Source organism: Prionailurus bengalensis, chromosome F2, assembly GCF_016509475.1.
Source record: "Prionailurus bengalensis isolate Pbe53 chromosome F2, Fcat_Pben_1.1_paternal_pri, whole genome shotgun sequence".
Taxonomy (NCBI): domain Eukaryota; kingdom Metazoa; phylum Chordata; class Mammalia; order Carnivora; family Felidae; genus Prionailurus; species Prionailurus bengalensis.
Window position 1 is genome coordinate 10,087,448 of NC_057353.1, and position 144,179 is coordinate 10,231,626.

Genomic DNA, 144,179 nt, shown 5'->3' on the forward strand with positions numbered 1-144,179 from the left:
AGAACATTTTTCTTTTCTTTTTTTTAAAAAAAATTTTAAAAATGTTTATTTATTTACTTTTAAAAAAAATTTTAATGTTTTTATTTATTTTTGAGACAGAGACACAGCATGAGCAGGGGAGGGGCAGAGAGAGAGGGAGACACAGAATCGGAAGCAGGCTCTGGGCTCTGAGCTGTCAGCACAGAGCCTGACACAGGACTGGGAACTCACAGACCATGAGATCATGACCTGAGCCAAAGTCGGATGCTTAACCAACTGAACCACCAAGGTGGCCCTATGGGACATTTTTCTTAGGCAAGGGAAATGAAAGCAAAAATAAACTATTGGGACTACCTCAAAATAAAAAGTTTCTGATAGCAAAAAAAAACAAAAACAAAAACAAAAAAACAAAGAACAAAAAAACAAAAGGCAACCTATTGAATTGGAGACGATATTTGTACATGGCTTCTCCAATAAAGGGTTAATATCCAAAATACATGAAGAACTTATACAGCTCAAACCCAAAAAACAGATAATCCAATTAAAAAATGGGCAGAAGACATGAACAGACATTTCTCCAGGAGACATCCAGATGCCCCACAGACATGTGAAAAGATGCTCAACGTCACTCATCATCAGGGAAATGCGAATCAAAGCTAGAATGAGATACCACCTCACACCTGTCAGGCTAAAATCAAAATCATAAGAAATCACAAGTGTTGGTGAAGATATGGAGAAAAAGGAACCCTCTTGCGCTGTTGGTGGGAATGCAAACTAGTGCAGCCACTGCAGAAAACACTGTGGAGGTTCCTCAAAAAGTTAAAAATTGAACTCCCGTATGATCCAGTAGCTACACTACTGGGTATTTACCCCCCAAAAATACAAAAACACTAATTCGAAGGGATCCATGCACCTCTACGTTTATAGCAGCATTATTGACAATAGCCCAAATCGGGAAGCAGCTCAAGTACCCATTGACTGAAGAATTGATAAAGATGTGGTGTATATACCTATATTATAAATATTATTAAAAAATGAAATCTTGCCATTTGCAACACCATGGATAGAGCTAGAGAGTGTAATGCTAAGTTAAATAAGTCAGACTGAGAAAGACAAATAGCCTGTAATTTCACTCATATTTGGGATTTAAGAAACAAGACAGAACTGAGGTAAACGAGAGAGAGAGAGAGAGGGAGAGACCAAGAAGCAGACTCTTTACTAGAGAGAACAAACCGATGGTCACCAGAGGGGAGACGGGTGAGGAGATGGATGAAGTAATTGATGAGGATTAAAGAATACTCTTATGATGATGAAAAAACAATTAAAAATACACATGCAAGTGAGATCATGAATTCCTCCTTCTGGCCTTTTGTTTTGTTTCCTTTCATTGCACAATCTGCCGCTTAACTTGCAGTTTTGAGTTACTTCCCTGTGCAATCTTTTGGAATGCATTTTCCGCGACAACAAGGAATCCAAACTTAGGTTAAAAATCTAACGGTTGGAGTGGTTAAGAATGCAAATAATACAGCCAGGTGACAAAGTGTTCAAGGGATGTCTTCTGAGCCTGGCGACATGAGCAGGCAAAACATGCTTTAAAAACCTGTCTCAACTTACATTTTGGTCCGGCAGCTGAAACATCCTATTGACAGTGATGATGACAGAACTCTTAAATTCTGACTTGTTAAAATGGGAACAGTGGGAACAACGTGGATCCGAGGAACCAAAAAATACGGTAACTCTAGACGTGTAGAAAAATTGGCGTTCCCCGGGCGCAGCGCCAGGCCTCAAAGACCATTTCCAGCATAGACCCAGCCCTCAGGAAGTTTCTATAAGATGAAGTAATGATGACATAGAAGAAACGATAGGGAAGGAAAGCAAAGACAAGGCCATTTCTGATGACGCGCAAAATTACATAGGAAGGGCTATCGAAAGAGCTGAAGGATGAGGGAGCCATCCAAAGGTCAAGTTACTACGACTGCCTCATTATCCACACCGCGAGAGACTGAATGATTAAAACTGTAGTAATTTTCCATATGAGTACAGTTCAGAAATGATGCATTTTCCTGGCTGTGTAAATGCAATTGCTACGGCTCATTCTGAACATCTGGAACGCTTTTGGCCATGCGAAACTTGGAACAGAGCATTTGGCATCCTTGTGAAGGGTGTGTGCTTTCACCGTTTAGGGAGGAATCCCAGAGAGAATGCCACAGTTAAAAGCACATACAATTTGTAATATACCGAGAGAGTACTGGCCTGTGAGATAGAGGAATACCCAGCTGATAAATGATGGAGCCCAGGGTAACCTAAATGTCAATGTGGCACATCTCCTGCGAGATGCGGATGCATTCAGAGACTTTAATGAGTTTACTTGCTTAATAGAACCCAGATGCTCCTAACTATCCCAGGTATTATTAAGCATTAAATTGAACTTGAGTGGACGCAGCATATTATGGTGTTCTTTCAATAATCGTTTCAGACACTGGTGTAGAAAGAGCTGTGTCCTTTTATCAACATGGCTATTTCGCATGCGCTACAGTAAATTCTTGTATATTGCTGACCATCTCTTCATATTTTCTGTTAGAAGAATTCTGTATCCAGTGCACTACAGTGTATTTATATTTCTTGCCTGAAGTGTTATTCATCAGGGTCAGTGAAAGAATATAGAAAATAGAACCTTGAAACAAAGCAAATGACCCAATTGACAGTCGAAACTCTTTTTTTTAAGACCCACTTCACGTTAGCTTTGCTTTAAAATTTTTCAGTAGCCCCCTAGAATATTTCTGTTTTGTGGAGAGGGCTTTCTTTTTTTTTTAATTTTTTTTTTCAACGTTTATTTATTTTTGGGACAGAGAGAGACAGAGCATGAACGGAGGGAGGGGCAGAGAGAGAGGGAGACAGAATCGGAAACAGGCTCCAGGCTCTGAGCCATCAGCCCTGAGCCTGACGCGGGGCTCGAACTCATGGACCGCAAGATCGTGACCTGGCTGAAGTCGGACACTTAACCGACTGCGCCACCCAGGCGCCCCGAGAGGGCTTTCTAAATGAGATGAAATGTATTTTAATTTCTTAGGGAAGCGGAATTCAACACACACCTTTGAAATGAGAGTCACGTGCCATGATGTAAGTTAATTCAACTATATTTACGAGTTATGTTTAAGTTATTGGTATGTCATCCAACCATACTTTTATTACCTGTGAAAGGTGTGGCTCATGACTGTGATGGAATATTTATTTGTTTATTTATTGGGGGGGGGGGCCGGGGAGAGACTCTAAAGCAGGTTCCACGCCCGGTGCAGAGCCCCAAGCAGGACTAGATCTCACAACTGTGAGATCCTGATCTGAGCTGAAATCAAGAGTTGGTGGCTTAATCAACTGAGCCACCTAGGCACCCCTGTGATGGAATTTTTAGTGCAGACGACCAGTTCAACATGACGAAATCACCTATGATGAAGGAATTTTAAACACAGCTTTGTAAAAGAAGGCAAGAACACCAATCCAAAGGAATACATGTGCCCCTATGTTTATAGCAGCATTATTTACCATTGCTAAGATATGGAAGCAAACCCAGTGTCCGTCAATTGATGGATGGATAAAGCAGATGTGGCATATATTCACAATGGAATATTATTCAGCCATAAAAAGAATGAAATCTTGCCATTTGCAATGACACGGATGGAGCTAGAGGGTGTGATGCTTAGTGACATAAGTCGGTCAGAGAAAGACAAATACTATATGATTTCACTCATACGTGGAGTTTAAGAAACAAAACAAGACGAATAAGCAAAGGGGGGGGGGGAACATCACTGTATGTTAACTAACTGGAATTACAATGAAAACTTAAAAGTAGTTGGGGCGCCTGGGTGGCTCAGTCGGTTGGGCGGCCGACTTCGGCTCAGGTCATGATCTTGCAGTCCGTGAGTTCTAGCCCCGCGTCGGGCTCTGTGCTGACAGCTCAGAGCCTGGAGCCTGCTTCATATCCTGTGTCTCCCTCTCTCTGACCCTCCCCTGTTCATGTTCTGTCTTTCCCTGTCTCAAAAATAAATAAACGTTAAAAAAAAAATTTTTTTTAAAAACTTAAAAGTAGCTTTGTAAAAATTGTAAATAGCTGGGAAAAATGGTAATTTAACAGAGACGATTATGATTTACACATCAGTGTTCTGTTGTAAAATAACCAGTCACACTACATCCAAACTTAAGAAGTAATATTTACTAAGGAATAATTATTCACTCTTCACAAGTGTCTTTACACTTATTTCAATGTTCTTTTGAAATAGGGAGCACCCCTTGCATATTTAAGAAGTGACTGAATCGACAAAATATTATTCACATATTTGTTTTCCAGGAAGATATTCTCTTTTAAGTGAGATTCTCTAGAATGTATGTAAATTTGTTCCAGAAAAGTCAGCTGAGGAGTGTTTTAAGTGGTGGTTTCACTGTTCAATAAAACATTGTTCATAACCTTGTTGATGCAAAACCCTGAGGAAGGAAATGTGTTCCGGAATGAAGGTCAACATTATAAAGAGTTTAGGGCAGTCTGGTTAGTCACGTGGCTGAGATTTTAAAAAGGAAGAGAAAGTTACATAATTTAATAGAGCAAGTGACCTATAAGTGATTGACTGTTTTTTGTCTTTATGGTAAAATGAAATCTTTAGAAATAGCAATAATGCTAATTAGGATAGTACTATTCATTATTAGTATTTCAAGGACCTGAAAAAGACAAAGTTCTCAGTTCTGGAGATTGAATAAAAATGTATCATAGTCATTCCTATCTTTACTGCTACCCATAAGCAACATTATAAACCAGGAAGAGATCCAAGATGTAATTTTTAAATAATAGTACTATACTTTAGGCATTGTGTGGAATATAAAGAGATTTTAATATATAGTAATATCTTTAAAAAATTTTTTTTAATGTTTATTTTTGAGAGAGACAGAGACAGAATGCAAGTGGGTTAGGGGCAGAGAAGGAGACACAGAAACAGAGGCAGGCTCCAGGCTCTGAGCTGTCAGCACAGAGCTGGACGCGGGGCTCGAACTCACGTGCCGTGAGATCACGACCTGAGCCGGAGTCAGACACTCAACCGACTGAGCCACCCAGGCGCCCCAATATATAGTAACATCTTTGGTTAGGCATACCCTACCATGGTCATTGTTAGAGCATATTCGTATTTGTGGATCTGTTTTTGTATCAGACCAAAGAAAGTAACATGTTCTGGAAAATCACATTAGCGTCTGTGGCTACCCCATGATCATGGTTTGGGCCTAAACTAATAAATAATATGTTGATCTTACTATGCCTACATAAATATTATTCAAAGATGAGTCATGTAAAGCGATATGATTACATTTCTTTTCTTGGTCAGTTTGCCTCATTTTTTCCCACTGGTTTGTACTCGAATTTCTTATTAATTCATCTCCCCTCTCCCAGAAGCAGGAACCTCTTGCTATGTTCACATACATTACTTTTCTTGGAGACATGCCGCCTAGAGCCCTCTATCATCCAGTTTCAAATGGGATCGCTCCTTTCTGGGCCTCTTACATACCTGTCATCCCAGGGTCTCCTTTCAGCAACATCTTCACCAATGTTTGCCTCTTACTGATGCTGAAGCCTCCGTGTTGTGGGAAACTTCTCACCTCCTTTGACCTGCGGTCTTATTTTTGTGCGGCCAGTGCACATTTAATTTGTCACTTACTTCCTGTCAAAGAGAGCATGAGAGAGAAACTTTATGATTGATTCTTTGTAGTATGTAGAAAAAGTCTTTCGTTCTGTCACACTTGAATGATCTTGTTCGGTTCAGTATACAGTTGTCACTTAGAAATCACTTTCCCTTAGAATTTTGAAGGCATGGCTCCACTGTTCCGTAGCTTCAAGACTTTCTGGTGGGAAGTCCAATCCATTCAGATTCTCAGTCGGGAGCTTAGGACATGTTTCTTCTACCTGGGAACCTATGCACGAACTCAGTCTCCAATGTTGTCTCCTCCTTAAACTCTGGGAACCAAGGCTGAAAGTAGCAACTCTCTAATCACAAGCTTGGTCTTTCTGGCAACCAGCCTCCATCACGAAGCTATCTAGGGCTCCTTTCACATCCGGCCATTAGCTACCTCATTAGCACAACAAAGACGCACGTTATCACTCGTGAAACTTGAAGGGTTTCTGAAGCTCTGGTCCAGGAACTGGAGACAAAGACTAAACATATAAACACCACATAAGGTCCTATGGCCTTTGACCAATGCATAATGTCATTGTCTACCATTATGGTATCATGCAAAAGAGCTTCACCACCTATGTTTCACCCACCCATCCTTCCTGTTATTCCTCAGACTTCGGGCAGCTATTTTTTACTGCCTCTATGATTTTACTTTTCCCATAATGTCGTATGGTTAGAATCATACAGTATGTAGCCCTTTGAGACTGGCTGCTTTCACACAGCAATATGCAGTTAAGGTTCCCCCCATGTGTTTGCATGACTTAATAGCTCACTTCTTTTTATCGCTGAATAATCTCCCATTGTATGGGTGTATCACAGTTCATTTATCCATTTAACTTATTGACTGATACCACGTTTGCGTCTGGTTTGGGGCAATTATGAATAAAGCAGCTCCAACTATTCACGTGCAGGGTTTTGCATGGGCATAAATTTTCCACTCATTTGAGCAAACATCCATAAGTGTGGTAACTGGTTCGTGCGGCAAGACTCTGTTGATCTGTGTAAGAATATCCAAATGATCTTCCAAAGTAGATCAACCATTTGGCTATCCTCTCGCAATGAATGGGCATTCTTTTTGCTCCCCGTCCTCACTGGCATTTGGTGTTGTAATTTGGATTTTAGCCTTTCTAATAGGCGTATAGTGCTATCTCATTGTTGCTTTAATTTGCATTTCCCTAAGGTCATATGCTGTTGAGTCTCATCAAAGACTTCCTTGCCATTTACATATCTTATCTGATGAAGTGTCTGTTTCAGATCTTTTGCCCAGTTTAAAAAAAAAAAAATTTTTTTTAACGTTTATTATTGAGAGAGAGACGCAGAGTGTGAGCAGGGGAGGGGCAGAGAGAGGGGGAGACACAGAATCTGAAGCAGGCTCCAGGCTCCGAGCTGTCAGCACAGAGCCCAACTTGGGGCTTGAACCCATGAACCCGTGAGATCATGACCTGAGCCAAAGCCAGCTGCCCAACCAACTGAGCCACCCAGGCACCCCAGATCTTTTGCCCAGTTTTAAATCGGGTTGTTTTCCTATTGTTGAGGTCCAGGTGTTCTTTGACTATTTTCGATACAATCCCTTCATCAGATATGTATTTTGCAAATATTTTCTTGTAGTTTGTAGCTTGTCTTTTCATTTTGTAAACAGTGTCTTTCACAGAAGTTTTAAATTTTAATGAAGCCTAACTTGTCAATTTTCTATTTCACGGATTGTGTTTTGGTGTTGTGTCTAAAAACTTATGACCAAACCTAAGGTCACCTAGTTTTTCTCCTATGTTATTTTTCAGAAGTTTAAAGTTGCATGTTTTAAATTTAGGTCTATGATCCATTTCAAATTAAGTTCTGCAAAAGGTGTAAGGTCTATGTCTAGAGTTTCTTTTGAGGGGGGGGCAGGTGGAAATTCAGTTGTTCCAGCACCATTAAAAACAATTTTTTTTTAATGTTTATTTACTTTTGAGAGAGAGAAGACAGAAACTGAGCACAGGTGTGGGAGGGGCAGAAAGAGAGGGAGACATAGAATTTGAAGCAGGCTCCAGGCTCTGAGCTGTTGTCCCAGAGCCCTACACAGGGCTTGAACCCACTAACTGCAAGATCATGACGTGAGCAGAAGTAGGTTGCTTAACTGACTGAGGCACCCAGGCGCCCCTTCCAGCCCCGTTGCTGAAAAGTTAGCACCTTTGGCAAAGATCCATTGAATGTATTTGTGTGAGTCTATTTCCGGGCTCTGTATTCTGTTCCACTGTTCTATTTTTCTAGTCTTTTGATAATGCCACACTGTCTTGATTACTGTAGCTTTACAGTACGTTTTTTTTTTTTTTTAATTTTTTTTTTCAACGTTTATTTATTTTTGGGACAGAGAGAGACAGAGCATGAACGGGGGAGGGGCAGAGAGAGAGGGAGACACAGAATCGGAAACAGGCTCCAGGCTCTGAGCCATCAGCCCAGAGCCTGACGCGGGGCTCGAACTCACGGACCGCGAGATCGTGACCTGGCTGAAGTCAGACGCTTAACTGACTGAGCCACCCAGGTGCCCCTACAGTACGTTTTGATATCAGGCACTGTCAGGCCTGTGACTTTGTTCCTCTTCTTTGATATTACTGGTCCTCCTGGGATTTTTGCCTTTCCATAAAAACTTTAGGATTAGCTTGTTATTGTCCATAAAATAACTTGCTGGGATTTTGAGATCATACCAAATTTATCGAGTTAGGAAACACTGAAATCTTGACAATATTCAATCTTCCCATTCATAAACATGGAATATTTTTCCATCTATTTGGATCTTCTTTGATTTCTTTCATCAGAATTTCATAGTTCTCCTCATATAGATTTTGTACACATTATGTTTAGATTATACCTAAGTATTTCATTTTTTGGTGCTAATATAAGTGATACTGTGTCTAATTTCAAATTTCAGTTGTTCCTTGCTGGAAAATATAACAACAATAGGCTTTTGTATATATTAACCTTTTATCCTGCAATTTTGTTATAATTGCTTAAATTTTAGGGGGTTTTCTTGGTTAATTTTTAAAAAACTTTCTACATAATCATGTCACGTTTATGATTAAAAAGCAGGTATATTTTTTTCCTTACCAATCTATTGTCTCATTATTTTTAAACGTCTGTTTCATTCACTAGACCATAAACTCTCCGAGGGCAAGTTTCATCCCATTTACTCGTCATCCCTTTTATGCTCAGATTTTTTATTAGTTTTACCACAGATTATTGTGGCACTAAATAACTTAGCTAGAGATAAAATGCTTCTAAGTTGATGCTATGTGGCCAAGTACTCGATGTTACTCTACGGTAATACGGTAAACTTAGGTGATTTAGTGCCTCAGTTTCTTTGTATGCTAACAGGGATGTTGTACTTTATAGACTGATGTAAGGACCAAACACTATATACATCAAGTTCTTAGGACAGTGCCTGGAACATAGCCTTCAAGAAATATGGTTTTTGTTGTTGTTGTTGTTGTTTTAGTTTTTGCATCCAGATACTGGTTATTACTTTTACGCAATACCACACACAACCTTGAACGGCCAACGCACTTTCGCTCGGATGGCCGAAGAGTTTATTACAGCCGAAGAAAGCAGCTGTCACAAAGAGGGCAGGCGCTGGGAAGGGTTCGTGGAAGCAATGTTTCTAAGCCTGTGAGCGGCGAGGTAAAGCGAGAGGGAAGAGACGAGTAGGAGTAAAGCGGTAGAAGTCCAAGGCTGGCGAGGAAATCTCCAGACGATGGGCTCTTCAGGACTCCCTCTGTATTGGAGGCAATGGGAACCAAGTGACCCTAAGCACGGACGAACGCAGCGGAGGGCAGGTGGCACCCGGCCCTGCCGCACTACCCGTCGGGGCGGGGGAGGGGTGGGTGGGGAAGGTGGGAAGCGTAACCCGGGCAGCGGGTGGGCACTAAGAGCTCCCCAACCCTGGCTGGAGCGGGAGCCGGAGCAGCCCCCGTCGCGCCCCCGACACCCCGCCCCCGCCGCAGCCCCGTTACCATAGGGACTGGATCACCTGACCCGGAGCCGCGCGCTTGCGCGGGCGGAAGGCGGGGGCGGCACCGTGACGCGCCTCGCGGGCGGTCCTCGGGCGCGCGCCGCTCTTCTCTCTTCGGGTCTCGGAAGTCGGTGCCAGTTACCGAGGCGGCGGCGGCGAGCGAGTCCTTGTGGCCTAGGTGAGCAGCCTCGGTGGGGAGGGAGGGGAGCTCGAGCCGCGTCCCGGGCGCGGAGACCGGGGGCGGAGGCGAGGGGGCCCCGGGTCACCTAGCGGGGAGCGTCTGGGTCACAGCGGTTTTCGGGAGTCGGCGGCGACGCCCTCTCTCTCCTCAGTGGTCGCCGCGCCCCTCCTTCCGCCCCGCGGGGCCCGGGGCGAAAGTTTGCGCGGGCGGCGCGCTCTGCCTGCCCGCGAGCCTGTCGGTTTCGTGGTTCCGCCTGGGACCGGGGCGAGGGGATCGGGGTCGGTGGGGGGCTGGCGGCGGCGGGCGTAGGGACAAGCCCCGAGGCCCGGCCCGCGGCGACGCCGTCAGCCGCCGTCTCAGCTCGGACTCCTGGTTCTGGTCCCTGTCGATCGTTTTTGTTCATCTTGGCCGAGATCCCTCGGGACCGGAGTGGGAAGAGCCTGTGCGCCGCTTTCCTTGGACTGCACTTAGCCACCTTCCTGGGTGGCTTCATCGGAACGCCCTGGATTTAGAAGGAGGAAGGAGGTGTTTGCTGAGTGGGCCAAGCCTTGACTTTCTGGAAGGGGGTGGGGAGAGGTTATTCGCTGCGCGTATTTCTGGAGAAGTTGGAGGAAAGGGAGAAACGTTCCAGCAGGGTGTGTTCAGAGGGAAATATCCCCCCGAGATGTAAGTGACTCATAGTTTTCATTTCAGGATTTCCTTGTAATGATGGGAAAGTGAAGGCATGCATGGAGGTGGAAACTTTTCCTTTGCGCTGCAGTGGAGTTAATCGTGGGGTCTTCCGGTGTGCCAGTTTTCGAAAGGAATTTCTAGGTTATCTAGGCTGTGTGTACCATCTGCACACGCATTTACTGTGATTTTTTGTTTTTTTTTCCTTTCTTTAAGTACACTACGTTGGTTTGCCAAAGTCTCAGCATCTACTTGTTTGCGGGGCAGCTGGGTGGGTTAATCGGTTAATCCTGGGACTCTTGATTTGCGCTCAGGTCTTGAGCTTAGTTGGTGGGATCGAGCCCCTCATCCGGCTCTGTGCTGACCGCTCGGAACCTGCTTGGGATTCTCTCTCTCCCTCTCTCTGCCCCTCCCCCGCTTGTGCACTCCTTGCCCTGTCTCTTTCTAAATTCATTAATTAAGCGTAAAACATTTCTGTTTTAAAATTCTGCTTGTTTGAGAGAGAAAACAATTGATTAAAAAGGAAAATTGCATTGAAAACAGCTGCAGGCTGTTCGCTGTATCTCCAGGGTATGTAAGGGATTAGTTTAAATTCAGATTTTCCAGTCTTTAGCTTTACTATTGAGGGCAAAAGGTAAAGAAATTTTTTTTTTTCATGTGTTCTGGTCCCAGTTTAGTTGTATACGCTTTTGTCCGTTAATTAGTGTGTAAATATTATGGATCAAGTGGGTTGTGCCACAGGATGAAACTAAGGATGTGGAACGTGTTTTAAAATGTTCAGGAAATAGTCCATTAAAATCCAAATTTAACTTTGACAGCATTAGTTTTTAGTTATTCTGAGCATTAAGAGGATATAAAAGTCATGACCAGAAGAGGATGAATTTACGAATAGTTGGCAGTTGAACGCACTCTTTAAATAAGCCATTCCTTTAATTAAACGTGACTCAACAAGTTTTTTTTCCCTCTTTTTGCCAGATTTAGATACTTGTTTTAGGCAGTAAATACCAAGATTTTCTTTAAAAAAAAAAAAAAAAGATTCCCCTGAACCACTTTATTTATTTATTTTTCAAGTTTACTTATTTTGAGAGAGAGTCATGGCGAGTGGCAGGGGAGAATCCCACGCAGACCCCACACTGCCAGCGCAGAGCCCACCTCGGGGCTTGAAACCACAAAGCCATGAAGTCATTGGGACGCCTGGGTGGCTCAGTCCGCTAAGCGTCCGACTTCGGCTCAGGTCATGATCTCGCGGTCCGTGAGTTCGAGCCCCGCGTCGGGCTCTGTGCTGATGGCTCGGAGCCTGGAGCCTGTTTCGGATTCTGTGTCTCCCTCTCTCTCTCTGCCTGTCCTCCGTTCATGCTCTGTCTCAAAAATAAATAAACGTTAAAAAAAACAAAACAAAAAAAAAAACCATGACCTGAGCTGAAACCAAGAGTCATGAACCTTAACCAGCTGGGCCAGGCAGGTGCCCCTTTTCTTGAGTTTTTGATTATAGCCATTCTGGTAGGTGCTAGGTGATATTGTAGTTTTGATTGCATTTCCCTGTTGAGAGTGATGTTGAGTATCTTTTCATGTGTCTGTTGGCCATCTGGAAGTCTTGGTTGGAGAAATGTCTATTCATGTCTTCTGTCCATTTTTTAAAATCTGATTATTCTTTGGGCTTTGAGTTGTATAAGTGCTTTATGTATTTTGGATACCAGTTTTTTATCAGATCGGTCATTTGCAAATATCTTTTTTCATTCAGTAGGTTGCCTTTTAGTTGTGTTGATTGTTTCTTATGCTTTGCAAAAAAACTCTTTATTTTAATGTCGTCCCAATAGTTAATTTTTGCTTTCAGTTCCTTTGCCTCTGGAGACATATCTAGAAAAATGTTGCTACAGCCCACGTGAGAAACCATTGCTGCTTGGGCTCTCTTCTAGGATTTTTATGGTTTCAGGTCTCACATTCAGGTCTTTAATCCATTTTGAGTTTATTTTTGTGAGTATGGTGTAAGAAAATGATCCAGTTTCATTCTTTTGTGTCTGATCAGTTTTTCTTCAGTACTTGTTTTTTGTGGTTTTTTTGTTTTTGTTTTTATAGTAGCCATCCTAATGGGTGTGAGGTGATATCTCATAGTTTAGATTTGCATTTTTGTAATGATTAATGATGTTGAGCATCTTTTTATGTGTCTGTGGCCATTCTTCTATCTTATTTAGAGAAATGTCTATTCAAGTCCTTTACCAGTTTTGTTGGTTTTGTTTTCTTGTGGAGTTTTAGTAGTTCTCTAAATATTCTCAGTATTAATCCCTTACTGGACATATGATTTACAAATATTTTCTCCCATTTTATGTGTTGCCTTTTTGCTCTGTTGATGGCATCTTGAAGTACAAAATTTTAAAAGTTAATGAAGTCTAATGTGTATATTTTCTTTTGTTACCTGTGCCTTGGTATGATGTCCAAAAACTCACTGTCAAATCCAAATTCATGAATCTTTAGTCCTGTGTTTTCTTCCAAGAGTTTTTTGTTGTTGTAGATCTTGAATTTAGGTCCTTTATCCATTTTGTTAATTTTTGAAATGGGTTTGTTAGGTAAGGATTCACATTTATGCTGTAGCACATGGGTACCTAATTTTCTGAGCACCATTTGTTGAAAAGACTTTTATTCATTGAATGATCTTGGCACTCTTGTCAAAAATCATTTGACCATATATACGCGTGAGGGTTTATTTCTAGGCTTTCTGTTCTTTTCCAATGATTTCTGTGCTATTATGCTGATACCCTACTGTTTTGATTAGTGTAGCCTTATAATAAGTTTTGAAATCAGCAAGTGTGAGTCTTCCACTTTTGTTCTTTTTCAAGATAGTTTTGGTATTTGAGTCCTTTGAAATTCCATATGAATTTTAGGATGAGTTTTTCTATTGTTGAAAAATATTCATTGTGATTTTGATAGGGATTGCATTGAATCTTGAGGTCACTTTGGATGATATTGACATTTTAACCATATTAAGTCTACCAATCCATGAACATATGGTACCTAAGTATTTTATTCTTCTTGATGTTATTGTAAGACAGTAGCAATTTTAAGATTGTTCATTTTTCATGTATAGAGATGTAGCTGATTTTTGTGCATTGACTGTATCTTGCTACATTGCTGAATTTATTAGTTCTAACAGCTTTTTTTTGTGTGGAGTCTTTAGAGGTTTTTAAACCCTAAACATATACATCATATAATATGCACAGATCATTTTACTTCTTTTTCAATTTGGATGCCCTTTATGTCTTATTTTTGCCTAATTGCTCTCACTAGAACTTTCAGTACTATGTTGAATAGAAATGGAAAAAGCAGGTTTCCTTGCCTTGTTCCTGATCTTAGAGGAAAAATATTTAGTCTTTCACCACTTGAGTATGATGTTCAGTGTGGGATTTTCATGTATGGCTTTTAATAATGGATGTAGTTTTTTTCTATTTGGTGAGTGTTTTTATCATGAAAGCATGCCGGATTTTATCAAATGTTTTTTCTGCATCAGTTGAGATGATCATGTGGTTTTTGTCTCCTTTATTTTATTGGTGTGACCTATTACATTAATTAGTTTTTGTATGTTGAACCGTCCTTGTAGTCCAGGAATAAATCCTAATTGTTAAAAGGTGTATAATCCTTTAATGTTCTGTTGAATTCCATTTGCTTGTATTTTGAGGATTTTTGCATCAGTGTTCATAAAGGATGTTGGTCTGCAATTTTCTTTTTTGGAGTGACTGTCTGGCTTTGGTGTCAGGTTAATGGTGTCCTCAGAGAATGAGTTAGGAAGTATTTCCTTCTCTTCAGCTTTTTCACCAATTTTGAGAAGGACTGGTATTCTTTTTCAAATGTTCAGAACTCACCAATGAAGTTTCACGGTTAGGGCTTTTATTTGTTGGGAGATTTTAGATTACTGATTTAGTCTTCTCACCTGGTATAGGTATATTCAAATTTTGAATTTATTTGTGATTTAATTTTGGTAGGCTTTATGTTTCTCGGAATTTGTCCATTTTATTTAGGTTATCTGATACTTTGATGTACAGTCATTCAGACTACTCTCTTATAATTTATTTCTGCAGAATAATTGTTAATATTCCCATTTTCTGATTTTAGTATTTTGAGTTTTCTCTATTTTTTAGTCCATCTAGCAAAAGGTTTGTCAGTTTTGTTGATTTTCTTCAAAGAACCAACTTTTGGTTTCATTGATTTTTTTTTTTTCTCTCTCATTTTTCCAGTTCTCTGGTTCACTTATTTCTAACCTTTATGATTTCTTTTTTTTTTTGCTAGTTTTGGGTTTAGTTTATGCTTCTTTTTTTAGTTCTTTAAGTTCCCTCTCCTTGTAACACATATGTTAGCATATTTTGTACAGTGCTGTAATGCGTAATTTGTTTTCCCAGTTAATGATATTTTAGACCTCTTTCCATGTTCGTATATATAGAACTTCCTCCTTTGAAGTCTTTTGCTGTTGCAGTTGGTGCTTCGATGAATAAGCTTTTACATATGTCACTCTTTACATGCGAATATTTTTGTAGGCTGAAGATCTAAAGTGGTATTGCACTATGTTTATAATTCTGGTAGATACTGCAAACCTCTGTATGGAAATTGTACTAGTTTACACTTCCACTAATAATGTGTGAGTATTTCTCACAACCTTACTATCAGAGTGTTGCCAAACTTTGGATTTTTGCCGATCCAGCAAGTCAGAAATGTAACCTTATGGGTAAGAAGACAGTATCCTACATAACAGTAGACTTTATATGGCCACGTTTCACAGTGGTTTATGAGAATCTCCTTGGATAATTATTAAAGAGTTCCTAAGTCCTTCCATGGTCTGTGTCAGCCTGGGAAGCTCTTTTTAACTAGTGCCCAGGTAATTCTGATCTGATGATTAACCAAGTTTGAGAACCATCACCCTAGACCTGTTTAGGACTTTATCAAATTGAGTGCATTGACGCCATTTATGAGCCATATAGAATGCTTATTAATCCTTAGTGTACTGTAATACGTGGTTATCACCATTTACCACTGAGCCCAATGGACACTTCTTTTATTTTTTATATTTTAATTCACCTTATGAAAAATTTGTAGAAGTAAAAAGTAAAGGGACAGCGAAGCACAGTTTTACTGAAAACACAATTTTAATAATGACTGGACACAAGAAACCCACATTTTATTCTAAATTTTCCTGGATTTGGGGTGCCTGGGTGGCCCAGTCAGTTAAGCGTCCGACTTCAACTCAGGTCATGATCTCGCGGTTCATGAGTTCAAGCCCCATGTCAGGCTCTGTGCCGACAGCACAGAGCCTGGAGCCTGCTTGGGATTGTGTGTCTCCCTCTCTCTCTGCCCCTCCCCCACTGACACTGTCTCTCCCTCTCCCAAAAATAAACAAACATTAAAAAAAAAACCAAACCTGAGAATATGTGTAGCAGACAATAAGTAACACAGAGAGCAGGAAAAAAAAAATTAAAAAAAAGAAATAAGTAACATTTCCTGGATTGGAAAGCGTATATGGCTGAAATGGGCAACATCTTTTTGTGTACAACTAATTGCTCATCAATTGTAATAAAGGAAATTAGCATGTGTCTATCTTATAAATATTGTTTCCATTTGAATAAGTCTCTAATATGCTCTAGCTTGTCATTACTTCATGATATTTGTTGTCAAAACAATACTGAGTCTAGATCTCAAATATATCTCTAATAGATCCTGTCTTTACCATCTGGTAATTTTTGTATTTGCATTGTCAAAATGCAGTACTTTTGCAAATATTAATGTCTTTTTGAGGGGAACACTATCTTTGCTCTACATTTGCAGAGAATTTTCACTTATACTTTATCTTATAAACTCCAATTAGGGTAATTAATGTGCTGAGTTTTAAAAAATTTCTCTACATTAGTTTCCTTCCAATCATCTTTGTTTAAACACCAGCCTTCATTTGGCCATTTAAAAGCCATATCAAGTAAATTTTGATTCACAGATATAAGAGTAAAAAGATGATAATATTTTAGTAAAACTAACTGAGTGAAGAGTTATATTTCTTTATTAGAGATATATATTTACCTACTGATTCTTAAGTTTGAAAAATTTCTGTTAGGGTATTGTCATCTGAAAACCCAGTTTGTGATTTGCTTATATAATCAATTTCCTCATTATCATAAGAGCCGAGAGTACAGCTACTTGTCACTTTGCATTATCTTCTGATTTGTCTAATAAATAACTTCCTCCTTCAGTTTGCTTCTTTCTTCCATCATGGGTGAAAAATGAAAAATTCCAAGTGTTCAAGGAATGCTTGTTTAGAAAATAAGCTACAAATGTGGTGTCTAAAGAGTATATGTATTCTTGAAAGAGGATGCAATACTCTGGCCAGTACAAACTGAAGGATGAAAGAATGTGATTAATTTACTATTGCATCATTTTAGGTGATCTTATTTTTTGTTAATTTGGTTTTTTAGCATAGTTGGGGATAACTGATGAATTCTGATGAAATAATTCCTAGATTGATGAAATACGTGTTTCAAAGACAGAGGAAAATAAGTTCACTAAGATCTCATAATAGGTCTTAGTTTTATAAAAAAAAAAAAAAATCCAGTTGAGCCCTTATTAAATTTATAAGATAGAGTGATTTTACTACATTTAAACATTTTTCTTCCTCTTTGTTCTTTGGATGATCTGTATGAAAGAATAAAAGTCGCTAAACAGAACTCCTAAAAAAAAAAAAAAAAAGGAACTCATTGGACCCTAATGGGTACACAGTGTTGAGGGCAGATTTCTGAACCTGACTCCAGACTTGACTGTTTCATTTTCTGGGCTAGGACTCTAGATTACGGTACTATAGTAGTCTCCCTTTATCTGCATGGTCAGATGTGGTCTGGAAGCAGATGATTCTTCTCTGATGTATTATCAGAAGGTCAGTAGTAGCCTAACGTTAGGTCACAATGCCTATGTCATCCACCTCACCTCATCCGTTTTATCACCTAACATCATAAGAAGGGTGACTATAGTACAAAAGGATATTTAGAGAGCGAGAACACATTCATATAACTTTTGCAGTATGTTTTTATAATTGTTTTATTGTTATTGTTAATTTCTTAGTATGCTTAAAACTTTGTCGTAGATACATATGTGTAGGAAAAAGCATAGTGTATTTAGGTTCAGTGTTATAACTAGTCCATATATCCAGTAGGGGTCTTGGAATGTATCCCTTGCAGATAAGGGGGTTATGAGTGTACTTTAGGTTCCTTTACTGATGTGCATTTGTTGTGTCTTATGCTAATTAAAAATGCTTTGCACCATATTTTATTTTACAGTAATTGTAAGCTAATTAGGCTACTTCTGTGTTTAAATAAGAGAAGAGTTTGATATGCTGACTTCCTGTGAAAATAACTTATGGGACTAGAACATTCAAGCCCTTTGCTGTTGAAGAGTTCCAGGAATATAGCTTGTGGTGGCAGATATTTAAGAAACAAATGGGTTCTAAAAATGTTTGCCTTACAAGAAAGATACTTTGTTGATGTCATACGTTAAATTGAGACCCTGGAAAGCAAATTAAGTTGGTGGCAGAGCTGAGACTAAGACTTGGCTCCCCCGCCCCCCACTATATTTTTTAATTTTTAAAAACTTTTATTAAAGTTCAGAGGAGACCTATATCATTGTTAGTTTCAGGTGTGCAACAGAATGATTTTATATTTGTATATAATGTGAAATGATCACAGTAAGTCTGGTTAACATCATCACCACACATAGTTTTTTTCCCTTGTGGTGAGAACTTTTAAGATGCATTCTCTTAGCACTTTCAGATATACAGTACAGCATTATTAACTGTAGTCATCATCCTGTACATTGTATCATCAGGATTTATTTTATAAGTGAAAGTTTGTGCCTTTTGACTCTCTTCATTCACTTTGCTCATCCCTTACCTTCCCCCACCACTGGCAACTACCAGTCTGTTCTCTGTATCAACAAGTTTGTTTTTGTTTTTGTTGTTGTTTAGATTCCACATATAATAAAGACCGGATGGTTATTGTCTTTGACTTTTTTCACGTAGCATAATGCCCGTAAGGTGTGTCCATGTTGTTGCAAATAGCAAGATATCCTGTTTTTTTATGGCTGCGACATATTCCATTGTGTGTGTTTGTGTGTCTTACATTTTCTTTGTCCATTCCTTTATTCATGAATAACAAGATTTCCTTCTTTGTTATGGCTGAGAATATTCCATTGTGTATATATACCACATTTTCTTTACCCATTCATCCATTTATGGACTCGTATATAGCTTCTGTGTCTTGATTATTTTAAATAGTGTTGCTTTGAACGTGGAGGTGCAGATATCTTTTTACGTTGGTGTTTGTGTTCAGATATATACTCAAAGGTGGAATTGCTTGGTAATTCAGTTTTTAATTTTTTGAGAAACCTCCGTGCTGTTTCCCACAGTGGTTGCACCAATTTATGTTTGCACCACTGATGCACAAGGGTTCCTTCTCCGGATCTTCACCAACACTTATTTCTTGTCATTTTGATTACAGTCGTTCTGACAGGTGGAGGTGATACCTCATTGTAGTTTCGATTTGCAGTTCCCTGATGGTGAATGATGTTGAGCACCTTTTCATATACTTGTTGGCCATTTGTATGTCATCTTTGGGAAAATGTTTGTTCAGATCCTCTGCCCGTTTTTTTTATTTTTATTTTTATTTATTTATTTATTTATTTAATTAATTATTTTTTTTCAACGTTTATTTATTTTTGGGACAGAGAGAGACAGAGCATGAACGGGGGAGGGGCAGAGAGAGAGGGAGACACAGAATTGGAAACAGGCTCTAGGCTCTGAGCCGTCAGCCCAGAGCCTGACGCGGGGCTCGAACTCACGGACCGTGAGATCGTGACCAGGCTGAAGTCGGACGCTTAACCGACTGCGCCACCCAGGCGCCCCTGCCCGTTTTTTTAAATGAGATTTGTGTGTGTGTTTGTGCGTTCGGACGCTTAAGTTGTATGAATTCTTTGTTTTGGACATTAACTCCTTTTCAAGTATATGACATGAAAGTGTTTTCTCCCATTTTGTGGGTTGCCTTTTCGATTGTTGATTGTTACCTTTGCAGAAGTTTTTAGTTTTAGTCCCACTTATTTAGTTTTCTATTGTTGCCTTTGCTTTTGGTGTTACAGTCAAAAAATCATCATCAAGATGAATGTCAAGGAGCTTAACATCTATATTTTTTTTCTAGAGGTTTTCTAGATGTTCTGAAATATCACATATGGCATTTGAGTTATGGAGGCCTTAGGCCGCCCAGATAGAAAGACTCCAGGGAAGTTACCCTGACACTGCCCTGAGGAAATGGAGAGTCAAATGGGAAACTGGATACTGAGGCAGAGTAGTTGGGTAATTTTTATTTTTAGATATTCTAAAGAAACCCTGGCACTATTTCAAGGTCTGAGAAACCTCTTAGTAGAAACGAATTTGGGGGTTATTTTCTAAGGCCTGGGATGCAGAGGCCTTTCATTATGCATGGAGAAAGTTGAGAGTCCATGAGGTTGCATAGAGTGGGCCAAACCTGGTGTAGGGGTAAATGGAGAACACCAGTTCTTTCCAGGCATTAGACCAGTGAAAGAAAGCTGTTACAGTCAGGAATGTTGTACTGAACTGGTGGAGTAGAGTGGATGGCAGGATGTTTTGCCTACTAATCTCAGGGTGAGTAGGATATACACCAGTTGATTCCCAGCTGTAGGGGAGGCCTGGAAACAAAATTGTATAGTCAGTCCGATGATAGTCTGTGAGGGGCGTTTTAAGAGAAAGTGAAAAGAGAATTCACATACTGATGTAATAGAATTATTTTCACAATCCCCTTAAATCTCATCATTAGTCATTCTGAAATTCCAGCCATACTTGAAAGGATTTTTCAAAGATAGCTTTGTAGTTCTTCAGAAAGAACTACTTATTGTTGACACTTAAGATTAGACCAAAGATTAACTCATACAAGTTGATAGAGCCTTTCAGAAAAATAATACAAGAATTTATTATTATCCTGGAAGAGCTTTAAACAGGGTTGTGTTCAAATATGTAGACTTGGAGGCGAAGAAAATTGAACTTTTCAATAAATGTTCGAAAGATATTTACTGCTATTGACAATATCAGTAAAAATGTAATAAACATTTGACTTGGTTTAGGACAAGACATCATGCTAGATAAATAAGAAATTAAAGGCCTTGACCTCAAGAACAGAGATAAACGTAAACTAGCTATATAACGTAAGGCAGAATGACGCTGGTGACTTGAGAGAAACGGTGTCAGACTGAGGTCATCAGTGGTGTCCTCACAAAAGTGGCTCTTGACTGGGATTTTGATGGAGAAGTCCTGGAAGGACATTCTGGGAAGAGGAAGCAGCGTTTGCAAAGATACGGAGACACAGAAGCCCTAGACCTGGCTGGGAAATAGCAAGTAGTTTGTGGCTAGAATGTTGTAATGCTTAAAGGAAATGATGTGAAATGAGGCCACAACAATAGTTTGTGAAGGAAAATCATTAAGGAATCCTTTGTATTTTAGAAGAGTGGTGAGAGTTAATTAAGGTCAACATACTTAGAGCAAACCTGAAACTAAATTTTTAAAAAAGCATAGGTTGGGGTGGTATTTGATACTTAAAAAATGTCTGAAAAGCCATTTATTTTTTCGGGGATTGAATTTGAGTCTTTGTATGAGTGTGAAGTCACTTCTGGGGAGTGAGCAGCCTTAGAGTTGTTCAGGCAACTTCAGTTAATATTTATTTGAGGGAAAGCTTCTGTGAGGAAAATCTCTGAGAAAATTCACTGAGTTTTGAAACTTACCACTCATCCAATTCATTTTTCCTGAGGAAGAGGGGATCTTGTGGTGGCCAGTGGCAAAACTAGAAGTAGAAACCAAAAATAGAAATAGTACTAGATTCAAAGTCAACATTTGTTCCAGTGAATTTCAGATGATTTTATGAGGTTGATAAAATGGTTGGAAAGGTAAATAAAATGTGTTTAAGGGGGAAGCTGTTAGAGAAATGATTTTTTGAGACACAGAAAAGGTACTCCCATTTCCCCTGCCCCCCGGATTAATAGAATTAAGTCATTTTTTTAAATTGTGCTTTCACATAAATTTGTATTTTATTCATAAACCTAAGCCCTATTTTCCCCTTAAAAACTATCAGGCCATTTTTATTTGGCATTTTATTGGAGGCCCTATCCCAGGAGAATTAGGCAAAAAAAAAAAAAAAAAAAAAAAAGAGAGAGAGAGGAAAGAAAGTAATAAAGTCGTCAAAGGATTTGAATTGGCATTTTCCCTAAGATATACAAATGGCCAATAACCAAATGAAAAGATGCGGAACATCATTAGTCATAGGGAAATACAAGTCAAAACTGCATGGGGTGCAGCTTCATGTATGCTAGGGTGTCTGTAGTCAAAAAGACAATAGTAAGTATTGGCGAAGATATGGAGAAATTGGGACCCTCTGTTATTTGTTGCTGGTGGGAATGTCAAGTGATGCACTTTGGTAAAAAGCAAAAGATTTATGCGATCTGAAAAGCCAGAGTATGATGATGCAGTCACTTTGGAAACCAGTTCGACAGTTCTTCAAAAAGTTAAACATCAAGTTACCACGTGACTCAGCAGTTCTACTCTTACCTGTGTGACAAGAGAATTAAACATACATGTTTACGCAAAAATTTGGATGTGAATGTTCATTAGCATCATTGGCAGCATTATTCCCAATAGTCAAAAAGTGTAAAAACCCAAAATGTGATCGAGTGATGAATGGATACCCCAAATGCAGTGTCTCTCTACAGTGGAATATTATGTAGTCATAAAAAGGAGTGAAGTGTTGGTCCATGCTACAGCATGAGAAACTTGGAAAGCATCATACTAAGTGCAAAAGAAAGAAATACAAGAGTCAACATGTTTTGTGATTCTAAATTAAATATCCAGAATAGGCAAATCAAGAAGCAAAAAGTAGATTCTTAATTGTCTAGAGCTGGAGGGAGGGGAGAATAGATAGGCGTGTCATTTCTTTTTGAGGTGCTGGAAATATTCTAATATTAGATGGTAGGGAGGGTTGCACAACTGTAGACATATTAAAGCTGTAGAATTGCATCTTTTAAAAGTGAATTTTATGGTATGTGAGGGATATGAATTTTTTAAAAAGTACGGTGGTTCGGCATCCAGTCAAGAAATGGAAGCGATACAGCAATTTAAACGGTGAAAGTTGAATGGACGGAATTATTAACTATAACATGATTAAAGGGACAAGAATTGGTTAGCCAGAAGTAAAGACAACTTTAATGAATACAGGAAGAGCAGATTTAGTAAGTACCTACTACCCCCAGGGCTGAGCTGGAGCTCCCCCAGAGGCTGCCCTCTTCCTGCGTCTGAGACCCGGGCCTTGGGGAGTGCGGGCCTTGCTCAGTGGAGGGTGAAGTCGGCGTCTCAAAAGCAACCCTCCCGGCCGTTCTCCCTCTGGGGTGCTGGTGGAGGCCAGGATGGTGCTGTCTCTGGGGACTTGCTGCACACGAGGCGGTGTTAGGGACAGCTACTCGTGGGGAGGTGCCTCGCGGGTGGCAGCAAGCGGGAAGCTGCTCGGCGCGGTGCCGGGTCCGAGGCGCTTCTGTGCGCTGTGGGCCTCGGGTGCTAAAGAAGCCGCTCCCTGGCGGGAGCAAGGTGCTAGAGAAGCAGGTATGGCGAGGGCCAGGCCAGAGTGGTGTCCTGGACCCTGGAGGCGAAAACCCTCTCTCCTCCAGCGGGTCTCCAGCTCCCTGCACTGACGGAGCTTAACCTGGTGCTGCTGGTCACAGAGCAGTGTTCAGGGGGCCCGTCTCCTTATCGCAGAGCCTAGAGGAATGCCTGGATTTGGAGAGGGGAGGTAGGTAATAAATTGATAGCTAGTTCCAGAATCTCTGTCATGCCTACCCTATGCCGGTTTGGGATATGTTCTGTTTGGTTGGCTTTAAAGAAGGTACCAGATATCTATTTCAAAATAGCCAAACAAAATTTTAAAGTACATATCCTTGTAATACTTCTAAAGAACTTTGTTTTAAATTACTAGAAAAAACAACTCATGGTCACTAAAAAACATTGAACAGTATAGAAATGTCTAAAATGTAAAAATTTCTTTGGGCTCCTTAGTGGCTCAGTCGGTTAAGCATCTGAGTTGAGCTCAGGTCATGATCTCATGATTCATGAGTTCGAGCCCCGTATCGGGCTCTGTGCTGACAGCTCAGAGCCTGGAGCCTGCTTCGGATTCTGTGTCTCTCTCTCTCTCTGACCCTCCCCTGGTCATGTTCTGTCTTGCAAATAAATAAACATTAAAAAAAATTTTTTTAATGTAAAAATTTCTCTTATTCCTTAGTCCCTTAATATCTGCGTCATTCGTGTGTCCTGAAGATAAAACTATTGTTAATAATTGCTGTCTATTGTTTCTTCTAACTACGTGTGTGTGTATGTGTGTGTGTGTGTGTTTCCTAGTGATAGAGATTCTGTAGATACTGCATAGGAACTCTTTTAGGGTTTTGTTAGGATATGATCATTGCACATCTGCTCAGTGCGTGTGCACACTAGGTAAGTCACATAACTGTACTCTTTGATTTTCTAAACTTTTGAAGTGGACTTTTCCTTGAAGGGAAATTTAAAATCTGCAGTGGATACAGTTTGGTAGTAGTAGTAAGGGAAGGAGAAATAGTTTGCTAACCAGTAATCAGTCTTTAGTGTAGGCTAGATGTTCATATTTTTCCATGTATCTTACAGTTCAGATGTTTCTTACCGTGTTAAAAATTTACACATGTTCACATGTATTGCTGGTTTATATGTTGCTGACTATGCATATTATTTAAATTTCAATGAAATTTGAATTACAGAAATTTATTTTTGTTTTTTCTTTAGAAAAATCCTGCGAAAATGTCTCTGTACCCATCTCTTGAAGACCTGAAGGTAGACAAAGTTATTCAGGTATGTTTAAGTTGTTTGTGTACTTAAAAAAAATATATATGTAATGGGGCGCCTGGGTGGCGCAGTCGGTTAAGCGTCCGACTTCAGCCAGGTCACGATCTCGCGGTCCGTGAGTTCGAGCCCCGCGTCAGGCTCTGGGCTGATGGCTCGGAGCCTGGAGCCTGCTTCCGATTCTGTGTCTCCCTCTCTCTCTGCCCCTCCTGCGTTCATGCTCTGTCTCTCTCTGTCCCAAAAATAAATAAATGTTGAAAAAAAAAAATTAAAAAAAAAAATATGTAATGTCATAATGTTCTAGTTATAGGTGAAGTGAAGGGAGAAACTTAAATAGCAGATGCATTCATTTTTACAGTTCAACTTTTTTCAGTTTATTAATTGCAGACTAAAAAGTTACAGAAAAGCTACCAATTCTTTCTTGTTTCACTGTGAGTTAATGGGCATGGGGTATTATTTCTTTAAAACTGGACTTAAAGCTCTTTAAAGATAGGTTGATTTTAAGACCAAAATTTAAATACTATATATTTAAGTTGGTAAAATACACTTCACCTCCTTAGGGGGTTCAGAGTTTTGTTTAAAATTAGTACATTGTTCTGATTTTTAAAATGAGTCTTTGCCTTTTCTTCGAAGTTAAAAATTACAGAAATGGTGAATGCTTTTAGAAGTAGCGTAAAAGCACAATGAAAGTGAAGGGTTTTATTTCCTTTTAGGTATAAGTGGCAGACATTTCACGTGTTTGTCCTCTAAATGTATTTCATTAAGTCAAATGTTTTTTGTAGTACTTCATGTTAGTATTAGTTTTGAAGACAGATGCTTCTGGGGCAGGCACCTGGGTGGCCCAGTCAGTTAAGCAAGCATCCAACTCTGGATTTTGGCTCAGGTCATGATCTCACATGGACATGTGGTCTCTGGACATGAGGTCCAGCCCTACTCCGGGCTGACAGTGCAGAGCCTGCTTGGGATTTTCTCTCCCTCTCTTTCTTTTTCCCCCTCCCTGTGTATGCTCTTCCTCTCTCTCTAGATACATAAATAAAATTAAAAGAAAATTTAGTTTTTGAATGAAGACTGAGTCTTCTGCTTAAGAAAGTTGGAAATAGGGGTCAATTCTTGCTGTTTTTGTGAGTTTTTATTCTTTTTAACTGGGATAATTTGTCGTATTTAATGAACCTATCCTTTTTTCCAGTTTACATTAAACTTGATCTTATAAATAAGCTCATTTTTTTTTTAGCTCTTGTTTATTCTTTGAATTTGATAAGGTAAATGAAATTCTGTGATTTCCTTCATTAGTCCTAAAACCTTTTTAAAATGATAAATGTGATGAGATTCTTTGAGTTGTTAATTACTTCAAAGCTTCTTATCCTGAAGATCCTTGTTTACTCCAAGTAAGGTTTACTTCTTAGTAATTATTTAACAGACATAAAAAGTTTATTATAGGGGCACCTGGGTCTCAGTCCATTGAGTGTCCGACTTCCTCAGGTTGTGATCTTGCAGTTCGTGCATTCAAGCCCCACATTGGGCTGTGTGCTCTCAGCTCAGAGCCTGGAGCCTGCTTTGGATTCTGTGTCTCCCTTTCTCTCTCTCTCTCTCTCTCTGCCCCACCCCTGCTCATGCTCTGTCTCTCTCTCAAAAATTGGGGCGCCTGGGTGGCTCAGTCGGTTGAGCGTACGACTTCAGCCAGGTCACGATCTCGCGGTCCGTGGGTTCGAGCCCTGCGTCGGGCTCTGGGCTGATGGCTCAGAGCCTGGAGCCTGCTTCCGTTTCTGTGTCTCCCTCTCTCTCTGCCCCTCCGCCATTCGTGCTCTGTCTCTCTCAGTCTCAAAAATAAATAAACATTAAAAAAAATTAAAAAGCTTATTCTAAGCCTGCAAGAAGTCTTAAGCAACCTCAAGTGTATACGTTTTTTTGGGCAAAGTGTTGGCCTTTCTAGGGTGAAAACCCCCCAGCAATAACAGTAGCAGTTGTATGGCTGAAATTATTACCTTATAGCAATGATTGGGTAAATACAGGTGGACATCATGAGTATTTATTTTCCATTATAAATCCACTGAGGATGTTAAAATACGGTTGGTAAAAGTGTCTGAAATCTGTTCAGCTGCTAAAGGCTTTTTGATGCTTCAATTTTAAGAGGTTTGTTCAGTCATGTAATGCTCTATCCCTTCTCTCTTCAGTATTTTGTCAGCATTTTTCTTATATAGTTTTATTTCTGCAAAATTCATCTGAACAAGCATACGTTGTTTTTGAAAAGCTTGTGTCTGAAATATTTAGCCTTCACGAATAACAAGCCATTAATAAGACATCAATAAGGATTTGCAGATGGATCTGAAGGAATGACTAATCTGTTTTCATCGTTTTCTGTTAGTTTTTATAGGATTGAGCTCTAACCAGAGTTGCCTTTGAACAGAAGTTTTTGATTTTTGAAAAACAGAAACAGGAAAGTTGATATTTATAAATGTTTGATTGGAAAATAAAAAGGGCTACGAACGCATCACACTGACCTCTTTAAGGAGAAGCAAATTATATGGGTATTTCCATTAGAAGACCTTTTAATGTTCTGAGCAGGAAGCTAGCTGCTTAGAAATACAACCATGAGTTAAGGAGGGGGAAACTTGGCTTTTTATTCTTTCTGTATTTAAAAATAGTCCTGCCTTAGTCACTGTAGTCCTGGGCTCGTCTTTCTTGTTTCATTTTCTAAGATAGAGATAGGTTTATTTTTGTGCTTGAGATGCCCCTGCAGAAGCAGCGTTTATTTTCTAATCTTCTGACCTTGTACACCACGGCAAAGCTAAATTGCAGCAGCGAACTGGCAGTTCATATTGTGTAAACTATTTTACAAAAGCCATTCGGCTGTTGCTCTTAGCATCATACAATCCCTGAATCTCTGTCCATTATGAGGTTGACGCGAGTGTCTCCACGTGCATGCCCTGGAAGGGACTCCTTGGGGATCCCATTCCTTTTTTTTTTTCCTTTTTTTTAGTAGTTTGAGATTTCCAGTAAGTGTGAAATAGTTTGCTACATTTTAATGGTGTATAGTCTTTAAGCCCTTGATGTACCTTCTTTCTTGTGTTTTATCTTTACTACAGATTATATGATAATTAAATATGTACCTATTAGCAGAGAGCTTTCTCTGTATAGTCTCACTTCAGTATTTCTTGGATGAGAACAGAAGCAATGAGTACAAGAATAGAAAAATATACCCAACGTAAAAAGGAACAATTTTTTAAACATTAAAAAAACAATTTTTAAAAGTTTATTTGAGAGTCGGGGAGGGGCAGAGAGAGGGAGGGAGGATCCCAGGCAAGCTCCACACTCAGCACGGAGCCTGAAACAGGCTCATGAGATCATGAGAAAGAATAATTTTTAAAAAATAGGGGTGCCTGGGTGGCTCGGTCAGTTATGTGTCTGACTTTGGGATCAGGTCATGATCTCCTGGCTAGTGAGTTCGAGCCCCATGTCAGGCTCTGTGCTGACAGCTCAAGAGCCCGGAGCCGGCTTCGGATTCTGTGTCTCCCTCTCTCTCTCTGCCCTTCCCCCATGCATGCTCTGTCTCTCTCTCTCTCCTTCAAAAATAAATAAACATTAATTTTTTTTTAATTATTACGTTCTATTTTTAGAACAGTTTTAGGTTCACAGCAAAATAGAATGGAAGGTTACAGAGGGTTAACCTGTAATTAACCACCCCTCCCTTCAACACATACATAGAGCACATCCTCCCCCACTATCAGTATCCTCATTTGATTGGTATGTTTGTCGTAAGTGATTAGCGTACACGGACACATTACCACTCAAAGTCCATAGTTTGTTTACATTAGGGTTCACTCTCGGTGTTACGTACTTGGTGTTGTTTTGACAAATGTGTAATGACAATAGCCACCATGGTAGTGTACAGAATCTAGTGTTATACAGAATTCTGTATTGCAAAATATGGCCCTAAAAATTCTTACCTATTCCTCCCTTCCTCCCCACTTACCCTGGCAGCTGCTGATCTTTTTACTGCCTCCATAGTTTGCCTTCTCCAAAATGTCATATAGTTGAAATCATACTGTTTTCAGACTTCTCAGGTTGGTTTCTTTCACTTAGTAGTATGCATTTAAGTTTCCTCTATGCCTTTTCATGGCTTGATAGTTCATTTCCTTCGAGTGCCGAACAGCATTTTTTTTTCCTTAGAGGTTATCCAAGAAGTAATCCACTGGCTCCTAGCTCATTTTAGCTGATAGCTGCTGAAAGAACTTTGAAAATTCAACATACACTGAGTTTGTGGACTATTGTATAAAATTATAGAGATTTTCATTGCGTTTTATTTCAGTTTAGAATGTGACAAATTGTAAAACAATCAATACTAAAGTATGCAATGACAAGCATATCAGAATATTTACAGCCCAAATGAATGAAGTTCCCTCCAATGCTTTTGTAGGCTGTGCTTATTTAAATTAAGCTTCCATCACTCCAAGCCTCTTTGGGACTACTCTTGGCAGTAATTTCAGGAATAGGTATAACACTTCATTATTTTTTTAACGTTTATTTTAGACAGCATGAGCGGGAGAGGATCAGAGAGAGCGAGACACAGAATCGGAAGCAGGCTCCAGGCTCTGAGCTGTCAGCACAGACATTTACACTTCTCGTTACTCCTTTACTCACTACTCTACAAATACTTGTAGAAGAAAAAAAGCTCAACCATATTCATATAAAAAGTCACGTATCAGAAAAACACCTAAAAATTTAAATACTTTTAAGTTGCTAATATTTTGCCGTTTTAGCATATCCCACTGAAATCATCTTCGTTTTATCAGCTGTAAGCAGAGGGATACACTGTACTAAATACAAAATTATTACAGAGTAAGCAAAGTGCAACTTTATCATGGGTATAAAAGAATAATGATTAAAATAACGTATAACTTTTAAACAAATTTGTCAGAGTCATTTCGCAATGCATGTATTTGTCAACCTGCCACTCTTACTGAAATATGCCAGGAACTCCTCTCAGGCTCCCTCACGGCGCATGTCACATTAAGTATTCCAAGATGAAATCCTTTTTCTGATACGGATCTGATTTTCTGAAATCACCATGTATCATTTAGAGACAGTATTGTAAAGTTGTATGGCCCACCTCTCTTTTTTTTAAATTTATGTATTTATTTTAACGTACATCCAAGTTAGTTAACATATAGTGCAACGATGCTTTCAGAAGTAGAATCCAGTGATTCGTCTCTACGTATAACACCCAGGGCTCATCCCAACAAGTGCCCTCCTCGATGCCCCTTGCTCATTTAGCCCATCCCCCCACCCAAAACCCCTCCCAGCAACCTTGTTTGTTCTCTGTATTTTAAGAGTCTCTTATGTTTAGTCACCCTCCCTGTTTTTATATTATTTTTGCTTCCCTTCCCTCATGTTCATCTGTTTTGTATCCTAAATTCCAAGTATGAGTGAAGTCATATTTGTCTTTCTCTAATTTCACTTAGCATAATACACTTTAACTCTGGTTCCATCCACATTGTTGCAAATGGCAAGATTTCATTCTTTTTGGCCGGATTAAATAAATATGTGGATTAAATTGCAAATATGTGTATTAAATATGTGGATTAAATAATGCAGTTTAGGGGCACCTGGGTTAAGCGTCCAGCTTCAGCTCAAGTTATAATCTCATGGCTCGAGCGTTCGAGCCCCGCATATGGTATATGGTAAATGCTAAAATATTCAGAATATAAAGTGTATTTTAGATTTGCAGATTTTCTTTGAAAAATACATTGCTGAAGGATTTGAAATTAAACTTTATTGAATAAGACTTAAAATGTTTTAGTTTTTTTGGAAGTACTAAATTTAACTTGTAAATTAGGGAAGAATTGTAAGTAAGTGTATATGTAGCATTGTAAGAATCTTCTTTTCTTTTTCAGGCTCAAACTGCCTTTTCTGCCAACCCTGCCAACCCAGCAATTTTGTCTGAGGCTTCAGCTCCCATTTCTCAAGATGGAAGTAGGTTTATATTTTGGGTTCATTCTTCTTGAACAGAAATATGTTTAAGCTTTCTTTTACTGAAATAGGGAATCCAAAAAATTTTTTTTGGATAATATGTAGCATAATATGTGGTTCAAGTTCCAGTAATAGTAGGAAAAAAATGTTTACTTCAAAATAGAATCCTTTAATCAAAAGAATGAACTAGGACTATGAAGATAGGTCTTATAATTTAATCAAACTTAAGTGGATTAAGTTAAATCTCAGCCCCATAAACCCCTAATTTATGACTGCTTCATTATGAAAAAACAGTGTATGTGCACTGTGTGTCCCATGCTACTGCTCTTGAACTTTGTGAACTGTCTTCCACCTTTGTGAGGTGAGGATGGGGTTTGAAATTTCCAACCACCTCCGTTTGGGAGAGCGTCCCAAATTCTGGAACCTCTACTAGGTCTCCGTATATACTTCTCTTTGATTCCTTTTCCTTGTTTGTTTAGAGAGGCTTAGACCAGAGCCCCTAATTAGTATGACTTAAAATAAAAAAGGAGTGTTAAATAGATTTTTGTAGCCAGTCATCTTATAACTACTTATAACATTGTTTCTTCTAGAAAATTCATTTTAAGTCACAAGTCATGTAAAAAGGAACTTAAGGAAATAGCACCTAACTTTGCTACTAAGTTAAATACTGCTGATATTTAAATATGTTGTTTCTAAGATTTCGTTGGAATGTGGTTAATGTTTTTTAAATGCTCTGACACTAAATACGTTTTTAAGCTTTGATTTTTTTTTTTATTTTAGTTCAGAAGAATCATTTCAAAGCTGTGTTTATTAAATGAGTTGTAAAGTAGCTGGCTTGACAATAAACATTTTAGTCAGTTCTGAGGTGGAGAGCAGTGCTATGCTTACGAAATTGAGAAATAGGTTTATTTCAAGAAAAAAAGGTGAGATAATTTATTTGGAAAAATTATTTGTACTCTTCACTATTTAGAAATCTGAGGTTATTTCAGTTCAAATGTCTTTATACTTTATGACTTTCACCTTAAACTTTTTCTGTATCTCCCATTTCTAATTGTCATTACAGAGACAAGGAGACGATTTTCCAAATTGCTAATTTAAATTCATTCTAGATTTTCTAAATTAAATGTAGTTTTTAAACACAACTAGAAGCCCATAACAACAGTTTTCGTTTTAAACATTCCTGTGCTTTTTTTCTTTATGCATTCATTTATGTTAGATCTCTATCCTAAACTGTATCCGGAGCTCTCTCAGTACATGGGGCTGAGTTTAAATGAAGAAGAAGTCCGTGCAAATATGGCCTTGGTCCCTGGAGCATCAGTTCAGGGGGTACGTATAGTGTAATTAATTTTGAATTGTAGAAAATCATATTTTAGACGTAGATAAAATGTCTTACGGCCAACTCACAGATTTGTAACTTCTCTAATTTTAGATTGCCTTCTGGATCTCACTTCGTAAATGATCTACTTTCATCCCTTTACCACTTTTCTAGTTTCTTAGGAGTGAAAGATTCAGACGCCGCTGACTAGTCCGTTCTCCTTAGTCTTCTGCATTTAGTCAGTTACGAAGACCTGGTGATTTTGTCTTCACTGTGATTTTGGTATTCCCTTTAGTCATCCCAGTGCTGCTATAACCCTACTCAGGCTACTTCTAACCTCTTCAATTTCCTCGAGTGACTTCTTATATCAAACAGTACTAAGCTGCTGCTGGATTCGTCTTTCTGAAGTACAGGTCTGTCATATCTCTTTGGTCACGATCTTCTAGCACTCCGAACTCTAAAGCTCCCTGTAATAAGACCCCAGATTCTAGGCTTAAATCTGATGCATCTCACGGCCTCTTATTAAGGTCTTTGCTGTAAGGCCATAGCCCTTTATAGCACTTATTATAATTAAATCACAAAGACAGGGTCCACGTCTGTCTTGTTGCCATAAGTCCAGTACTTAATACGGTACCTGGCATTTATCTGTTTACCAAATATTTATTGAAAACTTGCTTGGATCAGTCAGAGCCCATTTGGTAGACAGCAGAAGAAATTAGAAAAGTTGAAGACTTGAAAACGCGGACGTGGAACAGAGATGTAATTGCAGGAAGTAGCTGCTGCTCCTAGACTGGGGTGGCACAGGGAAGGGTTCGGAGTTTGCAGAGCCTGCAAGCTTGGGGGGAAGGGCCCCTTGGAGCTGGGCCTCAGACCTTGCAGGAGGGGACACTGCTGTTAGCACCGGGACCTCGGAGAGGGTGTGGCGAGGCCGGTTCTGGGAGTGGCAGTAAAAGCTGGAGAACGGAATCAACTCCTGCCGCCAAGATGAAGGGTGAGGCCCAGGCCGTGCTGACAGGAACAGGAAACAAAGAGGAGGGAACAAGGCACTTGTCCTCCTCTAGCCTTCCGGCCTCCTGTGGTGGATGCTGACGAGAAGCCCCTGACCCAGGAATACGCACGTAATCTGCACGTGTAAGCCCCAGTGTCGCCGAATAGAGTCTAGAAGGGTGGCTTAAGAGCTGGCACTGCCTCCTCCTCTGACTACTCAGTATGTGCACACACTTCTCCAAGGATTTTAATTTCCTAGGACAGCAGTTACTTCGCAGGTGGCTTTTAAAAGATGTAATTCTTGGTAAAACTGCGGTTCAGTCCACTTTCTGTTAAGGGAGGCCCTCATGGTAAGCGTTTTAGGCTTTGCTGGGCACATAGGGTTCCTGTCGCCTGTTCTTGTGGTTTTCTTTGTTTGCTTACAACCTTTAGAAACAGAAAAGTCGTTCTTAATCCAGGGGTGTATAAGCCAAGTCAGTTACCACTGATGTCACGGCGTTCCTCTTGCCCTTTCCCCAGAATGGGACAATGCCGGTTATCATAGCCATGTCTGGGCAGCGGCCTGTGGTACCAGTGACTGTGCAATATCAATTACTCCTTACTACTCATGTTCCCAGCTGAATATTTGTAACCTAAAGACAAAGGTATCAAGTTCACTGCTATAAAAAATTCAGGTATTTTGGGTAAAGGAAGTAGGGGGAAACAAAAAGATTAATTGCTGTATTTACAGAAGGTGTACGTACAGGTACAATCACAGAAGGTAGTCATGGCTACTGTGATTATTTTGGTGACTGATCATGATGCTGTAGTTGGTATTATGACTCCCTTTGACTGCTACACGTTCTTTACCCCCTCTGCCTTGAGCTGGTCTTTTCTTAATACCTACTGGGGTGACCTAAACCATTTTTGAAGTGTCTGATTCTCTGGGGTTCCTTTTTTTTTTTTTTTTAAGTGTTTATTTTGAGACAGTGCAAGCAGGGGAGGGGAAGAGAGAGAGAGGGAGAGCGAGAATCCCAAGCAGGGTCCGTGCTGTCAGCACAGACTGGACACTGGACTCGATCCCATGAACTGTGAGATCATGACCTGAGCCGAAACCAAGGGTCAGATGCTTAACCAACTGAGCCACCCAAGTGCCCTGAATCCCTGGGATTCTTAACATCTTGCTTTCTCTTTTGTTTTATTTTGTTGCTGGAGATTTCTACTAACCTTTTCCATGTAGTGAATTTTTCATTTCACATACTGTATTTTTCTTCTCTAGATGGTCCAGCTGGCTTTGAGTCCTTGAGTGTACTGAGCATAATCATAGTAGCTATTTTAAAATGCCAGTGTGCTAATTTTATGATTTATTATTTCTGAGTTTCTATTAACTGCCCTTTCCCCTAATCGTGGGTTACATTTTCCTCCTTGTTCACATGCCACCTGTTTTTTTAAAATCAGAACTGAATATTGAGAAATTTACGTTTTTAGAAAAGTGCTGAATCATGTTGTGCTTCGAAAAAGAGTGTCGGCACTTATTCTGGCAAGCAGTTAAGTTAGTTACATGTGCATCAGTTTGGTCATTCAGACGCTTGATTTTACACATTGTTAGGGTAGGTCTGAGGCAGCCTTTATTTATTTATTTTTAATTTTTATTTTTTAATGTTTATTTTTGAGAGAGACAGAGAATGCGAGTGGGTTGGAGCAGAGAGAGAGGGAGGCACAGAGTACAAAGCAGGCTCCAGGCTCCGAGCTGTCAGCACAGAGCCCGACGTGGGGCTCATGAGCTGTGAGATCACGACCTGAGCCGAAGCCGGACGCTCAACCAACTGAGCCACCCGGGCTCCCCAGGGGCAGCCTTTATTTTATCGTAGGGTTGTTGTAGCCCCATTACTCAACATGTGTGTCCCCTCAGGTTCTCTGCTGAAGGTCCTGGGTATTTAATGAGCACACCACACTTGCTGGTAGGACCCTGGATGTCTCCCAGTCGTGTGGGATCTGCGGGAAGCCTCAGCTTACAGCTCCCTGCATGTTCTTTGCCTGGCCTTTGGAGGCTTATTTCATAGATACTGGGATTAGCATTCAGCAGAGGGTTCAAGGAGACCCCTGTACAGCTTTCTGGAGCTTTTTCTCTGTGTAGCTCCCTCCTTTTTGGAACTCAGCCCTATAAATTCTAGCAGTCTTTCTAGCTGCTTCTGCCTTCCTGATTTTTGTCTTTTCAGCTAACAAGAGCACAGTGCTCTGCTTGGGACTTGTACTTCTGTGTTCCAGTCCAGATAGTGGTCTGGGCAGAAAGCCAGGCGATGACAGGGCTCACGTCATATGTTTCCCATCTTTCAGGGAATACTGTCCTACACTACCTAGTGTCCACTGTCCAAAAATTGTTGCCTCCTATCTTTCCAGTTTTCTGGTTATTTATCGCAGGAGGGTAACTCTGGCTCCATTGTGACTACAAGCTGAAGTGTATTTTTCTATTAATTTTACTGTTGGACATGGAAGACCTAAGAGGCATCTCAAAGAACTTTCTGGATTCCAAACATAGTCTAGAACCCATTATCAAGCAGCAACCCAATTTCACTTGGTAACCAGAATTAATCACACTAGCCAATTTAGTAACCTCCTCTTGCCTTTGTTCAGTGGCATATGAAGTCCAAAACAATGGTTAGGTGATGTTCTTCTGATTCAGAGGAGACAGTGTTGTGTTCCCAGGTGGAGGCATGCCTCCTTCGTAAATAAGACCTTCACACTGTAGAGCTCGGTATGGGGGTACAGGGGGGCGGGATGCAGAACTTTTGTGTGTGTTTAGATATAACAGTGAGAGGAACTATTCCCACAGCCACACCTTGGTTTCCAGATCTTTTATTCTGGCCTCGGAAAAAACTGCATCATGTATTTGGTTGCACATTCCAAGCATATATTCTAGAAGCTAGAACCCTTTTCAGGGTGCTGTCTTCCACTGGCACCTTAAATGAGGGGAGATGAGAGCCAGTAGCTTAAGAACCCACATGTTCCATGCACTGTGCTAGGTGTGATAGATCTAATAGTGAACCACAGCAGTGTCCCGCCCGCCACGCACGCCAGTGAAACTCGCATTGTAGGCAAATAAGCCAGCGCTTATGACATGAACCAAATGAATAAAGTGCCAGGGCTGTATGTCAATATTGTGAGCATATGTGTTCTCTCTGAGGGGTTGACATACGATGAGTAAAGAACTGAAGGAAATGAGGGAGTAAGGCATGTGAATATCTGGTAAGAGAACACCAAGAACTTGAAGGCTTTCGGGCAGAAACGAACTTGGTGGACTTGACAAGACTTGTGTGATGGCCAGAGGAAGCAAGGGTAGGACATGGTGGTAGCAGATGGCATTGGAGGGGTAGTGAGGGCCGGGTGGTCTGTGGCCTTGTAGACCGTGGTAAGGGATGGGGATCTGAGTTGTGGGAGTGGTGTAATCTGATTTCCTTGTTTCCTTTTTTTTTTTTAAATTTATGTTTTTGCTCCGTGGACAGTCAGGAAGATGGTCTAGAAGGTTATTGTAGTAGCCCTCTCCGGAAATGGTTGCTTGCTTAGAATGGGGGTAGGGCGCAGAGATGATGTGGTGTTGGTCATAGTAAGTAAGAACACCTAGTAGGTCAAGTACTTAAAAATACTTGCTGGGAAAAATAAAGATATTTCAAAAGTAAAACCCCCTCCAAAGCCCCCTTGCCCCTTTGTTCTGTATTCCAGCCAAACTAAATAATTCATTGGCTTCAATTTTTCCGTTTCTATCCCATTACCTGATTTTCCTGTGTCTCTTATAGCTGTAATCATCTCTTGTTTTGAACCTGTATAATCTCATAAGTAATATTTTCTGGCATTGTGTTCTGATTTCTAGCATAATTTTATGTGTGCGTTACTCCCGTTAAGACTTTCAGCTTTAGGAATATGCGGTCATAATTACCACACATTCTGAACCAAAAATTTGCAATCTGTGATTACGTAGCTGAGGTTCCTTTTTCCCTGTTATTGTTGCTCTCAGCTCATAGTTCTTAGGTAGGTCAGAGGTTCTTTTGACAGATTCCAATTAAGAAGGCTTGGTAAGCTCTTCCCACATTATCTTTTTGGTTGAAGAAAGGGTCCGCTTAAACTAGAAAACCAGTTTTGGTCAAGAAAACTTGAGAAAACTGAGAAACTGGAAACATGGTACCTGCCATGAATGCCAAGTATAGCTCTTCTCGGTCAGTCTGCTTTGTGCGTACAGTTGGTTAGTCCATAAATGTTCACTGTGGAGGAGGAGAATGATCCTGTCTCGTGTGCCAGCACTTCTGGAACATGCAGTTTTAATCCTTACAATGGCACTGTGAGGTAAGAAGGTTCTTCCTTTTATAGAAACTCTGAAAGGGTCGGTAGATGGCTACACATCAGACCATATACAGAAGAACCCTCTGGAAAATGTGTGTTTTCAAGAGTATGATGTGGCCTTTAAGCTCAAGGATAATATGTTTGAGTGAAGACAAGCCAGAGTATACATGAAGCAGATTATCAGTGAATTCAGAAGGCGACAGAGAAAGCCATTGAATCTTTTGGAGGTGATACATGTGGTAATAAATTTCCTTTAGGATTAGTAAATAAAAGCTGGGGACATTTTTGTGTGAATCCATTTATTTGAAGGAAACAGTATGCAAATTACTTTGAGGGAAACCACAACTGAGTATATTCAAGTTACTTGTCATTTTTGGTATTTTCATGAAGAATGTTTCTAAGTATTGACACGTCGTATATGTTTTTGTCAGCAGCTGGTAGCACGACCTTCCAGTATGAACTATATGGTGGCTCCTGTAACTGGTAATGACGTTGGAATTCGTAGAGCAGAAATTAAGCAAGGGATTCGTGAAGTCATTTTGTGTAAGGATCAAGATGGAAAGATTGGGCTCAGGCTTAAATCAATAGATAATGTAAGTATTTTTAATTATATTTCAGTTTGTCAAAATAGCTTATGGGATATTAAGTGATCACTATTAGCATAATTTACAGTGCAAATGTTTAAAAAAAATTTTTTTTTAATGTTTATTTTTGTGAGAGAGCGAGCATGAGCAGGGGAGGAGCAGAGAGAGAGGGAGACACAGAATCTGAAACAGGCTCCAGGCTCCGAGCCGTCAGCACAGAGCCCGACGCGGGGCTCGAACTGATGAATTGCGAGATCATGACCTGAGCCAAAGTCGGACACTTAACTGGCTGAGCCACCCAGGCGCCCCTACAGTGCAGATGTTTTAATTAATTGTATTGCATCTATAATCAAGATTATTTTAAGTCCACTAACTTAAATTTTTCCACTTGGAGATGCTCTATTCTGCAGAGGCAGAGCTGATACTTCATTACCTTAAGTGAATTATTTTTTGAGTCTCCTTTCTGGAATAAAGTTCATCGGTCTATGTAGAACATAGTTTATACAGATAAAATTATGACCTTCAAATAGGGCATCATATGTACATGTTAAGAAAGACTGACCAGTGAGAGTTGGTGGTCTTGTGTGTATTTTCCAATAATGATCATTTAACTTGTGAAGTGAGTTTGCAGGCTTGTTATTTCCATCCTTCAGTGTGAATTGAATAGGTCATTTTTTGAGCAAAAGTGATTTTCTAATTAGGGCAGTCATTATTTTACTTTGTAATTACTTCTTACCGCACCATACTGAAGAAATTAAGTGGGGTGGTTACTCTCTGAGGAGGCGTTTAGGATTGTTAAAGACATGCTGAGTCTTTACCCCGGTTTGTGGTTTCAGGCATTACCTCGGATTCCTTATCAGTCTGAAGTCTTATTAGCTTAGTGTGTCCCACCTTTTCACATAGAAAATGCTAAAGGTAATGAGTGTTGCACACTGTGGTAAATGGCTGAGGCTGATCCTGGCAGGAAGCCCCAACCCTGCCTGCCTAGCCGGAGGGCTCAGGGCATCAGCGGCTCGTACACCTGTAATTTACGCAGGACACGTTACCACGCTTCCTCGGAAGCCCTGACTTCGCTGCCTTTCCTTCCTTTTCAGTAGTGTATGAGCCCCTTCTGCCGGGATTTGCTCTCTGCTCCTTCCTCTGCCCTAAAAGACAAGATACTCTTCATAGGCCCCTATCTCCATTGCACTTATCCCTGCAGTGGATTTCGCCGTTTGGCCAAAACTCCTTGCTCTGACCATTTCATAGGGGGCCACCCAGTTTTCGGTACTGTCCTAAAGTAAGCTGTAAGATACGGGACAGGAATTCTGTCCGACCCAGCCTAAGAGTATAGAGAGGGTCTAGCTTTGTAGATGCTTTCATATTTTGCCAAGTTTACTCTTCTTCATTTCTGAGACAGAGCGAGAGCGTGAGTGAGGGAGGGGCAGAGAGAGAGGGAGACACAGAATCTGAAGCAGGCTCCAGGCTCTGAACTTACCAGCACAGAGCCCGACGTGGCGCTTGAACTTGTAAACCACAAGATCATGACCTGAGCCAAAGTTGGATGCTTAACTGGCTGAGCCACCCAGACGCCCCAAACTTGTATTTTTTTTTTTTTATATTCAACATCTGAGATGGAGAGTTTATAAGAGTATAAGTATCCATGTGGGTTTAATTCTCTGTTGACTAAACTTGAGTTTTCTGTATTTATTTCATAGTGGATTCTTTATAAAAATTGGAGTGGTATTGAATGTACCTTTTAGGCTATTACATAAACCTTAATCTTATTTAATTAACCTTATTTACTTCTCTGTAATTTAGCAAATGGGTTGAGGAGTCCTTCAACTCTAAAGAAGAGTTATGACCTTACACTGTAATTTAAAACAAATTTTTTTTTTTTAATGTTTATTTTTGAGAGGGGCAGAGAGAGAGGGAGACACAGAATCCGAAGCAGACTCCAGGCTCTGAGCTGTCAGCACAGAGCCCGGTGTGGGCTTGAACCCATGAACTGCGAGATCATGAGCTGAACTGAAGTCATGCTCAACTGACTGAGCCACTCACCCAGGCGCTTGTAGAAACCCTACTTTGTTTTCCTTAGACTTTTTATTCCAAGATGAAGGGGATGATTGAGGTTGGTCAGGTGGGTCATGATTTGAGGTAGAAATTACTAGTGTGATTTTACGTTTTTGCCCTAATTCCTGGGGTCATTGCCTCCATAAAATTTTCAGTTTCTTTTTTGGGAGTAATGACGCATACATATTCATGAAGTTTTTCTTTTTCTTTTTTAACTAGGGTAGATTCATAACCTGAACAGTTGGTTCTTCATTTTCCAGTGTTTTTAAACCATATCGTAACAGTGGCAAATGACTAAAGTTATTTCCTTATTCTCTAGGGTATATTTGTTCAGCTGGTCCAGGCAAATTCTCCAGCCTCTTTGGTTGGTCTGAGATTTGGGGACCAGGTACTCCAGATCAACGGGGAAAACTGTGCAGGTTGGAGCTCCGATAAGGCACATAAGGTGCTGAAACAGGCTTTTGGAGAGAAGATTACTATGACTGTTCGTGACCGGTAAGTTGACTAGACCGTTGAAATGGAAATTCAAGACTAGTTTTCCATTCTCTTGGGCTTTGAGATTCTGTGAATATGATTGACTGTGTTGCAGAAGAATATTAGATGTTATCGATTACCCTTACAGCCTTGCAGTTGTTTGGTGCCGATTTTTCTTAAAAATTTTTAGAGCATTCTGGTTTCGCATGCATCCTCTAGAAGTTACCTTCCTGTCTCTTTCTCTAGATCGTAGTAAATGAACATTGGCAGGGCAAGCAGTATGGCATCTCTGGCCTCACTTTCCAGTTTACTGTTTAGACATCCAGCGCGGGAGGGACACAGTGCCAGGGTCCCTGCAGAACTCCCAAGTTGGGGTGGGAGTTCTGAAAACCAAATCTGGCCTTCAGGGGCGTTATGAAGCTCTAGTTGCCAAGGTAGAAAGGTGGCATTTTTATATTTAGCAGTTTATAAACCAAACATTTGGCACGGAAATAAGGCCTCGATTTTCCTGCCCCTTAGCAAGTGTTAAGGGTCGACCTATGTCACATTGGTACAGTTAGCTTTTGGGTTTTTATTCTTCTCAGTTAAACTTCGGTTTTATCTAATTTTGTTCCTAATTTCTCACACGGTAGGTGTTTAGTAAACATTCTGCAGATGGAACATCTTCTCTAAGGAGAATTTTGAAGAGTAACTTGGGCCAATAGAAAGAATTAAATTTTTCACTTAACCCATTATGTCTGCAGGCCCTTCGAACGGACGATTACCATGCATAAGGATAGTACCGGACATGTTGGGTTTATCTTTAAAAATGGAAAGATAACATCCATAGTGAAAGACAGTTCTGCAGCCAGAAATGGCCTTCTCACAGAGCACAACATCTGTGAAGTCAACGGGCAGAATGTCATTGGGCTGAAGGTGAGAACAGAACTTGGGTCTCGTGCTACCTTTCCCATTTGTTTCAGTGGCGTTTGCATGTAGACTTGCAAAATAAATAGGAACTTGGGGAGATGTGGGACCTAGGACTCGGGCTGTGCTCTCAGGCCAAAGGAATTACCTGGACTATTCTCTGGAATTGTCGTTCCTATAGCACAGGGCTTGACTACTATGATCTCTGCAGTCCCTTGAACTAGAATTCTGTGGAGATGTGGGCATTGAGGATTTTGAGGACATTCTGAATGAGGGATTGCTCAGCTTTTGCCAACCCAGGAATGGTAGGAAGTGAGTAATGGTTTCTGTTTAGATTAGTACCACATTTTCCTCCTCCACAGATTCCTAAATAAGGCTATGTTAGGGTCGAAAGGTTTTCATTAAGACCTGCTCGTTTCACGAACTTGGTTAAGAACGCACTGTTAACTGAGAGGACACGGGACGTCTTGTACATGAAGAAAATTATTTCATCTTAATGAAAAAGATGATTCTTTGGCTACGATACTTAGTTTACTTAGCAGTTTTGTTACCACCTATAAAATTGCCATTCTATAGAATTAAACTTGGTGAAACTAGAAAAAATACCAAATATCAAGGGTCAGATTTTAGAATTATTAGCAAAACGTATGTGGACATACATATTTACCAAGAATAACATAATTTCATACTTCTTAAATAAAGCCTTAGAATTAATTTTCATTGTGTGTTTTTAACAGGACTCTCAAATTGCAGACATACTGTCAACATCTGAGTCTGTAGTTACTATTACGATCATGCCTGCTTTTATCTTTGAACATATTATCAAACGGTAAGTAGACCGTACTTCCACTTGGTGCTTACGGTCCTGTGAGGTCAAAGAAAGTCCTTGTGCCTATGAAATTTTGACCTTTTCTGGTAGAAAAGAGGGACGTGAGCAGAAGTGGGCAGGCTTTCACTTCAGCTTCAGTAAAATGGACTAGAGTTGCACTCTGCCCGCAGTTCCTCTGCTCAGTAGAAATCTACTCGTGGGGGTTCACGATGGGAGAATTCCTGCCTGTGGGATGTTAGGAGTAAGAGCGCCTATTCTGAAAACATCTCAGGAGGCAGGTCAGGCGTGTGGTGCCACCATGGTCCTCAGGAAGGGAGGCTGGAAAACTGACTTGGGGGAAGAGAAGAGGGACAGCCAGTGTTACCTTCCCTAGAACCTTTGAAATCCTGGCTTCTGTCAGCTGTTTTTACCAAGCCAACTTGGATCCTTTTTTCAGATTCTGTCTTGCCTGTAGAGATAGGATTTAAAAGAGTAAAAACATAATACCTTAGTCAAGTTTGTGTTTATGGATAGAAGGAAAAGGAAGCTGGAGTCGAGACTAGTCAGAGTTCTCTTAAACCAGCGATAGGGTCTCCCTTCCCCTTTCCCTCCCAGTTCATAGCAGTGTTGTCATTTTCCTTGTTTTAGTCACCGGTGTTAATATTCAAGCACTTACTTGTATCTGATCTAACTTTTCCCAGCCTTTCACAATGGGTATTTTGTGAACTAGATTACCTGAGACTCTTAGAACTCATGAAAAAGACCTTCCCTCTCCCCACAATTCCACTTGATCCCAAGTGCTAAGCTTGAGTGCGAGTTTTCTTGGATCGGCATAATAGCTTTTTTGAACCAAGAAACCCAAACCTCAGTATTTAACAAACTCTCTCGTAGGATGGCCCCAAGCATTATGAAAAGCCTGATGGATCACACCATTCCTGAAGTTTAAACGTCATGGCACAATGGAAACTTCACTGAACTTCTCCAGTTTACTTCTTGGGCAACTTAACTTTATATTATGCACATGAAGCTTTCTAGGAGCCAGAGAGCATATGCTGCATGAAGACCTTTCTATCTTACATTATGGCTGGGAATCTTAACTGTTTTGATCGGATATCTCCTCCCACTTCAAGATCGTTGTAGCCTTATCCTGGTTTTACAGATGTGAAACTTTGGACAGATTTACTGATTTTCATAGAGTAGTTTCTCTACTGGAAACCCGATGCTTTTACAAGCCATTATGATTAGAATGACTGATACAGGCTTAGCTCTGTGTTAGAACGAATCACCTTTATCCTGTATATCAAGTAGTGCTGCTTACGTTACTTTAGTTCTGTGGTATAATTGCCTTTTTAATGTGTTACCATAGTACGTGTAGAATGATTGCTTTTGATGGTTTTTTAGTTCTGCGTGCGTGCGTCAAACACCAATTAAGAACACTGGTTTCATTCCGTGTAAGCATTATACAGTGTAGGTTGCAAGAGACTGTGTTGATCATCATTAAATTGTAACTACCTTTACTCTATATGCTTGAACTGTCGCCTTAACTGTGTTAAGCATCTAGAATAAAAGCCAAAATAGAACTATTGCTGCCTTTCTAAAACCCAGAATGCAGTTCTGTATTAAACTGAGATGTACACTAGCCCAGAACGGTTAATGGTACATACTGAGCTACCGCATAGCTGCTTAGTTGCATTGGAGATTTTCTAGTCGTCGTGTAATGGAAATTTCTTTCTTCAAAAGTTACTGACCGTCTTTCCTAGAAATGAATCAGTATGTATTAACTGTAAAAATTCTTATACCAAATAGGATAAACTTTGACTCTCTTTTTTCATTTGTAGATTAAGTGGGATAGTATCTAATTTTGTCATTTACTCTAACACTATGTAACCTAGCTACTTCGGGATGGCCTTAGGATGTCTTCCAGGTGATTTGTTCCATTTCCTGACCCCTCCCTACAAACCAAGTGGCATATGACACATTACCCTCATTTTTTTGTTTTTTGTTTTGGTTTATGCCTATTCCATTTTAATTAAATATGTATAAATAAAGTTTAACTTTTAGCCTATTTATTGCATCATTTGGAAACTGTCCGTGGATTTCACCAAACTTGCACATGACTTAGAAAACAGGCCCGTGGGGTTGTCTCCCGGAGCAGCAGGCAAATCAGTACTGTTTAACATCTTACCTTGAGATTTAGAAAAGCAAACCAAACAACATTTCCCCGTTTACTTTACCTTGTTTTGTTCTCTGGATTTGGACTATCTGAAGACAGTTCCAAAAATATAAGAAAGACATTCTCATCACTAAGTATGGTTTTCTACAAGGACCAATACTTGAAGTTCGTAAAGGGCACTAGCCTTGGTAATAAATCACTTAAGAAAATGAAAACAGCTTTCATTACAGAAAAATATTTTTAATGTAGAAAAGATGAGCATTTAATAGCTATAATGAAATAAACCGTCCTGTACACAGTAAACTTACTGTTACAAGAATTGCTGATCCTTCCCCAGGTTCTTAGAATCTGAGAACAGTAGGTTATACAAAGTAAACCACTCCATGAAAACACATACCCAAGGACCCAATGGGCAGCAATTTCGTAGGTAAGGAAGACAAAACAGCGTGACTCAGAAGTAGCAGAGAATACTGCACGTTTTCTTGGAAAATTCTGAGCTGCTCAGCGTTTTTTGGAAGTTTTCCCAACTCCGTTTTGTATCTCTTAGCTACTTTTCTTTGCCACTCAAACCTGCTGTCTGACCATCAGCACCCTGGGACGAACACCTGCCTTACAGATGTAATGTTTTCTCCCTACCACCACCACGTTTTGTCTGCCTTAGAGGATGGCGACCAATGGCTTTCAACGAAGTCACCATGATTTTGGAAGTTTAAAACCACAAATACCTCGTGTGGTAAAACTTTGAATACCATCATTGCACATTCACCAGTTGATTTCAAAGTTTGGTTTAAAAATACATTAAACAGAGTTCGACTTAACATTCAAGAGAGGAAAAGGCACTTAATACTGCAATTTCCAGAACATAATTTGTCTGTCTTCCCCTCCTGTGATGATACTGCTACACTGTTCATTCATCCATATACATGTCACAGCACCTAAGGGAAAGAAACCGTGTGGTTAGGTGGCAAGTTGACCAGGGGGCCCCGAGATCCGCTGTTAAGTACTCTCATCCTATAATCGGCATGTCAATGAAAAATAAGTGCTTGGCACAAGGAACGTGTGAGGAATGAGAAACCGCTCACGTGTAAAGCTGAAATAACGGAGGATTAGGGGTAACACCAGAGTGCAAGTATATACACCTGCGATAACAGGAGGCAGACGAGAGGAAGAGGAAGGAATTGGTGTAAGGCTGCGAAGTCCATTTACTGGACAGAGTCAAAGGTTATTTAAAGCCAGTAAACTGAGAATGACCTACACAGGTCACTTTAGAACGTGAAGAAATAACAATGTCACCAAAGGAAAGAGGGAAGAGGATGTCGGGGGGAAGTTCCTGGTCACAGTGGAAAAGTAGATACTTATAACCTTAGAAACTAGAAGAATTGAAGACCACAAATCTTCGAGAGGAGGCAACTGTGCAAATAGAAACACATACAGTGAGTCTCCAGGGGATACTGGGTGGGATTAAAAGGGCAGAATACTTCATACACGTACAACACATCCATCGTCTCAACAGTGAGTGCACCCACACCCAGGACGCAAACTGGAAGAAAGTCCTCAAAGGAGAACAGGGAGGAAGGGGGTCAGTGGTGGGAGGAAGATCGTTTTTACTGAAATTAATTACTTTTGTGCTGTTTTGGGGTTTTTAGAAAGCTTTGTGTGTGTACTTAAAAAAGTTTCAGCTTTTACGATGGTTTTTAATTCTCCAAGTGGGAGTTAATGCAAAAACTTCCTTTTTGGAGTCAGTCAACATAAATCTCAGTCCCGAAGGGTCACTTGGCCAACGAAGATGCTCGTGGGGAACGTTTACGACGTGGAGGGCAGTGGGGTGTTTTCTGCCTGGGAAAGGTAGGTTTCCTGATGAGAAAATCAGGTTGGAGTTCAGCCTTTTAGGAAGAAAGGTCAAGTCAACTGCATAACCCCTTACCTGCGTGGCCCTGTATTCTCTCACTGAGCTTTCCTCCGAGGAGGTCCCAAACAAGCAGTTCACCAGACTGACTTCCAGACAAAACAGAATTTCCATCCCAGATGAAGCACCTGCAACAATGATTTAGAAATAGTCATTTGGTCATTTATCATGAAGGAAGGGCCCTATCCACGCCGGCCAAAGCAAGCCCAAATGTCACGATCACGAGCTTGTCCGTAAACGTCTTCGCCCACTAGTAACGCAAGAGAACGTACCTCTGGGGCTCGTCTGAAGTCATAGAGGAGATGAGCATTCCCGTCTGCACATCTATGACGTTTAGACAGCCATCTGCACCTGTGCTGAGGACGTGGCGACTGTCTGTAACGCGAGAGACAATTACAGCTTCAGAAGTGTGTTCTAGATCGTTCTGACATTTCATCTCTGGCATAGTGTTCGCTTGCATTTTCCCTAAGCTACTTGTACTTAACCAAGGACTCTCCTCTCCTGGAAATGTTTGTTTCTAAGACAGTGGGCCGATGACCCGTTGGGGTGAGTCTACCTGCGCACTATAAATCAGTTCCTCTGGTGAGCTGGCGAATTAAGAGCAGCGTCCGCCGTAGCTCTCCTGGAGGTACAAATGGCCCAAGTAGCCCGTATTCTGCCACGAAGCAGCCTTGGATACAGGCGAAACTACTTCTATCGGCAGCCTGTTTTTCTTTTTACATTCTTAGGATTTCAAGATAATAATTCTGATTCCCCCAGTATCCTCTGTATTAGAAAGGATAAAACTACCTGGGCTAAAAGCAGCATCACGTATGGTCCCCGAATGGCACGGGATCTGGTGCAGTATGGTGGCCGTGGTGAGGTCCCAGATACTCACTGTGCCTTCTCTGGTGCCTGAGACCAACATCGTACCTGCGGCACTTAGGCTAATTGTATCTACCTGAGGAAGGAAACACATAACGTAATCCATTTAGAATTACGGTCACCGTGGTTTCCCTAGGCTGACTCGACTATGTGCACATGATGAAGGTTAAGCTCTAACGGACAGTGTACTGATGTGGCTAATGCAGACGTGTTTCAACATCGCCTACGCAGTTACTGAAAAATGAAATTCTTCATATGCTAGTGAACAAAATGAAATATTGCCAACGTAAATGGAATGCAGTTTTAAAAGAGCCTAAAATTGGGGTGCCCGGGTGGCTCAGTCGGTCCAGTGGCCGACTTTGGCTCAGGTCATGATCTCGTGGTTCGAGAGTTCGGGCCCCTTGTCGGGCTCTGTGCTGACAGCTCAGGGCCTGGAGCCTGCTTCGGAATCTGTGACTCCCTCTCTCTGTCCCTTTCCCACTCACACTCTCTGTCTCAAAAAGTGTTAAAAGAAATTCTTTTTAATAGCCTAAAATCGACAGTTTCTGAATAACTCTGTGAATTACAAATTGTAACGAGGTACCAAACTGAGGCACAGGTGATCCATGATATTTGAGGGATTTCGGAGAAATGGGGATCTCTCGGGTTATATTTGCGTGCGTGCCTGGAATCACATACTCTTGTAAATATTTCCGAACCTTAGCTCGTCTGTCGACCACGCAAATCAGGTTTCAGGTCACCACCTCGGAGAAGAGACGGTACCGTGAGCTCCAGTGGGAGGAGCAGCTGTGTGGCCCACTGGGTGTGGAACGAGCGAGGGGAACCAAGTGCGAGCTCTGGTTCTGCCCCAGGTCATGTGCGCCCGGGCCACCCAACACCAGGTTTACGTTCTTGGCTGTTGGAGGATGTCCCGCTGGACAGTCCCTTCTACTAATGTGCTGGAAAACATGAGAGACGATGGGGCATACTTTCTTGCCCCAAATAGTTCGAGGGGATCTAAATAGTCCTTGTCATGCTCAGAAATTGGATTGGACAGTAGCTGATTCTCAGAGAAACAGCAAATTGGAGAAAAAAAGGCAAAGCAGACTTGGAAACCCAGAGTCGAGTCAAAGAAAAGAACGGAGAGCCCGTGCTCTCCTCCCACAAGCGAGAGAAAATGAAGCAAAAAAATGAAAACACAGGTTAAGACCAAGAACAGCCCACCCTCCCTCGGGCTCAGGCGTGTCATTGCTGGTACTCACACTGACGTCGTGTTCCAGCTCAGCCAGCATGTCAAACCGGTGTCTTTTGGGGCATGTTGTTTCTGCAGGAACCCCAGACCACACCTAGGGTAGAACGTATCACGGGAGGGATTTGCAAACATTCAGAGCGAAAGCATTTCTAACACATCCAAGAAAAGTGCCCTTGACCAACCAACTCCCATTTAACCTATTTGCCAACAAAACACAGCTGTGACTAAGTGCTTCTGGCTCCCTCCCTGCACTGCCCACGCTTCTGTTCCTGCCACAGGCGCTTGCCCGGTGTCGACTGCACCTGTGTCTGTTTCTGTCCTTTGCACCTGCTGTCGTCGTCGTGGTCTTCGTGTGAACTACGGAAACCTGACTGCAGAAGCGCTGTGGCATCCGGTGATGTTTCGAGAAGACCCAAAAAGGCAAGTCACCGGAAAAAATTGCCAAAATGCGGCGCGGGCAAGAAAATTTGTCTATAAGAATGGGGGGAAATCCTGAAAAACTCCAGAAGGAATTCTAATAGTTTTAGGTTCCTGCTTGCTTTTTACATAAATGCAAATTGGAAACTGAGGATGGTGAACGCTGGTGTGGTCTCTGCAAGACAGTTGGGCAGGATTCCAAAGCGAAGGCCAAGGATGCCCCACGTTGACAGAATGGTGAAGGCGTGTGCGTTTGTATGTTCTAACTTTAAGTCAAATGCATTCTCTTTTCATGATTCCCCACTTCAGCTTGATGTTTTTTGATTAACTGCTAGTTCAAACTGTGAGATAAGAGGACTCCTACTGCATACAGTTGGCCCTTGAACAATGCAGGTGTTAGGGCTCTGACCACCCCTCCCCACCCCCCCCAACGCCATGCACTTGAAAATCTACTTATAACTTTGACTCTCCCCAAACTTAACTACTGTACTGATTGCCTACTGTTGACCGGAAGTCTTACTGACAACATAAACAGCTGACTAACCTAGTCTGCATCTTATATGTATTATAGACTGTAATCTTACAATAAGCTACAGAACATAAAATGGTAAGAAAATCATAAAATAGATTTACAGTAGTGTATGAATTTACCAACAAAAATCCACGTATAAGTGGACCTGAGCAGTTCAAACCTGTGTGATTCAGGGGTCCAACTGTTCCACCTCATTTAACCCCCTGGTTGAGCGCATAGTACAAAAGTCATGAAGACTTCCTATTAAGAGGTGCACACATTAAACAAACACAGGCAGGGGCGCCTGGGTGGCTCAGTCCATCCAGCTTGGGCTCTCTGCTAGCAGTGCAGAGCCCTCTTTGGATCCTCAGTCTCCCCTCTCTCTACCCGTCCCCTGCTCATGCTTGCTCTCTCTCTCTCCCTCAAACATAAATATTAAAAAAAAAAACAAAAAAAACCAGGCATTAACATTCAGGATCTTTATGTATCACTTATACACTTTGTGAAAAATAGTGAAGTGACTGAACACATGAACAGACAGCAGAATGGTTTATAATACTTGTATTATCCTAACATTTTAAGCTAGAAATTCTATGCAGACCTTCACTGTGGAGTCCCACGATGCGGAATACAGCCGGTTGTCATGCCAACAGATCTTACTAACGGCATCGTCGTGTCCCATTAATGTGTCCTGGCGTCTTCCAAATGCTATAGAATAAAAATAGCTAACAGACAAGATAATGAGAACTATTAAAAAGCATTCCAGCTTAATTTTAAGACCCTTAAACACATTTCAAGGAATATATCGTTTTAGTTCTCTACTTAGACCCACTAGAATTACAAATTTACTTGTTCTCCTGTTATCAGGCCAAAATACTCAAAATCTGAATTTAAAGCTAGAAATCTCCAGGTCTGGCTCATCTGTGTTTTCACCTCCATTTAACACACAGAGGAAAACAGAGTCCAGTTGGAGAACTTATTAGATTCAAATGCGGAGTCAAAGCCATCAGCACTACCCTTCTGTAGTATGTGACAATAGCGCAGTGTCTCCCCAGTGGAAGACCTGGCCCTTCCTGCCTCTCGTCCGCAAAGACAGCGGGGCCACTCGAGGGATTACACGAGCAGCCCGCGCAGATACATACACATTGTTGTCCCACGAAGAACTGATGACCGTGGCGTCTCCTGGCAAAAGCAAACAAGATGATAAAGCCTGAAATACAAATGGTTTGACATTAATGGTTTACGATAATCAGCAGATCCCGAACATGGTGAAACTATCTTGGGAGCCCTCCCCTGCCAAATTAATGCTCACGTTCTGCTTATTTTGGCCTTCCTCATATTCAGGGAGTTTTTTTTTTTTTTTTCCAACCGGCCAATTCCAGAGGCTTAGTTTCCTCCCAAACGTAAGAAAGGAGGTCAAAGTGTGTGCAGTGCGCACGGGTCTAGCCTGAGGATTTTCAGGAGCTCTGGATGGCTCTCGTGGCCCTGGGCTAGAGAAACTCCTAACACAGGTGAATCGTGGGGTGGGCAGAGGTGGGGGCTTTATTTATCCTCAAGAATCCTCTCTGGATCATACACTTCCCATGCGTAGGAAGGACTTCAAAAATTCTTTAGGGAATTTCAAAACCTTTCGGATGGTTTACATGAATAATAAAGTGTGTCTTTTTCGGAAGAACTGGTTTTCTAGTATTAGGTGTCCTATCAACTCAGAAACACAAGTTATTTATAAACTACAGTAACAGATAGTTCCAGAAAAGCACAGATTTATTAAGTAGAGAATTCTACTGAGTAGTACTTCAAGTTTTCTAGGCCACAAATGAAAACACGGTATTATGAGAAAGAGGTACCCTGAAAAAAGTTGAAATTGAACTTAGAACTAATCTAACTCAGGCATTCTGTGCACACCTACACAGGAATAAACCCAATTGTCTGGGGGAGAAATGAAATGCCATTATATGTGTGTTGAAAACAAATTGCTATGTGAATTTCCATGGTGACGCTGACTTAAAAGTAAAATGAACTCACCATATTTGAAAATGATATACTTCTTTGTAGCATTTTGGATTCCTTAGAAAACATCTTCAGGGTGGAATCTAATAACGAGAAGGCAGACATGTGAGAAAGATTCCTGACCCTTACAGAGGACAAAGAACAGCCAGAAGCCAGCAGGCAGTGGCACACTCTTACGGAGAGCTGGGTGGCAGGTGGGGGGCTGATCTGCGGCCCATCTGGGCAACAGCACTGGCGACCTGTAACCCCTGGACGAGGAAATTAACATACCAGTAGGGGCCCAGCACACTGCTGACATTTCAGCATGACTGAACACAGAGCTGGCCCAGTCACTGACAGGAGTTAAAAGTTAAAGAGAAGTAAAACAGCAATTTTGAATTAATGAAAACAAAAATCTTGCCAATATCTGTTTTTTTTTTTTTCTTTTTAAACAGCCCAGTTAGAGTGTGATACCCTTGAATTAGCGTTTATGGAAGAACCACTCGACTTTCTTTTTTTTTAAATTTTTTTTCAACTTTTTTTTTTTATTTATTTTTGGGACAGAGAGAGACAGAGCATGAACGGGGGAGGGGCAGAGAGAGAGGGAGACACAGAATCGGAAACAGGCCCCAGGCTCTGAGCCATCAGCCCAGAGCCTGACGCGGGGCTCGAACTCACGGACCGTGACATCGTGACCTGGCTGAAGTCGGACGCTTAACCGACTGCGCCACCCAGGCGCCCCACCACTCGACTTTCTAAAGGATAATAAAGTAGGGATTATAATGTCCTTGCCTAACAAAGGTGTAGCAAAACAATTTCTTTTTTTTTTTTTTTTAATTTTTTTTTTTTCAACGTTTATTTATTTTTGGGACAGAGAGAGACAGAGCATGAACGGGGGAGGGGCAGAGAGAGAGGGAGACACAGAATCGGAAACAGGCTCCAGGCTCTGAGCCATCAGCCCAGAGCCTGACGTGGGGCTCGAACTCACGGACCGCGAGATCGTGACCTGGCTGAAGTCGGACGCTTAACCGACTGCGCCACCCAGGCGCCCCACCACTCGACTTTCTAAAGGATAATAAAGTAGGGATTATAATGTCCTTGCCTAACAAAGGTGTAGCAAAACAATTTCTTTAAAAGCCAAGATTCACAAAACTTACAATGAGCTCAAACGCCCCATATTTGAAATATGTAACAGCTCATTTCCTAATCTGTAAACATATAACGCGATAAATAAAAGGCCCGAATGAGTTTTAGGCAATTTCTTCTGTACAGTAAAAGGTAACCTCTCAACCTAATTTTTGCAACATCAACACACACGAGCCCTGAGACTTCGTAAAACTGAAAATTCTCCAGGATTAGCTTGGAAACAAAGCCAGAAGAGTGAGCACATTACCTGAACTTCACCCTGTGGGGCGTAATTACTTCTGAGACTTTCCAACAGTGCTTCTGATTCTAAAGAATGCCCCTCCTATTGGGCATTTTTGAGTATTCACCCCAGGGTCTACAAATGCTCACTAATTTGGGGCATCCTATAGAAAGCCATAAGCCAGCCTGGGGGATAAGGATGCTGTTCTCAAAACCAAAGGTTCCCTGCGTGTGCTGGGGGTGATCCTGTCAAAGCGGCTGTAAGAGCCAGGCTCACAGGTGATGGGTCCCCGCCGAATGCTCACGTCACTAAACGTATCTACCACGTACGGGAGGAAGAAAGGTCACTTTGGGGTGGTGATCTCGATATGTATAAATCAGTAATACAAGTTTTATCAACAGAAGAAAGAAACCAGAAAAAAACCAATGCTTCTGACTTAAAAGAAACCTCTTTCTCCTTTATTTGTCAAATTCGCAAAGAAGCGACACAATGCTTAATAAAAGCCTCAGAGTGGCAAAGCCTTGACACTCCTAAGACTCAGGGTTTTACAAGGTCATACAAGTACAATGGACTAAAGGATTTAACAAACCATGTCAGGCAAATCCGGCTAAGAACACAGGCTCTGATTGAAGCATTCTGTCTTGTGTTATAATGCTGGCACATTCAGCGGGCAGGATCCTGGCAAAACACGGATGGCTTCCTTCTACCGGAGCAACACCTCCGTGACCCCAACAGGGCCTGGGTGCGTGTCCTGCATGTTCACTCCCTTTGGTCTACAGTACGATCACTTTATGTTTTTAAATTTATTTTTATTCTATTTTAGAGCAAGCGCGTGAGTGGGGGAGAGGGACAGAGGAAGAGAGAGAGAGAGAGAGAGAGAGAGAGAGAGAGAGAGATTATTAAGTAGGCTCCATGCTCAGTGTGGAGGCCAACTTGGGGCTCCAGCCCACGACCCCGGGGTCATGACCTGAGCCAAAATCAAGAGGCGGACACTCAATCGACTGGGCCACCCGGGCGCCCCTACATAGTAGAATCGTTTTCTATACTTTGTGGAAAATTGTTTCATGAAACCTGAGGCTGTACTGGGAAGGGAAAGGAACGACGTGCTACAGACAGTAAACCACAACTGCAGAACCAGAGCGTAGCAACTCTCGTTTATCTGGAGGTGTCTGGTTAGCACCATTGCTGACCTCCAGCGACAAAAAATAGGATTTCCTCTGAAAAACGCTAAAGAAGAAGTACCCTCAAAAAACAGCCAGCTACTAACTCTGTCAGAGCAAGTTGTAAAACACAAGCAGGACAGTGAAGACATAATTTGATAACGCATAAGAACATTAACAGTGTATGAACTGGGTTTCCAGCTGAAATCGACATCAAACACCCTGAAATATATACCAGGGGACAAGAACGAAAACCTTAGCGGCAAACGCGACCCTTCACGCTCCGCGCCCTGGGACGCCCTCTGCTGGACACTGCGGCACCCCACCCGGCCCCCGGGCTCAGGACCTCAGCCACCCCCGAGGCAGAAAGGGCCCCACCGAGCAAGCAGATGGGAAACTAACGCTTTCTGTCCCTTAAGTTTCGGGAAACCTTGTCAGCAACAGAAAGGCACTTGCGTGATTGTTTCTGGCAAACTACAAGGAAGCTGCGTGCTAAACGCCACAGCTGCTCAAAATTCACGTTTTGGGGAGGCAGCACACTCAAGTACAAGCCCCTGACCGAGAGTTAACAGACTTCGCAGCTTGGACGTTTCGTGCTTCCGGGCGAACCACCTTTCGGGCAGGAGACCTACCTTGCGACGTGGTGAAGACGGACGAGCCGTTGCCAGACACTGCGATTCCAGTAACCGCCCTGTGTAAAAACAGACTTTGATAAATCACCATCGACCGTGTGCCAGACGCGAGTCTCTTCCGAGTCTCCGATTTCATCTCGCCAAGCTCCTGGGATTCCCCTCATCACATCTGTCTGCTGGATCCGTCCCACCCTTGACACCCGCCACTGCCAGATCATTGCCCGGGAGCCTCTCATTTCCTCTGGGCGATGCCCGTGGCTAGAAATCATCCCCACTCCCGGCTTCCCTGGCTGCCACATTCCAAGTCGCACACCGTCCTGACAGCTGGAAAAGTGGGATGCTTCTCCTTCCGTTCCACTCTCCTGGACCATCTCCCAACATTACCGAACCCCTGTCTTCTTCACGCTCGCTCGCTTCATGGCGGAGTCGAATTTACCTAGCATCTGTTCACCGATGACACCCTTGTCTGGTTCTGCCATTTCCTCCTAAAGGACCCTTTGCGTATTCACTGCCTTGGATGATAAGGCCCCTTTCTGTGCATCACGTGGAGAAGTTGAGACAAGGGAAAGCCTCTGTTGTAATGAGGAAGGCAGGACGCTTTCTTTTCAGGAGGCTGTGCTCTGATAGGAAGCCACTGGTCTCAAGTAGGTGGCACATTCAGTTCCACCCATGACCAGTGGTGTATGTGGCATCAGCACGTGGGAGGGGACGTCTGTGTCCATGGGACAGGACAACGGGCCTCACCCCTGAGCTGGCGTTTTCTTATCTGTGACAGGATGGTTGAGGGGACGTCAGTGCTTCTGAAGCCTTTCCAGCACAGTGCGTGAATGACCTGACGGCAGAAGTCTGAACGCCCGAAACCCCTCTGGGTCTGACAGCAGGCCCGTATTTTTTGAAAGGATAGGTGTTATTTTGAAAACTCCTGTCGAACTTAGCACTTTAATCTCTTTCTCTCTCTCAATACACACATTTATTGTAATTTTTTTACAAAGACACATTCTCCCCTACGATATCAGTAAAATTCAACACCTGGGGAGGATACACTGTGCTTCTGCCATGGCTCCGCACCATCAAAGCCGAGTGGGCCGTACGCCCCAGCGTGAGAGGCACAAATCTACCTGCTGACTGCAGACCCCATCCTGTGCTCTAGAAAGACCAGGGGTAGAAAGGACAGCATGGGATGCTGACATAAATTCATTTTGTGCCAAACTCTGTTTCCCTTACCACACTGACCTCAGATGGCTGATCACTACAGACATTTCGGGGGATAAAAACTGATCAAGACAGCACTGAAAGAGAATTTCCACCCCCTTGACTCCACGTAAAACCTGGGGCCCCAAGCCAAGACCCCGACCTCTGCCATGATGGCACAGAGACACTCTTACTCTTTGTGGATTTTATATCGCTCGTGTAACTGCAGTTTGGTGATGTTATTCCAGGCCAGTGTTTTGCTTTCTTCGGTCAGGTCCTCAAAAGACTCTTCACCTGGAGAGACTACATTGAATTGTTGCTAAGTGAGTCAACTCAATTACTAACGTGCAACCCAGGCAACAAATACCAGAATCACCATATTTTCTATTAAAATCAAACGACCAAGGAAACAAAATGCCCCACTGAAATAGAACTGCTTTGAAATGTACCTGCTAGGCAGCTCCATGTTGGTCAAGGGAAAATGATAAAATGTATAATCTAAGTAAGATAAAAATCCTGTGGGGAAAGACTAAAAAGTACCTATGTGGTAACTGAAGTCATTTTAGACTCTTATCAGCGTCTGCAAAGTTTTCACTCGCCCCTAGCTTAGGAACCTCAGGAAATACAGACTGAGTAACTACTTCCTTGTCAGTAATCTTGCAAAAACCAGTTTCCGAAAAATGCTGCGGTGTCCTTTTGGTTTTGAGGGGGAGAAAGAGCAGTGATACGATCAGAGCTACAAGTGCCCCCGGACGGGACCAGCGAGGCCATCCCTCCTGTTTTATGAGCGGCTGGCACAATTACCCTTTCAAATCATCACAAGACAGTGGTATGAGCCTGCTGACTAAACAGGGCACAGGTTTAAGAGGCATCACAAGACAGTCCTATGGTCTCTATGACTTAACCCCGCGGGACGTGACCTCTCAGAGAACTCCCAGCCAGCCCTGGCTCAAGGGCCCCTGTGAGCCACGCCTCCACGCCGGAGGGAGCACTCAGCTGTGTGTGCACAAGCCCAAAGCTGTGTGTGTGCCCGGAACAGACGCACAAGCGCAGAGGAGGAGAAATCATGTGACTGTGCTCCCCATGTTCCACGTCCTGTCAGACTCCTTCTGGGAGCCGGTGGGTTTGAGGCTGTCCTACGTGCCATGTACAACATGGATAATGGGATAAAGGGGAGTATTCTTTCCTCCTTTTCCAAACACTAGATGTGAGAACAGGCAGGGTCGAGTTCAGTTTGAGCACGTAGCACATGCCTGGCACACAAGAGAGACTCCGGAAATATCTGTCAAATGACTGAATAAGGAAAAAGAATTCAGTAAAGAAAATAAAGCACCTGGAACTCAAGACCTGTGTGTGGGGAAGGAGGAGGAGAACTTGGGATGGAGGAAGTCATTTCTGGGACAGAGCCGGGAGGAGGCGGGTGAAGCGGCAGGGCCAGGACGCGTCCACGCGCACGTGGGAGCGGCTAAGGACCGAACGGCAGCGTGGAAAACCACAGAGAAGAAAGAGAAGCAGAATGCTAACAGAGTACTGCCAGGTCTCATGTGATGTAACACTACCAGAAAATAAAAGTAACCTGGTTTTCTCTGAAGTCAGTAGTCAAACACAACACAGCGACAAAACCAGGCTTGTTGGAGTCGTTTCTCAGCTGAACTGCAGTAAGATGGCCAAACACCCACCTCCAGGGAACACAACGGCTCCCGCTTCAGCTACGCTTCAGAATCTTCCGGAACATCTTCTTCAGAAAAGAGCAACACAAGGTGCTCACGTTTATTCCCTTTACAAAACGTACCTGGAGAATCCACTAGGGGAGCATTATGACCGCAGGTCTGGGAGAAACTTTTACACTTTGGGGTGATCCGTCGAGGATGGGGCGTCACAAAGAGCTGTTTTGGCGTCTGCCCAAATTCCAAGATTTGGGTTAGCATGGCCACTTTCTCATCAGGGTCCTCGATGCTTTAGGACAGAACACAAATAACGCAGTGAACCTCGAGGTTCCAGTTAGTTTCTTGAAAGCACAAACGTCAAAAGATGCGGGTCAACGCGAGAGGTTAACCCTCACACAGCTGCTGTTGAGCAACAGCTATGTGCCGGGACGGCTGAAGCCTCATTACAGGTTGTTCGATCATTTTCTGAGGCTCCGGAATGTACCCAGTGGTGAATGCAAGATACTATTCATTGTGAAATTTCCGTACCTTAGTATTATTCACAGAGCTGCAGCAATCATTTAAAGAAGTACTTGTTTTTTTATTTTAGAGACAGACAGAGTGCAAGTGGGGGAGAAGGGGAAGGGGGGGTAAGAGAGAAAGAGAGAGAGATTGAGAACCTTAAGCAGGCTCCATGCTGAGCACAGAGCCCAACACGGGGCTTCCTTCCACGATCCTGGGATCATGACCTGAGCCGAAATCAAGTCAGGCACTCAATCGACTGAGCCACCCGGGTGCCCCGATAAAGAGGTATTTTGTAACTTAAGTAGAAACTCCTTACAGACATACAAATACCTGTTCAAGTCTACACCTCCTTCGTAGGTCAGCGGATGAAATACTGAAAAAGGAGATGAAAAACACTATTGAAAGAGGTCCTGTTTAGATAATATACATGCTGTACAGAGTTCTGTTTTTTTTTTTTTTTAAACTCAACAGCTTTAAATTTTTATTCAAAGAAATTGACGGTCACTTTGCAAAAATGACTAATAATATCCAACAGCAATAAATATCAACTTGGGCTATTATCTCTCACAGAGCGGTAATCTCATCGGCAGCTCAGACAGTCTGTTATCTCCGGGTGTTTCCCCACCAGCACTTCAGGCCCCCACCCCCACCCCCCGCCCCGGGCAGCACAGATCACCCCGCACTGCCCCAAACTTTCAGCTCAGCCACCCTCATGAGCGACACCGGAAACCTGGAGGCGGTAAGAACCAGGCTGAGGAGGAGGTGGAATTCTGCCCGCGTCTGTCTTTCTGCTCAATTAATAAGACACTCTGGGGCCCTTCATGGGAACGGAGGGTGCTCTCCTATTCTATCCTGACTGAGTTTTACTTGAGATTATTGGGTGGGATGGAGAGTACATGCTAAAACTGGAAGGCTGTAGAAAACACTTCTTGGGATCATGGTAAAGTTGATGTTCTTAAGGCAAAAGTCCTTCCCCCTCTGTGGCTCAGTCTCTGATCCCAGAGGCGGGTGTCAGATGCTTCTGCCGCATCAATGCCTCAGTTTTTCTTTCTTCCTCTTCTTTTTTTATTTTATTTTTTATTTTGGGTTTGCTTTCGCTTTTATCAAAGGCTATAGGAACTTTCCGAGACTATCACGTACCATTATGGGCCCCGACAGCATCGGTGCCTTTTTGCTTGTAGCCAAATATTAGATCGATCCACTCATGAAGGTGTTCTGACACGTAACCGCTTTCCAACGCCTCTTTGCTCTTCTGGAGAAAGTCCTCAGGACCTATTAGATTAGACTTGATCAAAACATCAGTCTTCATTTGTTTTCTCCCATTTCTTGTCTGCCCGTATGCAGATAAAGCTTCTAGGAGAGGCAAGAGGTACATATTTCTTAATGAGGTTCCCCCCCCCCCCGCCCCCATCACATAAAATATAAATTCTGGTGGGAAGCGGGGGGTGGCAAAAGTCACTTTCACAACATTTAGGTCTTTCAAATACATATCAATGTTTTTGCATCTTAGACTCACAGACCATTTCTGATTTGGAATAGGACTGCTATTGCCTCATTTACATAGAAAATTACACCGTCATTTAAAACCACCCAGGCAACTATGCATAATAATACTAAAATGGCATTGCCGGGTGAGGAACTGTTGTAATTCAGTACTTGCATGGCGGTACTCACTCCGTGCCCAGGGCGGAAGTTCAACGTCATCCACCATCTGCCCTCCTTGTCTCTTGCCCAGATCCAACTTCAGACTATTAACTAAAAAGCTGACATCATCGCCATAGAATTCTGGAATCAACTGAAAGTGTCAGGGGAAGAAAAAGAAAAAAAAAAAGGAAAGGAAGAGCAACGAATATTTTTTCAAGCAGTTGGAAACCACAAGCCCAGTGAATCATTAGCTTCAATAACCGCTTACCTCTTTGAAGTCTGTGGCACCATCCAAACAGTTTTTCCAAGTTTCTGCAATACTAAATACAAAAAAAAAAAAAAAAAAAAAGAAATCAACTGATCTGAACGCTCAGGTGAGTGAAACAGCAACCGCATCGAGGTCTATGCAGCTAGGTGTTGGTCTACACTTGACCTGCAGGGACTCAATTCTCTAACTCACAATTCTCAACATTTGTATGAGGATCCAGACACCTCCCTGAGCTCATGCAGAGAGGGACACGGGGGAAGGACACAGACCCAGATGGGGTGTCTCCAAGTCCTTGCCGGGAGCCTCCGCACACACAGCGGCCGGTGCTTAGACACGGAAAACCTAGCACAGCCGTTGTAACAGCTCGTTTCAAAAAGGAATTATAAATAAACAAGCGTACAGTTTAAAAAATGATCGGAGAGGCACAGATGAAAAGATTAACAATGAATATTATCTCAGCATGGTGGGAGGCCAAGTGAACTTAATTTTCTTTTTCATATTTTCTGATTTTTTTGCAAGGAAATATTACCTTTACAATAAAAAAGTTAAATGCTCAAAGGGAATTATATTCAATAGTATTATTTAGAATAACAAAATGTCAGAAATTGTCTAGATGTCCAACAATAGAAAAACTGCTAAAATACTTAAATTATGGCACACATCAGGATATGATATGGGAATTTAAAAAAATCACTGTTTTTTTTTTTTTTGTTTTTTTTTTTAAATTTTTTTTTTTTCAACGTTTATTTATTTTTGGGACAGAGAGAGACAGAGCATGAACGGGGAGGGGCAGAGAGAGGGAGACACAGAATCAGAAACAGGCTCCAGGCTCTGAGCCATCAGCCCAGAGCCTGACGCGGGGCTCGAACTCACAGACCGCAAGATCGTGACCCGGCTGAAGTCGGACGCTTAACCGACTGCGCCACCCAGGCGCCCCAAAAAATCACTGTTTTGAAGAACATGTAATAATATGGAAATATGGAAAACTTCAACATCTAATACGAGGCTGCAACAGGCAGGACAAAAGCTGTATTTAAAAGAAGTTCTTGGGGCGCCTGGGTGGCTCAGTCGGTTAAGCGGCCGACTTCGGCTTAGGTCATGATCTCGCGGTCCGTGAGTTGGAGCCCCGCGTCGGGCTCTGTGCTGACAGCTCAGAGCCTGGAGACTGTCTCAGATTCTGTGTCTCCCTCTCTCTGACCCTCCCCCATTCATGCTCTCTCTCTGTCTCAAAAATAAATAAACGTTAAAAAAAAAATTAAAAAAAAAATAAGTAAATAAAAGAAGTTCTTACAGTTACACACACACACACACACACACACACACACACACACCCACACCCACGACTAGAAAAAGCCTGAATGGAAAAGATATACCAATCAGTGATTCTTTACATCTCTTGACATTTTGGTATCCAGTTTTTGGAAGCAAACACATTGCATGTTTGTAACTAGAGGGTTTAAAACACGGTAAGGGAAGCATTAGGCCAAACCTGTTGAACATCCTGTCTGCATTATCAAACCTTCCGTTCTGCAGGCACAGCATGTACTCCGGTGCTAGAGGGGAGATCAGAGTAAAGTGAGACCACCGAGTCACCGAAGACGCCACGTGAAATAGCACCGCATTTGGGAGCGAGGGTAAAGAACCTTACCGATCCTAACAAGGTAAAACAGCACGTAGCCCGGAGAAGAGTAGTGACTGCCGTACATGAACTTTGGCTCTGGCATTTCCTGGTAGCGGCTCTACAACACACGGAAGAAGATCCTGCTAAGTGCTGGCCATGAAAGTAACAACTGACCCAAGTAGTAAAAGCCTCAGCTCGTGGCATGGATACATTATATCCCCTAATTTCTCTCTTAAATAGGAATAGAAGGAAGGAAAAAAAAAGGAATAGGAAATAAAACTGCACACACACACAGTATTCCTGTGATAAGTACTTTGCTTTTCTTGGCTCAGTGGGAACAATGCTGGGCTGGATTGAATAGAATGGATTTTATGCATCTCTTGAGCAATTTACCAGAGCACCTTCATGAAAATAAATCAGTCAACTAGTGATCAGTAAACTCCTACTTCCTGAATTGTAGGCCAAAGATGCAAATGGCGGGTGAGCAGCGAAACCCATGGGGGAAGGCAGCGGGCAGAGAGGATAGTAAGAAGAAATATGACGTAGATCCTCTGGTCACTCGGCATAGTCCTCATCTAAGTCTTGGAGAAATGAGTTTCCGTTACTATAGACACAGAGGCCGTGGCTCGTGGAGTTGTTTAGAAGCCGGGTATCCCCAAACCCACATACCAGAAGTCTTTCCAGCCGTTCCTTGTTTAGAGCCCCTACTGGCCTGCTGAGATCCCGGAACGTTCCCGGATTGGACAAATCTGTAAAAATAAATACATTTTTAAAAATGAATTATTTTGGGGCTCCTGGGTGGCTCAGTCGGTTAAGCGTCCGACTTGGGCTCAGGTCATGATCTCACAGTCTGTGAGTTCGAGCCCCACATCAAGCTCTGTGCTGACAGCTCAGAACCTGGAGCGTGTTTCGGATTCTGTGTCTCCCTCTCTCTGTGACCCTCCCCCATTCATGCTCTGTCTCTCTCTGTCTCAAAAATAAATAAATATTTAAAAAATTTAAAAAAATGAATTATTTAAAATAAAGCAAACAAGCTTATACTTAAGAACCTCACTTCCCACACAACAGATACACATGCACACATTTATTTCCACAAATAGTTTTTGAAAAACTTGAGACAGACCCATTAGAATTCTAGTGTTTCTGATAGTTACTTATGCAGCTGTAATGGTTGCAGCCTGAGCTTTAAGTTAGCAACAGTCACTCAAGAGTAGCATCTCTAGAGGCGCCTGGGTGGCTCAGTCGGTTAAGTGTCCGACTTCAGCTCAGGTCATTCTCTCCCGGTTCATGAGTTTGAGTCCCATATTGGACTCTGTGCTGACAGCTGGAGCCTGGAGCCTGCTTAGGATTCCCCTGCCTCTCCCCCTCCCCCTCCCCCATGTGCGCCAATGAATGTGACTCTCTTTCTCAATAAACATTGAAAAAAAGTAGCATCTCTAATTGAAAATGCCCTGAATATTGATTTAAAAAAAAAAAAAAAAAACTACAAACTAAAAAAAAAAAAAAAAACCTATATTCCAAGGAAAACAACAAAAATAAACACATTTTAAAAGCTAGTATTCTACAAGATTTATGGTTTAAGTTTGAATTATAGTCAACCTTATTTTTCTTATTTTTCTATTATAGCACAATTTGAGAATTGGGGACTGAATATTAGCAGAGAAATAAATTCTCATTCTTAGAAAATCTGTTATTCCCTTCAAGTGTGAGGGTTCAATCAGTCAACTGTCAGAAAGAATTTACTGCCCACAGTACGTTATTTAGAAATAACTAGAAAATAAAATTATAATAGAATCACATTTTTGTTAGAAGTAATTTGAGAGATAAATACACAAAGTTAAAATGGTTGCCACTCATTTATGTAATTATTGATGGTTTTTATTTCCTTCTTTAAATATCTCAGTATTTTTTAGGGGCGCCTGGGTGGCGCAGTCGGTTAAGCGTCCGACTTCAGCCAGGTCACGATCTCGCGGTCCGGGAGTTCGAGCCCCGCGTCAGGCTCTGGGCTGACGGCTCAGAGCCTGGAGCCTGTTTCCGATTCTGTGTCTCCCTCTCTCTCTGCCCCTCCCCTGTTCATGCTCTGTCTCTCTCTGTCCCAAAAATAAATAAACGTTGAAATGAAAAAAAAAAAAAAAATCTCAGTATTTTTTACATGTTCTGGAATGAATAATTATTACTTTTGGCAATCTCATTTTTGAGCATGAATTTTAAAAGTCTATGACAACCTGGAACAAACTTTCAAAGTGAAAAACGTTAAGTATTTCTAATGTGGTAATTAGAGGTAATGCTGGTAACTGGCTTCAAATCGTCCGCCTACTTTCTGGGCAGGTCTTTCCGGAAGTATGGCGGCGGGGGGCGGGGGGGGGGGGGGGGGGGAGAGGGAGGGCGGGTCTTTTGTGAGGACTAAAAAAAATTGAGATAGTGGAGAAAACACCTATGAAACCCATATATAATTTATGGAACACTTATCCAGTGTCTCCGAATGGACATTAGCAACCTTCACTAAAAAAAAAAAAAAAAAAACAGAAACAAAAAATCAAGATGAGTTCTAACGTGCTTACATATCACAACACGATTCTCAGTGAGAATTCATTCTTCCCTCTACAAACTCGGCGCGGCGGCAATTACCCAGTTCTGCGCTGCAGTAATCGTTTATTATCCACGGAAACACCGGGTACTGAGAGAGGTCGTTGCAGCTGCGGTCGGCCAGGTTGTTGAGGTGCAGGAGGTACTGGTAGTTGGAGAGGTGCCCGCGCTGCCACTGCAGGGTGTAGCTTTCGGCCGTGCGCTCCGCGACGTGGTGCTCTGAGGAGGACGGGGCCCGCGGTCACCACCGAGCTGGGCGAGCGCTGGCTACGTGCTACTGGGCGCGTAAAAGCTAGGTGCTTTCAACGGAGGCCCTTCAACGCGTTTTTGAAAAACACATTTTAAGAAAATGAGGGGCGCCCGCGGGGCTCCGACGGTTGGGCGTCCGACCTCGGCTCAGGTCATGATCTCACGGTCCGCGGGTTCGAGCCCCGCGTCGGGCTCTGTGCTGACGGCTCGGAGCCTGCTTCGGATTCTGTGCCTCCCTCTCTCTAAGCCCCTCCCCCGCTCACGCACCCTGTCTCTCAAAAATAAATGAACATAGGGGCGCCTGGGTGGCTCAGTCGGTTAAGCAGCCGACTTCGGCTCAGGTCATGATCTTGCAGTCTGTGAGTTCCAGCCCCGCGTCGGGCTCTGTGCGGACAGCTCAGAGCCTGGAGCCTGTTTCGGATTCTGTGTCTCCCTCTCTCTGACCCTCCCCGTTCATGCTCTGTCTCTCTCTGTCTCAAAAATAAATAAACGTTAAAAAAAAATAATAAAAAAAAAAATAAATGAACATTAAAAAAAAAAATTAAAAAAAAAGAAAGAAAACGAAAAGGAGGCTATGGCTGGTTTTCACCAAACAGCCATTGTGTTGTGTAACTATCTCCAAGATCCAGGAGGGAATATTATCACATATATGGTATAAAACATACTTATGTATTAGATATACGAAAGAAAACAAATATGAAGGTATGGAGCAAATATGTAAATTACATGGTAATGCATAATACTTACTATATTATACATAGTCTGCCACATATACAAAGTGCTTGAGTTTTAACGCCCTAAAGAAGCCATGGGCATTCGTAAAAGCTTATTTCCTCCATTTTTTTATGCAATCAAAACAAAAATAATCTTTCAGTCTTCTTTTAGATTAGGAAGAGGTGTACGGCAGCTGGTTTGCTAATGCCTGTGCATTATGTATGCGGGTGAGGAGCAAGGCTGAAGGAGAAAAAGGTCTCTGGCAGGAAAACCTAATTTCTCAAATGACAAGAGCCAGAAGGGCCACCCCCTCTGCCGCCCAGAATACCTCAGGAAACGTGGAATCACTATGTGGCACCAAGGATAGCTTTCCTCTCAGAGAGCATAAAGTGACTGACTGCTCTCTTTTGTTGAGAAAATTCTGCCGTTGACCTGTTGCTGGCCGCACTGAGCCACTTATCTAACTCATCTGCTGGTTCAATATTTATGATTTACTTTTACCACGTTGCTTCTCCGACCAGCTACGAGGAAAGGGGTTAAAAAAATCAAAATGCTTCTTCTTCTCATTTCCCACACTCAGAACACCTCAGGGAAAGTCTGACCAACCTGAGGAATAATACCAGAGAGAATAAGGAAGATTTGCAGAAGACAGGTTTTTAGGTCATGGCAAGTTCCTTGACTTGAGATTTGAGGACTCACCATGAAAGTTGAGTTTTTTGTTGTAATCTTGTTATATGGTTAGAGAAATAAAATGAAAAAAAAAATTAATCAGGAGGCAAGAAATAACAGTCAACTCATATCAGAGCTATACTTAGGCATTCAATTAAATGTTAAGAGCTTAATGTGAGAAGAAAAAAATGAACTCTAAACCTACTAGAAAATAAAATATATTTCTTATTGAAAATAAACGATTCTGGGGCGCCTGGGTGGTGCAGTCAGTTGAGCGTCCGACTTCAGCCAGGTCACGATCTCGCGGTCTGTGAGTTCGAGCCCCGCGTCAGGCTCTGGGCTGATGGCTCAGAGCCTGGAGCCTGTTTCCGATTCTGTGTCTCCCTCTCTCTCTGCCCCTCCCCCGTTCATGCTCTGTCTCTCTGTCCCAAAAATAAATAAAAAATGTTGAAAAAAAATTAAAAAAAAAAAAAAAAAAAGAAAAGAAATGATTCTTCTTTGAGGGAAAATTCCATTTCCAAGGGAGTAAAAGCAGCACACAAAATGAAGATGGCATTCATAAAAGCCCAACATCTATTTTTGAAAATCAACCCATTGTAGTTTTTACGGTTTACAGACAACTCTGTAAACAAGAATAACTCAATTGAACCATATACAACTTCATATCGTTTATGCCTAAAAAGAAAAATATAGGTGTTCTTTCTAACAAAGGTGGGAAAATTCACATTTTTATGGAAGACTGAGGAAATATTAATTAAAAGCAAATCAAGTTGGCTAAGCATCCGACTTCGGCTCAGGTCATGATTTCATGGTTTGTGGGTTTGAGTCCTACATCAGGCTCTGTGGGGACAGCTCGGAGCCTGGAGCCTGCTTCAGATTCTGTGTCTCCTTCTCTCTCTCTCTACCCTTTCCCGCTCACGCTCTGTGTCTGTCTCTCAATAATAAATAAACGTTAAAAAAAATTTTTTTTTAAATAAAATTAAAAAAGCAAATCAAGTCCCATAGTACTGTACTGAGTACAAAAGGCTCATGTGCACCTTTGGTGCTGTTCTTCAGCTCTGCGATTAAGACCACAGCTAATGCTCACAGACACATGACTGGGTAACTCACGGCCTCACATTAAGAAACCGAGTCTTGGTTTTCATAAACGAATATAAGACATGAATGAACATAGAAACAATTAGATGGATTCTTTATAATTCATTCAACGTGGGAGTTGTTAAAATGTAAAAAAACATTTAAGTGTATTTATCAAGAGTTTTTAAAATACGCAATTGGCATGAGCTATTACCAAGTTTCACTTGGTTTTCAGAAGGCCATTTTGCCAGCCACAGTCCCTGATGAGGAGAACCAAGTAGACCCGGAAAGGGGATTCTACATATAGCAAGCTTCTTACTTCCTACCCCAGGCACTTAGGAGTTCAACTAGAAGATGAACAGAATAGAAGGAATAGATACAATGAAGGGTGAGCACCAAACCTAGATACGTGGCAATATAAAAATAGAGGTCATCTCTGTCTTGAGGTTCATAGAACTTCAGGTAGATGTCAGAACAGAGGTCATCCTCGGTGCAAAACACTTCCAAGCCCTATAAATTCAGAAAGAAAACAGTAAAGTAAATAGCGTTGTATTTATCCTGAAATCTCAAAACAAGCTATGGAAGTACAAAAGCCTTTCAATTAAACATTTCTATGTTTTATCTGTAGGTCTTATTTATTTATAATCTCCACATATAAATTTGATTTAGTGACGTGTGTGTGTGTGTGTGTGTGTGTGTGTGTGCACGCACACAGCTCACCTGAAAGAAAGACTCAGAGTCAATGTGCTTATGACAACATACCTGCACTTTTCAATCACGCCCTGGGTGTGTACGAGTGGAGAAACCACTGGCTAAACTGAAGACATGACAGTCCTCCACCCAGAAGGGACACTCCACACGAACTCACCAAAGGCATGAGGCCATGTCTCCTCTTGTAAATGCGGCGGACATCCTGGAGTGTTATCTGCACCACGGGTTTCTTTAAAAGTAGAAAGGCAGCTTCAGACATCAACACTCTGACACAATTAGAAGCTGTCCTTTAGTATCAGAAAGGTGAAAAAAAGGGCCAAATCTTGCTTTTCCAAAGCGTCACATGTGAACAACTGGAAAGGGAGATTTTATGGGGCGCCTGGGGGGCTCAGTCAGTTGAGCATCTTGGTTTCAGCTCAGGTCATTGTCTCACAGTTCGTGGGATCGAGCCCCACTTCGGGCTCTGTTGCCGACAGTGTGGAGCCGGCTTGGGGTTCTCTCTCACCTTCTCTTTCTGCCCATCTCCCACACAGGCACACAGACGCACTCTCTCCACTTCTGGTTTTACATGCTGCTCTGCCCTTTTTCTTTTCCTTTTTTTTTTGTTTTTATTTGTTTTTAAAATGTTGATTTAACTTTGAAGGAGAGACAGAGCACAAGCAGGGCAGAGACAGAGAGAGTGGGAGGCACAGAATCCGAAGCAGGCTCCAGGCTCCGAGCTGTCAGCACAGAGCTGGATGTGGGGCTCGAACTCACGAGCTGTGAGATTGTGACCTGAGCCGAAGTCGGATGTCCAACCAACTGAGCCACCCAGGTGCCCCTGGTCTGCCCTTTTTCACGAACTTTGTGACCTTGGACAAGTTCTGTTACCTTCACTCAGTACCCAAAATATGATAAATGTGCTAATCAATCTATCGATCAGGATACTGCCAGGCTGCTGCTGAGTGACAAGGAATATTAACATGCTGGTACAGGTAACTTCTCAGGAATTTTGCTTTTTATAGATCAATGGTTTGCTTACAACTGACACAGTACATCTTTTTTTATTTCTGTAATCATCTTTATTTCTGTAAAAACTACACTGTGTTAAGGCTCATAAACAACTACACTATTAAGCAGGTCCTCTAAAAGTTTTGTTCTTTATGAGGAAGAATATTTTCTTGCTTCTCTAAAGGCTTAAAACACTAGTAAGGGGAGAGCAAGGTTAGAAAAGCCACTGAGGGGGTCCCTGGGTGGCTCAGTCAGTTAAGCCTCCAACCCTGGGTTCCGTTCTGGGTTTCAGCTCTGGTCATGGTCTCACAGGTCATGGGACTGAGCCCCACATCCGGCTCCATGCTGACAGGGCAGAGCCTGCTTGGGATTCTCTCTCTCCTTGTCTCTGTGCCCCTGCCCCACTCTCTCTCCCTCTCCCTCCCCCTCCCTCTTAAAATCAATAAACTTTAAAAAAAAAAAAAAAAGCCACGGAGATTGGCTAAAAGGTGACACATCCGTGCTTTTCCCAAATGAGAGGGAAGAGGAGCCCGCAGAGGCCAGGATGCGCAACTGTGGAAACTGCCTGAAGACTGGTCAAGGATCCTAGCCCAGAGATTTGGGAGGGGATGTATGCTCATACTGTGGATTCTCAAGCTATGGCACATACTCAGATATTTTCCTACAAGTTTTGGACCCAAGCCACAGTAACAGTAGCGGCCAAGCCAAGTATTACACCAGGAGAGAAGGCCCATCAGCAATGCATAGGGTCTACTGCAGGGCTCGGTGAGGGTGCCCCGCCACCTGGTGGACAAAATTGTCATAGCACCACTTTTCACACAAAAGTATTAGATGTTTTAGTGACATAGTGACCGAGTGACCAGCCAGGATGCAGCATCCTACGACAGAAAACACGTTCTTTAAGCTGAAAGTCGCACCAAATGGTCCGACTGCCTTATCATGGTGTATTAGGATTTCTGTTCTTCTAATGAACCAGGCCAAAAAGGGGTGAGATCCAGAGAAAGCTATAAATCTTTACAAACTTTTAGTGTGAAAATCTGAGTTCAAGTTCACTTTCTGGCCCAGTAAGCCTAAAGCCATTGTGAAAGAGGAGCCTGTTTCCAGAGCAGAAGCACTACAGCTGCCCCATTCCAGCATCCGCACACACACCCCGCGCTAGCTGGCAGAGAGGGCCACTTCATTCGCTCCTTTGCATATGGAGACCTACTGAGTTTGTTCCTAATTAAAGAAAAACAAAATATACCACATATACAAACGCATAAACAGATGTACAGAAAACATCCATTTCTCGAAGTGCTTCCGAGTAGAAAGCTGTAACAAACCTCCACTGGCTCTTCACTAAAAGTGGGAGGGGCAGGGTTTCTTTTCACTGCACTGAGAACAAGTGATCCCCAAATTACGGAAAAGACATCAGAAGAGCTCAGATCTGGATGAGCAGGCCTCGAGATGACACAGGGAGGCCTGTTAAACACGCAGCTGCTGGAGGGGAGGGGGCGGATTCTGATCCTCGCCAGGACAGGGGAACACTGTAACCGCGAGGTCAGGCTCACAGGGAGGATGAGTAGTCTGGTGCTAACCCAGCTGTCCCGCTGACCCTGTGTCCTTCCTCACCGGGTGGCCGTTGAGAGGCTGGAAATACAGGTTTGTGTCTGTGATGCACACGTGTCCAGGGTTCGTCACCAGCGGGGTCACCATTTCTGCCTGGCATTCCATGTGCAGCTTTTCAGAAACGCTCTGGAATCTGACAATACAGTTTGCAGCAAAAGCAAGAAAAATCAGAAATCAATCGAATTTCTAGGTTTAACTTTCTCTAAGGGAGCTATATAGCCTGACTATGCACGAGGTGTCTAAACACGACATTTAATACAAGAACAACGGTCATCTAAATTGGTCGCTTAAATAAAACTGGCATTCTTTACACAAAACCCTGACATTCTTTTAAATGGCATAATGAAAACTTAAAAAAAACAACAACAGATGAACTTATGTATCACAGAAAACAGACAAGTAAATTATACTAAATAATCCCTTATACCTCAACTCTTCTTCCTCCCAACATAAACTGGCCTTGAAACCATTATTTTTAAGTTTATTTATTTTGTGAGAGAGAGCACGCACGGCAGAGGGACAGTGAGAGAGGGACAGAGAATCCCAAGCAGACTCAGTGCTCTCAGCAAAGAGCCTGACGCAGGGCTCGATCCCACAACCATGAGATCATAACTAGAACCAAAACAGTCAGGTGCTCAACTGACTGAACCACCCAGGTGCCCTGAAACTATTCTTAGATTAACGTATTTTGCTGTTTGGGGGCCACTAAGCCCTATTTTTATAGTCCCATAAGTCTTCTGGGACTTCACATTCTACTTAGGAGAAATGGCATTTACTTCACATTCTACTTTGGGAGGCTATGAGTATATAATTACAATCACTTGCATGTCAGTTCCAAGGTAGTTCTTTTGTGGATTTACTGCAGAAAAACCAGTCGCGCATGATTTTTCCACTACCTCCTCCTAAATCGTTTAGTCAAAAAAGCCCATTTTCCGTTTTTTTTTTTTTTTTTTTTTTTTTACTAATTAAAACAAAATAGAGGGGAAACAACCATGTCATCGATATTTTAAAGCAATTCCTTTGTAAAAGTAACTGGGATAAAAATAAATCTTCCCTGGGGCATCTGGTGGCTCAGACGGTTAAGCATCTGACTTCAGCTTCAGGTCATCATCTCCTGATTCGTGGGTTTGAGCCCCGTGCAGGGCTCCGTGCTGACGGCGGGGAGCCTGCTTCGGATCCCCCGTCTCCCTCTCTCTCTTCCCCTCCCCTGCACATGTGCACACATGGACTCTCTGTCTCTCTCTCAAAAATACATAAATATTAAAAAAAAATCTCCCCTGCAAGTAACAATGGGACAAAAGCCCGCGGGACAGACTTGAGGTTCCTTGAGAAGTCAAGGGGACCTCAGAGCTCTCACCCTCACCACAGAAACCAGCTGGAGGGCTACACAAGCCTTTTACAAAGCCATCAGAAAGCTTAGATGCAAAGAAACCTAAAAGAAGAGAGAAACAGCTGGGTGGTGGGAAGAGGAATGACCTGTGTTAGAAGGGGAAGGGCTGCGGGATGGAGAGAGGTCTGCAGGGAAGCAGAAGGCAGAGTCAGGACTGAGAGTGGAGGGGCAAAGATGCTGCCAACCGGGGGGAAAGCAGAGGGAGGTCGCCTCCGGCTCCGAAAGCAGGTGGTTCAGCTCCACGGCATAAAGATGGCTCTAGGGATCCTCTGAGGGCTCGGACCCCAAGCCCTGCTGGAAGGAAGTCTCAATCGCCCGCAGCAGAGACGGGGAATGGAACGAGGGCTGCAATGAAGCCCTGACCCCCCCTCGATCAGGGGTCACATGGTCAGTACCCTGTCAGAGCCTCAGCACAGGTGGCCGGACAGAAGAAGGGGGTGCACAACTACTTTTGGAGGTAAATAGTATTTAGTTCAGTCTCCACGGTTCTTTTTAAAACCCAACACTCAGCACACGATAACAAGTTACAAGAAACACAAAGAATCCAGAAAATATGACCCATGCTCCTGAGAGAAAAGATTCAATGGAAGATGACTCAAGGCTGGATCCACCACAGGGAGACTTCAAGATCATAAACACACTAACTATCTAGAAGATGAAGAACATATGTGAAGAGAAAGGGAATTTCACCGGAGGAATCAAAACTAGGAGAAAGAACCAAGAGGAAACGCTAGGAATGAAAAATCTGGATAGGAGAAATGAAGAATTAATTAAACAAGCTGAACAGACCGGACGTAGCAGGGAAGAAGTCGGGTCAGGCTGAAAATGGGTGAATAAAAAGTGGCCTGAAACAAAATGATACAAAAAAAAAGAACAGAACAGAGTATCTGACAGCTGAGGGAATATACAAAACACACAGACACAGGCATAACTCCAGTTCCAGGGGAAGAGACTGAATATGGGGCAGAAGAAATACTGAGGGAGAGAATGTGGAAGAACCGATAAGAGACACGGGTTCTAGACTCATGTTACCCCAAAACCTTGAGGTCCCCAGGCAGGATGAGCACAGAGAAAACTACACCTTACATGCAGGCAACAGGACGACACATGACGTGACTTCACAGCAAACAGGGGACACCAACATACAAAAGAACACAAATCTTTAAAATAGTGAAAAGAAAACCAACCCAGAATTCCATATCCAACAAAAATGCCCTTCAGAAACGAAGGGGAAATAAAGATATATTCAGAGAGACCTACTCCGAAAGAAATCACTGAACAGGCCTGCACTACAAGAAATGTGACAGAAAGTTCTTCAACCTGAGGAGAAAGGAGACTAGATTATTATTATTTTTTTAATATATGAAATTTATTGTCAAATTGGCTTCCATACAACACCCAGTGCTCATCCCAAAAGGTGCCCTCCTCAATACCCATCACCCACCCTCCCCTCCCTCCCACCCCCCATCAACCCTCAGTTTGTTCTCAGTTTTTAACAGTCTCTTATGCTTTGGCTCTCAAAGGAGACTAGATTAAACACACTGGAGTTGCAGAATGAGTACATGTTTAAATATCTGAGTATATGGAATAAGATGTATTTTTCTGTATATTTAGTTTACATATACACATGTACGTAGCTAGATTCTTTTAAAAATCAAATGATTTTTTTTTTTGAAGCAAAAATAAGAACGCTGTGGTTATGGGCTTCATGCTAGATGTAGAAATTTAATATAAGACCATAAGATCAGGTCTTATGGGCAGGAGAGGCCATATGGAAATACACTGCTGTAAAGCTCTTACATTGTTGTAGAGTGGTGTAATATTATTGAAGATACACTATGGTCCCAGGTGCCTACTGTAATCTCTAGAGCAACCACTAAAAATGATACGAAGTGGCACAGCTTAAAAAGTCAAGACAGTAGACAAAATGGACTACTTAGAAATATCAGATTTACCCCAAAGAAGGCAAGAATGGAGAGTCAGAAAAGCCAAGAACAAATGGAATGCTAACGAATACTGAGATAGTGGATTTAAAAGCAACTATATTAATAACACATAGTTACAAATGAATTAAGCATCCCAATTAAAAAGGGAGGGTGTCAGACTGCATGAAAAGCAAGACTCAACTACATAAAGTGTGTGTTGTTTGGTAACAGAATGAAGACACAGACAGGTTACAAGTAGAGGGACAGAAAAGGAAATACCATGCCATCACACCATATGAGGAACTGGTATGGCCAGATTAGGAGAGGACAAAGCAGACTTCAAGAAAAATGGATAAAGAGGGATACTTCATAATGATGAAGGAAGGGTTCAGGGCATCAAGAAGACATTACACATCTAGGCTCAGTCGGTTGAGCATCTGACTCTTGAGTTCGGCTCAGGTCATGATCTCATGGTTCGTGAGACTGAGCCCTGTGTCGGGCTCTGGGCTGATAGTGCAGAGCCTGCTTGGGATCCTCCCTCCCTCTCTCCCTCCCTCTCTCTCTCTTTCACCCTCTTCCACTCATCACGTTCTCTGTCTCTCTGTCAAAATAAACATTTGAAAAAAAGAAGATATTACACATCAAAATGTACGTGAACCCAACAATATAGCTTCCTAATATACAAGCCATGAACTGACAGAAATGGGAGGGGAATAATCCCACAATCACTACTGGCAATTTTAACACCCTTCTCGCGGTAACTGATAAAACAAATCAACAAAAACTTGACAGAGTATAGATGATCAAAACAACCATCAGCCAGGTGGAACCAAATGGCATTTACTCAACACTATATTCAACAACTGCCCAGTTCCTTTCAGGGACATACGTAGCTTTCACCAAGACAGCCCATATGCTGGGCTGAAAGCAAATCTCAACAGTACCAAAAGACTGGAGTCATATGGAACGTATTCTCTGAACCAAGATGGTATTTAACTAAACGTCAGTAACAATAATAACAAAATCCCCAAATAGGCTGAAGTTAAATAACACACTTCTAAATAATCCATAGGTCGCAGAAGAGATGGCACAGGAAATTACAAAATATTTTTGCAGTAATGACAGTGAAAACATAAAATGTGTGGGCTGCAGGTGAAGCAGTGCTTAGAGGTCAATTTACATGTAAGTACAAAAAGAAGGTCTAAAATTGCTGATCTGATTTTTGTAAGAAGCTAGAAAAATAACAGTTAAACCCAAAGGAAGCTGAAGGAAGGAAATCAGAAGAGGGGAAATCCATTTTATATAAAATAGAAAAGTAGAGAAAAATCAATCAAGTCAAAAGTTGGTTCTTCGAAAGGTTAATAAAATTGACAAAGTCCTGGAAAAGCTGGCAAAGAAAGAAAAGAGAAAACACACAGCTTCAATGTAAGGAATGAAAGAGGGACGACCATCACGACAGATCTTACTGACATTAAAAGGACAATAACAATTTCACACCAATAAATGTGCCATGAAGTGGACAAATTTTTTGAAAAACACAGCGTAACCAAAACAGACACAGGAAGAAACAGACAACATACACAGTCTCATGTCTAGTAAATAAATAAGAGCCCTCAGGCCTATATGGCTTCACCAATGAATTCTGTTAAAAACTTAAGAAAGAAATACAATCTGACAAGCAGTCTTTCAGAAAACAGGATGCCGGAACATTGCTAAACTCATCTGATGAGGCCAATAGAACCCTGATAGCAAATCCCGACAGATACATTAAAGATTTATGGAGCAACATCCCTCATGAACATAGAGGCAAAAATCCTTTACAAAATACTAGCAAAGCAAACCTAGTAATATCAAGTAATAAAAAAGGAGAATATATTATGATCAAGTTGGATTTATCCCATGAATAAGGTTGGTTGAACATTGAAAAAAAGAATCAATCGATGTAATTCACAACATTAACAGAATAAAGTGGGAAAAAAATGATCATTTCAAGAAGTGCAGAAGAAAAAATTAACAAAACTCTAAACCTATTATTGAAAATGCTCTCCGCAAACCAGGAATAAAATGGAGCTTCCTCATTCTGATGAAAGGCATCTATAAAAAACCTAGAGCTAGCCTCATTCTTCAGTGGTGAAACAAACCCTTTTCCAGTAAGATCAAGGACAGGGCAAGTATGTGCTCCCATCACATCCATTAATTAAACAGCACAATGAGGCAAAACGCAGAAATAAAAGCCATGAGGATTTCTGTGAAACTGTCATTATTCACAGATGAAACGATTATGTATACAGAAAACTACGCAATTTACAGAAACCCACCAGGACTAATGAGTAAACCTGGAAACGTCACAGGATACAAGGTGGATGTAAAAATCAAAGCAGGCAACAACAACAACAACAACAAAACACTGTATTTCTACATACCGGTAACAAATAATTGGAAGAAAACATTTAAGTAGCAACAAAAGATATCACAAATCTAGGAATCTGTCCAACCAAATATGGCCACATCGACAGACTAACCATATAACAACAGGAGAAAGCAGGTGAGTTGTAGAACCCTGTGTGCTATCTTTACACCTTTCCTTTATACCCCAAATTAGTCCAAAATAAAAGACTTTCAAGGGGATTTTTGGGGTACATGTGGGGGCAACTTGAATATGACACTATAAATTACATGATGCTATAGAATGATTGCCACTTGAGTACTGTAACAAAATGGAGGGGTGCCAGAGAAGATCCTTGTAAAAGACGCAAGTTGAGATAGTTATGGGTAAAGTGTCATGTCTTGCAATGTAATTTCTAGTGATTCTGAAAAAGAATATTTTATACGTAACACATTTACATACAAGTACACACGACTTATAATGTATATACACATATATGTAAGTATAAAGGAAATATAAATATCAGACATACACCCACCCACACACACACACATATATATACACACACATACACTTGTACACACACAAACACAGAACGTGCAAGAACTAAAGCAAATCTGACAAAATGTTAACAAATTAATTAACCCTTGGTGACTCATAGGGTATCTCTGTTCATTATGTTATTCTTCGGACTTGTGAGGATTTGAAAATTTTCAGAATGAACGGTAGAGAAAAATAAATGTAGTTATCTTTTATTTCTTCAATAAGAAAGTATTTCCTTGGAACTATGATGGTCAAAGTTTACCTTTCTTTGAGAGGAAGTGTACCACACGGGAATATCGCATTTTATACAGTAAAAGTTTCTTCTCTGAATTCTTCAGCCTAACATTTTGGAGGCTGGATTAAATTAAAACCTCCACAGTGAGCCATTTTTAAAATTAATGCGATGCTGAAGCCCAGGACTGAAAAAATCGCTACTCAGAATTATGCATTCTAAGTAGGTCAAGAGAAGCTAATTCTTCTTATTCCTTTTCCTTCCTAAAAAGGAAGCTATTCTTCCCCTGGCAATCCATTTACCTAAAATATCCTGCAAGTATTAAAACAGAAAGAAAAATTAATGCTTTGCAGGTGAAACAGAAAGAGAAGCAAACAAACATACACAGAGAAACATTATTGGCCAGATGGCTTTCCTGGCAAGTGCTTCAACACTCTAAAATGTAGTGTAAGGTCACAAATCTCACAAAGATAGCAATAAAACAGAATATTACAAACTAATCTCATTTATAAACATAAGCCTGGAGCAAAAGCCTGGCATATGATAATCCATAAATGAGTCTATTCAACCAATACTTTCTACGTTGTCTTAAGCTGGAGTCATTACAAATGCAGGAATCTAAAATAAGAATCTAAAATAAAAATGGTATTTAGTGAACAGGGACTGTAATAATTTATGACAGGATTTTGTACATATTAAAGAATTTACATATAAAGTTAACGGCACTGATCACGAAGTTTAGCCACAAACTGAATACACAAAAATCCACTGCATTCCACGTATCAACAATGAACAGGAAAGGACTTTTTAGGACATCATTTACAACACTGTCAGAAATACGAAGTCCCTGGAATAAATCTAACACAAGTGGGGAAAGACCTTTACAGAGAAAATCATAAGGAAGACGTTAAAGAAGGCCTAAATAAATGAGTGATTCATTGCAATCCCAATCAGAATCCCAGCGGGCTTTGTTTTATGGAACTTGACAAGCTGTTTTTAAATGTATATAGAAGTGCAGGATAAGGCCAAGAATAGCGAAGACATAAACTGAAAAGGAAAATAAAGAGGCCCTGAACCTGTAAATATCAAGAGTTATTATACAGTTACAATGACTGATACAGTGGTATTAGAGAGGAAATGCAGATCTACTTAATAGAAGGCAAGAAACCAATAAGAACACAGGTCTGTACAAAAAGCATAATTATTTGCAGGAAATATCTTGTATACTTAGAAAAGCTGAGAAAATCAATGAAAAAAATCACTGGACTAGTAGGAATATAGTTTCCCAGTCCCCACAGGACACCTTAGTAAGGTACCTATCACAGCTTGAAGGGTCGGATAAGACTTTCCAGAACAACTGGAAACAAGTGACTTCAGCCAAGCTGAAATCAGAAGAATAAGTAAGAGTCCGCCAGATGCAAAAGAGGAAGGAGGCTGAATGCTCTCAGGGAACATGCAGGAAGGCTCAGAGGGAAGAGACCATTTGATTCAGGATCTGCATAGATGCAAAGAGCTGGAGCACAGAATTCCACAGGACACCAGCGACCACACGTACTGCACACACAAGGGCTAGAACCTAAGCCACGTAAGATTCAGACTTTACCCTGAAGGCAGCTGGAAATCCTGAAGAGTTTTAAACAGACGTGCGATATAATCAAGTTCCTTAGAAAAAGCACATTTTCAAGGCATGCTCGGTAGGGAAGAGAGAATAGGAAAGGGGAAGACTGGAGTCAGGTGGACAAGCTCACAGCCGCTACAGTGTTCTGAGTGAAGGCAGTGGAGGCCTGAACTCCGGCAACAGCAGGGTGAAAAGACGGAAGTTGAGGGCCTAGAAAGATCTTAGTGAGCATCAGTCCACAGGCCTGTCTGGCTGACCCAAGTCAGGATGGAGAAGCGGAGGCAGGGACATTCCCGACAACACGCAGGTCTGGGGGCCCGGACGGTGACATCGGCGGTCTGGGACAGGCCAAAGGAGGCACACGGATCAAAGACATCTGCTGCTTTTAGAATCTGGGAACGAAATCATTAAAAACTTACCTGTTCTTGTCAAATGATGTCCTAGCCAAACGCGACTGCAAAATAGCGGTTATCTATTAAAACAGAACCATTAAAAAATAAGGATTTAGGAGTGAAACCTCAATACAATTTAATTCACGAAAAAGACACCGATCTCTAGAAACTCTTACCATAGCAGTTTGGTCCCCAAGTTTGTCAAGGCAGGACGCTCTGTGAAGCTACAATATACAAATGTACAAGAATTTATTTTTTTTTTCTCCGAAACGATACAAAGATATTTCCTTAGAAGCAATGAAAACCAGCAATCATTCTGTTCCTCGGTAACAGGTAAGATCACTTCTGATACATCTGTGACTTCTTCCTAACATACAGTTTTCAAATGCAACATATTCAAGTAAATCTGCTTCATATTTAGAAAAGAAATTATGGTTTTAGAGAGATGTATAAATAAGATTTTTTTTTTCTTTTTTTAAGTTTCTGCCTAAGTGTGCTTTGAATTCTCTGCCCAGGGAATGCCCGAGGAAGGCGCTGGCTTACCTGAAGCAACGTTTCCACGACATCTTCCACTTTCCCTGAAACATCCAATTCAAAAACATACTCCATTGTGCCCTAAGAAGAAGGGAAACAAATCAAATCAAGGGAAGAGAAGAAGCCCAACCATGCTACTTTAGGAACATTTGCAATGCCTCTGCTGGGCTGTGCCCGTGTCTGCCGGCTCCTCCCCCTGGAATGAGAGCTAGGGGTGGGGGAGGGGGCAGGAGCAGACCCTGCCAGACATTACTGCTACATTTATTATTTCTTCCCTTCTGCCAACTTTGGACTCAGTTGGCTGTTTTCTCTCATTTCTCGAGGTGTGTAGTTAGGTTTTTAAATCTGAGATGTTTCCTTCCCTTACTGTAGGTACGTATCACTAGAAACCTCCCCCTCAGTACAGCTTTTGCCACATCCTGTAAGTTTAGGCATGTTCCGTTTTCAATTTTGTCTCGAGGTGTTTTTTAATTGCCCCATTTCTTCTTTGACCCACTGGTCGTTGCTGGTAACGCCTGTGAACTTGCCTTCTGCTATGTATTTCTAGTTTTAGTCCACCACGGTCAGAAAAGATGCCTGGTATGACTTCAATCTTCTTAAATTCATTTTGTGACCTGACATGTGCTATGTCCTAGGGAATGTTTCTTGTGCTCCTGAGAAGAATGTGTATTCTGCTGCTGTTGGGTGGAGTGTTCTCTGTATGTCTCTTAGGTTCATCTGGTCTATACTGTTGTTCAGATCCTCTGTTTCCTAACTGACCTTCTGTCTGGATGTTCTACCCATTATTGAAAGTGGGGCATCGAGGGGCACCCGGTTAAGCATCAGTTAGTTAAGCATCCAACTCTTGATTTTGGCTCAGGTCATGATCTCACAGTTCATGAGATAGAGCCTTGCATCAGGTTCTACACTGACAGCACAGAGCCTGCTTGGGATATTCTCCCTCCGTCTCTCTCTCTCTCTCTCTCTCTCTCTCTGCCCCTCCCTGACTGCGTGCTCTTTCTCAAAATAGAGAGACATTAAAAAAATAAAAAGGAAGTGGGGCATTGAGATCTTTTATTTTTATTGTGTTGCTATCAATTTCTCCCTTCAATTCTGTCAATGTTTGCTTCAAACATTTAGGTGCTCAGAGGGCAGGTGAATATCTCCTGTGATGGTTGATGTGATTTGTCACATTCTCTCCTCTTAGCCCTGAGGGAGCGTCTGCTGGGCTGCACTGTCCTCCGTCTGCTGCACCACAGGTCCCTGGAGCGGCAGCCTGATGCCCAGCTTTTCCTTGTGGTCGGTGGCCCCAGGCATCTAGAGCATGCTGGGTCCTATCACTGCTCCAACACAGGCAACACTGAAGCCAGTCCCTCGGGCAGCCACCCCAACAGTCAGAACACGGTCCCGTACACATGGTTGGACACACGGTTGGACATGGTCCTGTCTTCTCCCGGGAGGAGCTGCGAGTTCGCTCCCGTCACGCGGTAGGGTATTGGGGGTGGGACTATATTGAAAGGATGTCACAAACATCCCTGTTAGCTTCAGTGGGGCTCTTTCCATGCTAACCTGGGGTGCAGGGCCTCTTAACTGGTTTCCAGGTTTGTCACAAAAGGTGCTGGTGGTCCATGTATTGTTGACTGAATCAGGGTCTCCATGAGAGGAACAAGGGCTTCCTACTCCGCCATCTCTCATGGTCACCACCAATGTCACTATCCCTCTTTTTCAATCTGAAAATCACAGCCAGTGTACGCTGAAGCAACAGAGCTTCTCTGCTTCGGAAACCTCCCTCATCTCCTTTTACGTAACTTCTCAATGGACCAAGAACAGCTTTGTGGATATCATGAGAGCGATGGGAGGGACAGTCCCCCAGGCAGTGGGTCTCAACTTGGCAGGGGGGTGGTGGGGGTGGGCGGGGGGGTTCCTACTACCCCAGTGCATTGAGGTCCTACTCAACACCAGGGGGAACAGTGAGTAGGGTGTCTATACCTGCAGTGTGAGGGATGCCCCCACACCATTAAGAACCATCCTGCCCCAAATGCCAACAGCATCAGTGGAGAGCAATTAAATCTCATATCTACAGTTTCTGACTGGTAAATGCCAGTGTTTCTGGTGCATAAACCTCAAAGCCACAGCATGTAGTCTGCGAGTTCCCCAAGTGCTGAGACACTGCAGGCTGGCCTATGACAGACAGAGGTTTAGCCTGTGGGGCTGTTTGCTCCGAGAGGGTGGCTTTTCCTCATTCACGGCGGTGTCCGTGTGCAGAGCACCAGCCTGAATGCAGGTCCCGTAAAAACCCTCTTTTGGTAGGAGTTATCCCTTTACTATATATTAAGCTGAAGCCAAAGAATGAAGCGATGTACAGAACGGTTAAATGTGATGCCTATGCTTCCTTGACAGGGCCTGGAAAACCAGAAATGTATGCAAGTATACTCATAGCTCTCTCAATTAAGACAATTTATAAATTATTATTCAGCTCTCAAGGGCATTTTATATCCTATAAATATTTCTTAAACATTTTAAAAAATACAGTTAGCAAATGACCTTATAAATGACACACATTCTGATTTCAATTGCTAATCTAATAGTTTAAGATTTCTCCCCCCTATTAGACACATTTATTTTTTAAGTCAAAAAGTTTATTGAAATCTCTTGGACTAAAGTCTATGGCTCCCTTGGGTAATTCTGTTATAACTGCTGGTAACAAGTTTTAAATACTCTTTATTATTCTTCTATTCGATTAAAGATGTTAATAAAATCACAAAATCTTACTGCTTAAAATCACTATATAAAGTGTCAGGAATAAATGAAAAGCTTTACTTACCCTTTCTATTTTATACGGCGCAACGATATTGTGTTCTTTAATGAAATATACCTGAGAAGGACAAATCAATTACATGTGAGATAATTAAAAATTCTCAGTAATAAGTTACTATAAATTAAGATATTATGCATCAAATTTAAATCAGTGTGAACATAATCTCTATTTCCAAAAGCACTTGCATTGCTCTTAGTATGGCTTTAAAGTTGTAGTGTTAGGATAACAAATCTTAAAAAGGGATTCAAGGCAGCAAGGTAGCAACCATTGCCGGGTAAGATCCCTAAGATGTTTTATGAATGTCATGACCTGTACCCAGTAACCAAGCAGACAGAGGAAGGAAGCTAATCGAAGTGCCAATTTTCTAAGAAACGGGTAAAACAAAGTCACTGTGGTATGAGATGTGCTTATTAACATAAAGAAACTTCTCTGTAGGCGATCTGGGCATAGGGTGTCTTACACGCACTGGTCACCTGCCTACACTGTATGTTAGTAACCATGTCCAAGAAGCAATGCCACCCGCCAGGGCCGTCAACACGGAGCCCTACCCGTCTCCCTGCCTTCCCTCCTGCCATGATGATGGGTCTGCCCGGGGCCTCAGAAGCGGTCACTCTACTAGGCCACAAAATGTAGACCTCCCTCCACCTGCCAGCTGTTCAGAAACTCTGCTCCTATGGTGATAACGCTTGCTGTACTTTCTCACATTTGAAACAAACGAGATAAGAACCCTCCCTTGGGTCTTATATCCTCATTTTACTGTTTCTGTTCCTTTTTGTGGCAAAACTCTTTGCAAGAGCTGACGGTACTTTCTCTTGGGCCCTGGGTGGGTTTTTAGCCACACCACACATTACAGGGGTGAATCCACTCCTGAGGTCATAAAAGGTGCACCAGATCTCCAGGTCACCAAACTCAAGGGTCTGTTCTGAGCATTTCCTGGGTTCTGTTTCTCGGAGCTCAGGATGGCTCTTCCTGAAGCAGCTGTCCAGCTGGCTTCCAGCCACCGGCTCCCAGCCCTCCCTGGCCTCGCCCGCTGCCCCTCCTGTCTTCCTTCAGACCCTCTCTCTTCCCAACCTCCCGTGGCAGACTTGCTGGGTCTAGTCCTCAGGGCCCTCTGTGTACACCCGGCCCCTAGAAACCTCATCCAGGCCCCGGGCTTCACCCAGCTTATGTCTGTCGCCTCAGCCTTCTCCCTGAAACCCAGACCAATGCTCCCGAGGCCCGCCAGACTTTCCCTCTCGGAGGTCACCTTGTCAACAGAGTCTGCTCTTCCCCGGGCTCCTTGACAGCAATGGAGGAGGGCCTTGCTATCCACCTTGTTGGGGGTCATTCCTGACTGTTCTCCTTTGTACCTTGCAACGAACCCATCAGTACACCTGTTAGGTTTTTCTTCAGCATGTATCCAGACACTGACCACCTCTCACCCTTCCACTGCTACCATCCTGGAAGAAAACCTCCAGGTTCTCAATACCCCTCAAGGCTCTCCTTGCTTCCGCTCATGCCCCCTACAGCACATTCCCTACCCAGCCTCCAAGAAATTTACCAGCACACACAACTCAGCTGTCAGGGGTTATTTATTCTCTTTTGTGCTTTATGTGGACTGCTTATTACCCCACAGGGCCTCCGTGACACAGAGCCCACCACCGCTCCACCTCCCTTCCCCGCTGCCCTTCATCCCTCGCCCCAGGCACGTTCACCCCCACTGAGCCTGCCACCTGCCAGGACCTTCGCCTCTCAGGCCCCCACCCCTCGGCAGCTGCCTGGCTCATTCCCTCAGCCCTTCTGAGTGGTGTGCCTTCCCATGTGCCTTTGCGGCCAGGCACCGCCGACCATTCTCTCTAAAGCAGCTCCTGCTTTCCTCATCATTCTCGATCCTTTCGTCCTGTTTGCATTTTCTTCAGTACAGAAGATGTCTGCTTATTGTCTGTTGCCCCCATCAAACAGTAAAGTCCATGGGGAGAGGGGCTTTGAATACTTCATTCTTCCCTATGCCTTCAAAGTCGTGAATATATATACTGAATATATAAATGCATGAATAAAAACTATTATTTACACAAACACCTACTCTCTAAAGCCTAAAGAACCATAACATATTTCTGAAACAAGTGTGACCTCTTAAAGTAATCAAAAGCCACAAAAGTTGAGCTGCTTTTAATTGCATACTTAAGTTGATTTTGAGTAACTGACACGAGACCTCTGCTACTAAGTTTGTAAATAACTAAAATGGATCATTTGTATAATGGAAACCACGCTTCCAATTGAGAAAGTACCTCTTCCTTTCAAGAAGTGGACTTTCTAGAACAAAGCTATGATGTAGGATGATACTACAGAAATAATGAGAGCACAGGTGTAGGCCAGAATTATGGTGTTCCCCCCACCCCACCTCCAAAGTAATAGATGGCTTTAACTGTTTTCATTTATACCAGGTAAAACAACAGGAAGTCAAAGATAGGCTGGTTTCAAATGTTTTCTTTCTGGAAACTAACTGAATCATGGAAGGTAGACCTAGAAAATCACCTCATCTGTTTATCTCCCTGCTTTCATAAAACACTTTTCAACACACATTAAAAAGTGTTCTATGGGGCCTCCTGGATGGCTCAGTCGGCTAAGCGTCTAAGTCTTGATCTTGGCTCAGGTTATGATCTCACAGTTCGTGAGTTTGAGCCCCATGTCGGGCTCTGTGCTGGGCACACAGCCTGCTTGGGATTCTCTCTCTCCCTCTCTCTCTGCCCCTCCCTTGCTCGCTCTCTCTCTCAAAATAAATGAATAAACTTAAAAAAAAAAAAAAAAAAAAAGCGTTCCATGAACAGAAGGGGTAGGTGATCCGAAAAAAACCCACCGGAGCAGCCTCTGCTCCAATCATCTCCCTCCCATGCTTACTTGACCGTGGAATGATTTCCCTTTGAGAAAGTCCACTTCATGGAACTAGGCCTCTGCAGATAGTTGGGGCAACATGATCTCTAACCCTCTCATTTTAAAGATAAAAAAGGTAAAATCCAGAGCAAAAAGCAAGTGGGAGAGGCCCTTGACTCCTTTCTTATTTATAAGTTAAAAAAAAAAAAAAATCTATGAACGAACTAAGTATATGATGGGAGAAAAACCGTATTTTAATTTTCTTTGTGTTGCCAGCAGTAAGCACGGCACTGGGTACATCATTGTACACGGAATACGTCTGGAATGAGTAAGAGGTCATGACCCCAAGCCTCATCACTGTACAAGCCGGCACATCCTGAGCTGGTGGCCTGCTGTCACCATGAGCCAAGCCGAGATCCTACTCAGTGCTGTGCTGCTGGCCCCCACCGACTAAGTGGCCAGGAGGCCTGGGGGGAGGGGGGGATGAGGGGGGGCTGCGGTGGTTTCATCTCAACCCACGGACACCATCATGATCCTCAGGACGAAACCACAAGCCTGCAGGCATCACACAACTTTATAAACATTAAGGATCTCATTAGTGATCACAGCTTTAAAAATATATATTTCTCGGGGCCCCTGGGTGCCTCAGCCAGTTACATGCCTGACTTCGGCTCAGGTCACGATCTCATGGTTCGTAGGTTCGAGCCCCGCATCAGGCTCTGGGCTGACAGCTCAGAGCCTGGAGCCTGCTTCAGATTCTGTGTCTCCCTCTCTCTCTGCCCCTCCCCTGCTTGTACTCTCACTCTCACTCTCTCTCACTCTCTCTCTCTCTCTCTCTCTCTCTCAAAAATAAATAAAAATTTTTAAAAATATTTCCCAATGGTTCAATATTAAAAGCATTTAAAGATCTATTCCAGCAGTCTTCGTTTGAGATTTCTACCAATAATTTCACTGTGCTAAAAAAACCCAAAATGGTGTGTGTGTGTTTTTACTCAGGTTAAGAAAAAAATATTCACTATGTGCTTCTTACCTGACTGAAAAGGAGTGAAATCGCCCCAGATTTTGCCCTACAATGCAGATAAAAGTCATTAAATATACAGAATTTTTTGGCAGAAGTAAAATTAAATAGTTACTGACAAAGACATACTTTGTAAAGTGTCTACTGGATCCATTTTCTTCATGTTTTCCTATTTTTATACAATCTCTCAAAGGAATCTGGATAAAATTGAGGGAGAAATATTATAAAAATAAGCAAAGGTAAGATATACACAAAGAGTAGGAACGTCTCTGTTCACATTTAAAATGCATTTACCTTAATGATGGGCTGGGATATTGCATCTGGTTCAAAAATAACTGATTTTGAACATATTTTTAAGGAGCCTCTGATTTTCCTAGGGATCAAAATACAAAGGATTATTGCTCATGAACATAACAGAAGTCACCAAAGAACTATAATACATTTTAACTAGAAAGTACATAGCCAAACCATTAACTAAAAGAACAACAATGCAATTTAAGAGAAGTGGCAGGCCAGATTTTGAACCCAGGGCCATAGTTTGCCATCCTGACCCCATTACTCATTTAGGAACTGAAATTTTTATCATTCTTTCTGTGTTTATTATCTAGAATTCATTAATAGAGAACAACCTGATAGTATTTATCTGTGATCTGGTTACTCTAAAAGCACAAGGTGTACAGAGAGAGCAGAAAAACTGCTTGATTCTTTACCTTTATTTATCAATTTCCAGAAAAATGAGCTGGGGTCCCAGCATCACTGGGACGGATGGATATGTATCTCATGAACTCACGGATTTTAACAGTTCTGATATGTTTCAATCACTGAGTCATTATTCTTTTCCACTGTCCAGTTTGCCCCATTTGTTGCCCAATTCTTCAAGTCGGCCCTTGTGTCTTTTCAATTCAATGCACAGTAGTTTCTGATGCTTGCCTTCCCGTCCCAACAGGACAGACACTCCAGGCTCATCTTGCACCCCTCCTGCCCCACACTTAGACTCAGCCATTTCTCCAAAGGGCCCTCGTTCCTTTCAGTGGGAAGTGGTATTCAGAGAGCACAATCTCGGTGCTCAGCGCGACAGGGTTGTTTCTAGGCCTTTCCTGAGGGGAGAGCTGGAAAATGCTTTCTTTTAAAAGAAAAGTGTATGAATCCACGTAAGTGTTTCCAATTCAAAAGTAAGATCAGGCTTTTAACTTAACTCCTTTACTACTGGATTTGTATCTCTTTCATACTCAAAGTTTCTGTCACAGCATCAACATACTACCCATTTGCTTCATATAAATCTATGTGCGTGTGTGAATAACAAACAGTTTCAAAATAATAATACCAAAAGTACTAACAACAATATTACTACTAAAACACTTGCCACCTTTTTTGCAATTCTTTTTCTACTCAGGCTGCATCTCACCAGAGACACAAATTACTGTAGTTACCCCTCAACTTATATATAGTTAAGTTCATTTGCTTCATTTTCTTTTTCATTTTTAGGATTTGCTGTTTCTTCTGAAATTCAATTCTACGTTAAAATATGTGTAGGGGGCGCCTGGGTGGCTCAGTCGGTTGACTGTCCAACTTCAGCTCAGGTCATGATCTCACAGTCCGTGAGTTCGAGCCCCACATCGGGCTCTGTGAGGACAGCTCAGAGCCTGGAGCCTGCTTCGGATTCTGTGTCTCCCTCGCTCTCTGCCCCCTCCCCACCCCCCCCCACGCTCTGTCTCTCTTTGTCTCTCAAAAAATGAATAAGTGTTAAAAAAAAAATTTTAATATATGCAAAATATTTCTATAGTTCCAAAAGCAAAGGATATAAAATAAGGGACACTCAGAGAAGTCTAGTCATTTTATATTATTCCCCCATCGCTCCTTCTTCTGTGTAGATCATCATTTTCATTACCTTTTAGTTTATGCTTTTTAAAATGTGTAATTTAAAAAATTTTTAATTTTTAAAAAATATATCCAAAAAATTATTTCCTTCCATTCTTATGTGAAAGGTAGCATACAGTACCCAGTAGTCTGCCCTCACTTTTTGCACTGAATGCATGCAGGAGACAACTCCACAGCACTACGCACAACTTCTTCACTCACTGGACTCTTTCCAGTATTTTGCTATTACAAGTAACGTTATGGTAAATAACCCTGTTCATGGGCCCATTTATATATTTCCCACGGTACCCCTGAGACAGTTTCCTAGAAGCAGCCTTGCTAGATCAACAGGTTAATGCACATGCCATGTTGCTAGATATCACCGAATTCACTTCCGTGGATTATACTAATGTACTCTAATGGTAACTTAAAGCGTAGAAAAATAGGTTTCAGTTTGCTAGCTTACATGTGTGTTTTAATAAGAAACAAATGTACAGTAAAACCTTGGGTTGTAACTTGTTCTGCAAGCGTTCTTCTAGACGAGCAAACATTTCTAATGAATTTTAACTTGATAAACGAGCAACGTCTTGCGGTATGAATAGTACATGACGCCGAACATCACATGATCACCACTGACCCAATGGTTCTTGTCTCTCTCTGCCTCTCTTTCTCTCTCTCTACGGGATCGTGGGTGATTGTCTCCCCACGGATGCTCGGTCTCAGGCCACGGTGTTCAGCAGAAACCAGTGATTTTTCAGAATGTTGGAAGATGCCCACAACGGGCACTAGGGTATTTTTTTGTCACTTCACAGCATAGTCCTTTGCTCTTCCAGGAGAGTCAGCTTAGGAACGCTTTGCTTCATTCTAGGTCAGGCTGCCCGCAGATAGAGGCCCTCTTCTCTGCAGCCTTATTGCCGGTTACATTAAATACAGTACATGGCAAGAATTTATTAATACTGTACTGTAGTCAACATCCGTTAGTGATAGTGAAAGTTGTCCTACACAATAACCCTCCTCTCTCTTGTCTCCCTCACACCAGTCACAAAGGTTTTCAAGGGTAAGTGCAGGTTAATATATTTTTCTTTAGATTTTGTATTTTCTTTATTATTTTATATAATATTACAGTATTGTAATCATTTTTATAGGAATATTTTTGGGTTGTGGAATGAATCATCTGAGTTTCTGTTATTTCTTATGGGGAAATTTGCTTTAATGTACAAATGCTTTGGATTACAAGTATGTTTCCAGAACGAATTATGCTCACAAATCAAGGTTTTACCGTACTTAATTTTAAACAAGACATTGTTATGATATAGGGCAGAGGAGTATTGGGAGGGAAAACAAAGGTATGAAATTAAGGAAAAGAATATGAGCAAAATTCCAGAAGAAAACAAGGTCCTACTTTCAAGGAATAGTAATTATCTAATTTGAATGCTAAAGAAACAGACATTCAATGCAAAGTAGTTTCTGATGCCTGCCTTCCTCCCCAATAGGACAGACTCTCCAGGGTCAACTTGTACCCTTCCTGCCCCAGACTTAGACTTAGCCACTTCTCCCAAACAAAAAGCTAAGTAATTTTCACTTTAGGTTGTATTCAAACAAATACCACACGGCTTTGATGGTCCTTTCAAAATAAAACCTGAAGAACAATAAAAATTAAAGAGTTTAACTAGTATCAGAGCATGTTCAAGTTGTGGCCTGTATTTGTTAAGGGACATCTCTCAAAGGAAACCATAAGCAAAAACAACTTTGCTGCAACAACTCTGGTTTTATGCATTCCAAGTTGGTATTTTAAACAAAAAATTTCATTATAAATTTTTGTACACAGCTTTCAAAAGGTATGGCCAAAGAAACTGAATCTGTTTTTATAGCAATAAGCTGTAACTATTACAATATACAGAAAACTGATTTCACTTCTACTTCAGATCAAATTATTCATTTTGAAAGTACTGATTTTTATGCCACTCTGGTGTTTTATGATCATTGCCTTATGACACCATAACCCAAACAATTGAGAGTATAAGTACAAAAGTGATACATGAAAAAAAAAAAAAGATGGAATAATGAAGCCGAGTCCTATCCAGCTGATTTAAGCGCCCATATTAGAGGAATTCATACACACTACTTCTTAGCTTTAGAAAAATCTGAAGTATGACAGCAACTTATAAGGCCTCCTTTCTCATTATGTTCCCAGTACAAAAGGGGGGAGAATCTGCAAGATCATACATTTAATTTTTAAAATATCAGGCAAGGAAAAGGTCTGTGACTCTGTTAAGATCCAAAAATCTTCCTTACCTTTCGTTGTGACCACCCTTGTTCTGAATATGATTAGCTGTATGTTGTTCAAAGTAGTATTCCTCCAAGTTAAGTAGGAGCAAGGAAAATCTAAATTTGGAAAAACCAGAGCAAACAAAACAAAACCTCATGTTTATTATTTTTTTTAAGTATAAGAAAGCAGAATATTTAAAGCATTTGTTCTCAAGTGTTTTTCCATTCATTAAATCAACAAATACTTATTAAGTGTAGATCCTATACCAGAAACCCTTCTCTAGTCACTGGGAGAAAGCGACAGACAGACCTACCTGGCCAAGCCAAAATAACACAAATAAAATTATTTACAAGTGGATTTTTTAACTCCTTTAGGAGAACCCACAAACTTTATTTTATATTAATTTTTTTTAAATGTTTATTTACTTTTGACAGAGAGAGAGAGAGAGAGAGAGAGAGAGAGAGAGAACAAGAGCAGGGGAGGGGCAGAGAGAGAGGGAGACACAGAATCCGAAGCAGGCTCCAGGCTCTGAGCTGTCAGCACAGAGCCCGATGCGGGGCTCGAACCCGCAGACCGCGAGACCATGACCTGAGCCAAAGTCGGACGCTCAACCGACTGAGCCACCCAGGTGCCTGAGAAGCCCCCAATTTTTTGAAATAAAACTTATTCTTGCCTGAACAAAACCTGGGGCTTTCCTATCTATGGAGTTTTCATCCTTTGTTTCCTCTGACCGACCACCAGACGTCCCCACCTCCCCTTCAGACTGCACCCCGCCTCCCGTTCTAGTGTTCCACCTTCTGGTTAGTTGGGTTTATCTTACGACTTCCACAAGATCATATGATTCTGAGTCAGATCTTTAGATACAGTCCAATGCTTTGGTGTTGAGTAAGTAAGTAAACTGAACAGAAGAGGACTGAAATGTAGTTCTTTTAAAAGTTTTAACTGCTTTAAAAGTATGAATTCAGTTGTATGGCCACAGAAATAAACACGTGGCAAATAACTGAAAACAAGTGTTTCGTCTGTTCTGTGGTGACATCGGGCAACACTGGCGGCATTCTACAGGGTCAGGAAAAGCTCTCACGGGCAGTGTGGGACTGGAGGTCTGGTGGTTGGAGGAAGGTATCTCTGATATACATAGCAGATCAAGCATGTGTGCTATCTCTGCTCCACTAAAATGTGAATGAAAATATCTTTTAAATTGTAAGACCTCAGACCAAAAAAAAACTGAAGAGTCACAAAGACAAGAGCAACAAATATGTAAGAAATGGAAAGCAGATGGGAGGAATCGGCAGTGATCGGAAACCGGAACGGCAGATGCCTCCGGTAGAAGGTACCAATCGGTAGAAATCCAACTCAAGTCACAGGACTTCCAAAAAGTCCTGAAATTGCAGCAATCAGGTACCAAGAAGGCAAGGAGGAAGCATGGGGGGCATGGCCCGAAGTCTGAATGGTCAGTAGCCCAGATTCCTCCCCTGATGCCTATCCACTTCGCTCTGGCACAGGTTTTTCTAAACAAAAACTGAGTAAGAGGCTCCAAAGCAGACACCAAGCACAGTGGAGAGCAAGGCTACGTACGGCGTGAAAAGAGAGCGATTAAGGAAAACGTAGGAACACATAACCACTCCAAGCAACAGTTTGGCAGATTATTTTTAGAAAAAAACCAACTAGCTTTAGAGAAAAGACCTATGGATAGGAGTACTTGAAGGAGCCGGGTCTCTACAATATCATCCCTTACTGGAGCCCACCAGAAAGGGCCTGCCCACAGTGACACAGAGTTACATGCTTCATGCCTAAGTACGAACGGATAACTCAAGATCACCAGGCTCTAACATGAAGGAACTAGAGCAAAACAAGCGGAAGAACACGATGTGAAGTTCTAGACATAATACAGAGAACAGGAGCTCAAAAACCTATAATATACTTACAAAAAAGCCATTACATCCAGACAACAAGACATTGCTCATTACAAAGAAAACCTGAACCAAAAGACAAATAACTCATAAATTAAAAATAATGACAGCAGAAACCAGCTTTACCATCCTCATAGGTAACTCTTTATTAGCCTATTCTCTTTCTTTAAGTCCATGAACAAGAATTAATCATTGGCTCAAATGCCAGAGCTCAAAGGCAAATGCTCACTATTAATTATTCTGAAGTTGAATACAATCACAAGAGTTAGGATTGCTAGAACAGTCCTTTGATGCTTCAGATAATTTCCACGAAGGTTTAAATCAGAGACATACTTCCTAGTTACCTTGGCCCTTGTTTTTAGCTTGTGTCTTAATGACCTAAAAACCTTTGCTTGGGCTAGAGCTATATAATCCTTCCTTCCCCTTCTTGGTCCCCACTCCTCCTCTTAAGAGAAAAGGTAAAATAAGATAAGTATCTTTAGTAAGACAATGGCACAATTTTATTGCTATGAAGCACAAAGAACCTTCATAGACAATCGGCTCTTCCACATAATTATTAAAATATAACCCTATCCTTTGCCACAACATGGATGGATCTAGAGGGTATTGAATTACATGAAATAAATCAGAGAAAGACAAATACCATATGATTTCACTCATATGTGGTATTTAAGAAACACAACAAATGAATACAGGATAAAGAGAGAAAGAAAAAAATAGACTCAAATACAGAGAACTGGTGACTGCCAGAGGGGAGGGGGTGGGGGGTGGCTGAAATAGGAAAAGGGATTTAAGAATACACCTGTGATGAGCACCGAGTAACGTACAGGCTTGTGGAATAATTATATTATACACTAAGTTTTTTAAAAAAGAAAAATAAACATATATACACGTATAATCCTATCCTTAATATTGTTAAAACATCCATACTACCCAAAGTGATCTGCAGAAATCATTGCCAAATCCAGTGTCATGAAGCTTCCCCCCAAGTCTTCTAGGAGTTTTGTACTTTCAGGTCTTGCATTTTAGGCCTTCAATCCATTTCGAGTTAATTTTTGTATGCGATTTTAAAGTAAGGGCCCAACTTCATTCTTTTGCATGTGGAAATCCAGTTTTCCCAGCACCATTTGTTGAAAAGATTGTCCTTTTCTTTCTTTAAAAACTTTTTAAATATTTATTTATTATTTTGAGAGGGAGACAGAGTGTGAGCGAGGGAGGGGCAGAGTGAGAGGGAGACACAGAACCCAAAGCAGGCTCCAGGCTCTGAGCTGTCAGCACAGAGCCCGACGCAGGGCTCGAACTCCCAGACTCCAAGATCGTGACCTGAGCTAAAGTTGGATGCTCAACTGACTGAGCCACCCAGGTGCCCCATGAAAAGACTGTCTTTTTTTTTATTGTGTGGCCTTGGAACACTTTTAAAGATCATTTGACATTGATTTGGCAATGATTTCTTGGACAGGACACCAAAAGCACCGGCCACAAAAGCAAAAATAAATGAATGTGACCACGTGAAACTTAAAAACTCCTGTGCAGCAAAGAAAATAATCAACAGAATGAGAAGACAACCTAAAGAACTGGAAAGAATATTTGCAAACCATGTATCTGGTAAGGAGTTACTACTCAGAATATATAAAGAACTCCTACAGCTCAACAACAAAATTTAACCCAATGTAAGAATGAGCAAAGGACTTTAATAGACACTTCTCCAAAGAAGATATACAAATGGCTGAAAAGTATATGAAAAGATATCCAATATCAGTAATCATCAGGAAAATGCAAACCAAAACCATAAATGAGAGATCGCCTTGCACACTATGATGATGATGATGATGATGATGATGATGATGAAGAAGAAGAAGAAGAAGAAGAAGAAGAAGAAGAAGAAGAAGAAGAAGAAGAAAACAAACGTTGGCAAGGATGTGGAGAAATGGGGACCCTTGCCCACTGCTGGCAGGAATGTAAAATGGGGCAGCTGCATGGAAAACAGGGTAGAGGTTCTCTCAAAAATTAAAAATAGAACTACCACACAATCCACAGTCCCACTTCTGCGTATTTATCCAAAAGAATGGAAAAGGGGACCTCAAGGTATCAAGTGAGCATAACCAGGCTCACTGCAGCGCTGTTTACAACCTAAATGTCCATCAATGATGAATGGATAAAGAAAATGGGATATATGCATACACTGGAATATTATTCAGCTTTCAAAAAGAAGGAAGTCCTGTCTTATGCTACAACATGGATGAACCATTATGCTAGTGAAATAAGCCAGTCACAAAAAAGCAAATACTACAAAATTCCACTCATGTGAAGTATCTGAGGTAGTCAAACTCTCACCAAGAAAAAAACAGAATGGCCGTTGCTAGGAGTTGGAGGTAAAGGGAAAAGTAGAACAGCTTTTCAGGGACTTGCTTTTCAGTGGGTATAGAGCTCCCGGTTTGCAAGACGGAAAAGTTCTAGAGATCTGCTGCACGACAATGTGAACATACTTAACACTACTGTACTATACACTTGAAAATGGTTATGACAGTAAAACTATGCTATGTGTTTTTTTACCACAATTAAAAAAAATAGTATCAACCATTATAGAACTGGAGTCATCATTTGCTAAGTAACCTGTATCCTGCTTAATTTACCAATATTCATACTTTGTAAGAAACATAAAACACATGGTAAAGGGACAGAACCAAATTATTTAAAGTTAAAGGATGAAGGGATTTTTCTGAGTTTATTTTTCTCTCTACTGAAGGGTTTAGTTATGCCTGCTTTAAAATTTTTGTAGGTAAAAATGGTTCCAATAAGGTTTCGTGGTATTTTGAACAATGACTTTTAAACCACATCCCCTGGAGGAAAAGGTTCTGTGAAATCGCTTATATAACTTTAAATGATTTCTTTACGAGGCTCTTGGCCCTGCCCCTGGGATTCCTCAGTTTAAACTGTCTTACAGAGGTGTGGTGGGCTCTTCAGATTCTCCTGATAAATTCACTCACTCAGCAACTTAACTTTCTTGAAAAAGATGCTGTCCCATCCTCACGTCACCTAAATTTTAAAGGATACCATTCAACACTTAACCAATAGCATAAAATAAGCTCACCCTAGGCAGCCCTGACGGCAACCTTGTGTTCATGCCCACTCAGCCCCTACCCAACACTCCACTGATGAACAGTATGCACGATGGATCCAGAAGATTGTTCTAGTCGATTAGTACTCTCGGTTGGAGCTGTACAACAGGCTTCGCTGTGTTGAGGAGAATTATGTTATGTGCTCAATGGGAGAAAAGGCCCTGAGGCCTCAGTGATGCGTGCATGGGCACAGGAAGGGGCACGAGAGTCCTGTATCTGCCATGTCTACTCTGGATACCCTGACACCATCTTGGATTAAGCCAGATTCCAGTGCCCCTACCAGTTACAGAGCTGGTTTAACTGAACTGGGCATTTTGGGTCAGCTTCCTAAAATGGCTCCGAAAACGAGGATGTTAAGAAAAACGCTCAACAAACGAGGCGAGAACACAGTCCTTGACTCACCGTTAGAAACGTTTCCCCAATAAGACATTTGACGGTCCGAATACAGTCACTCACACACATATCATCCCACCTGTCACACTAACATTAATTTCTCCCTTCTTGATTCTGTTAAAAGACATCACAAGAACAAACCTTATTCTCTGACGAAGTTCAGATGAACTAATCTACTGTGTGTTCCTGACTGACCTGTCAGAATGCTGTCAAAAGAGATGCGCAAGATGTGACTTTACGGTGGATTCATGCTAGAGACCGGTGGCAACGACTTCCTCTTCTAGTGGTTTATAAACAATCCATCTGATCTAGAAGTCGCACTAAGCCTGCTTATGCACGTATGCTCTTTCTGCACCTTTCAAAGTTCCTAGATCACGGAAACGATCCTGTGGTCCCAAACGCCAACCCTCCCAGCAGCTTACAGCAGGGGAGGGCACACGTTTTCACCCGTCTTAGGTAGGCTTATTCTGTCACTCTCAGTCTGAAGGTTCGTGTCATGACAGAGTACAAAATAAGAACCACTTTCTCTGTTATAAATCAATTTTACAGTAGCGGCCTGGGCCCTAGGCAGCAGCCTGGTTATTTAAATTCAACATCAGGAAACTTAAAAAAATTTTTTTTTAATCTATAGCAGTTTTTAAAGCCACCACTCATTCCCATTTGGGGCTTTAACTTTCTTTTTGCTAATTGTGCAGGTCTGTGACATCCTCTTAAACTGTCCCTGGTTGTTGCCCTTCCTGCTTCACACCATATATATATATATATATATATATATATATATATATATACACACACTATTTTATATATATATAATATATATAATATATAGATTATATATAGATATATAGATATGAATATTATAGATATTATATATAATATATATAGATAATATATATTATATATATATAAAAGCTCAGAGGAGCCTGGGTGGCTCAGTCGATTAAGCATCTGACTTCACCTCAGGTCATGAGCTCGCAGTTCGAGCCCCACATCAGGCCCTGTGCTGACAGCTCAGAGCCTGGAGCCTGCTTGGGATTCTGTTTCTCCCTCTCTCTCTCCCCTGCCCCGGCTTGTGCAGTGTCTCTCTCTCAAAAATAAACATTTTTTTAAAAAAAATTAAAGCTCAGAGGAACACTACCTGTACAACCATCCTATGTTTAGTTGTTTGTCTGATTTTCTGTAACTCTTTACCAAAGACCATTTGGCCTGAATGTTCTGAATTTTATTTTTGACAGTTTCACAACTTTCTGGATCAATATCCATTCCAGAACAGTCCAGTAAAAATGTCTATCTTTTTTTTCTTCATTGAAACTTTCAGTATCTGTCTTCTAAAAGTCTAGATTCTATGTATGACAGAATCCTTCTTGATCCCGACCCTGGGCTTCAACAACAAATAACTTGCTATGGACTGCTTTTCCTGAAGGTTTCCAGCACTGCTACTTAATTAAGTAATTTCTCTTTAATATTCAGAATTTCATAGTTTTCAAGCTCTCTGTCTTAAGATAAATCAACATTTCAACAAGGAAACTCAAGAAGCAATAACTGTATCTCACTAAGCATCGACTAAGTAAGGTCTCTTGTCATTTTCTGGGTGCTATTTCCTGTTTTCAATCTACATGAGGTACACATCCGCCATTTTTTTCCACTCACTCAGGTGCCTTATAACAAGTGAATGCAATGATCTCCGCTCCTCTTTCCACTAAGTTCCCTGGGTGTTTCCCCCCTCTGGTCATGGATTCCCCTGCAGTTGTACTTCTTGACATTCGGGTGCACTGCCTCACTTCCTGACAGGTCTTTCCTTTTGTATAGCTCTGCAGCTTTTCAGCACTAGTTTCCAATGTGGAGTCCTGTCCTGCCAAGCTTCAGCACCATCGAAGACACACCATTAATCATCTTCTGTAATAAAATTTGACTCATTTTATCATTCATGGTCCACACGATTGCACAGAGACATCTGTGTGACTAAATGTTATTTCTAGGTCTTGAACCCATTGTTTTCTCATGTAAATTACTGCCCCTTCTTCCTTGGAGTAGCATTTCATCTCCTACCTGCTGTCCTCTAGTGTAACCAGTATCACCATTTCATCTGCCCTTGTGATCCTTTCCCTTGGGAGTCAGTTTAAAACTCTAGCCCTTGGCCAGACTCTAGGAAATTACATTCTCCTCTGACTTTGTGAGATGCAGTTACTTCCTGGACAAGATGGTTCAGATATCGAAATCCCTTTCATTGACCATCCGTAAAGCCAGTCACTTCTGCTCTCAAGTCTCAACTACCTTCGAGAACAAATGGCAAAACTATCACCTACGCTCTCGAAGACTTTCAATTTCCTCATCAAGGGAGGATGCTCCATGAGCACTCCCTAAACTGTAGAGAAGCATAGTTCAAAGAAACCAAAAAAAAAAAAAAAGAAAAGAAAAGAAAAAGAGGAATACTTAATTACTGTTCTCTAGAACAGTGCTTCTCCAACGTGAATGTGTGTGCGATCATCCGGGGATCACGTTAAAGTGCAGGTTCAGATGCGAGAGATCTCGGGCACAGCCTGAGACCGCGCGTTTCCCAAGGAGCTCTGAGGCAGTGCTGATGCCACCAGCCCGTGGATTACCCCGAGGACAACAGATGCTAACCAACAGCCACGTACATCAGGCTTCGATCGTTCCTCAGTCATTCTACATTTCTGAGATACCATAAAAATAAGTAGACCTCGCTTTAAAACAGAACAGGACGCTGTGGTGGCACAGGAGATGGGCTTGGATAGGACAGTATCTTTTCTAGCCCTAGTTCAGCCGTGACTTGGCCATTAGACTTTTAGTCAAATCACTTTACTATAAAATTGAGGGGAGGGAGACAAATTAGATTACCTCAAGCCTCTTCTTAACCAGCGGGTTTATAGATTTACTAAATAAACCCGGGCTTACACAAATCAGCAGGAATCCCATTTCAGACATTATGGCAGATTACACGTCCAGAGAAACAATCTCAGTACAGAGCCTCTAAAATTGCTGGATCAATTACTGAAATCTCTTTTCAAATGCTTGGCTGAGGTGATGGGAAAGTGAGGAAAAGCTTCAGAAGAGAGAAGTTAGCAGGCATTGGAGCAGTCTTTTCCCCTGGGTGTTTGCCCAACTCTGAGTATTAGAGAGCCTGCACTTATATGCCCTGTGTCCTGAGGGGACAGTGGGAAGGGGGACAGGGGTAGAGAAAGCTAGAATCCCTAAAGTTAATACCCTTGAAGGATGGAAATAAAAACCACCTCCCACCCTTCCCCAGAGGGAGATGGTAGGACCCAGGCTCTGGCTGGGCTGGGGACAAAGTCAGTCACGTGAAACCACCAACCTGTCTTGATACACATCTGGGGCTAGAATTCACACTACTTATTTAGCCCAATAAAACTCCAGACAAACCAGTGTGGTCTCTCCCAGCACCCCAGGCAGAAATGAACGCAAATACTTTCTAGAAAACTCCACCTTAAATCCAGGTCTGCAAGAACTCCCAAGAAGAAGCTTCCAAGGAACAAGAAGACACAATCAAAAAAATCATAAAATAAGGAACAAAATTACTGAATGAGGCTCAATACAAGCAACAGACTATTCAATCAAACCTGTATAAGCTACAGATAGCTTATTTCCTGTATCTAAGCACTCCAATAGAGAAGTTTAAAGAAACAGAAGGACATCAAAAGTATAACAAAGAAACAGACTTTTATCAAAACTGATCAGGCAGTTATAAATGACCCCCCAAAAAACTAGAAATTTAAAAATAATTGAAATTAGAACAAGCTAATGATATAGACAGCAAATTAGGCTAGAGAAAAAAATGTAAATTGTAAGATAGATTTAAAGAGTCCACAAGGCAGCACAGAAAAATACATATTAAAGAGACTTTACGAGAAATAAAAGTAATATTCTAAGAGCTGAAGGCCTGGCTCCAAATTTTCTAAAACTGTTTCAGCTTTTGAAATACCAATCAGGACAGGTGAATAAAAAGAAATTTTTATACAGACAAACAGCAAAGCACTACAAAGAGGAGATCTTAAAAGCAGCCAAAGAAAAGACAGAGAACAATCAATGTTACAAAGAACAATCAGACTTAAATGATAGGGGGTTGTGGGGTGCCTGGGTGGCCCAGTCGGTTAAGCGACCGACTTCGGCTCAGGTCATGATCTCACAGTTCCTGAGTTCGAGCCCCGCGTTGGACTCTGTGCTGACAGCCTGGAGCCTGGAGCCTGCTTCAGATTCTGTGTCTCCCCCCTCTATACCCCTCCCTCACTCACAGTCCGTCTCTCTCTCTCTCTCAAAAATAAACAAACATTAAAAATTGTTTTTAAAAAAATGATAGGGGTTTGTGGCAGGCTGGTCTCCTCTAGAATAAAAAGTAGCCTCCTGCAAAGCTCCACACAAACCCACTATGCTTCTATGTCAAAGGCAAACAGTCCAGACAAACGCAAGGCTTCTTAATTATGCCAGGGAAAGTGCTGGTGGTTCCTTAACCATGGGCACAAATACAACAAATCCTGTCCCTATCCTGCCATATCATATGGGCTCAAGTGCAAGGCTTAACAGCCCCAGTCAGGTCAGACAAGGGGCGAGTCCAACGCATAGCCACAAACGCTGAGCTGGATGGTGAGTCAAGTCTCCATCACAACACAGCTCTACTGTTTCCTGGCTCCTGGTCATTCCATGGGGTCCAGGTTTCTCCTGGAGTCTGAAGCCTGATCTTACCAGGTAGCTAAGAGCTGTACCTTGGGGCAAGGCACACTTTTCTCTTAGTTTGGGAGCTGAGATCCCCTCCACCAAAAAATGCTTCAGCAAGTCAGGTGCATATTCCCTGGATATCTCCCTTCGTTTGCACAGTCTTCAAAATGCTGAGAAAATTACAGTTGACCCCCAAACAACATGGGTTTGAACTGTGCTGACCCACTTACATGTGGATTTTTTTCAATACATATACCACAGTATTGTAGATGTATTTTGTCTTCCTTATAATTTTCTTAATGACATTTCTTCTCTAGTTTACGTTATTGTAAGGATACAGTATATAATACATATGATACACAAAATACGTGTTAATCAATTGTTTATTATTGGTGAGGCTTCCAGTCAAAAGTAGGCTATCTAATAGTTAAGTTTTGGGAAGGTCAAAGATTTTGTCATAAATTTTTGATTGCGCAGGGGGTTGGTGTCCCAAACCCCCTTTTGTTCAAGGGCCAAAAGTATACATTTAGCAAAACTGACTTCCAAAACAAGAACATAAGCACATGTTCAGACAGACAAGAAGAGTTTAGTACCATTAGGGGAACTTCTAAAGGATATTCTTCAGGAAAAAGAAAATAATTCTACATGGAAGATATGATAGGCAAGAAGGAATGCTGAACTAAGACAATGGTAAACATGCATGTAAAACTATATAAACATAAACTAGACAATTGTAAAATCTAATTTATAGGTTTAAAATACAGACTGAAAATACTAGACAATAAGAGACTATAATTTGGATGGGACAGAAGTATTCCAAGGTCCATATATTGTTAGGAAGGTGGTGGGGAGGGGGGTGGGATGGTAAGAGAATGATTAGCTTCAGATCTTAAGCTAAATATAAATGTTAAAATTTCAAGGTAAGCTCTAGAAAAACAGAAACAGAATATATAAGTTACCATATTCTTCAGGAAAGATGAAAGAGAACAGAGTCTTAATCCAAATGAAGGAAAAATAAGAAAAAAATTAAAGAACAAAATAAAAAATAAAAATAAATCCAAATATATCTGTACAATAATAAATATAAATGGACTAAATTAATCCTTCAAGACAAAAATTATTAAAAAGTGAATTATTAAAGAATCCAACTATAAAGCTATTTGTAAAAAATACGTCTAAAACCTAAGGGCACAGAAAAGTTCAAAGTAAAAAAAAGAAAAATTCCATATAATGCAAATAACCCAAACAAAACTGATAGAGTTATATTAATATCAAACAAACAGAAAAAAAAAACATTCCTAGAAGAAGTCATCATATATTGACTAAAGATTCAATTTTGTAAGATAGCAATTTTAAACTTACATACTTAATAACAACCCCTGAAAATATAAGCAAAAATTGATGGAAATATTAGTCAAAGTTTGCATCATGAAGCATCTCTCGGTAACTGGTAAGTCAATCAAAAAAAATTCATTAAGGAAAAAGAAGATCTAAACACAATTAACAAGATTAACATAACAGATATATAGATATTATACCAATATTAATGTACATCTATTTTCAACCTCACATCAGTTTGTGAAGAATGACTATAATCTAAGTCATAATAATTTCAAAGCATTAGTATTATACAGACCTTACTCACTAAACACAAATTAAAAATAAAAAACAAAATAATTTTCAAAATCTTTTGAGTTATAAATGTTAAATCACAATTTTACATGTCTGATGGGTAAAAGATGAAATCACAATGGTATACAGGAAAATAAAACAAGCAATGAATTCATTAAATGGCCATACCCATTTTATATCACATTAAAAAAAATTTCCTGGGGGGGCACCTGGGTGGCTCAGTCGGTTGGGCGTCCGACTTCGGCTCAGGTCATGATCTCACGATCTGTGAGTTCGAGCCCCGCGTCAGGCTCTGTGCTGACAGCTCAGAGCCTGGAGCCTGCTCCAGATTCTGTGTCTCCCTCTCTCTCTGCCCCTCCTCTGCTCACACTCTGTTTTCTCAAAATTAAATAAACATTAAAACAAAATTAAAAAAGATTTTCTTGGGGCGCCTACGAAGCTAGGTGAGTTTGAGCGTCCAACTTTGGCTAAGGTAATGATCTCATGGTTCATGAGTTCAAGCCCTGCATCGGGTTCACTGCTGTTAGTGCAGAGCCAGCTTTGGATCCTCTGTCCCCCCTCTCTCTGCCTCTCTCTCTCTCTCTCTCTCTCAAAAATAAATAAACATCTAAAAAAAACTTTTTTTCCTTAATGAAAATCATAGAGCAAATCCACTCAAAATGTATGAGCATTCTCTTGTGTCTTCTTAAATGGTAGCCATTTTGGAGGAAATTAATGTCAGACAGCAATAAGGGCATAAGGTGAAGGGCTAGTAATGTAGTTTGGGTAAAGCCAAGGTAAATTCTAAATTACTCAAAATATTTACAGCATTTATTTTTTCTCCCACTGTTTTTTTGTTTGCTTTTATGTGAGAAAAACACACCCTATTTCTGAGTCACAGGCAGATTTCCTTCAACCCTTCAGCCTTCTAACTGCTGATTCCGCAGTTAAGTCTCCAAATTCAACACCGGGCACATCCCAATTGAGATACTGAAAGAATGGGATGCTCAGTCTCGGAAATGAAAGAATAAACAGGAGTACAGCAAGACACTTGGCCCTCTCAACCAGCATCATTAGCATAATAAATACAGAATCAACTGATAACACTTGAAGTAAAAGATATTTAATATCAGCCAAGAAATTTGGTTATCAGCATAACCAAGAGAATTAAACACACATGGAATGTTTGAGGCAAAGATGAATTCGAAGAAGGGTCTGTAAAAGTATTAATGAAACATGTGTGCCCAATATAGAATTCACGATCACTAACGTTTTATCCTAGAATGACAGCTTGTAAGCTACAGCTAAGTAATTTGCTGTACAACCTTAGAGAAAAATTTGACTCCCCAATAGAGTATGCCTCAGGTTATCTAAATTTCCTTATCACCCCAGAAAAAATAGCTATTCTTCCATCATACCACTCTAGATGTGAAGATAAAAATATTTAACAGTTAGCCTACTCCTAAATCTTAAAATATAAAACTCTTAAATGCAGCAGTTTGTAAAATATCCTCATCTGCTAACCCACTGTACGCGTTATTTCCAACAACTCCAAAGAAAGACACGAGTTGTCTTTTAAAAATGTTTTCCACTGATCTTCATTAAGACCTAAACAGCACATTTTTTAATTAACATTTTTAATGTTTATTTCATTTATTTTAAGTTTATTTATTTTTGAGAGAGAGACAGAGAGAGTGAGCAGGGACGGGCAGAGAAAGAAGAGGAGAGAGAGAATCCCAAGCAGGCTCCGCACTGTCACTAACGGAGTCCGATGTGGGGCTCAAACTCACAAACCTGCGAGATCATGACCTGAACTAAAACGAACAGTCAAACACAACCGACTGAGCCACCCAGGCCTCCCATTAATGTTTATTTATTTTTGAGAGAGAGACAGAGCGCAAGCAGGGGAGGGGCACAGACAGAAGGAGACACAGAATCTGAAACAGGCTCCAGGCTCCGAGCTGTCAGCACAGAGCCTGATGCTGGGCTCAAACCCACCAATCGTGAGATCATGACCTGAGCTGAAGTCGGACGCTTAATCGACTAAGCCAGCCAGGCACCCCGACAACACATTTTTAAAAACCAGTAAAATCAATATAGTTCCTGGCATCTAAATCTTAACCAGGATACTCTTCATTTTCTGATACACTACCGAAAATTCCCAAAGCATTCTTTACAAACATGACTAATAAATGGTACTACTGTACAGCTGGTCAAGCCAGAAACCTGAGAGGAGGACTGCCGGGCTGAGCAAACAAAAATACAGGATACCTAGTTAAATCTGAATTTCAGACAAATTACAAAAAAATTAATATAAGTATGTAGCAAATATTGCATGGGACATACTTGCACTAAAAGATTTTTCATTATTCATCTGAAATTCATTTAACTGGGCATCCTGTATGTTATTTGACAACTCTAGCTGGGATTCTTTCTCCGTTGCCTCCTACATGAAATCTACCACACCAAGACCTGTCAATTCCACCTCCTAAGAACATCTCCTAAGTGTAAAATCCATACACTTTTCTCCATTTCTTCTGCCTCCGCTTTGGTCTCAGCCACCAAGAATCTCCCAACCGCTCTCTGCTTCTATCTTTGTAGAAATATCACTTACTCTAAATGCAGCAGCATCAATTTAATACTAAAAGAAATAAATGCTAACTTCAGGTTTCTCCTTTTCTGAGGTTATTACTGGGTAGTGGTAGAAATCTAAAATCTCTAAAGCAGCATGAGAGGTGAGGCCTTTTATTAAGGGTCACCTCCGAAGGAGTCCCAAGGAAAGAAACAGTTCTCTTGGGTATGCTTGAGCAAATGGCCTATATCAATCACTGTGCTAATTGGTGTTTATTGCCACAAAGGGATGAGCTAGGAAAAATCTGTGCAGAAATAAAGTTTGCTTTTTAAAGTTTATTTATTTTGAGAGAGAGCGAGCAGGGGTAGGGCAGATAGAGAGGGAGAGAAAGAATCCCAAGCAGGCTCTGCATCGTTGGCACACAGCCCAACACAGGGCTGGATCTCAGGAACCCTGAGATCATGACCTGAGCCGAAACTAAGAGTCGGGATGCTCAACCGACCGAGCCACCCAGGCACCCCGGAAATGAAGTTGCTTTAAAATAAATCGCCTTGTCTTTCAGAGTGAATTCTAAGATTTATAGAGACTGTGTGGTTCTAGCCTACATCTGCTTGTGAGACAGATTCCTTTCATTCAACTGGTACTCTACGGACACCTTCGGGGTTAAAGTCCACTCATCAGCCCAAGGTTGCAAAGTCGGAAAGCAGAGTATTAAAAAACGTGGGCAGTCAGCAAGTAAAATCCAAATAACTCTAAGATATATGGCGACAACGTCTTCAGATTCCTGATACGGCAAGTGCAGACTTTAAGATTTGTGCGACATTGTAGAGCTGTATAAACTAAGCAAATTAAGCAAAAATTACAGCTATTGAATGAACTGACAAATCTAAAGAAAACAGGTTTTCCTCTTATGAAAGAGGTCACAGAATTGTTACAAATAACTCTTTGATCAGAGAACATGACGGCAATTCAAGGGTTTCTAAGTTCTTACAATGCAAATTAGAACATCCATCTATTTAATACAGAATACCCCCAATTCTTAACGGTGTTGGTACAGAACAAAGAAACTCTACTCAAGCTCCTTCCGAATGAAACAAGCATTATAAATGAAGTCAGAAGAGCCTCTACAAGTATGAGTTACTTTATTTAGGGTCCAGTCATTATTTAAAAAACAAGCGTTTCCGGGGATGCCTGCGTGGCTCAATCGGTTAAGCATCCGAATTTGGCTCAGATCATGATCTCATGGTTTGTGAGTTCGAACCCCACATTGGGTTCTGTGCTGACAGCCCAGAGCCCGCAGCCTGCTTTGGATTCTGTGTCTCCCTCTCTCTCTGCCCCTCACCCGCTCACACTCTGTCTCTCTCTCTCCCTCTCTCAAAAATAAACAAACATCAAAAAAAAAAAAAAAAAGGTGTTTCTGTGGATAAAAGGCTAATCACAAAACCAGAAACATTCTTGAAAGCCATAGCCGAGATATGTTTTTTTTTGATACATCTTATCTTCTTCTCTACAGTGGGGAATGAAATTTCAACCTACAGATATCCTGGCCAGGCCAACATTATAGATTAGAAAAGGATATGAATGTTTGGACAAAACGGATCAAATCAACACCTATAAAACAGGTGTGGATGTTGCAAGATCACGCAAACCTTAAAGTCTCCACCTGTATTTCCATGTATAATCTGCTTTGTTGGTGTCCACTGTAGAGGCCAAGGGCAGGCTGTCCCAAAACGTGCCCCTGCGGCATATTTTACATAAAAGTTACTTAAGAAATAGCCAATGCAGGGACACTCAGACCTTCCTCCCGCCTGAAATCAGGAACAGAATCTTCCAAATGAGAAATACCCTCCCTACTAAGAAACAAAAATACATCTTTATCACCACAGATAGGGTCTTTAAAGCCAAGAAAGCTGTAGAAACAAACCTTATTTTTCCCCCCTAATCTACTACCTCAGCCTAAATTCTGCCTTGAATTCCCTACTAATTAAAGCTCCCAAACACCTGTTTTCTTTATCCTGTCAATTCCTCACAAATGTATTGTCTCTTTGTCTGAACGTAAAAGAACTGCCTGCCTTGGTCATTTCTTTAGGTCTCTATTTTAATATTGGGCCTCTGCGGACAGTCATAAAACTTTGCTTTTCTCCTGTTCATTTGTCGTATGCAAACTGCATTTAGCCCAGCTGGAAGACCTTCAAAGGTAAAGGAAAATTCTTGTTTCCTTCCACCGCCGATCACACAACAACGTGACAGGCTAGCAGAACTTCTAGATAACTTATTCTCACGATCAAAATAACAACCGTAAAATAATTCGTTCCCAGTTCCTTTTGACACCTGAGACCACAGACCCGAAATTCAGCAAGCTATTTCGCTCACCAGTAATTTACTTAGGGCAGAAGTGACCTTTTTAGAAATGACTTCCCTTGGAGGCGGAGAATCAGAAACTAAACGGGTGCTGCCGCTCAGAGATCATTTGATTGAGCTCGCGGGACCCCAAATCCCTGCTGGGATCTGGGGATAATGACTGCTGTGCCTCACCTCGCGTCTGAATGCAAAGCCTTCCAATGCACTTGTCTTGTATGTAATGAGACCCATTGCTCGGTACAACACGTTTGTGGGGTGGCCCTTGGCTTTTCGCAGAATAAGGCCTTTCTTGCGGCCCACCTCGCGGCCCGGCAGGGCAGGGAGCCGGGCAGGCCCTTGCCTTGGCCTTCCGTCTGAAGAAGTCGACAAAAAAAGGCGCAATAAAGCGTGGCATCCAGGTCCGTCCCGGCGCAGGCGGGGTGGTCGCCGACCGCGGAGGGCAGCCCTGGCGGAACGCCCCTGCGGCGCCCACGCAGTGCCCGGACCCGGCGCCGGTGACCCGGGGGGGACAGGGGGAGGCCGCCGGCCCGCGCACCGCCAGCCGCACCCCTCCGGAGAACGCCAGGGCTCGCGTCCCGGGCCGGGGCCCGCGAGGGAGTCCGCACCGGGACCCTCGCGGCCTCTTCCGGGTGAGCCGCGTGGCCCCACCTGCGCCCGGCTCGCTACCGGACCGGGACGCGACCCCGGCCCCGACCCGGCTCCCGGGCTCCGGCCGCGGCCCCCGCCCGAGCGCCCGGCATGCTCCGGGCCCCGGCCTTTGTGCCGGGTCCCCACACAGGGTCCGACCTCTCGGGGCCCGGCCGGAAACCCGGCTCCCGCCCCCCGAGCGGGCCCCCCCGCCCCCCTCTCCCGGCCTCCGACCCCGGCTCCGGCCCTCCCTGGCTCCGGCCCTCCCCGCCTCCGCCCGCAGGCCGGGGCCGGCGCTCACCTCTCCTTGGAGTAGAGCTGCAGCTGCTGCTCCCGCCGCTTCTTCCGGATAAACGCCATGGAGGGAGGGCAGGGCGCCGGCGCGCGAGGACGCACGGCTCGGGCGCCGCTGCAGTCCGCGAGGAGTCCGGGACGCGCCTGGGAGGCGGGCCCCGCGAGCCGGCCCGCGAGGTCCCGGCCGGGAGGGGAGTGCGGCTGGGGGGCCTGGCTTCGCGCGCGGCGGCGCCGCTGGGCGCCCCACCGCCCGACGCTGCGCCCCAGGGCCCGCGGCGTCCGGGCCGCGCTCAGCGGAGCATGTTCGCGTGGGGACTCCCGCGGCGCCGTGACTCAGGCCGGAGGAGGGGCGCGCGCTGACCCGAGGCGCCCGACACCCTGGCCGCCGGGTACGGGGGAAGGACCGGGGCCAGCCTGCGGTCTGTGCTTACGCGCCGAACGTTCCCCGCTCTGTCACCCGCTGCACAGCCCCGTTTTGAATGTTGCACGCGTGAAAACGGAAGCTTGCCCGTGGACTGCCCCCACGTTGCTGGCCACCGAGACTCCAAAAAACACCGTTTGGGGCTCTCGATCTCTTGGTAGTTGAAATGCTTGGTCGCATGACTTCTCTTTCTCTCTTTTTCTAACGGCTTTGTTGAGCTAGAACTCACACAGCAAGCAGTTCACCCATTTAAAGTGTACCATTCGGTGATTTTTACCACGGTCGCAGATATGCAGAACTCCCCCCACCCCGCCCCAGTACCCTTCGGTTATCACCCCCACGTCCTCGAAGCCCAGCATAAGCAAGCACTGATCAACTTTTCTGTGTCTATGAACTTGCCTATCCCCAACATTTCATATAAATGCAACCGTACGTTATGTAGCCTTTTATGTCTGGCTTCTTTCACTTAGCATGAATGTTTTTCAGATTCATTCATGTATCTGTACTTTATTCTTTTTTATTGCTGGAGAGATAGATCCTAGCGTACGGACGTACCCCATTTTGTGAATCCATTCATCATTTGGCAGTTACCAATAATGCTTCTAAGAACATTCTTGTACAAGTTTTTGCACGGACGGATGTTTTCATTTCTACTGACTACATGCCTAGGAGTGGAATTGCTGGGTCGTGGAACTCGACGTTTAAACACTTGAGAAACTGCCAAACTGTTTTCTAAAATGGCTGCACCATTTTACGTTTCCACCAGCAGGGTATAAGGGTTCTAATTTCTTCACATTCCTCCTGGCACTTGTTATTATCTGACTTCTTGATTATAGCTATGTCCTAGTGGGAGTGAGTAGTATCTCACTGTGTTTACGACTCCTTCATATATCCTGAGCATGACTCTGTGACTGTAAAGGATTTCTAGAATAACAAACTTCTAAACTGTATATATGGTAACACGTATGTATTATCTTACAGATCTGGTTCTGCAGAGTTAGATTTTTAAAAGCTTCAGGGTAAATGAGTATGTCAGCTCGCTAGGATGTGGCAGGACATCTCTGAAGGAAAGATGGAGAACCAGGAGTAAAAGCCAGGGCTGGATCTTACTGAACTTGATCCCAGCAGCATTGGAAAAATGATATGCATAAAGGGGGCACTCATTACAAGCGTTTGGGAAGGAGTGAGGGTGTGCGGATACCCTGTAACTTGCACTGAGTCCCTTCCGTGTGACCAAGTACTACACAGAACCTGTAACTGCACAAACGTGTCAGAGGCGTTAGCCCCAGTATACCTCTAGGAAACTATGATTTAGTCGGGTGGCCAAGACAAATACAGGAGTAGATCCACGATGAAACAGGATGATATAACTGCAAAGAGGCACAACGTGATAGCTTTCTATATGAGAAGTACACAATACATATTAAGAGTTATAGGTATTATGAGGTACCACTTTTGACTGGAAAAAGGCAAGAAAACAGCATGCACGTTTTCTTCTTTTAAACGTTAAAGGATGGGGCATCTGGATGGCTCCGTCTGTTAAGCGCCGACTTAAGCTCAGGTCATGCTCTCCTGGTTTGTGGGTTCAAGCCCCGCCTCGGGCTCTGCGGTGACAGCTCAGAACCTAGAGCCTGCTTCAGATGCTGTGTCTGCCTCTCTCTGCCCCTACTCAGCCTGTGCTCTCTCTCTCTCTCTCTCCTAAGTAAATAAATAAAGAAAGAAAAATAAATACGCATTAAACATTAAAGGATAATGTGATTCTGGTAGGCAGAGTGACAAGCAATTTCTCCTTGACCGAACTTTAGCCAGGCCTCTTTGAACTTCTTTGTCAATTAGGCCTCAACCGTGCCCCATAAAGACTACAGACTCTCAGCACAAATGATTTTCTCCACACCCTCACCCACGTTAAAAGACCTAAACCAACACTAGCATTGTTTCTAACAGCTCAAGACCTCACACCTGGGATGACCCTAGCCTCCTCTAACGTCCCCGTCTGAGAAAGCTCAAGGCTGCTGATAGAATTTCATGTTTGTTCTAGCCAACACCTGACATGAACCCCTGACTGCTGTTTCTTAGAGCATTTACTAAAAAGAGGTCCCAATTCTGAATTCTCTCTCTGAACCTCTGAGATGGACAAACATGTACCTCCTACAACTCAGGAATGCCTTTCTCAAGGACTTGAAAGCCATTCCTTTGAAATGTAATCATCAGGAAGGATCAGGCTTCTGTCTCCCAGTCTGGGAAGATAATTGCCAGGTAGCAGATACAGATACTGCCTTTACACTGATTAACCCTTTGTAATTCTTCACTTCCCCAGCTTTATCTTTGACAAGAGGAGGGGAAGAAACTCACTCAAAAGGATTTTCTAGAACGACGGCTCAGAAGATGGATGCTTCTGCCGTCACAGAGTGTATGTTGGTGGAGAATTGAGAGAACTGGGGCGGCAGTTTCCTGAGCCCCCTTCCACCTCCAGATCCTTCTGGCATCTGCTCCTGCGCTTTCCTTACTGCTGTTTTGAGGTATATTTGCTCCTTTGAAAGACCAACTTCTTCCTTCTCAGCAACTTCGCTTTCATAATTGTGCTTTGTCTCTAGTCCCTTTCTCTCCCTTGCTTTGGCTATTTCTCCCTCCCTTTTGAATCATGCCCACCCAAATAGAAATACAGTTTTCAAAACACGGTCCTTTTGTTTCCTCTAGCTCCCCATTCTTAGCAGAACTTCTGGAGACATCTGTCCCTATGTGCTGCCTGCATTTTCTCTCCTTGGACTCCCTTCGATCTGTTCCAACAGGACTTCTGTTTCCATCATTCGGCTGAAATGTCAAGTCACCATGTTCCTTGGTCACCTTTCTACCTTCAACTTCCCTGAACTCTTGGTGTTGCAGGGTGTTTTACCTCAATACCTGGGATTTGTGGTCTCGCTGCTTCGAAGAGTGAAGAGGTGGACACAAAATGAGCAGCAGGAGAAAGTTTATTACAATATAAATTTAGAAAGTAAGAATAGTATGAAAGCTTCCTTTACAGGGAGGGAGCATTCTAAGGTGAATGCCCATGGACTACAGGCAAGTGTCCTTTTTTTTTTTTTAACGTTTTTATTTATTTTTGAGAGAGAGAGACAGAGTGTGAGTGGGGGAGGGGCGGAGAGAGAGGGAGACACAAGATTCCGAAGCAGGCTCCAGGCTCTGAGCTGTCAGCACAGAGCCCGACGTGGGGCTCGAACTCACAACCCGTGAGAGCATGACCTGAGCCGAAGTCAGACATTTAACCAACTGAGCCACCCAGGAGCCCCAAGTGTCCTTGTTTCATAAGTTCTAGTCAGCCTCCATATTCCCCCTTGTTCCTTCTCAGGTTTTACCCTTATTGGCTAGGTAACTCTAAATGCCTAGTCATTCCCTCTTGATTGGCTCGCTTCCATTGAATGAGGGGTGGTCTATGACCATACTGTTCCTTGTGGGTCATACATTTCATGGTCTTTTGGCAAATTCCTGAGGGGAACCTGAGGGGGAGTTGGTGGTATCTCTCACATTCTTAAGAGGAAACTTACCCCCGAGGGAGTTTGCTGTGGTCAAACTCTCCCAGCATTGTTCCAAAATATGTTTTTTCCCCACCCAGGGGCCTTGGGACCTAACCTTTCCCTCTCTGCCTGTTCTATCCTATCTTTTCCCTATCTGTTAGCAGAACTCCGCACACTTGAACGTCGCGTTCGACACAGCTCCTTATGGGAGTGCTTCCCTCCGTGAGTTCCGACGCCCCACAGTTGCCTTGCTTTTCTCTTATGTTGGTCCTTACTCTTCCTCAGTCTCCCTGGCAGGGTTCTCCCCTGCCTAACTTCATACCATTGATTCTCTGCACTCACCATACAGGTGGTTCTACCCCGTGCTGTGATTGGATGGGGTGGAGGAAGGAGGATCAGAGATAAAGTCTTAGGTTTAGGTGTGGGTGAATTCAATTGAGTAGCAAATTTCCAAGGTTCTACCCTGCAGAGACTTACCAGGGAAGACAAGAGGGAAAATTTCAGGACATACAACAAAGTAAAAGATTTCACTGGGGGATGACTGACAGATTGCTTTGTCCCCCAGGCAATGGAGTTTTGGACAGAACGTCGGACTTCCAATGAGGCTGAGTAAAGCCTTAAGATAGTCTTATGTTTTTACTTGTTTTTTAAATTTTTTCAGAGAGAGAGCTCAAGAGGGGAAAGGAGCAAAGGGAGAGAGAGAAAGAATCTTAGGCAGGCTCCACATTCAGCGTAAAGCCCAGCATGTGGCTCAATCCCACGACCCTGAGATCATGACCTGAGCTGAAATCAACCACTGAACCACCCAGGGGGCCCCAGCTGGAAGCCAGTCTTACTTTGATCTTGAGTTGCTTACAAAACTAGTTTGAAGTAATGTTGTCCACCTCAAATCAAGATGCTTGCACACCCCAGAAAACATGATGAAGCTCTGGAAGAGATCTCATCTCTTTACCCCCGCCCCCATTAGCGTCCTCATAAACTCAGAGCTTTATGCTCTTGAAACAATTTTCATTCAGAGCTATTTTGCAAGGCCAAAACACATCTTTGAGCTCTCGGAAGTGTTTTTATTTTCATTGCACAGAATAAGCCCTAAAAACTTCAAAGAGCTTTGTACTCATCAGTTTTAAAAAAAAAAAAAAAAAAAAAACTTGTGTTTGGAGGGGCGCCTGGGTGGCTCAGTCGGCTGCGTGTCTGACATCGGCTCAGGTCATGGTCTCACAGCTCATGAGTTCTAGCCCCGCATGGGGCTCTGCACGGACAGCTCGGAGCCTGGAACCTGCTTCGGATTCTGTGTGTCCCTCCCTCCCTACCCTTTCCCCACTTGTGCTCTCACTCTCTCTCAAAAATAAACAAACAAACAAACAAACATAAAAAAAAATTGTTTGGTCACAGATGAGGATGTGTAAATTTATGTACCTCCCACTTGCAAGGTGACCATCATCAGAGTAAGCAAGAACACTGTCTTCATCCTGTCCGTAAAATGAATATCTTTCACTAATGCATATTTCTGACAAATGTCTGCTTGAGTTATTTTTTAAAATCTTATGAATGGAAGATTACGTACAGCTGTGTACCATTTCCTAACATAGCAGCAAGAAGGTTTTCAAAAATAATAAGGTGGAAGAACTGATGTTCTAGACCCTGACGACTGTGTGGCTGCCTGATATATCAATAAATAATTCTTGAAAAACTTTTTAGAAATCTTATGAAGTTGTCCATATTTAGCTCTTCTTAAGTAGAAGTGGTGGCCTTTTTTTGTTTTTGTGTTTTACCTAGACAATATGGTCAGTCATCATTCTCTTCTATATGTTATGTCTTGCTTTAATTATGCCTTTAAGCTTCCTGTTCTCTGCCTCAGTGCCATTGTATCTTTCACCCAACATTTCTCCCTGTCAACATCTTACCTACTTAAGTTGCCACTCAAGACTTTAAGGCCTTCCCTGATGCACCCAGGGAATTCATTTCACGTTCATTCACTTAAGACATGTTTATTTCACACCAAGATATGTCAGACATCGTAATGGGCACTGGGTAGTGACTTTACAAAGCTCACAGTCAAATGAGGATTTTATTTTATTTTATTTTATTTTTAAATTTTTTTTCAACATTTATTTATTTTTGGGACAGAGAGAGACAGAGCATGAATGGGGGAGGGGCAGAGAGAGAGAGGGAGACACGGAATCGGAAACAGGCTCCAGGCTCTGAGCCATCAGCCCAGAGCCTGACGCGGGGCTCGAACTCACGGACCGCGAGATCGTGACCTGGAGCGCGAGATCGTGACCTGGCTGAAGTCGGTCGTTTAACCGACTGCGCCACCCAGGCGCCCCTCAAATGAGGATTTTAACAGTGATCCCAGTCTACCTTATATTACTGGGATCTTTCTCTCCATTTAGGTTGAAAACTCATTGGAAACAGGAACAGCAGCTTGTTGGTCTTTATGTCACATTACTACTCACCACAGTGTCTTGCATTTCGTGGTTGCTCGGTAGTTTTTTTGTCACCACTGTGTCTGTTATGATTTGTTGCATTATAAGTAACAGAAAACTCAGTCAACAGTTGAAGCTCATTTTCCCACTATCGGCTATGTTTGAAAAGCTCAGGAGTATGATGTGACTTTTCTCTTAGGCTTACATCCATATGGTCCACAAGATCACCGCTTGGTTACCACGATCATACTTGGCTTCTGAACAGAAATAAGGAGGGGAGCGCCTGGGTGGCTCAGTCGGCTGAACGTCCGACTTCGGCTCAGGTCATGATCTCGCGGTTTGTGAGTTTGAGCCCCGCGTCGGGCTCTGTGCTGACAGCTCAGAGCCTGGAGCCTGCTTCGGATTCGGTATCTTCCTCTCTCTCAAAAATAAATAAACATTAATATTTTTTTTTTCAACGTTTATTTATTTTTGGGACAGAGAGAGACAGAGCATGAACGGGGGAGGGGCAGAGAGAGAGAGGGAGACACAGAATCGGAAACAGGCTCCAGGCTCTGAGCCATCAGCCCAGAGCCCGATGCGGGGCTCGAACTCACAGACTGTGAGATCGTGACCTGGCTGAAGTCGGAGGCTTAACCGACTGCGCCACCCAGGCGCCCCGAAAATAAATAAACATTAAAAAAAAAGTTAGAAATAAGGAGGAAAGATAGAGCCTTTCTTGTCCCTTTGACCAGGCAACCAAAAGCGTTCCCAGAAACTTACTCCAGACTTTCACTTATATCTCATCAGCCAGAGCTGTTATATAGGCAAGCCTATGGCAGCAATGGAGGCTAAGAAAAGTATTTGAATCTTGTAGGCAGGATTGTGGAAAGTAGCCAGGAAGAAGGGGATGGGGAATGGTTCTTGAGTCACCCAACCAGCAGTATGTACCCTGTTACTAAAATAAATAATAGTCAAGGACTTTACCTTGGTAGTTCTTCTTAAGGAAGATCACTCTTGGTGACTATTACTGTCTTCTCTATTTTTTCTTCAACAAACATATACTGACTGTTTGCTGTGTGCCAGGCAATGCTCTAGGTGCTGGAGACACAGTTGTAAAGAAAATACAGTACTTGCCCTTATGGAACGTGCATCCTAGTGAGATTGAAAGCAAGGAATATCAATACAGGTAGGGATAAATGCCATGAAGACAAATAGAACAGAGCAAGGGCTAGAGTGTGAAGGTGGTAGGTACCGCTTTCAGTAAGGGAGTCACAGGACCCCACTCTGCTGATTGACATTTGAGCTAGTCAATGAATGAATTTAGATATGAATGTGAAGATCCCAGGAAGGGCATTCCAGACAGAGGGGACAGTAAACAGAGCAGCACTGAGACCTGAGCTGAAGTAGCTAAGCACAGGAAGGGAGGTGGAGCTAAGGCAGCTGAGGCCAGAGACAAGGAGCTAGGGAGGGCACTAGACTATTCGTTATTATGTTATTACCATTATTGTCATCGTTGACGATGTGTGACAGAAGCCACCTGGGGGGTTAAGAGCAGGGGAGTCACCTGATATGATTTAAATATTCAAACTTGATAATGGTGTAACTAGCCTGATAGAAGCTCAGAACATACATAGACAGCTTTGAAAGTTAGGTAGGAACAGTTACTGCTTCCCTCTCCCTTTCACTTCTTGCTTAACAAAGAGAATTTTCAGCATAGATACCTGGAAGTCAGGGGTACAGTGGACTTCAAGGATTATTGAGCTAGTGGCTCAACATTTTCATCAAAGACACAGTTTCTTTCCATCTGTGTTAGGCCTGTAGCACCATTAGCTGATTGTAAATTTGGCCCCTCTCCCCACGGGGCTGACAGATCGTTTAGGTTTTCTCCTTCAGGGTGAGAGACCACATCTAGCCCAGCATCCTAGCAAGAATCCAGAGATCCACCTTGATCAGATTTCTAGGTCTCACAACTACTTTGAATCAAAGACTTTGGAAAAATGGACTGTTCAATGGGATTTAGACCAGGGCCATCTCTAAAATTAAAGGTAAGAGTGAGTTTCCCCCAAAGCACATGGCTATGTGAAGAAGGGGAGAAAAAACAAGTGAAAAGTATGTGAGAAGGACCAGGTCATGGGACGGCAATGAGATGCTAGCTCTGCCCCTCATGATAGACACTACCCATAACCCTTTGAATGTTTTCACTTTGGCAATATGGGTGGGAACCTCTTCTTTTTCCTTTCATGCCTACTCAGGCTTTTGAGTTAGTGTTGAGGTTAGTGGAGCAATACAACCTTACCTTTTTTTTCAGGCAATTCTTCTTTTTTTAAATTTTTTTATTTTTAAAAATTTACATCCAAATTAGTTAGCATATAGTGAAACAATGGTTTCAGGAGTAGATTCCTTAGTGCCCCTTCCCCATTTAGCCCATCCCCCCTCCCACAACCCCTACAGCAACCTCAGTTTGTTCTCCATATTTATGAGTCTCTTCTGTTTTGTCCCCCTCCCTGTTTTTATATTATTTTTGTTTCCCTTCCCTAATGTTCATCTGTTTTGTGTCTTAAAGTCCTCATATGAGTAAAGTCATATGATTTTTGTCTTTCTCTGACTAATGTCACTTAGCATAATACCCTCCAGTTCCATCCACTTAGTTGCAAATGGCAAGATTTCATTCTTTTCGATTGCTGAGTAATACTCCACTGTATATATAAACCACATCTTCTTTATCCATTCATCCATCGATGGACATTTGGACTCTTTCTATCCTTTGGCTATTGGTGATAGTGCTGCTATAAACATGGGGGTGCACGTGTCCCTTCGAAACAGCACACCTGTATCCCATGGATACATGCCTAGTAGTGCAATGGCTGGGTCATAGGGTAGTTCTATTTTTAGTTTTTTGAGGAACTTCCATACTGTTTTCCAGAGTGGCTTCACCAGCTTGCATTGCCACCAACAATGCAAAAGAGATCCTCTTTCTCCGCATCCTCACCAACATCTGTTGTTGCCTGAGTTGTTAATGTTAGCTATTCTGACAGGTGTAAGGTGGTATCTCATTGTGGTTTTGATTTGTATTGCCCTGATGATGAGTGAAGTTGAGCATTTTTTCATGTGTCAGTTGGCCATCTGGATGTCTTCCTTGGAGAAATGTCTATTCGTGTCTTTTGCCCATTTCTTCACTGGATCATTTGTTTTTTGGGTGTTGAGTTTGATAAGTTCTTTATAAATTTTGGATACTAACCCTTTATCTGATATGTCATTTGCAAATATCTTCTCCCATTCTATCGGTTGCCTTTTAGTTTTGCTGATTGTTTCCTTTGCTGTGCAGAAGCTTTTTATTTTGATGAGGTTCCAGTAGTTCATTTTTGCTTTTGTTTCCCTTGCCTCCAGAGACGTGTTGAGTAAGAAGCTGCTGCGGGCAAGATCAAAGAGGTTTTTGCCTGCTTTCTCCTTGAGGATTTTGATGGCTTCCTGTCTACATTGAGGTCTTTCATCCATTTTGAGTTTATTTTTGTGTATGGTGTAAGAAAGTGGTCCAGGTTCCTTCTTCTGCATGTCACTGTCCAGCTGACCACATGTCACGGTCCAGACATTCTTCTGCATGTCTTATTCCACTGGATATTCTTTCCTGCTTTGTCAAAGATTATTTGGCCATATGTTTGTGAGTCCACTTCTGGGTTCTCTGTTCTGTTCCATTGATCTGAGTGTCTGTTCTTGTGCCATTCAGGCAATTCTTCTAAGCTAGATTTAAAAAATTGTTTAAATGGTTCTCCCTGCACAGTTAATATTGTTTCTGAAATTCAGATTCTTATGGCCAGTTGGATTTTTGCCTCAGTCTCAGTGTGCCTCAGGAAATGCATATGCCCACATTGCATTAATTTTCTTCTCCTCAGGGAATGTATTTGTCAGAGGGCACCTGTTATCTGTCATCTGCATAGAGTATCTTCCCTGCATGAGTAAGTGAGTACTTTATAAACCCAGGAACTTTTTACAGGAGCATTGCCCGTGAGAGATTAGTGTGAATTAGATTAGAAGGTAAGTAGCAATTGATAAATGAAACGGTGACTTTAAGATATACATCATACACCTCAGAATACAGAAATGTCAACTTTATTAATAAACAAGGAAATAAAAAGTAAAACAGGGGCTCCTGGGTGGCTCAGTCAGTTGGGCGTCTGACCCTTGATTTTGGCTCAGGTCATGATTTCATGGTTTGGGGGATGGAACCCCGAGCCTGCTTGGTATTCTCGTTTTCCCTCTCTCTCTGCCCCTACCCAGCTCACACACGCTTGATTTCTCTCTCTCTCTCTCAAAATTAACAACAACAACAAAAAAAGTAAAACAAAATGAGATGTCATTTTCATATATCAAATTAGCAAATAATCTGTTCTATTAATGGTAATGTTGGGTAAATCCTTAAACATGACTGATAGAACTAAAATTTGGTACCTGTTTCAAGTGCGTGCTGGTACAGATTTAACAACTAGCAAGCTGGGAGAAAACAGACTGATTTCCAGTGCTTACCAATAGCTGTGGTATAAATACTCCTGTCATGGCCAAAGTTGTGAAGAGACGGGCACAAATGAACCAGTTCTTCTGGAAGGCAATTTAAACAGGTGGCAAGACCACTGATTTCATGTCTAGGAATTTATTCCTCAGGAGCTATTCGGCTGCACAAAGAAACACTTTATCTCTTGATCCAAAAGTACTCGGGGTGTAAGGACTCAGGATTAAGACAGAACAAATGATTGGGGTGCCTGGGTGGCTCAATCGGTTAAGCATCCGGCTTTGGCTCAGGTCATGATCTCACAGTTCCGGAGTTCAAGCCCCATGTCGGGCTCTGTGCTGACAGCTCAGAGGCTGGAGCCTTTTGCGGATTGTGTGTCTCCCTCTCTCTCTCTGTTCCAACTCCCACTCGCATTCTGTCTGTCTCTCTCAAAAATAAATAAAGATTAAAAAAAATTTAAAAAAGAACAAATGATTAAGAGTTTGGGGAGAAAGGGAGGGATGAGAGATGGGATCAGATTCGGAATGCGTGTCTTGCATCAGTGGCTTGAAAAGTTTGGGCTTCTAATAATAACAGAAGTAAAGAGATGAGAAACGGGAGACTGGGGAGAAAAAGGATTCAGCCTGTTGTCCTGAATACACAGCTCATTGACTTCTGGCTAGTGCTTCACGTCTGCATCTCCCCAGGCTTCAGAAGCCCGGGAGGGAAGCCTCTACTGGGAGCAGCAGCATACTTACTCACACACCCAAACATCTGCAAAGTTGTTTTAGACTCAGTAACTTCCTTATCCTCCAACTTCTCATTAATGATTCAAGTAAAATTTCACTTCCTCCTAGAGCCATCCCCCAATCTCCATTTTGACCTAGCCACACCCAAGGTAAAACACAAGAGATACTGAATCCCCAGCATCCTCATGGTTTCCTGGTCATAGTGTAATTTTAGATCAAAGTATAATGTAAATATGTGTTCACATGCCTGTTTACTCTAGTAACATCTCTTCACGGGCAGAGATCATGTTACTCATTTCTGATTCCTAGCAATTAGTAGAATGTCTGTCCATGCATATCTCATCAATGAAAGTTGATGGAAGAAGGAGAGATTCAGGGGCACTTGGGTGGCTTGGTTGGTTAAGCCTCTGACTCTTGATCTCCACTCAAGTCTTGATCTCAAGGTCATGAGTTTAAGCCCCATGTTGGGCTCCTTGCTGGGTGTGAACCTACTTCAAAAATTTTTTTAAGTTGAAAAAAAAAGAAGAAAGAGAGATTCAGCTACTTTATTATCTGCTTTGTGCTGTCATATTTCCTCATATTTCCTGTACTTATCTCGTTCAAGTTTCAGAGTGCCCCTTATAGTAGTATTTTGAACTTAGCTAACAAATCTCTCTTACCTTGATCACATGGTTTAGATTTGTGTGCTGTGTGTCTTTCTAGTCTAAATCCTGGCAAATTAAAGAGTCCACACTTTGTGGCTCATCTTTTTTTTTTTTTTCCTTAATTTTTCTAAGTTTATTTATTTATTTTCAGAAGGAGAGAGCATGAGTGGGGGGGTGGGGGAGAGGGAAAGAGAGAATCCCCAAGCAAGGTCCTCAACGTCAATGAAAAGCCTGATGCTGGGGCTTGATCCCATGAACAGTGGAATCATGACCTGAGCTGAAATCAAGAGTTGGATGCTCAACTAACTCTTGTGCCCTGTGGCTCATTCTTTCAATGTAGTTTCTCTTTTCCATGGTTTCAATGTCTTCAGTTGCCCTTCTTTGTACAATTAGGTACAGACTCCCTTTGCATTGTTTAAAATGTGAGTACTTGCTTTAATTCTTAGTCTCTTCCCTGGGGCTTAAAATCAACTCGGAAAGGTGACTGAAAACAGGCCCCATTGTCCCTGTGAAAGTGATATTTTGTATCACTTTGGCCTTGTATCACATGGCCTTGACATTCAATAGATTTTAATTACAAAATAGACCAGGTTTTTTTGTTTTTTTTTTGATCACCCAGGATTGTGTTGCTTGCCACATTTAATATAATCATTTATTTAAAAGGTATTGACAAATGACAGGTGTAAAATGCAGAGAAAGGATGCACTCTCTGTTTCTAGATACATAAACAGTGTGGAAATTAGAAGAGAAGCCTTAGCCAGAGAACAAACCAAAACATACCAGTCTACTTTTGCACAGATTTATGAATAAGATATCTGGTGAAGAGTATGACATGCAGCCTATTACTTTTTAAACAATATAAATTGCTTTTGGAAATAACAAAGCCTCCTCCGATGCTGCCAATAATCGCCAAAGGCACAGTAATAGCCCCCCAAAGATGTCCACATCTTCATTCTCAAAACCTGTGAACATTTACCTTCCACAGAATTGCACCAAAAAGAGATTTTAAAGATGTAATTAAATGAAGGAGCCTGAGATTGCAAGATTATCCAAGATCATCCTGGATGCCCTGGGTGTGCCCAATGTAATCACATGGCCCTTTCCTAGTGTGTTAAGGGGGACACCTGCCTATGGAAGACAAACTAGACAGATGGCAGTGTGAGGACTCAGGTCACCCTTGCTAGCTTTGGAGACAGAGGAAGGAGGCCATGAGCCAAGGAATGTAGGTGGCCCCTATACATCGGAAAAGGCAAAGAAGTGGATTTTCCCCTAGAGCCTCCAGAAAGGAACACCACCTTCCCGACACCTTGATTTTAGCTCAGTGAGCCCCTACACAATGGTAAGGCAATAAACTGTGCTGTTTTAAGCAATTAACTTTATTGTAATTTGATATAGCAGCCAGAGGAAAATAATATATGACATTTTTGGAAAAGTAATGGAAGTACTTTCCAGAAGGAAAAAAAAGAAAAGAAAAGAAAACCAGGCTAAGCATAGTATCTAATTTAGATGGAAATAAGGGAAATAACTTTATAGCATGAATTGCCTTTGATTATTATTTTTCTAGATAGGTCTAATGACTACTTAAGACAAAATAGAGAAAAACAGATGTATCATACACACTAAAATGTTTACAGCATTATCTTTGTTAGTGGGATTGTAGATACTTTATTTATTCATTCATTCATTCATTTATCTATTTTCCTGTCTATTTCTTTATTTGCTTAATTTTTAATTCTTCTATAGTAAATATACATCACTTTGTATATTAACAAAATATTTGCCAAAAAAACTGGAAGTGGGCAGAAAAAGAAATGATTTGCCTACAGAAAGATTTGCCTTCAACATACCAGGTCCTATGTACCAGAAATCATGACCCATGAGTAAGTTTTTCAGTCAGTAAGAAATTCTCTAAGTACTCTGCAACACACACACACACACACACACACACACACACACACACACACTCATCTTTGAAGCAAAACTTTGAATTTTTAAAAACCTTCATATAAAACCATGAGCTTGGTAGTTTCCTAATGGTCAAAATAATGTTCTTGATGAAATAAGTGGGGATATTAGCAAGTGTGACTTTTTTGACATTGTAATAATGAAATCTGTCGACATTTGGAAGTTATACAATCACATATGTACAAGATCCATTCAGATTGGGAGATAGAATGATGGCCTTTCATGGAAGGAAGAGCTCACTTCGGTCAACTATGGTTTTGGTTTCCATGTTCAACCACTCTTTAAAAAGCTGCCACTTGTTGAGTTTCAGTGTAGTACTAAAGAAGAATATTCGATTATACAAGAAGGCTATTAAAGAGACTTCCCTTTTCTAACTACACACCCTTGTGGGATTGAATTTTCTTCATGTACTTCAACCAAATAATACATCACAATGAATTAAAGGCACAAGAAGCTGATCGGAATCCAGTGTTCCTCTACAAAGACAGACATTAAAGGAATAGCCAAAATATAAAACAAAACCATTCTTCGGATTACCTTTATTTTAAAAACATGTTTTTGTTTTTGTTTTTGGTGAATACGTTATCTATATCCACAGGTAATGGGTTTATCATTTTAAAATATTTTTTAAACTCCTCACTACAAATTTCGAATATGGTAGATATCGACAATCACCCACATACACAAAAGTTCCCCGTAACTTTTAAAACTGCAGTGTGTTTGGCAGACCGAAAAGTTTGAAAATCGCTAAATAAACAAAACCATCGGGAAGCTCTCGAATCTAGAAGTTTCTGACAGAGATATCGCAAAATTTGTTAGCCAGAGGTGTCTTATTTGTTTGATACACTTGTCATTTCAGGAAGGGTTAAAAGTATCACAGATCTAAGACCAATTCCAGTTACCCACATGACTGCTAAGATTTCTGGTTGGTGTTATAAACTGAATTGTAAATGAATTACATTAACATGAAAGAGATTTTCTTATCCTATTGGTAATAGAAATTGCAAAGTATGAAAGACATTTTAGTCTTTTGCTATCAGACAAAACGGTGATTTATTAAAAGGAAGAAAAACCTGAATAGGAATTGACATAAGAAGGTAAGACTTTGGGAACCATTTAACAGAAAATAGCCACTAAGAAACTTGGTGATTAGGCACTTGGGTGGCTCAGTCAGTGAAATGTCCGACTTCGGCTCAGGTCATGATCTCGCAGTTTGTGGGTTCAAGCTCCATATCAGGTTCCGTGCTGACAGCTCAGAGCCTGGAGCCTGCTTTATATACTGTGTCTCCATCTCTCTCTGCCTCTCCTGCACTCATGCTCTGTATCTCTGTCTCTCTCTCTCAAACATAAATAAACAAACAAAATCTTAAAAAAAAAAAAAAAAAAGAAAGAAACTTGGTGATAAAGAGGATTATAGATTATGGAAAGACTGGAATTCCTAACAAGATTGAAGGGATATTTGAAACAAGAAGAGTAATTACACGTCAGTTAAAATAAAAATCTCAGGTTTAAGCAACATCCTTTATTCCTGTAGTTTTTATAAAGTACACTGTCAATGTAAATAACCAGAGCAAACCTATTTCCTATCCACGTAATTTCTCAGCTGCATGTCGTAGACCAGCTGGATCATGGTCATGGCCATAGTGACAAATAACAGCTTTCGAACTGGCAATCTGTAATGTGGAGAGTTCACATATGGAGAACTGGGAATTTATTTCACGTAATTTAATTTTCCCTCTCTACCCAGCAGGGACAATGTTTCAGATATTTTCAGGAGTCATGATCACGTTCCCCCGATTATGATTCTAGAGGTACAGTGTTCCAATGCCAGTTAATTGAGCCAATGACTCCCTCAACACTCAGGCTCCACCAGCTACACACAGGAGCTAAATGGCCTGTAACATAGCACTGGCCCGGAAGGGCTATTGAAGTATCCCATCGCTACACACTGTTCTGCCACGATGATAAGGGTTTGATGGTGATCCAGATGGATGATGATGGCCGGAACTTACTGATGCTGCTGGACCCCTGGCCATTTATTTTCCTACTCATTCACTTACGTGCTGTCACAGCACATCCAGAGTCTCATAAGTTAGTAGTCTAGAAAAAATACAAAAGCTTTTTTAAAATTGGATTAAGGGGATGCCTGGGTGGTGCAGTTGGTTAAACATCGGACTCTTGATTTCAGCTTAGGTCATGATCTCACGGTTTGTGAGTTCAAGCCCCACGTTGGGATCTTTGCTGACAGTGTGGGGCCTGCTTGAGATTCTCTCTCTACCTCGCTCTCTGCCCCTCCCCTGTTTGCACTGTCTCTCAAAATAACTAAACATTTAAAAATAAATAAATAAAATTGGATTAAGGGTCTGTTTCCCCCAAGTGAGAGGCTATAGATGAAAAATAATATGGTTGGGGTGCCTGGGTGGCGCAGTCGGTTAAGCGTCCGACTTCAGCCAGGTCACGATCTCGCGGTCCGTGAGTTTGAGCCCCGCGTCGGGCTCTGGGCTGATGGCTTAGAGCCTGGAGCCTGCTTCCGATTCTGTGTCTCCCTCTCTCTCTGCCCTTCCCCCGTTCATGCTCTGTCTCTGTCCCAAAAATAAATAAACGTTGAAAAAAAAAAATTAAAAAAAAAAAAAAGAAGAAAGAAAAATAATATGGTTTAATAATGATCACACTGTAACAATGGTTAGAGTATTGAGTTAAAGTTAGTTTTAGGCCCCAAGTTCAGGAGATGTTTGTAGTTTTTTGGCAGCCAGCATCCCCTGCCTCTTTCCCATAGACGGCTACTAATTTCCTTTTGAGGGTTATCTTATCTCTTGTTGTTTTTAATCTGGTGGAATTTTTTCTGAGTCAAATGTTCTTTCCTCACCAAGCTAAGGCTGGGCACAGAACCTGAGTCCGATGCACCTTCTGTGAAGTTTAAATCCTGAGCGGAGTACAGAGATGGAGGATGACTGAATTGATGTATATTAGCGGCACTAACTCGGAAAATCTGTCTTTGCTGCCCCTTCATTCCTGCCGCTCTTGTCGGCTACTCCCTGGAGCTACTTGGCCTCCTGCCCATAAAAACTCTGCTTCTCCAGGCTGCCCATTGATTTTCACTACTCCTGATACCTTTCCAGAAAACTTTCTTTTTTGTGTAAGCAACCAGAGCCTAAACATCCAGTTTTGGGCTTGCAACCAAAGAACCCCAAGGTAAACAAGTGTCCATACATGTGTTACCACGTTTAACCCTGTAATTTAAACACGCATTTGTAATTTCATGCTACCTGAAGAGCCCCAGCCTTAGCCGTGTGCAAGAGAGCGTGGCGTAAATACCCCAGACCTCCGTCCACTCAAACAAGTATCCATGAGCACGAGGGACTTCATCAAGAATTGTTCTAGTTTACTTAATCTGCATCACACATTGTTCTAAACCCTAAAGCTAGGTATTGGAAATACAGAGATAAGAAAGAAATGGTGGCATATCTTCAAAGAACTTATAATCTAGCAGGGTAAATAGACACATACACAATTAAATAGAACCAGCATAATAAATCCTTCAATAGAGGTGTGGACAAGAGACTGTGGGGGCCCAGAAACAGCAGCAACTTCCTTCTGCCAACTAGTTCCAGAAGGAGTTAGGCTTTAAAATAGATTGGATTTCTCAAGCTCAAGAGGAAGGTATCTCAGTCAAGGGGAACAGAGAGGGAGACTAAAAAAAAAAAAAAAAAAAACCAAACCAGATAATGCAATGGGGTGCCTGAGTGGCTCAGTGGGTTAAGCATCTGACTCTTGGTTTCTGCTCAGGTCATGGTCTCACAGTTTGTGAGCTGGAGCCCTGCATCAGGCTCTGCACTGAGAGTATGGAGCCTGCTGGGGATTCTCTCTCTCCCTCTCGTTGCCCCTCCCCAGCTTGTGCTCTCTCTCAAAAAATCAATAAATAAACATTAAGAAAAAGACAGACCATGCAAGATCGTGGCATGTCTGGGCAACAGCGAGAAGCTCGGAGGGTTTAGCAGGAGGATGGGAGTGTAAAGGCCAGAGCAGGAGGCTGGGGGAGCATATGGGCAAGGATGCAGGACTGATGACATGTTTAGGTTTGGAGAAAATGGCAGTGGAGAGCCTGGACACAGTCTGGATTGGAGAAGAGAGTCGAGAGAATGATCAATCCTATATTCTACAAAGATAACTCAGGGGAAATAGAGACTAGCTAGAAAGGAGACAGAATCACTACAGCATGTATGGGAGTGGATGGCAATGCCACTAAATAAGATAAAAACATAGGATGATGTTCAAGTTTGGGGGAAGGAGGTCTCGCTACCACAACAAGCTTCTGAGCTACGTGCAATGCAGGGAGAGGAAAGGAGAGAATGGGGGTGACCTGATTCCTTTGGGTGGCAGCTAGGAGACAGTTCTGAGACGGCCTCAGGGACTCCCTGGTCCCTCTCCAATGTGGTCTTTGGCAGTGGGGCCACGTGCCTAGGACAGTGCCCAGAATGTAGCAGGCTCAGAGCCAATATTTGTTGAATGAATGAGTTGGCCATGTCTTGAATCCTCCCTACTTTCCCTCTTTCTTTAGGCCAGCTGCAGAGAATTCTAAGTCATGCTGCCACAGGAGACAGACTGTCTCTGATTCTTAGGTTGGTATATCCAGGTTTCTGGACTTGAAATTTTAAAGGTGATTTTTTTTTTTTTTTTTTTTTTTAACGTTTATTTATTTTTGAGACAGAGAGAGACAGAGCATGAACGGGGGAGGGGCAGAGAGAGAGGGAGACACAGAATCGGAAACAGGCTCCAGGCTCTGAGCCATCAGCCCAGAGCCCGATGCGGGGCTCGAACTCCCGGACCGCGAGATCGTGACCTGGCTGAAGTCGGACGCTTAACCGACTGCGCCACCCAGGCGCCCCTGGACTTGAAATTTTAAGAGAGTTAAATTTGAGTGAGTAGTTGAGAATCATGGAATTGTCTGCATTTTGCTTCCATTATGACTGTTTGTTTGTTTGTTTTTTGTTTTTAAAGCAGGCTCTGTGCCCAGCACGGAGCCCAATGCAGGGCCTGAGCTCACAACCCCAAGATTGAGACCTGAGCTGAGATCGAGAATTAGAGGCTCAACTGACTGAGCCACCCAGGCGCCCTCCCTTATGGTGTTTAACTGATACTCATTAACATAGCAACTGGTGCAGAATGGGAGTAGATACTCAGGTGGGCCCTATGCAGCTCCCACCTCATCTATGTGAGCTATTTGGGTTTAAAAAAAAATGTGGAGGACATGTTCTGCCTACAGACTGGATGGTGGGCTCTGGGAACCAGAATAAAACACTGTTTTGTGGCAATTGTGTTTCCAACAGCTTGATCTTTATTTCTTTATTCATAAATACTTTTTTTTCATAAAAAATGGACAGATAGATATATTTCTTCCTGATGCTCCTCCAGTTTACCAGTGTGAAAATGAAACCATCAAAAGAATACAGTATGAGGGGGGCACCTGGGTGGCCCAGTCGGTTGAGCGACCGACTTCAGCTCAGGTCATGATCTTGCAGTTTGTGAGTTCGAGCCCCGCGTCAGGCTCTGAGCACAGAGCCTGGAGCCTGCCTCGGATTCTGTACCTCCCTCTCTCTCTGCCCAGCCCATGCTCATGCTCTGTATCTCAATAATAAATTAACGTTAAGAAAAAAAAAAAAACTTAAAAAAAAAAAGAATACAGTATGAGGAACGTGTTGTTTTTTTTTTCTTAATGTTTATTTATTTTTGAGAGAGAGAGAGAGAGCGAGTGCGCATGAGCCAGGGAGAGGCAGAAAGAGAGGTAGACACAGAATGTGAAGCAGACTCCAGACCCCAAGCTGTCAGCAGAGAGCCGGACGTGGGACTCGAACTCACAAACCCTGAGATCGTGACCTAAGCCAAGGTTGGACGCTTAACCAGCTGAGCTACCCAGGTGCCCCAGTCCTGGGAACATGTTTTTATGTTTTCATCAACAGAATTCATCATCGAACAGACACTAAAAATGACATTCTTTGAATGATATAATTTCCAGAACATTTTTATCATTAGTGACTAAAAAGTCACAGTATCCCTGTATTACTGGTGATATTTTATCCCCCCCTCCATTCATCTCAACTGGCTGTTCTCACTAGTAAATGATATATGTGGATAAATATATTGAATGAGGATATTTCAAATGTTAGAGTTTTGCAGGGATTATCATTTTATTGTTTTTTGCAGGAATTATTTTTGAATAAATGAAAGTAGATATAGCTTGACATTTGTAGTTGAGAAGATCAAAAGTCTATATGCAGCGGACTGAGTCCCGAACAGCTTTATTCACCTTAAAGTCACTTATTGATTGACTCAGGTATAGTTAGTGAGCTCACACCAAGGCAAGGCCTTTCCCGGGACTCTGGGGATAGACCGATGAGCAAGATAGATGAAGTTCCAATTGGCAGGGAGCTTACATTCGAGCAGGAGAGACAGAGATGAAACAAGCAATTATAGAATGAATTATTTCATTACAATTGTGGTCACTGCTAAAAAGATTAATCACAGAGCCCCTGTGAGCTCATGTGGCCCCACTGAAATTGTGTGCGGGACAAATGACATACAAGGGCAGTGGCTGGAGGCATGGAGAAAGCCTTTCTTCAGGAAACACTGTTGGAGTGTTGATCTGAAAGATGAGTTGTCCAGTGTGGTGAGGAAAGTGCCTGGGGCAGGCAGGAGCCTGGCAAAATGAAGTGAAAGAATCTAGGGTTGCTCTCTGAGGTGCTTAGACATGTGGCAAAAATTCGTAACAGCCTCCAGTGTAGACTCTTAGCTTATCTCCAGTTGAGTTTGTGTATACAGTCGTAGTACATGCGAATGTGTATTTATTAAATAAACATTTAAACACAGACCATGGCTTTTGATTCCTTGTCTTATCATTTGGAAGGGGTGCTTCTTTTCTGTCGGGGTCGTCGACAATTCTACTTGGTTCAGGCTCTTCTCACCTCAGAAAGTCTCTGCTGGAGAAATGATGGGAGTGAGGTCACAAGGGATTTCGTTGGCTTTGCAAAGGATTTGGGGGTCATCTCTCCAGGACAGTGAAAGCCTTACAAGGGCTTCCGTCCACGTGTGAGACATGTCATGTGTCCATGTTTGCACATTAATCATCTCTTTCCACTTCGTCCCTGCCTGGTGAGGAAGGTGTTTCTTCTTTTTTTTTTTTTTTTTTTAAAAATGTGTTTCTAATGTTTATTTATCTTCGAGAGAGAGAGAAAGAGACACACACAGAGCGCGAGTGGGGGAGGGGCAGGAACAGAGGGAGACACAGAATCGGAAGCAGTCTCCAGGCTCTGAGCTGTCAGCACAGAGCCCAATGCAGGGCTTGAACCCATGAACCATGAGCTTGTGACCTGAGCTGAAGTCAGACGCTCAACCAGCTGAACCACCCGGGTGCCCCAAGGAAGGTACTTCTGGTCTTATTTTTACAAATGGGGAAACCAAGGCTAAGAGGCTACATAATTTCCCCAGGTCACACTGCTAGGAAATAGTGAAGCTGGCATTTTATTACAGGCCTAACCCCAAAACTCAGGCCATCCCCACTGCTTCATAGCCAGCCCACTGCCCTGTGGAGATTTAAGAAGGGTGGGCAATGTCAGGAAGAAGGTGAGTCTTATGGACTGAATTTCATCCCCCCTCAAACATCTATGTTGAAATTCTAATCCTCAGTACTTCAGAATGTGACCATATTTGGAGAAAGGGTCTGCCCAGAGGTAATTTAGTTAAAATGGGGTCATCAGGGTAGGCTTTAATCCAATCAGACGGGAGTCCTCCCAAGGAGAGGGCATTCGGGCACAGACATGTACGTGCACAGACACGGGGAGAAGATGGCCATCTATGAGCATAGAAGATGGGACTTAGAAGAAACCAAGTCTGCTGACACCTTGACCTTGGAATTACAGCATCCAGAATTGTGAGAAGAAATTTCTGTTAGTTAAACCTCCCAGTCCCTGGTGCTTTGTTATGACAGCCCTAGCGAGCCAAAGAGGGAGTTATTACTATCTTTGTGCTTCTTTGCTGTTACTTTGTAATTGATACTATTCTCTTTTTGCAGGTGGTCTTGGCAGATCTCCTCCGTTGGCTACAGACCGTGCTTTGCACACCTGGCCTTCTCCCCATAATTAAAAATCATCATCAAGTTAACGGTCGAAGCATTATCCTCCCACCATATGATGATCTATAGTAAAATATTGTTAAGCTAAATCCTGCCAATTATCAATATTAGCCATCCAAGTTGAGATAAAGCCTTAACACTTAAACATGTAAGAATGTCGAAACATAACAAAGCTTAAGGATCTTAAAGGTGAGCTGTGAGTCTTAGGAATTTCAGGTACTAGGGATTTATCAGAAGAGAGATGTCTGATGAAGGGAAACGTTTGTCATCTTTTGAAACATCCTTCAAACCTCATGCATAAGGCTGACTGCACTGAAAGGGGTATCTTGGCAGATGGAGAGGTTGAGAAGTCCTGTGTAAATTTACTCTCATTTACAATCTCATGGTTTGTTTGGTTTCACTAATTGAATCAATATTTCTTGTGTATTTTTTTCTTGTCTCTAAAAAAAAGGAAACCCACAAAAATACAGTACCAACCTAATGCCTTTAGGCACTTGTATTCTGTCTTCTGAAGACTTTTTAGTGTTATAATTCCCTCAGCCACTTTGTAATCCTTTATTAAGTTTTAATGTGGCTTAAACTCTCCATCTGTAGACAATATATTATTTCCCCCTCTGCCAGCAGGTCTAAAATTTCCCAGTAGTCTGTTTTAGAGCTCCTTCTGGTGGCTTAAAGCTATTATGACATATCTGCCTCTATTCAATCTCACGGTGCTTGCTAAGACCTAGTCATCAAAACAAAATCATAGACGTTACGTTTGTCGTAGAATGCAACAGGACGATGCTCAGCTTTCCACATTAAGAACAATTCTTCAACTCGTGGCCATCAGAAAAAGGACAGAAGAGTTTCTGGGAGGCAGGTTACCCCTATTCTAGCAAATGGCTGTTCTTTCTCCTGTAACTAAAACATTCTAAAGGATGCATTTCATATTTCCATTGTTCGCTGAATTTGGCTACATTTTTGGTATGTAGTGATGGTGGAGACAGGGCTTCAGTTTCCTCTTATGTTTTTGCTCGGATTAATATCATTTTGAGAATAAGTATATTAGAGGAGGGCAATGTGATTAATTACTAGCTCCTTTGAGATTTTTTGTTGGTACTTCAACATGGAATGTTAGTAGAAGGAGCTCAATGACTTGAGTTCACAGTAGCTCATGCGCCTTATGATTTAAATGTCTGTGTCTTTCTTTTTATTTATTTGCCTTTTATTGTGGCAAAACCACATAATACACATAATATAAAATGTAACGCCTTAACCATTTTAATGTGTGCTGTTTTGGTGCCTTTCTGCACCTTTTTCTGTCTGTTCTATCATACCCTTCTCTGTCATATCATATGAGTTGCAAAGTAAGTATACTTAAGTAGTGACATTTAAATGAAATAAAACATATAAGGATTATAATGATAAATTGGTTTATGTTTTGATATAACCAGAAAACCATGTGAAAAACAAACAAAAGCAAAAAACAAAACAAAACAAAACAAGCCTAGATGTATATCCACATAAGTGTTTTTCAAAGTCACAATATTGGGAAGTTAAATACTTATTAGAAAAATTTTACCTAAAATTGTGGTATTTACTTTGGAGAACACAGAATGTTAGTTATAGTCTCACTGTTAAAAAGTAATCTGTCTTCAGAAGTGGGTTTGATTTTTGGAGACTGACAGAGGAGAGATGGTTACTAAATAATGAAGCTGGGTAATGTACACATGGGTCAAAAATAAAACTCAGCTATTAATTAATCAGATGTCTTTTCCTCCATTAGTTGCAAATGGATTTTCCAGGCAATTCCAAGAGAGGACATTTGAAAATATCTTGGGAAATAGCAGCATTTTTGGAATAAAAGAGGAAAATGTGTGGAAGCTATTTAGAGCTTACAACGCATTTTAACTTATATTTTCTCATCTGACCATAACAAACCTGAAAAGTAGGTGAAAGAGATATTATTAATATTAATTATTCTATTTATTACCAACATGCCGATGAGAAAACAGAGACTTGAGGAAGTAAAGTGTTTCGTTCAAGGTGCTGTACAAATCCCAAGGTGTGTCTTTTCAGCTGTACCACAGCCTTTCAGGGACTGGCTGTTCACGGTACATTCTATAGCTTACGGTATTTTTGTTGTATTAAAAAAAATAAGATCCCTCTTATCATAAACCTGTAAATCTCGTAACAGTCAAAACACTGTTGGATGGGAAGAAAGGCTGAAAGAATATTTCTCCCAAATTGTTAACAAATGGTAACATGATTTTATTCCCTTCTGGAAACAATAAACATGTATGTGTTGATAATCAGAAAAAGGTGTGATTTGTTAAATCAATTTTAAGAACTAATGGCTGAGTTCACAACTGTAGTTTTTCTTCCTTTTTATTAAGATTTTATTTATTTAGAGAGGAATTTAAGGTTCACGATGAAATTAAGGGGAAGGTATATAGATTTCCCACATACCCCCTGCCCGGCACACGCATAGCCTCCCCGTTATCAGCATCCCCCACCGCAAAGGCACGTTTGCTATAATTGATGATCCTGCATTGAAACATCATAATCACCCGAGGTCCATAGTTTACATTACGGTTCACTCTTGGTGGTGTACATTCTATGGGTTTGGACAAATATATAATGACGTGTATCCACCATTATGGTATGATACAGAGTATTTTTACTGCCCCCCAAATCCGCTGAGCTTTAACTATTCATCTCCCAACTCCCCCAGAGAAACCACAGCTTTTTACTGTCTCCATAGTTTTTCCTTTTTCAGAATGTCGTATCAGTTGGAATCATACAGTACATAGCCTTTTCAGATTGGCTTCTTTCACTTAGTTCCTCTATGTCTCTTCATGACCTGAAAAGCTCATTTCCTCTTAGCACTGAGTAGGATTCCATTGTCTGGATATAGCACAGTTAACGTATCCATTCACCTACTGAGGGACATCTTGCGTTGCTTCCAAGTTTTGGCAATTATGAATAGAGGCTGCTGTAAACAACAGTGTGCAGGTTTTTTTGTTTTTTTTTTTTAATTTTTTTTTTCAACGTTTATTTATTTTTGGGACAGAGAGAGACGGAGCATGAACGGGGGAGGGGCAGAGAGAGAGGGAGACACAGAATTGGAAACAGGCTCCAGGCTCTGAGCCATCAGCCCAGAGCCTGACGCGGGGCTCGAACTCACAGACCGCGAGATCGTGACCTGGCTGAAGTCGGACACTTAACCGACTGCGCCACCCAGGCGCCCCAGTGTGCAGGTTTTTATGTGTACATGAGTTTTCATCTCCTTCGAGTAAATACCAAGAAACATGACAGCTGAATCACGTGGTCAGAGTATGTCTAGTTTCACACGAAACAGCCGAACTGTCTTCCAAAATGGCTACACCATTTTGCATTCCCAGCAGCAATGACTGTGAGCTCCACCCCCCGCCCCCAACAGTGTTTGGTGTAGCCAGGGTTCTGGATTTTATTTAATTTGCATTTCCCTGAACTTATGGTTTCTCTAAAGACATTTTTAGAATATTAGAATTGAGATTTTGATTGAAGAGCAATAAGGTTTTTTTGTTTTGTTTTGTTTTGTTTTGTTTTGTTTGTTTTTTTAGCTGTGGATAAGTTCTTGAAAAGGTATATAGGAAGAAATTATTCTAAACTCCTTACTAAATAAGAACATATGTGGTGAAGTTGGACTTTTTTCGTGATTTTTGATCTAGTTTTAAAAAATTCTTTGACATTCTTTTTTTTAACATTTATTTATTTATGTTTGAGAGAGAGGGAGAGAGGGAGAGAGAGAGAGAGAGAGAGAGAGAGAGACAGTGAGCAGGGGAGGGGCAGAGAGCAAGGGAGAGAGAATCCCAAGCAAGCTCCACACTGTCAGCATGGAGCCTGACACAAGGCTCAGTCTCACAAACCATGAGATCATGACCTGAGCTAAAAGCAAGAGCTGGACTGAGCCACCCAGGTGCCCCAAAACTCTTTGAAATTCTAAGGAAAACTATCAACTCTCTCACCAGGAAAATGAATACAATCTCAAAATTTTGCCTGTAGTTTCAGAGAATTTGTGAGTACCTAAACACCATCCATAGGCCATATACTACCTACTTTTTTTCTGAGACTTTTTCCAACCATAGAAGTTTATTTTCTTAATGTATTCAATTATATCAACATCTTAATAGGCAGAGTTAAATTAATATGGCTTCTATAAGAATAGAGAAAATATATCTGTATTAGCATAAAGAGAAGATTTTTTTTTTTCATCTCTTCATAAGTAATTTCTTGAATGTGTTAGGATCTTCTTAAGAACCTTTATTCAATCTGTACGTTAGATTTCCTCCTTGCCCCCTCCCTTCCTTTTATTTCTTTCCAGAAAGGACTTAAGGCAGTTTATGGACATGCACTAAGTAAAACAAGGCAAATGGAAAGTTAATAAAGTGAGTAAATTTGGGCAAAGAGGGACATAAGGTAGGAACAATAGTTGAAATCATGTTTATCCCTTCTTTGAGGACCTAGAAGTAGACCACCCATTAGAATCTGAGACAGCAGAGAAGGAAATGTGCATATTAGCTGAATCATTGATCATAAGATAAGAGCTCTCTTTCCCAAGGCTCTTCCATTGCTTTGCAATTATTCTCTTTCATGGCACAGTGTTCGGTTGTTTTGGGTGGCTGTATTATCTCAATTCTACTGGAATATACTAAAAATCTTTTTTTTTTTTTTAAATCTTTTTGTTTCCTCTTTCTTCAAGTAGACTTTTATGTTGCTGGGTTTTCTCCTATTCCTACTGATCCATGGTTGACATTCTTAACTAGGAAGAATAATGGTGGAAGAAGTGGTGGATGGTGGATGAAGAAGGCTTAGGGATCCCCAAATGCCAAAATGGGATCAAGTATTTACTCTAGACAGCCACCCTACACTAGAAACTTTAAAACTCTCCAAGGACATTTATATCTTTAGCAAATAGTCCTCCGGTCCCCCCCCCCCCCCCCCCCCCGCCCTGAGTTAAGTGCTAGATACCCTGAATAATTTGAGTTGTTAGGCTTGGGGCACAGAGGTTATATCGTTGTATCTAACAACCTTTAATTCATTATTGTTTAGCCCCACTTTTTACTCCTGACTTCTCTCAGAGCTTCTGATGCCGAGCCCAGAGAATTATCCATTTTCCCAAAAGTGGGTTGGTGCTTATCTCTCTTAGAGCACCCTGGGAGAATATTCCTGATGGTTGTTCCCCTGGCCGTGTTTCATCTGACAATACACTCTGACCACTTTATGTGGCCCACCAGTTTATTGAAACCTCTCATATGCTGTTAATAACTCCTCATGCCTGTTGATATTATAGAACTCTCTTTTTCTCTATTTCCCTAATTTTATTTCATTGGGTTTTAAGAGGAATAAAAGGAATTTCCTTTTCATAAGTGTTCAATGGCAGTTTCAGATTTTGCTCTATTAGGGATTCAATTGTGTCCTCCCAAAATTCATAGGTTAAAACTCTAGTCCTCCACGATACTGTATGTAGAGATATAGCCTTTAAGAAAGTAGTAATTACAGTTGAATAAGGTCATCAGGGTGGGACCCTAATCCAATTGAACGGGCATGTATAGGGGGAAGAGATACTAGGAATGCCCATGCATAGAGAAAAGACAGTGTGAGGATACGGTGAGAAGTTGACCATCTGCAAGGCAAAGAAAGAGGCCTCAGAAGAAATGAAACCTGACAACACCTTGATCTTAGGCTTCCTGCCTCCAGAAGAGTGACCAATAAATTTCTGTTTAAGAAATTTTGTTATGGAAGCTTGAGCTGACTAATATGTGCTCTAACAAAAGTACCCATAGTACAGAGAGTCTATATTACCAGGTAAGTGTTGGGTTTCCTATTTCAGCTGATGCATTCCTGTGAAAGTGAGGGGTCTAGGGAGGATGGATGCTTTATGGAAGAGAAGGCTACTATATTTCTACACAGCAGTGGACTGAGGCAATTCCTAAAGCTGGCTTCAGATATTTCTTAGAAATAGTTTGGGCTGTACATGAATATGTGTGTGCGTGTGCATGTGTGTGTATGCATGTATGCGCAGGTGCGCATAAGTGTTTGTATGTACTAGCAATGGGAAGGCTTTTTTTTTTAAGTTTTTAATTAAACTCCAGTTAGTTAACATGCAGTGTAATATCAGTTTCAGTGTACGAAACAGTGATTCATCACTTCCCTACAACACCTGGTGCTCACCCAAACAAGTGCCCTCCTTAATCCTCCCTGTAACCCTCTGGTTACCATCAGTTTGTTCCCTTTAGTTAAGAGTCGGTGTCGTGGTTTGCCTCTCTCTTTTTTCCCCTTTGCTCACTTGTTTTGTTTTTAAACTCCACATATGAGTGAAATCATGTGGTATTTGTCTTTCTCTGGCTGACTTATTTCACTTAACGTACTCTCTAGCTGCATCCATGTCATGGCAACATAGGAAGATTTCATTCTTTTTATGGTTGAGTAATATTCCATCCCATATACACATCACATCTTCTTTATCCATTCATCAGTCGATGGACATGGGCTGTTTCCATAATTTGGCTATTGGAGATAATGTTGCTATAAACATTGGGGAGCATGTGTCCCTTTCAATTAGTATCTATGCATTCTTTGGGTTAATATCTGGTAGTGCAATTGCCGGATCATATGGTAGTTCTATTTTTAATGTCTTGAGGAAGCTCCATATTCTTTTCCAGACTGGCTACATCAGTTTTCATTTAATGAAAATGTTTTTATAAAGATTATGCTAAAGGCAGAACCCATAATGGAGAAAAGCGATCAACATAACCACATAAAAAGGTAAAAGTTCCTGACAGAAAAAAAAAAAACAAAACTGTCTCAAACAAGCTTAAGAGGTGAAAAAGTAGGAAAAACACCTGGACAATACATTTAAGACACCTGATCTCAATGTTATTAAAATGGAAAACAAAAGAACATGCAACTGACAAAGAAAAAATACAAATGTCCAAGAATATTTTTACAAAGTATACCTGGTTTACTAAACCTATAACCCAAATAACACCACCTGGAATGGCATGATTATAATGCTACTTGTCTAAGAATGATTCCACACTAGCTATTTGTATTTATAAAGCAGCCATTGTCTATGGTACACTTTCAGCTAATCACAGCTAGAAACAGAATGGGTCATGTCCTCAGCCATGAACTTTGGCATATCATGTTGAACTCTAAACTAGTAACTGCTAGGGGCACCTGGGTGGCTCAGTTGGTTAAGCGTCTGACTTCGGCTCAGGTCACGATCTCACTGTTGGTGGGTTTGAGCCCTGCATCGGGCTCTGTGCTGATGGCTCAGAGCCTGGAGCCTGCTTCAGATTCAATGTCTCCTTCTCTCTCTGCCCCTCCCCCACTTGAGCTCTGTCTCTCTCCGTCTCTCAAAAATGAATAAACATTAAAAAAATAAATAAATAAACTAATGAGTGCTATGCCAAATTAAATATATTGTGCTAAATGTGATATTTATTGCTGGCTCTGTTTGATTTGCGTCTGAAAATAATTTTCACCTGTAATGGCTGAAAAAGTGTTGAACTATGCAAAGAATCCAAGATGGTGCATCACTCTGAATATTAAAATGCAGATCACACAGCAGTTGCTTAAAGTATCTTTTAGGAAACAGTTGAGGATATAGAATGTGTAACAGTCAACTTTTAAGATGGTTGTATTAGAGTCCTATGGCTGTTATAAAAAAAAAAAAGTACTACAAACTCAGTGACTTAAAACAACAGAAATACATTTGTCCACCGTACTGGAGGCCAGAAGTCTAAAATACGTCACCGAGCCAAAACCAAGTTGGCGGCAGGGCTACGCTTCCTTTGCAGGTGCCGCGGGAGAATCCATTCCTTGCCTCTTCCGGCTTCCGGTGGTTCTCAGAACCCCAGGTGGCCACATCTCCAAGTCCCTCTCTGCTCCCCATTTACATAACCTTCTCTGTGAGTCTGTGAAAAAGCCCTCTGCCACTCTTACAAGGACACTTGGAATGTCAGGCAGTAATGTCATTCACCTGGAACGTGCAGAATTATTTCCCCATCTCAGGATCATCAGCTTATTCACATCTGCAGGGACTTTGCCATACAAGGAAACGATCACAAATTGCAGGAATTAGGACTTGATAACTTTTGGTCGTGGTGGGGGTTAAGATTCTGACACCAATTACAATGTGTTGGGGGGGCGCATGGGGTGTGTGTGTGTGTGTGTGTGTGTGTGTGTCTGTTTTCCATGCCATCAAGCAATTCTGGAACACCAGCTAGGTGTCCTAAAATTCAACTCAATTCTGACATCATCTACCAGGAGACGGGGTCAGATCCCACAGGTGAAGGGTTCAGTCCTACAGACTGTCCCCACGTCCCACTTCAGATGCTAAGTCCAGTTTGTCCCCTGTGCTTCTGACTGACTGGCTGTGGATCAGAGGTTCCAACCACCACCCCCTTGTGTTCAATTAATTTGCTAGAGCAGCTCACAGAACTCAGAGAAACACTTTACTTCCCGGATTACTGGGTCATTATGAAAAGATAGTAACTCAGGAAGAGTCAGATGGATGAGTTGCGTAGGGCAAGGTGTGAAGAAAGGGGCACAGGGCCTCCATGCTCTCTGAGTGGTCTACTCTCCAAATCTCCATGCATTTACTAACCTGGAAGGTTTTGTCACAGCTGTCTGCTACTGGGGTAAGTCCTGAGCTAGCATGATTGAGAGGTAGGGGTTTCTTTCTTTGTCCATCCTCCATCATGGAATGTAGGCTTTACCTTTTGTGCAGCAAACTCTGAAGTCTGGGACGCTGATCATCTTTACCTCAGTTCATGAGATGATGGTTGCAAATCAGGAAAAGCAAACCGAAAGGATATCTGTCAGCCCCACTCCTCCCGCTGCCCCAGTGCTCGGCTTCTGTAGAGAATGTGTCTCTCAGGGAGAAGCTGGCCATTGTCCCCACCCTCAGCTCCAGAACCCTGACTTAGAGATTTTATCTGGCATGGAGAAGCAAGCTGCAAAACAAAGAGCTTCTGGGGCACCTGGGTGGCTCTATCGTTAGGCATCTGACTTTGGCTCAGGTCATGATCTCAGAGATCCTGAGTTTGAGCTCTGATTTGGGTGCGCTTGAGCCTTGCATCAGATGAGCTCAAGCCCCACATGGGGGGAGCTCATGCCCTGCTTCGGGTGAACACGGACCCACTTCTGGTAAAACAGGAGCCCCACTTTGGGTGAGCCCTGCCTCTCTCTCTCTCTCTCCCCACCTCTATCTATTTATCTCTGCCCCTTGTGGGATTCTCTCTCTCTGCCCCTCGCTCACTTGTGCCCTCTCTCTCAAACAAAAAACCCCAATAAAAACACAAATAGCTTCTAATCTTTTCCCAAAGAAACCAACTCCTTTTGCAATAGAGTCTGGAGGAAGTCAAGCCTAGGGGTGACCTTAAAAATCACAGAGGTTGTGATGAAAGACAATTGGAGGAGACTCAATATACAAATGAAACTGTAGGCTGGCTACTTGGAAGCAGAGAATCAGGGAAGAAGACAGCTGGCAGAAAATCTTGCATCACGGACTGAATGTTTGTGTTCCCCTAAAATTCATATGTTGAAGCCCTAACTACCAGTGTTAGCAGCTTAGGCCTCGGGGAAGTAATTAGGTTTAGTTGAGGTCATGAGAACGGAGCCCTAATGATGGGCTTAGTGCCCTCGTAAGAGGAAACACCGGGGTGTTTGCCTCCTCTTTCTCTCTCTGCCATATTAGGACATAGTAAGAAAGCAGCTTTCTATAAACCAGGACGCTCACCAGGAGGTGAATCTGCCTAAGCCATGATCTTGGACTTCTCAGCCTCCAGAACTGTGAGAAATATTGTTTTAGCACCCCAGTTTGTGGGTGTTTTTTTTTTTCTTTTCATTACAGCCTGATTCCACTAACACTCCTGAAGTCAGAGCAAATATCAGACAGAGGCTTCAGAAACTCTTCTGAGAAGCCATAATTTGATTGGATTTGTTTTCAAAACAGTTTATGACCCAGGGCATTGCTGGAAACAATTGAGCAATCAGCTGACAGTTGGTGGAGATGGGCATTTGGATGTGGTAAAGGAGAGAGAAGAAAAGAGCCCTAGGACTCATGCACCATGACTGCCGACCTTGCAGGGTGACTGTGGATATATTCAAGCCTGTGCCTCCCTGAGGAGAAACAACAGAAACTTATACTGTATGAGGGGAAAAGGGACTTCTCTAAAATCATCCAGACAGTCATGACGCAAATGAACAAGCAAATAACAACAACAGATCTGGTGTGGGGGGTGGCTAGTACCCAGAGCTGCTATGACATGTTATCTAAAATATCCAATTTGCCACAAAAAATTATGACGTGTGAAAGGAAACAGAAAAGCATGACCCATATACTGGGGAAAAAGGCACTGACAGAAACCTTCTGTGAGAGTAACTGGATGTTGGATGTGGCAGGAAGATTTCAAAATAGCCCTTATAAACATGTTCATAGAATCAAAGGACATCATGATTAAAAAAACAAAGGAAGAAGATACGGGATGTCTGGGTGGCTCAGTCGGTTAAGTGTCTGACTCTTGATTTTGGCTCAGGTCATGATCCCAGCGTTGTGGGATCAAGCCCCATGTTGGGTTCTGTGCTGACATCATGGAGCCTGCTTGGGATTCTCTCTTTCTCTGTCTTTTTCTAATCCCCACCCACCCCCCCCCCCCCCCGATTCCTGTGCTCTTTATCTCTCTCTCTAAAAAGAAAAAGAAAAGAAGAAATAAAGGAAGGTATGATGACAATATCACATCAAATAGAGAATAGCAATAAGGAAATGGAAAAAAAAGAGCTGCATGGAAATTATGAAGTTGAAAAATAAAATAACTGAGATAAAAAATTCTCTAGAAGCCATATGCTTCAGCAATTGTGCTCTTTATTATTTACCCAAATGAGTTGAAAACCACACACCTGCACACAAATGTTTTTCATTCATAATTATTCATAATTCTACTCACAGTTCTAAACTTGGGAGGAACCAAGATGCCCTTCAGTAGGGGAATGTTTGGGCAAACCGTGATAGCCCCATATCATGGGATTATTCAGCAGTAAAAAGAAATTAGCTGTCCAGTCATATAAAGACATAGAAGACCTCGAATGCATATGGCTAAGTGAAAGAAGTCAATGTGATATTCTATATGATATTCTACAAAGAGAAAACTCTAGAGATAGTAAAAGATGAGTGGTTGTTAAGGTGCTAGCAGGACAAACGAAGGGGCAAAGAGGTGGATCAAGGGGATTTTTAGGGTAGTGAAATTATTCTATATGATACTGTAATGGTAGATTCATGACATTATATGTTTGTCAAATACATGGAAGTGTATGGCACAAAGAATGAACTTTAATGTACACTATGACCTTTGGTTAATGGCAATGTGTCAGAATTGACTCATTAGTGACAACAAATATACCACAATAATTCAACATGTTATAACAGAAGAGACCGTGGGGGAGAAAGCATACTTGGGAACTCACTGGACTGTTCAACTTTTTTGTAGACCTAAAAATATTCCTCAAATAAGCTTATTAATTAAAAAGTGTTCACTAGAGGGACTCCCCGGTAGTTTGGAAGTGGCAGAAAAAAGAATACATGAACTTGAAGAGAGATCGATAACAGATTATTTAACCTGAAGAGTAGAGTGAATAAGGAATGAAGAAAAAAGAAGAGACCCCAGAGGAAGGTGAGACAGAATAAACAGCACCAATTCATACAAAATTGGAGAGGAGAGGAGGGTGAGGAAGAAGCAGAACCATATTCAAAGCAATGGCTGAAAACTTCCCAAATTTAATTAAAAATCAGTAACTTGCATATTCAGGAAGCTCAAGAAACTCCAAGCAGGATAATGAAGAGTGATCTATTCAGAGGGGCACCTGGGTGGCTCAGTCAGTTAAGTGTCCAACTCTTCATTTCAGCTCAGGTCATGATCCCAGGGGCGTGCGATCCAGCCCCACGTTGGGCTCTGCACTGAGCGTAGAGCCTGCTTGAGATTTTCTCTCTCTCTCCCTCTGCCCTGCTCCTGCTCTGCTCGTGCTCTCTCTCTCAAAATTAACAAAACAAAGTGATTTACTAAGAGACACGATATAGTAAAAATTCTGAAAGACAAGGTAAAAATCTTAAAATCAGCAGGAGAAAAATGAACGACTCATTATTTACAAGGGACCCCAATAAGACTAACAGTTGACTTCTCAGCAGAAATGGGGTAACATATTCAAAGTGCTGAAAGACAAAAATAGCTATCAACCTAGAATCTTATATTCAGCAAAATTATCTTCCAAATGTGAGATAAAGGTGAAAGTGAAATAAAACCTAACCACTAAACAAAACATGAGAGATTTGTTGCTAGTGGACTTGACTTACAAAGAGTATTAGAAGTAGTTCTTCAAGCTGGAAGCAAGTGACTCCAGATGGTAATTTGAATCCACATCTCCCCACCTCCCCCATCCCAGATAAAGAGTGCTAGTAAAGATAATTATGTTATTATAAAGATAGTATAAATGCACAGTTTCCTCCTTTTTCTTTTTAACTGATTTAAAACGCAATTACAGGGGCACCTGGGTGGCTCAGTTGCTTAAGTGTCTGAATTCAGCTCAGGTCATGAGCTCACATTTCGTGAGTTCAAGCCCCGCGTAGGGCTCTGTGCTGACAGCTCAGAGCCTGGAGCCTGCTTCAAATTCTGTGTCTCCCTCTCTCTCTCTCTGCCCCTCCCCTGCTCGCACTCTGTCTCTGTCTCTCTCAAAAATAAATAAAAATTTATTTTATTTTATTTTTTGATCATTATTTATTTATTTTTTCAGTATATGAAATTTATTGTCAAACTGGTTCCCATACAACACCCAGTGCTCATCCCAAAAGGTGCCCTCCTCAATACCCATCACCCACCATCCCCTCCCTCCCACCCCCCATCAACCCGCAGCTTGTTCTCAGTTTTTAAGAGTCTCTTATGCTTTGGCTCTCTCCCACTCAAAAATTTTAAAAAGTAAATAAATAGAATGTAACTACAAAAAATAATATGTATATAATATATTGCTGGGCCTTTAACATACATAAATGCAACATAATATATTTGTCAATAATAGCACAAAGGAGATACGTGGGAGCAAAGCTGTGTGGGGCTAAGGAAATGACTACAGATGATAAAATAATTAACAATGTATCATTGGGTTGAAACATTAGTAAGTGTAATGTGTATTACTGGAATTAAGCCTACATACTTTTAAAACTGATACTGATACAGTAAACTGTAGACTCTGGGGCAATTACTGAAACAAATTAAACAGACAGAAAAAAAACCTCTAAAAAATATAGTGCAAAAAATCAGTAATGATATTAAAGTGTTATGTTTGAAACATTAGTAAGTGTAATGTGTATTACTGGAATTAAGCCTACATAATTTTAAAGCTGATACTGATACAGTAAACTGTAGACTCTGGGGCAATCACTGAAACAAATTAAACAGACAGAAAAAAAAACTCTAAAAAATATAGTGCAAAAAATCAGTAATGATATTAAAGTGTTATGTTAGAAAATATTCACTTAATGTAAAAGAAAGCAATAAAGGAAATATAAAGGAACAAAAAGGCATGAGACATATAGAAAAGAAAGTAAAATGGCAGATATAAATTCAACTATGTTAATAGAAAGATTAAATATGTGAAGGGATTAAATAATTCAATCAAAAACCAGTGACTGTCAGGCCGGATAAAAAGCATGAACCAGCTATAAGTTGTCTGTAGAAGCCATGTTTTAGATTAAAGATGAAAATAGATAGAAAATAAAAGGATGGAAAGGTAATAAAAGGTTCAATCTATTAGAAGATACAATACTAAACTTGTGTTACTTAATAATAGAACACCAAATTAGTAAAAAAGAACAGAAATGAAAACAGATATAGATAGTTCAAGAATAATATTTGGAGACATCAATACCCCACTTTCAATAGTGGATAGAACAATTAGACAACCAAAAAAGAAATAGAAGACTTGAGCATATTATAAACCAACAGTACCTAACAGACATCTGTAGAATCCCCTCACCCAGTAATCATAGGATATGCGGTCTTCTCAAATGCATGACAGTATCCGTCATTAGGGAAATGCAAATCAAACACAGAAAGATATACCAACTCACACCCATTAGGATATCGAGAATAAAAAAATCAAGGGGCGCCTGGGTGGCTCAGTCGGTTGAGCCTCTAACTTTGGCTCAGGTCATGATCTCACAGTTCATGAGTTTGAGCCCCGCGTCGGGCTCTGTGCTGACAGCTCAGATTCTGTGTCTCTCTCTGCCCCTACCCTGCTCTCTCTCTCAAAAATAAATAAACTAAAAAAAAAAAAAAATCAAATAGCAGCAAGTGATGACAAGGAGGTGGACAAATCAGAACCCCCACACGTTGAAATAAAAAATGGTGGGGCGCCTGGGTGGCGCAGTCGGTTAAGCGTCTGACTTCGGCCAGGTCATGATCTCGCGGTCCGTGAGTTCGAGCCCCGCGTGGGGCTCTGGGCTGATGGCTCAGAGGCTGGAGCCTGTTTCCGATTCTGTGTCTCCCTCTCTCTCTGCCCCTCCCCCGTTCATGCTCTGTCTCTCTCTGTCCCAAAAATAAATAAACGTTGAAAAAAAAAATTAAAAAATAAATGGTGCAGCCACTTTAGAAAACGGTCTGACAGTTCCTTAAATAAACATATAGTTACCATATGACTCTGAAATTCTACTTCTACTCCTAGGTATTTACTCAACAGAATTGAAAGCACGTCCACACTGAAACTTGCACAAAACTATTTATGGTAGCATTATTTATAATAGTCCAAAGTGGAAACAACCCAAATGTCCATCAAGTGATGAATGGAAAAACAAAATGTGGTAGATCCA

At 41.8% G+C, this 144,179-nt stretch overlaps 2 protein-coding genes across 4 annotated transcripts; one reads left to right on the forward strand and one right to left on the reverse strand.

Annotated features, from left to right (window-relative positions):
- The first annotated feature begins 9,729 nt into the window (after window positions 1-9,729).
- Window positions 9,730-43,915, forward strand: LOC122495438 (syndecan binding protein). 3 transcript variants are annotated; one of them, XM_043601126.1, is made up of 9 exons: window positions 9,730-9,847; window positions 24,387-24,452; window positions 30,335-30,413; window positions 31,627-31,736; window positions 37,458-37,619; window positions 39,982-40,157; window positions 40,880-41,051; window positions 41,780-41,871; window positions 42,742-43,915. In XM_043601126.1, exons 2-9 carry the CDS (start codon window positions 24,402-24,404, stop codon window positions 42,794-42,796), a joined length of 897 nt encoding a protein of 298 aa, XP_043457061.1. In that variant the 5' UTR covers window positions 9,730-9,847; window positions 24,387-24,401; the 3' UTR covers window positions 42,797-43,915. The 3 variants fall into 3 exon arrangements, with proteins under 3 accessions (XP_043457061.1, XP_043457062.1, XP_043457059.1); XM_043601127.1 differs by lacking the exon at window positions 9,730-9,847 and adding an exon at window positions 23,346-23,370; XM_043601124.1 differs by lacking the exon at window positions 9,730-9,847 and having other exon boundaries at window positions 37,461-37,619.
- Window positions 43,916-44,242: 327 nt separating this feature from the next.
- NSMAF (neutral sphingomyelinase activation associated factor) lies at window positions 44,243-107,315 on the reverse strand. Its single transcript, XM_043601123.1, has 31 exons — window positions 106,996-107,315; window positions 89,436-89,525; window positions 85,578-85,656; window positions 85,413-85,480; window positions 85,296-85,332; window positions 81,422-81,472; window positions 78,628-78,699; window positions 78,261-78,308; window positions 78,112-78,164; window positions 69,602-69,731; window positions 67,158-67,229; window positions 66,691-66,799; window positions 63,623-63,799; window positions 61,664-61,743; window positions 61,022-61,112; window positions 60,863-60,926; window positions 59,374-59,425; window positions 59,136-59,256; window positions 58,602-58,733; window positions 57,792-57,834; window positions 57,083-57,246; window positions 55,485-55,593; window positions 54,100-54,158; window positions 50,978-51,045; window positions 50,095-50,162; window positions 49,554-49,677; window positions 48,035-48,118; window positions 46,719-46,869; window positions 46,202-46,304; window positions 45,948-46,057; window positions 44,243-44,958 (listed from the first exon to the last, which is right to left on the reverse strand). The coding sequence occupies exons 1-31, from the start codon at window positions 107,052-107,054 to the stop codon at window positions 44,864-44,866; spliced, it is 2,763 nt and encodes a 920-aa protein (XP_043457058.1). The 5' UTR covers window positions 107,055-107,315; the 3' UTR covers window positions 44,243-44,863.
- Between the last annotated feature and the right edge of the window lie 36,864 nt (window positions 107,316-144,179).

Excerpts from the sequence above, each read along its gene's own strand:
- NSMAF (XM_043601123.1), bottom strand. The coding sequence starts at position 107,054 with ATGGCGTTTATCCGGAAGAAGCGGCGGGAGCAGCAGCTGCAGCTCTAC. Across the intron at positions 78,165-78,260 it reads TTGGGGACCAAACTGCTATG|ATAACCGCTATTTTGCAGTC; the intron begins GTAAGAGTTTCT and ends CTGTTTTAATAG. Across the intron at positions 59,426-60,862 it reads GCAGACAGGATGTTCAACAG|TATTGCAGAAACTTGGAAAA; the intron begins GTTTGGCCTAAT and ends TTTTGTATTTAG.
- LOC122495438 (XM_043601126.1), top strand. The coding sequence starts at position 24,402 with ATGTCTCTGTACCCATCTCTTGAAGACCTGAAGGTAGACAAAGTTATT. Across the intron at positions 30,414-31,626 it reads TCCCATTTCTCAAGATGGAA|ATCTCTATCCTAAACTGTAT; the intron begins GTAGGTTTATAT and ends CATTTATGTTAG. Across the intron at positions 40,158-40,879 it reads ACTATGACTGTTCGTGACCG|GCCCTTCGAACGGACGATTA; the intron begins GTAAGTTGACTA and ends TTATGTCTGCAG.